The sequence below is a fragment of the Bombina bombina genome, chromosome 5, assembly GCF_027579735.1.
Source record: "Bombina bombina isolate aBomBom1 chromosome 5, aBomBom1.pri, whole genome shotgun sequence".
Lineage (NCBI taxonomy): Eukaryota > Metazoa > Chordata > Amphibia > Anura > Bombinatoridae > Bombina > Bombina bombina.
Window position 1 is genome coordinate 1,049,796,303 of NC_069503.1, and position 144,179 is coordinate 1,049,940,481.

A 144,179-nucleotide genomic window follows, 5' to 3' on the forward strand; every position below is an offset into this window, starting at 1 on the left:
CCTAATCTAACCCAAACCCCCTTACAAAAACCTAACACTAATCCCCTGAAGATCATCCTACCTTGAGTCGTCTTCACTCAGCCGAGCCACCGATGGAACTGAAGAGGACATCCGGAGCGGAAGAAGTTAATCCTCCAAGCGGCGCTGAAGAAATCTTCCATCCGATGAAGTCATCATCCAGGCGGCGCTGAAGAAGTCTTCGATCCGGCCGATGTCATCTTCAAAGAGGCGCTGAAGAGGTCTTCTATCCGGGCGAAGTCATCTTCCAAGCCGGGTCTTGAATCTTCCTTCCGCCGACGCGGAACCACCTTCTTCACCGACGGACTACGACGAATGACGGCTCCTTTAAGGGACGTCATCCAAGATGGCGTCCCCTCAATTCCGATTGGTTGATAGGATTCTATCAGCCAATCGGAATTAAGGTAGGAAAAATCTGATTGGCTGATGGAATCAGCCAATCAGATTGAGCTCGCATTCTATTGGCTGTTCCGATCAGCCAATAGAATGCGAGCTCAATCTGATTGGCTGATTGGATCAGCCAATCGGATTGAACTTGAATCTGATTGGCTGATTCCATCAGCCAATCAGATTTTCCTACCTTAATTCCGATTGGCTGATAGAATCCTATCAGCCAATCGGAATTGAGGGGACGCCATCTTGGATGACGTCCCTTAAAGGAGCCGTCATTCGTCGTAGTCCGTCGGTGAAGAAGGTGGTTCCGCGTCGGCGGAAGGAAGATTCAAGACCCGGCTTGGAAGATGACTTCGCCCGGATAGAAGACCTCTTCAGCGCCTCTTTGAAGATGACATCGGCCGGATCGAAGACTTCTTCAGCGCCGCCTGGATGATGACTTCATCGGATGGAAGATTTCTTCAGCGCCGCTTGGAGGATTAACTTCTTCCGCTCCGGATGTCCTCTTCAGTTCCATCGGTGGCTCGGCTGAGTGAAGACGACTCAAGGTAGGATGATCTTCAGGGGATTAGTGTTAGGTTTTTGTAAGGGGGGTTTGGGTTAGATTAGGGGTATGTGGGTGGTGGGTTTTAATGTTGGGGGGGGTTGTATTTTTCTTTTACAGGCAAAAGAGCTGAACTTTTTGGGGCATGACCCCACAAATGGCCCTTTTAAGGGCTGGTAAGGTAAAAGAGCTTTGAAATTTATGTAATTTAGAATAGGGTAGGGATTTTTTTTATTTTGGGGGGGTTTGTTATTTTATTAGGGGGCTTAGATTAGGTGTAAGTAGCTTAAAATTGTTGTAATATTTTGAACATGTTTGTAACTTAATTTTTTATTTTTTGTAACTTAGCTTTTTTTATTTTTTGTACTTTAGTTAGTTTATGTAATTGTATTTCATTGTAGTTATTTGTAGGTAGTTTATTTAGTTAATTTAATGATAGTGTAGTATTAGGTTTAATTGTAACTTAGGTTAGGATTTATTTTACAGGTAATTTTGTATTTCTTTTAGCTAGGTAGTTATTAAATAGTTAATAACTATTTAATAACTATTCTAACTAGCTAAAATAAATACAAAGTTACCTGTAAAATAAATATAAATCCTAAGATAGCTATAATATAATTATTAATTATATTGTAGCTATCTTAGGGTTTATTTTACAGGTAAGTATTTAGTTTTAAATAGGAATAATTTATTAAAGTATAGTGTAGTGTTAGGTGTAATTGTAACTTAGGTTAGTTTTTATTTTACAGGTTAATTTCAGTTTATTTTAGCTAGGTAAGCTATTAAATAGTTAATAACTATTTAATAGTTATTGTACATGGTTAAAATAAATTGAAAGGTACCTGTAAAATAAATATATATCCTAAGATAGCTAGAATATAATTATTATTTATATTGTAGCTATATTAGGGTTTATTTTATAAGTAAGTATTTAGTTTTAAATAGGATTCATTTAGTTAATAAGAGTTAATTTATTTAGATGTATTTAATTAATATTTAAGTTAGGGAGGCGTTAGGGTTAGGGTTAGACTTAGGTTTAGGGGTTAATCATTTTATTACAGTGGCGGCGGCGTAGTGGGGGGCAGGATAGGGGTTAATAAAATTATTATAGGTTGCGGCGGGTTCATGGAGCGGCGGTTTAGGGGTTAAACTATTTATTTAGTTGCGGAGAGGTGCGGGATCAGCAGGATAGGGGTTAATAATTTTATAATAGAGGGCGACGGTATAGGGGGGGCAGGATAGGGGTTACTAGGTATAATGTAGGTGGCAGCGGTGTCCGGGAGCGGCGGTTTAGGGGTTAATACATTTATAAGACTTGCGGCGGGGTCTAGGAGCGGCGGTTTAGGGGTTAATACATTTATAAGACTTGCGGCGGGGTCTAGGAGCGGCGGTTTAGGGGTTAGTAACTTTATTGAGTTGCGGGGGGCTCCGGGGGCGCCGGTATAGGGGGTAGAACAGTGTAGTTTAGTGTGAGTGCTTAGTGACAGGCTAGCAATAAAGCTGGGAAAAAGCCGAAGGGCAGCGAGATCGGATGAGTGATAACTGTCACAGTCCGCTGCTCATCGCCCCGCGGCTTTTTGACAGCTTTATTTGATAACTTAGGCGAACGTATTCAAGGTCCGCGGCGGCGAAGGTAGGCGAGCTTAGGCGGACGTATTGGGCCGGCGAAGCCAGAAAAGTAGACGGCTTGATAACTACCCCCCTCTGTCTGAATCACGAAAGAAAAAAATTGGGTTTAGTATCCCTTTAAAATGACTTTTGTCCCTTTAAACCACATTCCCAGATTAGTCTTACAATGGTTTAATAGCATGCAAGCAGAATACTATGCTGCCATAGGCCCATCACAGTATACTGAATGCCCATCCTTTTACTTGTGTCCTCTTTTTGATATCTACCTGTTACCTGCTACCTGTTCATTTGCATATGGCAAGAAAGTAATTAAGAGAAGCAGCTACAACAAGGAAAAGAGATATTTTTAAACATGTTGTGACAAAAATCATTAATTGGTGATTTGCAACTACTCACTCAAATTTGCTGCCTTAGACCTGTGCCTAGTACACTGAAATGCACCACTGCTTTACTTTCTTATTCAAATCTATCTATAACATATGTGGTAATAGTGGGATGATTTTACAAAAAGTCAGACACCAACTTTACTTGATATGAATCACCAAAATAAGCCACTGTCCTTGTCTGCTGTGTAGAAACACCTGAACTAACTCTGGAGTAAATTAGTCAGTTGGTTCACAAATTGTGATGGTCTGCTTGTTAAAAAGGTAGGTCTCAGCGATATGACTCCAACATATTGTGCTCCCAACTAAACTCAACTTAAAGGGACATGAAACCCAATTTTTTTCTTTCATAATTCAGTAAAAGAATACAATTTTAAACAACTTTCCAATTTACTTCTATTGTTTAATTTGCTTCCTTCTCTTGTTATTCTTTGCTGAAATGTTTATCTAGGCAAGCTCAGGAGCAGCAAAGAACCTAGGTTCTAGCTGCTGATTGGTGGCTGCATATATATATATGTAGCCCTTCCTGTTGAACATTTTCCTGTGAACTTTTGCACCTGTATACAATCTGCAGGAGATGTTGCCTAGGCAACTATTAGACTGGTTGGTCATGTGATCAAGTGAAACTGAAAGAAGAGTGTAAGACACAGGAGGAAGCAGACATGTCAGAGCAGTGAAGGTGTGTGTGAGGCCTGGCTGTGAGAGAGCTGCAGACTTCATCTTGTAAAGTAACAGCATTCCTCTGCTGATTTAGTGTATGCTGCCAGCTGCAGTCTGACCCTGTGAGAGAGCTGTGGAGAAGTATGCAGACAAAGTAAATGACTGGCAGACCTTGGAGTTTTCTTTCAGCCTGTTTAGTGGTAAGAAGTATCCTCTCTCCTTGTCATACTAACATGGCATTCTGTCCATCACATAAACTTATAAACAGCTCTTCCTGTGGATTGCAGTTTCCTATGAGCTGTAACTGTTTAAATGCATGTGGATTACCTTAAAGGGCCCCAACATTTCTGTGCACCAACTGGTACCCATCAGCCATTAGGGTGAAGTCTGAGGGTGGGTTCGCAGGTGGTTTGGGAGGGTGCTGGGCCTGGTTAGAGAGAGTTGGTGTGTTAGTTAGTCACTGTATTTCTTGCCTTATTTTTTATTTGCCATAATCCTTTAATACATGTTCATACTGTTTTACTGTTATTACTGTGTGTGTTGTAGTTATTTATTATGTTCCTGTCTGGGAAACCCATTCTTGCCCTGGATGCCCAGTCAGGTGGAGGCACTGCCACAGTCATGTACCCCAACTCCCAGGTAGCGGAGACTCAGGATCAGCCTGCAGAGCACATGGAGGTAGCTGGGGTAAAGACCCACAGGGGTAATTGTGGGCCTAGGCCAAACCCCGTTACATTTGGTGGTACTGCTGAGATAAATTGGGGTACACCCAGTAAGGATACGTTAATTCCCCGGCCCACACTCCCATTTGTAACAGATTGGGCCCAGCAACAGAAGGTACCATTGCATCATGCAGTGATGATATGCCAGGTACCTCCCTATAGTGAAATAAAACATATCACCAAGTGCGTAGAGATTGTACTGGGAATAGAGATGGCTACCATCAGAGATATCCTGCATGATTCATACGGTCAAACTTACATGTTAGTATATTCCCATGCAGATTTGAGAGGCCGTCATAGGCCTACATGTCTATACCTTCTTGAAGCAGCTCCTGAAGGATGTCGCTTAGTGTATGCTCTCCCTGATAAGGAGGAAGGGGTTACACTGCAGCAACCCTCCAGTATAGGCCAAAGAGACTTTAATGTATCAAGTTATTCCCAGATTCTGTCCCCTTTGTCAGAGAAACCCGCCAGGAGATTACCGGTTACCCCTGTAGAGACTGGGGCCATCCCCAAACGAAATGTCTACTTTTCCAGTGTGCAAGGGACAACTGCCCCTAAGACCCAAGATCTAGTGGTTCCCTCATCTCCAACATCCCCAAAACCAGGCGATTCCCTATTGAGAGCCACAAGTTCAGGAGAGAGTAACATATCTGAAATACTGCAAAAACTTTCAGAAGCCATAGTAACAGCTACCCATACCCACAGTTACCGTAAGCTGAAAGTGTTTTCTGGGAATCAGCCTGTTCCTGCCGGGGAGGAACCCTTTAAGGCCTGGAAGGATAATGCTGTACAATTATTGGAAGAATGGTCTTGTACGGATAACATAAAAAAACAACGGATAATGGAGAGTCTTCGTTTCCCAGCTACGAATATGATAAGGCTGTTTAGGGGAGTGAATGAACAAGCTACTGCACAAGATTACCTGAAAGTTTTGCAGGATGCGTATGGAAAATCAGAGGACTCTGATGATCTATTAATTAAGTTCCTAGCCACTAAACAGAAGGAACATGAGAAAGCTTCAGACTATATCAATCGATTACAATTGTCACTGGGAAAACTGTTTCATAATGGAGCAGTCACTGCATCTGAGTTGGATGCTCGACTATCCAAACAAATTCAGAAGGGAGGCCTTAGCAATGATCCAGTCATGATCATGTTAAGAGTTAAGTTGGATGATCAAGTCTTGTCCTATTCCACACTGATCCGAAAAGCAAAAGTACTGGAGAACCAAATGTCCCCATCTCCTCCACAAAAAGGAAATTCTTCTAAAGCTGCAGAGAAAGAGGATATGGAACTGTTCGTCCTTAAAAAAAAGGTAGCTGAATTAGAATTATTGTCTAAGTCATTGCCAAGAAGAACAGATTATTCTCCTACCAGGAGGCAGCACCGCAGGGAGACCACAGGAAGGTTATTCCCAGAGGAACAGTCCCCCCAAGGGAACTGTTTTAAGTGTGGAAAATCAGGACATTTCAAGCGGGAGTGTCCCACTAATTCATCAGATACAGGAGTGGAAGTGCTAGCTATTGAGCTGGAGGAGGCTCAAGTTACCAGTCCTTTCAGGAAAAGAGGAAAAAAAACCACACCCATGTTATCTGTGGGGGCCAAGATCGGGCCCAAATCTCTGATACAGTTACAAATAGAAGATATTCATGCCTCGGCCTTGTTAGATACTGGATCCCAGGTCACCATCATTAATAGAGACTTCTATGACCATCATCTAAAACATATTCCCCTGGAGCCAGCAGGAGAGTTGCAGTTGTGGGGAGTGGGATCTCAGGCCCAGCCTGTAGAGGGATGTATAAGAGTGACAATAACCATCCCACAGTTAAACACAGGAATGATCTGCCCTATGGAATTGGAAGCTCTTGTATGCTCCATGAAGAAAACAATGTGCGCCCCAATAATTTTGGGTACCAACGCAAGAATGGTGCAGGACATGTTCAGGGCCTACCTAACTGAAGTGGGAGATGTATCTCTAACCAGACTGATGGAAGTCAGCCCTGTTCTAGGGAAAGAGTGCCATCGACTAGCCCTACAAGCTAGACCAGGATCATGCCACTACTCGGGGAAAGAACCTTTATTTGTAAGGCCTGGAGAGACTAAGACTCTACGAGCCATAGCATCTATGCACCATGAAATATCAGGAGGAACCAGGCAATACCTCATTGAGTCCTTGCCTGAGGAGGATGCAAAAAAGGGGTGGACTCTCATACCTGAGGTGAAAGACTGGCGGAATCACTGGTGTAAAGATTTTCCGATAATGATAAGAAACTTAACACCCACAGAGATCAGAATTGATCGTCACCAGAAGATTGGTGTGATTCACTTGTTGGACCAAGTCTCTTCAGTAATGTCTGTAAAGGCAGAACAGGGAGGTGATCATGAAGGACCTATAGTTTTTGAACTGGAAGATTCTCCTCTACCACAAAAGTGGAGAGATAGCCTCCGATCCAAATTAGCTACTCGAGAGAAAGTCTTCTCCAGGAAAGAAATGGATGTGGGATGTGCAAAGAGTGCCACACATGCTATCAGACTTTCTGACCCAGCTCCTTTCAGAGAAAGATCAAGGAGAATACCCCCTCGAGATGTGGAAGATGTCCGGGATATACTCAAACAGATGGAAGAATCTGGCATTATTAGAGAGTCCAGAAGTCCATATGCCTCACCCATAGTGGTAGTTAGGAAAAAGAATGGCACAGTCCGGCTCTGCATAGACTATCGGACTTTAAACAAAAGGACTGTGCCAGATCAATATACTCTGCCACGGATAGAAGATCTGCTAGATGCCCTTTCTGGAAGCCAGTGGTTCAGCGTTCTGGACTTGAGGTCTGGGTATTATCAGGTACCCATGAAGAAGGAGGATCAGGAAAAGACAGCTTTCATCTGTCCCTTGGGATTCTACGAGTTTACCAGGATGCCCCAAGGGGTCACTGGAGCTCCCGCCACCTTTCAAAGGCTGATGGAGAAGACTGTGGGGGATATGAATCCCAAAGAGTGCCTAGTCTATCTTGATGACCTCATAGTGTTTGGAAGGACACCAGAAGAGCACGAACAGCGATTGCTGAAGGTGTTGGATCGACTCCAAGCAGAGGGTCTGAAATTATCAATAGACAAATGTCGGTTTGCCCAGAACTCTGTTACATATGTAGGTCACATTGTTTCCGCACAAGGTGTGACAACTGACCCGACCAAAATTGAAGCGGTGATGAACTGGCCCAGGCCAGATAACATCAGTGAGCTGCGCTCATTTCTTGGATTCTGCGGTTACTACCGGAGGTTTGTGAAAGACTATTCAAAGATTGCTCGAGAGCTACACAACCTGTTAAAGACTACCTCTGCTATAGAGGGTGTTAAGGCGCCAAGTCCTAAAGACTCCTTCGGAAAGAAATGGACCTCAGGATGCGAAGAAGCCTTCTTAATCTTGAAGAAAAGACTCACAGAAGCTCCTGTATTGGCATATTCAGATCCTGAGAAACCATATGTGCTCCATGTTGATGCCAGTATGGAAGGCCTAGGGGCCGTATTGCATCAGAGCTACCCGGAAGGGTTAAGACCAGTGGCCTACATAAGTAGAAGTCTAACTGGTGCAGAGAAAAACTATCCGGTCCATAAGCTAGAATTCTTGGCGCTCAAGTGGGCAATTGTGGACAAGTTACATGACTATTTATATGGAGCAACATTCGAGGTAAGGACGGATAACAATCCGCTTACTTATATTCAAACAACAGCAAAGCTGGATGCCACAGGGCATAGGTGGCTGGCAGCATTGTCGAACTATAGTTTCAGCCTTAAATACAAGCCAGGCCCTAAGAATGTCAGTGCGGATGCTCTGTCCCGCAGACCTGGACTTCCTCCTCATGAAGAAAAGGAGGAATGGGAAGAAATCCCTGTGCCTGGGGTAGGAGCCCTGTGCCAAACATATGTAGTGGCTGAGAGGCAGGATGAGTTCTCTGAACTCAGAGGAATAGACTCCATATGTCACTCCCCAGAAGCCGTACCAGAGGTATTCTGTGCTCCTGCAATGCTCCAACAGTGGTCTCACATAACCAATGAAGACAAGAAGAAAGCCCAGTCACAGGACTGGTATATAGGGACAGTCCTCAAGGCAATGAGAGCCAAGAACCCTAAATTACTGAGCTCCCTTCCCATTGGACAAAGAGATTTGTACCGGAGAGAATGGAGTAAACTACATCTAGAAGATGGAATCCTTTATAGAATTATAAAATACCATGACCACCCTGGTCGAAAGCAGCTAGTGTTACCTCATAGATATCGGGGAATGGTCCTAAGAGCCCTCCATGATCAACATGGGCATCTTGGGGTAGACAAGACCTATGGCCTGGTACAAGACCGGTTCTATTGGCCTCGCATGAGAGAACATGTTGAACATTATGTGAAGACCTGCAGAAGATGTATTCAGAGAAAGACTCTGCCTGTGAGAGCTGCCCCTATGGGCCACCTGAGAAGTACAGGACCCCTGGATCTTGTGTGCATGGACTATCTATGTATTGAGAATGATACTACCGGAATTGGGAATGTTCTGGTAGTAACAGACCATTTCACCAGATACGCTCAGGCTTTTCCCACTAAAGACCAGAAGGCTGTGACCGTAGCCAAGGTCCTCTGGCAGAAATATTTTATGCACTACGGTCTGCCCAATCGAATACATTCTGATCAAGGTAGAGACTTTGAGAGTAAGCTGATCAAAGAACTGTTGGATATGTTGCAGGTTCACAAGTCCAGAACAACACCCTACCACCCTGAGGGTGATGCCCAGCCTGAGCGTTTTAATAGGACACTCCTAGACATGCTCGGGACTCTGAAACAAGTGGAGAAGCGGTCCTGGAGTAAGCATGTAGAAGCCATGGTCCACGCATATAATTGCACAAGGCATGAGTCTACAGGATTCTCACCCTATTTCCTAATGTTTGGAAGGGAAGCCAGACTACCGATAGATGTCCGGTTGGGGGTGTCCCCAGATGGGACAAAGTCAGACTCTCACTTCCAGTATGTGAGGACCCTCAGACAAAACCTTCACAGTGCCTACGAGTTGGCCACTCAAGCTGCGGCAAAAATGGAGGAACGCAACAAAAGAAGATACGATACCAAAGTGAAGCATCGGGAAGTCCAAGCGGGAGATAAGGTTCTCCTCCGGAATCTAGGGGTACCTGGGAAACACAAATTAGCAGACAGATGGAAGGATACCGTATTTGAAGTTGTGTCTAAGCTAAAGGGGCTGCCAGTGTATAATATAAAAGGCCCAGAAGGCCGGATCAAAGCTTGGCATAGGAACCATCTACTACCAATAGCCTATATCGATGAAGAGGAAGGGAGTAGTAGTGAATGGGAGAAAAGCACAACGGAGAGTCCTGAAAATGAGGCAGTAGAGACTCCAGAAGCTCTTAGTGCTGAGGATCAATGGTGGTCTCCTCCTGCTGAGGAAACACAGCACTTTCCTTCCTCTCCTCCCTTAGCCTCCTCTACATTGAATCCCAACAGCCCCAACTTTGTGCCTGGGACCCCAAAAAGAGACTCTTGTATCATGGGAGAGCCAGGGTCTCAAGCATCTGGTGATCTCCCCACCCAAGTGGCCAGAGCTGAAGATTCCCAGGCACATTCTGGACTTCCTCAGAGAGAACAGAGACTGGGTACTAGAATACGACAGCCTCCCAGGGTTCTTACTTACGATCAAGTCGGAGAACCCAGTTATGTACATATGCCCCAGGTACAGTCTAAAATGGTTGATTTTCTGTATGCGGTTGCGGACATTATGAATGTTGGAACCCCTCTGTACTAGAATAAACTGTAAGATAGTTAACATTTGTTTATAGGACTGTTAGTGCATTTATTATTATTTATATGTTTTGTTTTTTCAATTACCTCTTGGTGGAACCTTGCCAGTGGAAGGCAAGGATTTTACGAGGGGGAGAATGTAGCCCTTCCTGTTGAACATTTTCCTGTGAACTTTTGCACCTGTATACAATCTGCAGGAGATGTTGCCTAGGCAACTATTAGACTGGTTGGTCATGTGATCAAGTGAAACTGAAAGAAGAGTGTAAGACACAGGAGGAAGCAGACATGTCAGAGCAGTGAAGGTGTGTGTGAGGCCTGGCTGTGAGAGAGCTGCAGACTTCATCTTGTAAAGTAACAGCATTCCTCTGCTGATTTAGTGTATGCTGCCAGCTGCAGTCTGACCCTGTGAGAGAGCTGTGGAGAAGTATGCAGACAAAGTAAATGACTGGCAGACCTTGGAGTTTTCTTTCAGCCTGTTTAGTGGTAAGAAGTATCCTCTCTCCTTGTCATACTAACATGGCATTCTGTCCATCACATAAACTTATAAACAGCTCTTCCTGTGGATTGCAGTTTCCTATGAGCTGTAACTGTTTAAATGCATGTGGATTACCTTAAAGGGCCCCAACATTTCTGTGCACCAACTGGTACCCATCAGCCATTAGGGTGAAGTCTGAGGGTGGGTTCGCAGGTGGTTTGGGAGGGTGCTGGGCCTGGTTAGAGAGAGTTGGTGTGTTAGTTAGTCACTGTATTTCTTGCCTTATTTTTTATTTGCCATAATCCTTTAATACATGTTCATACTGTTTTACTGTTATTACTGTGTGTGTTGTAGTTATTTATTATGTTCCTGTCTGGGAAACCCATTCTTGCCCTGGATGCCCAGTCAGGTGGAGGCACTGCCACAGTCATGTACCCCAACTCCCAGGTAGCGGAGACTCAGGATCAGCCTGCAGAGCACATGGAGGTAGCTGGGGTAAAGACCCACAGGGGTAATTGTGGGCCTAGGCCAAACCCCGTTACATATATATATATATATATATACAGTACACTGATTGTCATTGGCTTACCCATGTTTTCAGTTAAAAACCATTAGTGCATTGCTGCTCCTTCAACAAATGATACAAGATAATTAAACAAATTAGACAATAGAAGTAAATCATAAAGTTGTTTAAAATTGTATTATCTATCTGAATCATGAAAGAAAAGTTTTGGGTTCTCCCACACTATCTGCCTTGTACAGGCCAGTGATTTAGTTAAGAAGATCTGAATGCAAAATTACAGAAAATGAGGGGGGTTCCTCGTGTTCTGTTGTGGCACAGCTGGGCTGGGAGTAGGCAGACTATGGGCATCAGACACAGACGAAAGTGGACACGGGGTTAAGATCCAGAATGTTTATTAAAGCCATCCAATACAAAAGTTAAAAACAAAGAGAAGGGGGCAGGAACCATGGTCTATGGCATGGCAAGGCAGTCTTTTGCTAACTAGCGGCTAGATTTAGAGTTTTGTCGGTAACGACCCGCGTAGCTAACGCTGGCTTTTTTCTGGCCGCACCTTTAAAATAACTCTGGTATTGAGAGTCCACAGAATGGCTGCGTTAGGCTCCAAAAAAGGAGCGTAGAGCATATTTAACGCAACTTCAACTCTCGATACCAGAGTTGCTTACGGACGCGGCCAGCCTCAAAAACGTGCTCGTGCACGATTCCCCCATAGAAAACAATGGGGCTGTTTGAGCTGAAAAAAAACCTAACACCTGCAAAAAAGCCGCGTTCAGCTCCTAACGCAGCCCCATTGTTTGCTATGGGGAAACACTTCCTACGTTTGCACCTAACACTCTAACATGTACCCCGAGTCTAAACACCCCTAACCTTACACTTATTAAACCCTATTCTGCCGCCCCCGCAATCGCTGACCCCTCCATATTATTATTAACCCCTAATCTGCCGCTCCGTAAATCGCCGCTACTTACATTATCCCTATGTACCCCTAATCTGCTGTCCCTAACACCGCCGACCCCTATATTATATTTATTAACCCCTAATCTGCCCCCCACAACGTCACCTCCACCTGCCTACACTTATTAACCCCTAATCTGCCGAGCGGACCACACCGCTATTATAATAAAGTTATTAACCCCTAATCCGCCTCACTAACCCTATAATAAATGGTATTAACCCCTAATCTGCCCTCCCTAACATCGCCGACACCTAACTTCAAACATTAACCCCTAATCTGCCGACTGGAGCTCACCGCTATTCTAATAAATGTATTAACCCCTAAAGCTAAGTCTAACCCTAACACTAACACCCCCCTAACTTAAATATAATTTAAATCTAACGAAATTAATTAACTCTTATTAAATAAATTATTCCTATTTAAAGCTAAATACTTACCTGTAAAATAAATCCTAATATAGCTACAATATAAATTATAATTATATTATAGCTATTTTAGGATTAATATTTATTTTACAGGTAACTTTGTATTTATTTTAACCAGGTACAATAGCTATTAAATAGTTAAGAACTATTTAATAGCTAAAATAGTTAAAATAATTACAAAATTACCTGTAAAATAAATCCTAACCTAAGTTACAATTAAACCTAACACTACACTATCAATAAATTAATTAAATACAATACCTACAATTACCTACAATTAAACCTAACACTACACTATCAATAAATTAATTAAATACAATACCTACAAATAACTACAATGATATAAACTAATTAAAGTACAAAAAATAAAAAAATATTTACAAACATAAGAAAAATATTACAACAATTTTAAACTAATTACACCTACTCTAAGCCCCCTAATAAAATAACAAAGCCCCCCAAAATAAAAAATGCCCTACCCTATTCTAAATTACAAAAGTTCAAAGCTCTTTTACCTTACCAGCCCTGAACAGGGCCCTTTGCGGGGCATGCCCCAAGAAATTCAGCTCTTTTTCCTGTAAAAAAACACATAAAATACCCCCCCAACATTACAACCCACCACCCACATACCCCTAATCTAACCCAAACCCCCCTTAAATAAACCTAACACTAAGCCCCTGAAGATCTTCCTACCTTGTCTTCACCTCACCGGGTATCACACCGATCCGTCCTGGCTCCGATATCTTCATCTAAGCCCAAGCGGGGGCTAGATATCCATCATCCGACGGCTGAAGAAGTCCAGAAGAGGCTCCAAAGTCTTCATCCTATCCGGGAAGAAGAGTAGATCCGGACCGGCAACCATCTTCTTCCAAGCGGCATCTTCTATCTTCATCCGATGAGGACCGGCTCCATCTTGAAGACCTCCCCCGCGGACCCATCTTCTTCCGACGACGACTTCCCGACGAATGACGGTTCCTTTAAGGGACGTCATCCAAGATGGCGTCCCTCGAATTCCGATTGGCTGATAGGATTCTATCAGCCAATCGGAATTAAGGTAGGAAAATTCTGATTGGCTGATGGAATCAGCCAATCAGAATCAAGTTCAATCCGATTGGCTGATTCAATCAGCCAATCAGATTGAGCTCGCATTCTATTGGCTGTTCCGATCAGCCAATAGAATGTGAGCTCAATCTGATTGGCTGATCGGATCAGCCAATCGGATTGAACTTGATTCTGATTGGCTGATTCCATAAGCCAATCAGAATTTTCCTACCTTAATTCCGATTGGCTGATAGAATCCTATCAGCCAATCGGAATTCGAGGGACGCCATCTTGGATGACGTCCCTTAAAGGAACCGTCATTCGTCCGGAAGTCGTCGTCGGAAGAAGATGGGTCCGCGGTGGAGGTCTTCAAGATGGAGCCGGTCCTCATCGGATGAAGATAGAAGATGCCGCTTGGAAGAAGATGGTTGCCGGTCCGGATCTACTCTTCTTCCCGGATAGGATGAAGACTTTGGAGCCTCTTCTGGACTTCTTCAGCCGTCGGATGATGGATGTCTAGCCCCTGCTTGGGCTTAGATGAAGATTTCGGAGCCTGGAACGATCGGTCATACCTGGCATGGTGAAGACAAGGTAGGAAGATCTTCAGGGGCTTAGTGTTAGGTTTATTTAAGGGGGGTTTGGGTTAGATTAGGGGTATGTGGGTGGTGGGTTGTAATGTTGGGGGGGGTATTGTATGTTTTTTTTTACAGGCAAAAGAGCTGAATTCTTTGGGGCATGCCCCACAAAGGGCCCTGTTCAGGGCTGGTAAGGTAAAAGAGCTTTGAACTTTAGTAATTTAGAATAGGGTAGGGCATTTTTTTATTTTGGGGGTATTTGTTATTTTATTAGGGGGCTTAGAGTAGGTGTAATTAGTTTAAAATTGTTGTAATATTTTTCTGATGTTTGTAAATATTTTTTTATTTTTTGTAACTTAGTTCTTTTTTATTTTTTGTACTTTAGTTAGTTTATTTCATTGTATTTATTTGTAGATATTGTATTTAATTAATTTATTGATAGTGTAGTGTTAGGTTTAATTGTAGGTAATTGTAGGTATTTTATTTAATTAATTTATTGATAGTGTAGTGTTAGGTTTAATTGTAACTTAGGTTAGGATTTATTTTGCAGGTTATTTTGTAATTATTTTAACTATTTTAGCTATTAAATAGTTATTAACTATTTAATAGCTATTGTACATGGTTAAAATAATTACAAAGTTACCTGTAAAATAAATATTAATCCTAAAATAGCTATAATATAATTATAATTTATATTGTAGCTATATTAGGATTTATTTTACAGGTAAGTATTTAGCTTTAAATAGGAATAATTTATTTAATAAGAGTTAATTTATTTTGTTAGATTTAAATTATATTTAACTTAGGGGGGTGTTAGGGTTAGACTTAGCTTTAGGGGTTAATCCATTTATTAGAATAGCGGCGAGATTCGGTCGGCAGATTAGGGGTTAATAATTGAAGTTAGGTGTCGGCGATGTTAGGGAGGGCAGATTAGGGGTTAATACTATTTATTATAGGGTTATTGAGGCGGGAGTGAGGCGGATTAGGGGTTAATAACTTTATTATAGTAGCAGTGAGATCCGCTCGGCAGATTAGGGGTTAATAAGTGTAGGCAGGTGGAGGCGACGTTGAGGGGGGCAGGTTAGGGGTTAATAAATATAATATAGGGGTCGGCGGTGTTAGGGGCAGCAGTTTAGGGGTACATAGCTATAATGTAGCTGGCGGCGGCGTGCAGACGGCAGATTAGGGGTTAATAAGTGTAGGTAGCTGGCGGCGACGTTGAGGGGGGCAGGTTAGGGGTTAATAAATATAATATAGGGGTCGGCGGTGTTAGGGGCAGCAGATTAGGGGTACATAAGGATAACGTAGTTGGCGGTCGACAGATTAGGGGTTAAAAAAAATTAATCGAGTGGCGGCGATGTGGGGGGACCTCGGTTTAGGGGTACATAGGTAGTTTATGGGTGTTAGTGTACTTTAGAGCACAGTAGTTAAGAGCTTTATGAACCGGCGTTAGCCCAGAAAGCTCTTAACTACTGACTTTTTTCTGCGGCTGGAGTTTTGTCGTTAGATTTCTAACGCTCACTTCAGACACGACTCTAAATACCGGAGTTAGGAAGATCCCATTGAAAAGATAGGATACGCAATTGACGTAAGGGGATCTGCGGTATGGAAAAGTCGCGGCTGAAAAGTGAGCGTTAGACCCTTTCCTGACTGACTCCAAATACCGGCGGTAGCCTAAAACCAGTGTTAGGAGCCTCTAACGCTGGTTTTCACGGCTACCGCCAAACTCCAAATCTAGGCCTAGGACTTTTCTAAGGTCCTGTAGAGCTGCAGGAAGGACATTGGACATAGCTCACAAAATGTGGAATGGTTAAGACACCGATTGTCTATAATGAATTAAATAAATGCAAATGTATAGTTAGAATGTGCGGGCAGTTTTTGAATATCTCACACATATTAAAATATTTATTTAACAAATGGTTAATATTACAGTTTTTCAAGAACAAATTAAAGCCATATTATATAACTTGTTATATGTGGATCTAAATAAGAACATTTTAAAATGCATAACACATTTTTTTTTGTTTTTTGTTTTATATGTTTTTATTGAGGTTTCAAGAAAGATATTACAATCATAGGAAAAATATGATAAAGACATACAAGAAAATAACATCCAATGCAAAATATTGTCCGATATTCCAGGACACAGGGAAGTGTCTGTAAAGTATATAAAGCAAACCTAAATTGCCCATTGGACAAAAGGCCACTCTTGGGCCTATACATTTTCGTGTGACATAGACAAGGCCATGATGATAATGCATCATACTCAACGTTTTAGTAAACTAGATAATAGCAATAACAGTAAGAGTACCATAACTTGCAGAGTTAACAGTATTGTGTAAAGGTCAAATCATACAAAACACTTTAACAGAACGTTAGAACAAAAAGTTAAGTTATATATATGTAGGTTCTATGGAGCACATAAATCACTAGATAACTAGCTTTGTATGATACAACTATAGGCTAGTCCTTAGCATTTATCTATGTATGCCACATAACATGGGTAGTGAAGTACCACCGAAACCTAAAATATATAGAAAGGATTTAATATATAAGAGATATATAAGAGCGCTTGTTCTGTGTTACACCTTGGCATAGTTTTGTATCAAGGGGTGTGGGCAACCTTGAAACATTAATAGTCTCACATACAAATAAATATATAATATAGAAATGAACTCTGAAACTAACACAAAGGCCTCTATTTATCAAGCCGTCAACCGCAAATACGCTGGATTTCCACAGCGTATTTGTGGCGAGGCTGATTCGCCATAGTTATCAAGCCCTACAGACCGGCAAAAGTAGAATCTAGTGAGGTAACATACGATTCGGTGGACTCAGTCCGACACAGATCGATGGTTACGTCACTACAGATTTTCCGAACGCAAGTTTGGCACATTCTGACTACTTTTGGAAGTTATCAAAGAACAACCAGGTACGCTCGGCACTTTTCCGGCCCAGCGTACCTGGTTTTCAATCCGCCACCCTGGAGGCAGCGGATCCCATAGGAATCAATGGGAGTCTGACAGCAGCAAAAGCTCATGTTCACTGCTGCCCGATATCCCATTGATTCCTATGGGAAGTGTCTGCACCTAACACCCTAACATGTACCCCGAGTCTAAACACTCCTAATCTGCCCCCCCAACACCGCCGCCACATGCATTATACTTATTAACCCCCTAAACCGCCACTCCTAGACCCCGCCGCAACTAAATAAAATGTTTAACCCTTAAACCGCTGCTCCCGGACCCCGCCGTAACTAAATAAAATGTTTAACCCCAAAACCCCGCTCCCGGACCCCGCCGCAACTAAATAAAAGGTTTAACCCCTAAACCACCGCTCCCGGACTCTGCCGCCACCTACATTATACCTATTAACCCCTAATCTGCCGCCCCCTATACCGCCGCCACCTACATAAAGTTATTAACCCCTATCCTGCTGATCCCGGACCCCGCCGCAAATAAATTAATTGTTTAACCCCTAAACCGCCGCACCCGGAGCCCACCGCCACCTACATTACATTTATTAACCCATAATCTGCCCCCCCTACATCGCCGCTTTCTACATTATATCTATCCATTAAATAAATTAAATTAATTAAATACAATTACCTACAATTAAATAAAAATAACTAAAATTAACTAAAGTACAAAAAAACCCCTCTAAATTACAGAAAATAAAAAAGAATTACAAGAAGTTTAATCTAATTACACCTAATCTAAGCCCCCTAATAAAATAAAAAATCCCCCCAAAATAATAAATTTCCCTACCCTATACTAAATTACAAATAGCCCTTAAAAGGGCTTTTTGCGGGGCATTGCCCCAAAGTAATCAGCTCTTTTACCTGTAAAAAAAGAAATACAACCCCCCCAACATTAAAACCCACACCCAACCTTACTCTAAAACCCACCCAATCCCCCCTTAAAAAACCTAACACTAACCCCCTGAAGATCACCCTACCTTGAGCCGTCTTCACCCAGCCGAACCTAAGTCCTCAACCAATCCGGGCAAAGTGGTCCTCCAGATGGGCAGAAGTCTTCATCCAATCCGGTCAGAAGAGGTCCTCCAGATGGGCAGAAGTCTTCATCCAAGCGGCATCTTCTATCTTCTTCCATCCGATGAGGAGCGGCACCATCTTGAAGACATCCGACGCGGAGCATCCATCCATCCCGATGACTAAACGACGAATGACGGTTCCTTTAAATGATGTCATCCAAGATGGCGTCCCTTGAATTCCGATTGGCTGATAGGATTCTATCAGCCAATCGGAATTAAGGTAGGAAAAATCCGATTCGCTGATGAAATCAGCCAATGGGATTGACCTTGCATTCTATTGGCTGTTTCAATCAGCCAATAGAATGCAAGGTCAATCCCATTGGCTGATTTCATCAGCCAATCGGATTTCTCCTACCTTAATTCCGATTGGCTGATAGAATCCTATCAGCCAATCGGAATTCAAGGGACGCCTTCTTGGTTGGCATCATTTAAAGGAACCGTTATTCGTCGTTTAGTCGTCGGGATCGATGGATGTTCCGCGTCGGATTTCTTCAAGATGGTGCTGCTCCTCATCGGATGGAAGAAGATAGAAGATGCCGCTTGGATGGAGGACCTCTTCTGGCCGGATTGGATGAAGACTTCTGCCCATCTGGAGGACCACTTCGCACGAATTCGTTGAGGACTTAGGTCCGGCTGGGTGAAGACGGCTCAAGGTAGGGAGATCTTCAGGGGATTAGTGTTAGGTTTTTTTAAGGGGGGATTGGGTGGGTTTTAGAGTAAGGTTGGGTGTGGGTGGTGGGTTTTAATGTTGGGGGGGTTGTATTTCTTTTTTTACAGGTAAAAGAGCTGATTACTTTGGGGCAATGCCCCGCAAAAGGCCCTTTTAAGGGCTATTTGTAATTTAGTATAGGGTAGGAAATTTTATTATTTTGGCAGGATTTTTTATTTTATTAGGGGGCTTAGATTAGGTGTAATTAGTTTAAACTTCTTGTAATTCTTTTTTATTTTCTGTAATTTAGAGTTGTTGTTTTTTGTACTTTAGTTAATTTTAGTTATTTTTATTTAATTGTAGGTAATTGTATTTAATTAATTTAATGGTAGTATAGTGTTAGGTGTAATTTTAACTTAGGTTAGGATTTATTGTACAGGTATATTTGTATTTATTTTAACTAGGTAGCTATTAAATAGTTAATAACTATTTAATAGCTATTGTACCTAGTTAAAATAAATACAAAGTTGCCTGTAAAATAAAAATAAACCCTAAAATAGCTACAATGTAATTATTAATTATATTGTACCTATCTTAGGGTTTATTTTATAGGTAAGTATTTAGTTTTACATAGGAATAATTTATTTAATTATAGGAATATTTATTTAGATTCATTTAAATAATATTTAAGTTAGGGGGTGCTAGGGTTAGACTTAGGTTTAGGGGTTAATAGATATAATTTAGGTGGCGGCGGTGTAGGGGGGCAGGATAGGGGTTAATATGTATAATGTAGGTGGCGGTGGGCTCCAGGAGCGGCGGTTTAGGGGGTAAACATTTTATTTAGTTGCGGCGGGGTCCGGGATCGGCAGGATAGGGGTTAATAACTTTATGTAGGTGACGGAGGTATAGGGGGCGGCAAATTAGGGGTCAATAGGTATAATATAGGTGGCGGCAGGGTCCGGGAGTGGCGGTTTAGGGGTTAATATATTTATTATAGTTGCGGCAGGGTCCGGGAGCGGCGGTTTAGGGGTTAATATATTTATTATAGTTGCGTCAGGGTCCGGGAGCGGTGGTTTAGGGGTTAATATAGTTATTATAGTTGCCGCGGGGTCCGGGAGCAGCGGTTTAGGGGTTAATATATTTATTATAGTTGCAGCGGGGTCCGGGAGCAGCGGTTTAAGGGTTAATAAGTTTATTTAGGTGCGGCTCTGGGAGCGGCGGTATAGGGGGTATAGTATAGTGTGGGTGCTTAGTGACAGGCTAGCAAGAAAGCTGCGAATAAGCCGATGAGCAGCGAGATCGATGACTGTCAGTTAACAACAGTCCGCTGCTCATCGCCCCGTACTTAGTGCGCGACTTTTTGACAGCTTTCTTGATAAATTTGGCGAACGTATTCAGGTAGACAGCTTGATAACTAGAGGCCAAAGACTGCATCGTATAACAAGTTAAAGGTGAATATATAATACTGGGTCACTGACCACTAAGTGCTGAGGGTTTCTGATAGCATAAGGATATAAACATGATGCCCCTTCTAAACAGTGTAAAATGTTGTTCCATAGAGGCTAACTACCATAGATAGAGGTCTACTGCTATTTCTTAAATGGGCTAAGGATATACTGTATGGAAAGGTTGCCTATACTGTACCTATCCAGCTATGTATGGGCATTAATTTTATATTAAGAGGGATTATGTCTGATGGGTACAGAGACTGACCTGATCTATATAGATAGCCATCGGTGCAGAGGTCCAATTGAAAGTTGTGAGCATGTAGCTCTAGGGACATAAATAGGACAAAATAAACATAACAAAAATCTATAGTGTCAAGAAATGACATCTAGCTAGGTTTGGAGCCCTCCGGCTTAATTTATAACAAAAGTAGGACACATGGAGAGTGGTAAAAATAACTAGTTTCTTGGTCCTGTGGTAATTATATATCTTCCAGAGACTAAAAAGAGAGCCTTGTTAAGTGAGATGGACTTAAGTAATGTTAAAGGTATATACATACCATGTCAGGATGGCTAGAACATTAGCTAAATTAGCGTATCCGACCACTAACAAATAAAGTTAAAGTTGTTTGCACATAAACAGACATATTGGCGTAAATACAAGCTTATATTATCTCAATATCCCTCAATAATCTGGATAGTTATAATATGATAGCTTTGGATCCACATACGGAAGCTATGGGGAGTTGAATATCAATAGCTAAATTTGAGTTGAATATATAACAACATCTCAGTGTGAATCCAATTAGCTGCTGATCTAAGACATTTGGAGGAAATCTTAAAACACTTAAGCAGTACCTATAATAAAGAATGTGTGAGCATACTAACTAAGCAGGCATGATATGGTTAGTTTCCCCCTCTCCAAACATTTTATATTATATAGAGGAGAGAAAAAAAACAACAATAAAAATAATAAGAAAAATAAAATAACGTAAAGGTACATTGTGGTTACATAATTTGAAATTACTCCAAATCAAACTGTTTGACCTCTCTGAAAGATTATTTAAAGGGAAATGTGCGGTTCATATATAAGTCATTCAGCCGATCCCCTGTTTTTGTCTCAATGTCAGGGTGTTAGTAAGGGTTCCCTCAAGACTTTTTACCACCCACTGATCGGACCCTGTCAGGAGCGAATTTCTCTCAAGTGATGTTACCTCCAACCGGCAACACTCTGGTTTCTCCAAAAACAGCTCTAGTTTGTCTCCAGAGTTCTGCTTGTGGGGGATCACCTCAAGCCCGGAGAAAATGACAAGCTTGTCAGACAAGGTTTCACTCACTGGCCCTCCCGCGATCGGCCGCTTCACAGAGGAGCTCAGTAGTACCGCTCTCAGTCTTGGTAGCTTGTCAGGGTATATGCTTACAGCTAAAGAGGCACTCCCCGGTTTACTTGCTTGGTGGTTCAGCGTTGTCTCAGGAGGGGCCTGTACTTTGGGTGAGGGTGCTCACTTGGGTTCCGGTATCTTCCTTCACTTTCCCAGGTAGTTTTCTAGATTTTACATTCTGGTGTCCAGCTTGCTCTGCTAGCGCACGCAGACTGTCCCATTCAGCAGACCAAGTTTGTAGTAGTCGCTCATAATGGTCATCAAGTAAGTGGATCACTTTCTGGAGTAACAAATTGGCATTGGGCTCCATCAGTTCTGTTGTGAGTGTGTAGCTAGAAAGTTGTTCAATCATCCTCTTTCTCTGTGACAAAATACAAGTTTGGCACTATATAGATCCAGATGATATAAATTGTAGATGAAGGAATATCATCTGGCATTTAACCGGGGGGGGGGGGGGTGGATGCAGAGGCCTTGTATTTAGGCCACCCTAGGCCTTGATGGTCCGGAGCAGCACTTCAGGTTCATAGAATCAGCAAATCTGGTATCATTCGGTTCAGCAACATGTAATACACATATAGGTGTTCTAGTTTTCCAGAGATGCAGCATATATTTGGCTATAATTGGCGGATTGTCCAGATCTCACCTGGAGCTTATGATATTGCATCCTGTCATAGACGTTGCCCAGATACGCCCCTGCATATCACATTTTTAATGGATGTTCTTAGGATAATAAAATGTATTTTGTTTTGTAATATTTTCTGCTTTTCTGCTTGTGGGTCTATCTATAATGCTGAGGGAGTTGTCAGTAGGTGAGCAATATGACCCTGGCTATGGCTTAATTTATAAAGCTGTGAAAAGAGCTTTGGGGCCCCAGCGTTTCAGGCTCACACTAGTTAAAGGGATATGAAACCCACATTTTTTATTTCATGATTCAGATAGAGCAGGCAATTTTAACCAACTTTCTTATTTACTTCTATTATCAAATTTTCTTCATTCTCTTGGTATCTTTATTTTAAAAAGCAGGAATGTAAGCTTAGGAGCCAGACCATTTTTGGTTCAACACCTCGATAGCGCTTGCTGATTGGTGGCTAAAGACTGCTGCTACTTAACTTCTCCGCCACCTAAAGTGTGGCAGCGTGAAATCATCCCAATCCAATCGGGACGATTGACAGCCTCTGCTTCATGTCTTGGCTGCGTGCCACATTTTACAAGCAGTGCCTTGTGCAATGTTAAATGTGGGCAGCATATGCTGCCCACTCGCCACGAGGCCAGGTGGACAGGTTCACAACAGCGAACCTTGTCCTTCGGGACATTAATAAATGGGGCCCTATGAGTTATGCACAAACATGCACTTTCGGTTTGTTTCAATATATTTTATAAAGCTTAACTTTTACCATTTTTATACAAAGAAATATTTTCCGTTTCCGTTTAAATAAAACTCTTGTATACACACGTCAAGTTTTCATTCTAGTTTCATGTCACTTTTAAGTACACAAGAATTATTATTATTTAACTTATAACAATAACGTAAATAAAGTAATTGCAACGTAATACATAAAGCTACATTTGAAACACCAAATAAGTTTTACAGGAAATCTATGAGTAAGCAAAATGAATTAAATAGATTATTTTAAACTCCCACTTTCCTTTCAGTATTGCAAATGTTTATCTTTTTTTTTCGTCACCGTGGATGTAATGGAAACTGACCTTATAACACATAGAATAATGAAAGCGTATTTCTGTAATATTTATAAAATTCAGACTTTCCGATAAATTACTCAGGCAAATGCTAAATAGCAAGTATATCCTGTTTTTTAAGGTCTCTTAACAATTCATGTTTTTGGACATTTATTATTAGTTTGATGAAAAATAAACAAGCAGCACAGCAGTAACGTGGAAATATAATATGAGAATCAATGATTACTGGAAAACAGAGAGTTCTAAGTCTAGCAAAAAAAAATAAAAAAATGAAATTGGCCTTTTAGTATTGGTATTTATAAATGTTCAGAAATGTGTAAGACATTAAATGAAAACATTCTTTACAGTCCAAATGAAAGAGTAGAAATTAAACATATTAAACTATGTTTGGCCAAGAAAAAGTTTGAAGTCAGAGCTGTTTATTATTATTATTATTATTTATTTATAAAGCACCAACAGATTATGCAGTGCTGTCCATGGGTACAAAGATAAAAGTACAGTACAAAACAATATAAAAGACACCGGACAAAATTTAACAAATACAGGGGGAATTGAGGGCCCTGTTCCCGTGGAAACTTACAATCTGTTTAATTTATATTGAAACTAAAAGGAAATATGCCATTGCCCAACTTATCTCCGATGTGTTTTAAAATACCTTATACAGGCTTAGATTATAAGTGGAGTGCAAGTTATTGTGCAGTAACATTGCTCAATCAAAAACACTTCTATTTTATGGCTCATATTAGTCCGTTTTTTTATTGCTCAAGTGTTATTCTAGGCCACACTAACATCTGCCTGTCGGATAGAGGTAGTGCACCAAAATCCATCACATAATGGAATTCTATGGAGCCACACAGTAAAATTTATGTTAGATATTGCTCAAGCGTTAAGCCGATGGAGCGAGTAGCGGAGTTCTTTGTGTAGTCCTGTATTATACTGTTAATAATAATGATTTACTTCAGGCCTAAAAATTTGCAAAATGTTTGAGCAGTATTTTGTATTGAGCTTGAGCACTACACTTAACTCATCACTTAAAACCTAACTCTATGAGTTTGTCACCCAAAATCGGAGCTCTTTTGAGGATAAAATTACAACTCCCTAAAAGTATTTTATCAAATATAAGATCTAGTTTCAAAATACTTAAAGGGACAGTCTAGTCAAAATTAAACTTTCATGATTAAAGGGACACTGAACCCAATTTTTTTCTTTTGTGATTCAGATGGAGCATTACATTTTAAGCAACTTTCTAACTTACTCCTATTATCAAATTTTCTTCATTCTCTTGGTATCTTTATTTAAAAGGCAAGAATGTAAGTTTAGATGCTGGCCCATTTTTGGTGAACAACCTGGGTTGTTCTTGCTGATTGGTGGATAAATTCATCAACCAATAAAAAAAATGCTATCCAGAGGTCTGAACCAAAAAAAAAAAGCTTAGATGCCTTCTTTTTCAAATAAAGATAGCAAGAGAATGAATAAAAACTGATAATAGGAGTAAATTAGAAAGTTGCTTAAAATTGCATGCTCTATCTGAATCACAAAAGAAAAAAATTTGGGTTCAGTGTCCCTTTAAGATAGGGCATGCAATTTTAAACAACTTTCCCGTTTACTTTTATCATCAATGTTGCTTTGTTCTCATGGTATTCTTTGTTGAAAGCTAAACCTAGCTAGGCTCATTTGATAATTTCTAAGATCTTAAAGGGTGCCTCTTATCTTAGTGCATTTTGACAGTTTTTCACAAGTACAATCAAAAAGATAGCAGCACCAACAGTCATCCAGTCACAGAATCTTTTATTGAGCCGAAATTTAAAAGAATGACAATGTTTCGGAAATCAGTCCTTAATCATGTATAGTTCACTCTTTAAATGCATTTCAAACACCCCACCCCTCATGACATCAACACAATGTTCAATAACACAGCCTCCCTACAGACAAAAGAGAGTTCACAATTTAAATAAAGACTGTCCAATCAATTCTCTATTCATACCATCAGGCAACAAAGTACGGAATTTGTGTATCCAAAATGCTTCTCTCATTTTTAATAATCTTTTCCTTTTGCCCCCATGTCTAGGGCATCAAACCTGTTCCAAAATCTGAAATCTAAGTTGGCTCAAATTATGCCCCACTGACAAAAAATTATGTGCCTCTGGGGCATCCATCTTTTTAGTCCTAATATTACTTTTATGTTGATTCATCTGTTTCTGTACTGTGCGGGTAGTCTCTTCAACATACCCCATTCCACATATGTATTTAATCAAATAAGCCACAAAATGTGTGTTACAGGTATAATACCCTTTAATATCATGGGGCCGATTTATCACGGCCCAAATGGGGCCATATACCCCTGTTTCTGTGTGAGCCTTCAGGCTCACCGGAAACAAGAGTTAAGAAGCAGCGATCAAATGTGATCGGGTTGACACCCCCTGCTAGTGGCTTGCAGGGGGCAGCATTACACATTTAAACATGCAGTTCACCAGAACTGCTTGTGCAATGTTAAAATGCCGACAGCATATGCATTCAGCGATGCAGGGCGGACATGGTTCACTATAGCTAATAATGTCCGCTCAGGGTATGATTAATCTACCCCCAAATCTCCCACTTGTCTTAGGGTGGGTAAATGTGGGAGCCCTAATGAGGCTTTTACAGTTGGAAGAATTGAGGCAAGGGAATGCTGCTATTCTTCCCCGCTATATAGCTCTGGATCTAAGTATTACATGAACCTATTTCAGCCGTACCAATCTATCCTTCAGATTTTTCCCCCTGTTATAGGGAGGCATAGGTACATTTTGAAATTCCTTAACTTTAGAAATGCAAGTTTGTAAAACATGCCAGTGTATACATAAAACCTTATAGATGGATATACTCCAAGGGGAATATTGAGACACAAATACAATTCTGGAAACTTTGGCATTCTTACACTTTTGCTCCAGCAATCTTTGCCTAGGAACATTTTCAATTTCAGCTTCAATCAACTTCTTTGGATAACCTCTGTCTATAAAGCGTTGTCCCATCTCAAAAGGTCGGTGCTGCAATACAGTATCATTAGAAACAATCCATCTGACCCGTAAAAATTGAGATTTTGGGAGAGATCTAATAGGAGCTAGAGGGTATCTTTCTTGTATAAATCAACTGAGTGTGATGATTCTCTTTACAGTCTCACATACAATTTGATTCCCACAGTTGTATTTAAGGAATACGTTATTTTCTCATAGACTGTAAAGGTAAGTAATAACGGAAATTGGTTAAAGGAACCACAGCTCAATTATCCAGGAGCTGAATAACAAAAGTAAACAGATGCATATATATAAAGGTCGAAGTATGTGCCCTTAGAATGTATTTAACTTGAGTAACAATATAGCACAAAGCCCATCAACCTTTTAAAGAGATAACATGTAGGAATGAATAAGATGAACAGACTGACTTGAAAGAAATAAGTCCAGCGTATGCTCAAAGTATTTAGGCAGGAAATGCAGAGGTAATACTTATTGACAGTATCGATGTTGTTTCAAATATATAAGTTACAAACGTACGATTCTGGAGAGGTTCAGAGGAGATCAACTGATCGTGACGTCACCACAAAGCATAGATGGAGTGGTGCAAACAATTGCGGACCTGCTAGAAAGAATCAGATAGAGAAGTGTTTACCACAATGCTGATCCTGCAGTACAGATGAAAACGAATAACTGGTGAATGCCGGAGCAAGTCAGAAGTTTCCAGGATGTGAGAGGAAGCTGGTTATACTTCCTGTAGCAGTGTATATTGAGCAGGTATGAAGACTTAAAGATGGTGAACATACTGTGAATTTAACACAGGGTTGGACTGAAAATATCTGTAGCTAATATACAGAGAAACTCTCCAGCAGAGAGGGGCGAGATAGCTGTTAGGAATACTAAATGCTAACAAATTACCAAGCACCTGTGAACATGGGAGGTGCCTTTTATAGCAGGAAAAGCAATTCAGAGAATCTCTGAGTCTTAAAGGAAAAGTAACCAACACAAATATAGGGAATATATTACATAACTCCCCCCAAAAACGATCCGCCCGCGTATCAAGGGTGAGGTCACTCTGGATGTCTCCAATGGAAGAGAGACACAAGTCTAGGAGTGGATACATTTGTGGAGGGTTCCCAGGAGTCACCATCAGCTGCGTAACCTTTACAATGTACAAGGTATTGTAGGGTGCCTCGATAATATCAATGTCGTCAGCAGGTTGAGAATTCAGTGGAACTGATGATTGAGTAGAGTAGGTGGATTTATTGATTTATTTTCCAATTTACTTTTATCACCAATTTTGCTTTGTTCTCTTGTTATTCTTAGTTGAAAGCTTAACCTAGGATATTCATATGCTAATTTCTTAGACCTTGAAGGCGACCTCTTTTCAGAATGTATTTTAACAGTTTTTCACCACTAGAGGGTGTTAGTTCATGTATTTCATATAGATAACACTGTGCTTGTGCACGTGAAGTTATCTGGGAGCAGGCACTGATTGGCTAAACTGCAAGTCTGTCAAAAGAACTGAACTAAAGGGGCAGTTTGCAGAGGCTTAGATACAAGATAATCACAGAGGTTAAAAGTATATTAATATAACTGTGTTGGTTATGCAAAACTGGGGAATGGGTAATAAAGGGATTATCTATCTTTTAAAACAATAAAAATTCTGGTGTAGACTGTCCCTTTAATTTGGACCCCCCCTCACTCCCATAGAACCTTAAATATTACTAACCCTATAATCTGTGAGTTCCTCGCGTTGTGGGACAAAATCTTATGTGCAGATGGTATTATACACCAGCACGCTTACAACATTCACTATTTCCTAACACACCAGCAACATGCTGGAGAGGCTGTCAAGAATGTGATAATAAGTTTGTTTGTGTACTAAGGACAATATCCCTCTATTAGGTTGGGAATGGAAACATATTTTCTCAAAACTTATCAGGGGGCGTCTGATTTGGGATTTATGAGAACTGGTCAATATGTAATGTGTAAATTGCAGACGTGTGTACCAGCTCTGGAAATGTGGCCCTAATAATGTGACTATTTCAGAATGTGGTTTAAGTTTGTTGTCTTGTAACAAGATGTGATGTGGCAGTGAGTCACGTATATTTGGCAACAATGTTTTAGGAAGGAGAGTTTGTAATGGGAAGGATTATTTGATAGTGGGGTTAGTGGGGAGTTTATGGAAGATATTTGTGTGTGTTTTTTTATTATTTTATCCCAAATTTTAAATGTTTACCTAGTGATTGTGGATGTTGTGGACTGTAACTGCCTTTGATTTGTTGGGAGCCAACTGTTTCCCCCTAAATGATTATTATCAGCAAGGGAATGCTCTAATTGGATCCACTCTTTGTTGGCTGCGTATTTGCACCAGTCTACAACCCTGGGGAGGTAGTCTGCATATCAGTAATATGTTAGATTAGGGACTCCCATACCTCCCATGTCTTTGGGGTGGTATAAGGTGTTAGTGGCAATATGTGGTCTCTTGTGCATCCATATATAAGAATTAAGGGATTTTTGTAGTTCGAATATCAATTTGTCTGATAGAGGAATTGGGAGAGTTTGGAAAAGGTATAGGATCTTGGGTAATATCATTTTAATTGCGTTGATTCTCCCTAACCATGAGAGAGGTTTAGTTCCCCAGGATCTCATTATGTTTTGAATAGTGCATTTCATTGTGGTGTAATTTAAAGATATCATGTCATCATTAAATGGTGAGATATAGACTCCTAGATATTTGATGGCTTTTTGCTGGGTCCAAAAATGAAATTGTTTTTGGATAGTGTCTTAGGCTGTGTGGGGTAGGTATACACTTCGGAGCTCTGATTTTGTTATATTAATGCTAACATTAGAATAAGTTCTGTACTGTTGCAGTGTTTGGATAAGGGAGGGTATAGATTTTTTGGGCTCACTCAGGGTCAAGAATATGTCGTCTGTGTAGAGAGTGAGTTTGTAATCAGTAGAGCCTATAGTAAAACCTGATGTATTGGGGTTATGTCTTATGGTTGAAGCAAGGATCTCCATTGCAACCGCAAATAGCAGAGGAGACAGAGGACAACCCTGTCTCGTGCCTTTTGAATTCTGAAATGAATTAAATAATGAGTTATTCAGTCTGATTTTGGCATGGGGTGCATTCTATAAAGTGAAAATCTTTCCAATGAAGTCTTGGTCAAACCCAAATTTGATCATTGCTTGTTTAAGGAATAACCAGTCTCATCGATCAAAGGCTTTTTCTGCATCCATTGAAAGAAATACTGATGGAATACGTTGCCTGTTTGCATATTCCATAAGAGTTAGTATTTTGCTGGTGTTATCCCTAGCCTCTCCAGTGAGAGTGAAGCCTGCCTGATTAACATGTGTAATAGAAGTGAGGACCGAATTTATACGAGAGGCTAGAAATTTTGCCTATAACTTGACATCAGTATTCAAGAGGGAAATGGGCCGAAAGTTTGCAGGTGTTGTTGGTGGTTTACCCTGCTTAGGTATCACCACTACATGTGCCTCTAACATCAAAGATGGGAATGGGCTATCGCTGTCTGTTTCATTAAATATAGTGGTAAGAAAGGGGGCTAGGATAGAAGAGAATGCCCAATAGTATTTGGCCGTAAAACCATCTGGGCCCGGGCTTTTTCCAGATTTTAATGTTTTAATAGCAATCAGAGTTTCTTGAACAGTAATCTGTCTGTTAAGCTGTTGTCGTTGGTCTGAGGTTAGAGTGGGTAGTTTGCAGTCATCAATATATGACAATAAGTTGGATAAATGGGTTTGAGAGGGGGGTTCATGTTTTAGGTTATATAAATCTGTATAGTATTTATGGAAAGAATGTGAAATATCTTTAGTGGTTTTAAGAGGTGGTTTGTGTCACATATGTAGTTCATATATATATATGACTTAAACTTTTTCTTTTTTAGTGTTCTTGCTAGCAATTTCCCAGCCCTATAGTTTTCATAATAAAACATACTATTGGTTTTCTTACGTAGGGCTTGGTATTCTATGTCTTGAAATTGATCCAATTCTGTGCGTATTTTTTGTAATTCTTTTATAATAGAAGGGTTAGTTGGGTCTCTTTTTAATGCTAGGTCCAATTTTGGGAATTGGCTCGTTAAGTCATTTTATTGTTTACAATATTGTTGGCGGTATTTAGTCTTTATTTTGATGAGTTCTCCTCTTAGCACACATTTGTGAGCTACACAGATCGTGTGTTTATTTTCAATTGAATTTGCATTAATATTGAAATATTCAGTAATTATGTTGGCTACCTTAGTGGTTGTGTCTGGATGATTTAGAAGTGAATCATCTAGTTTCCACAGGTATGGTTCAGTGGGCATATCAGGCCAGGATATTTTTAGTTTAACTAGTGAATGATCTGACCAAGAAGTGTGAGCTGCTGGTGCAATGCTGAATACAGAGAGCGTATTGCTCTCCGCATTCAGCGATGTCTTTCGGACCTGATCCGCACTGTCAGATCAGGTCCGCCAGACATATGATAGTTCGGCCTCATAATCTAGCCTGCTATAGGTCTTGTTTGGGTGTGAAAAGAAAGTATAATCTCTGGTGCTTTGGTGTATAAATCTCCAGGTGTCATACAGATTAAGATCTTTTAAGCCATTCCATAGAGTAGTGGTGATTTTTTTGGGGACTTTTATATTTGGATTGGAACTATCCTGCATAGGTTGTAATGGAGTGTTGAAGTCTCCAGCTAAAAATATTGGACTGTTGCAAGATCCAGGGTCTTAGTAAACATAGTTTTTTTTTTAAAAAACAGCTTGGTTAGTATTCGGGGCATATATTTTGATCAGTGTTATAGGTCTGCCAAATAGCAGACCTATCAGGCCTAGGAATCATCCTTCCTTATCAGTGATACAGCGTGTTAGTGTAAAGGGAAGAGATTTATGTATTAGGATGCTTACACCTCCTTTTTTGTTGGCCCAGAGCTGTGATAGTAAATGGTAAAGGTTGTCCCAAAATATTTTGGTTCTTTGTGGTGTTTAAAATGTGTTTCCTGTAAGAAAAGGATGTTGGCGTGTCTTTTGGTCAGATCTGATAAGGCTTTGAAAAGTTTTTGCGGTTAGTTTAGTCCTTTTACATTTTAAGTTATAATGGTTAACTCTTGTGTAGTCATGCATTTAGAATGGGCCATTTATATTAAGTGGTTGAAAAGTGAGCTTCAGATATATTAGGAACGTCATGGGATTAGTCTGAAGTGAAGACTTTTTAAACAAAAACAGAATGTCAACAAACCTTTATATAATTATTACATTACAGGTGATAAAAAACTACAAAAACAGTGTAAAATGCAAAACAAGTATAACAACAATAACTTTAGTAGAAGGTTTCTTTCTAATATAGGTCGTATTGAGAGTAGTCATGGGGAAATAATTCCAACAGGCTCTATAAGTATATCATATAAACATAAGTGATATTTATTCTGAGTGTCACAATATGGTGAGGTACAGAAATATCTGCACCTGTACTGACCGATATGTTTTGGTATACTGTAATAAACTTTCTTAAAACTTAAGTTAAACAAATCTAAAAACAATGTTACCTCTTTTGTCTAGAATCATTAACTAATGTAGCAAAGTTCAGCTTGGCTTACAAAGTCAGCTTGAGAAAGTCTGTTCTTGGACTTTTAAGTGTACAGGGCAGTCCGTGTAAGGTGTTTAAACTGTAAGTGGTGTAATACCTTTAATGTCTCAAGCCGGATGAATCGGGGAGCGAGGGCTAGGTGGATTGCGTCCAGAAGATGAAGCAGCAGGCTCTTTATTTTTCTTATAAGTAGCTGTTTGCCAGGAAGTTGACAGTTCTCCAGATCTTTAAGGAGTGGTAGATGGAGAAGTTCATTCTCAGGTGGTGGGTCAATACCCAAAGTTGTGCAGAAGGTTGATATGTCCGCAGGGGTTCTGCAAATAAGGCAGGTATTATTCCTAAGGACCCAGAGTTGAGTTGGGAAACCCCATCAATATGGAATTCTTCTATTTTGCAGCAGTGTTGTAAGCGGTGAGAATTCTTTTCACCTTTGCAATGTTTGGATTGCCAGATCCTGATAGAATTGCAACACATTGCCTCTAAAACAGATTGGCTGCAGTTTTCGGTACTGGTTCAACAGCATCTCTTTCTCCAAAAAGTTTTTGAAGCGGATAATGATGTCTCTGGGGGGAGCAGTATCAGGAGGTTTGGGTCTGAGTGACCTGTGGGCACGGACCCACTGGATATCTGTTGTGTGTGATGGCTCCTTCAATTGTTGATAAATCTCGGGGTAAGACATTTTCAGGAACCCCTCTGATTCACAGATTGCTACATCTGCTCTGATTCTCCAAGTCCTCAAGTTTCTCTTGTAGGGGGGAAATAATTTCTTGCTGTGAGGTGACTTACTCAGCCAGATCTTGGACTTCTTCTTTGATTTCATCTTGATTAGTTTCCAAAGTTTCGACTTGAAACCCCAATGTATGGATGTCTTGCTTCATGTCTGCAAGCTCCTCTCTAATGCAAGTGCGAACTATGTCCACGATATCCTGCTTGGAAGGTAGATTATGCAGTATTGAAGTAGATATTTGTGAGTCTTCCATTATTGTATTAGACTCAGTGCATGGTTGAGAGTCAGCACTTATGTTTTTGTCTTTGTAACTTGAATTTTCTAGGTTACCTGGGGTTTGTAGAAATGATTACATAGTGAGCGTTTCCCCTGTGGAGGGTTTAGATGATCCATAGTGCTTTAAAGTGCGTCTAGTTGTCATATTAGATACTGTATGCACCGTCTAGACTGGATATTAAAAGTAGTCTGGCCTGTTGGGTTGTTAGCAAGGACTTTGCTGTTGTTTATTATGATGTCTTTTCTTTTTTGGATTTATTTCCAGGTAGTGGAGATTCAATTGTTAGTGTAGTCGTGGAGATCTTTGAGATATTGTAGAGTTTTATTTGTTGCTATATAATCAGTACTGTTAGGACATCCTGTATATTTATGATGAGTAAATCTTAGAGGTCCCTTTGACCCTTTACAAATTGGATGAAGTATTTAAAAGCTGTGTACACAGTTCATATGTGGCTTTTTGTATTGGGCTTATGGCTGCATGTGGAGTTGCTGTAGGTAAGCTTTGAATAGGTGTCACATAGACATATGTGAAGGTATTAACGCCCTTCCAACTTTATACACTCCCCAATGTGACAGTTGCCGGTGTGCTGTAGCGTAGGCTGTGTATTTCAGTTGCGTGCAGTATATTTATTTATATAGCACAATTAGCCTTACCACTACTTTAGTACTTCACAGCGTTGCCCTTCATCGTCAGCAGGGTATCAGGCTCTTCAGTGTCGTGTTGCTCGGCGCTGGGAGTGATATTGCGCCTGCTGAGCTCACCTATGTTGTGCAGGGTCCTTTTTGCCTAGGGTCATGGGGGGTTACTCTTGGTTCAGCGCGGTTTTTGTGTGCCGCCGTTTTAAGGAGCACTTGCTAGATTTCTCACACCCTATTAGACTGCTGGGCATTTGATGTCTTCATAGGTCCATTTTTAGATATTGAGACCCAGAATAAGCAGTGATTTAAGAGCCGTTGTCACGGAGCTCCGGATTTATGCTGCTCTCATGGAAGCTTCCTGCTCCGCCCCCCAGTTTTTTCTGCTTTTCACGCTTTATTGAAGCCTATGAGAGAATACATTAACGCAGTCATGATATTCGAAGTGTGGCTTTTTGCGCACGTCGGTGTAACGTTCATGCTAAAACCTTTCACTTTCAACTTGAAATTTGCAAAATACCTGACACACGCAAAAAGCTTACTTCTAGCGGAGTTAACGTGCTAGAGGGAGAGATAAATTGCGCTCCATTGGTAATCTTGCCCTATGTGTTATTCTTTGAGTAAACTCAACCCAAAGACAATGCAGTCTGAGTTATTCATTGTGCTCCACTTGTAATCTAGCCATAAATGTGCAACATTAAAAATAAAAAATAAACTTTCATTGTGCTTTGTCCCACACAATCTTTAAAGGGACTTGAAACTCAAATGTTTTCTTTCATGATTCAGATAGAGCATGTGGTTTCAAACAACTTTCCAATTTACTTCTATTATCTAATTTGATGTTTTTCTCATGGTGTCCATTGTTGAAAAGGATACCTAAGTAGACTCAGAACAGGATATGCTAATTGGTGGCTGCATATATATTCCTCATGTTATTGGCTCACTGGTATGCTCAGCTAGCTCCCAGTAGTGCATTGCTGCTTCTTTAACAAAATATACAGAGAGAATGAAGCAAATTATATAATACTAGTCCTAAACCCGTGTACACGGGCCATATTTTGCAGTACAGCAGTCCCACTCCTTGCTCTCCCTCCCTCTCTTTTGCTCTCTCTCTCTCTCCCCTCTCTTTTGCTCTCTCTCTCCCCCTCTCTTTTGTGGTCTCTCCTCTCTGTTTTGCGCTCTCTCCCTCCTCTCTTTTGCTCTCTCTCTCCCCCCTCTCTTTTGCTCTCTCTCCACCCTCTCTTTTGATCTCTCTCTTCCCTCTCTTTTGCTCACTCTCCCCCCTCTCTTGCTCTTTCTCTCTCCACCCTCTCTTTTCTCTCTCTCTCTCAACCCTCTCTTGCACTCTCTATTCCCCCTCTATTTTGCGCTCTCTCTCCCCTCTCTCTTTTGCTCTCTCTCTCTACCCCTCTCGTATGCTCTCTCCTTTCCCCCCTTCTGTTTTGCGCTCTCCCCCCTCTCTTTTGGCTCTCTCTCCCATTTTTTTTGCTCTCTCTCCCCCCTCCCTTTTGCTCTTTCTCTCCCTCTCTTTTGCTCTCTCTCCCCCTCTCTTTTGCTCTTTCTCCCCCTCTCCTTTGCTCTCTCTCCCCCTCTCTTTTACGCTGTCTCTCCTCTCCCCCTCTCTTTTGCACTCTCTCTCACCTTCTCTTTTGCCCACTCTCTCTCTCACCCTTTCTTTTGCTTGCTCTCTCCCCCCCTCTCTTTTGCTCTCCCCCCCCTCTCATTTGCTCTCTCTCTCCCTCCTCTCTTTTGGTCTCTCTCCCCCCTCTCTTTTGGTCTCTTTCCCCCTCTCTTTTGCTCGCTCTCTCTCTTCCCCCACTCTTTTTCGCTCTCTCCCCCTCTCTTTTGCCTTCTCTCTCTCTCCCCCTATATTTTGCTCTCTCTCCCCCTCTCTCTTTTGCTCTCGCTCTCTTTTGCTCTCGCTCTCTCTCTCTTTCGATCTCTCTCCCCCCTTTCTTTTGATCTCTCTCTCACCCCCTCTCTTTTGCTCTCTCCCCCTCTCTTTTGCTTTCTCTCATGCAGCCACGGCAGCTCCCGCCCGGCCCCGCCACACTCAGACTCCACCCCCTCATGCCCAGCTCCATCCCTTCATGACGCGGCCCCGCCCTTCACAGCCGGTCGGCACCGTCATCTTCATGGATTAGGTACCAGCAGCCAGCCCAGGTCAGTTTGTTGAAGGCCAGGTGTGTTTGTCCTCGTGCAGTCTCTACTGCACATGACAGCTTTAGACAAACACACTTGGCCTTTTTATATTATAGGATAAGTAAATTGGAAAGTTGTTTAAAATTGCATGGTCTGTCTGAATCATGAAATAAAAATGTTGAGTTTCATGTCCCTTTAAGCTAGTTTTTCAAAATGCTGCATATTGCCTAAATCATCTGATTTATCCTTTCTGGGACAAGCAACATTTTACACAAAAGCAAGAGGTGTTTAATATCCTTGGTTAAAAGTCAAATCTGAGAATGAAAATGTGCTAAATATAATTGTTCTTGTATCCTCTCAGTGTTAAAAACAGATTAAATCATGTGTCCCTGTGCATATTTAAGAAATAAAAATAGTTTCAGGTCGAGGAGGGTATCTATAGGTGTCTGACCTGAGGTGGGGGTCAGATTTCTAGGGGGGCTGCATACCTCCCAACATTTTCCTGGATCATTCCTAGGATGTGGAATGTTAAAGAGCTGGTGGGCAGTAGCCTACAGAGATTTTGTGAACGTGAGTCCTGTATGGAGTTTTTTTTGGGTGTGTGGCATGGGTGTGTCTGTCCAGACTGTGAGTGTGGTGTGGGTCTATCAGGATGTGTTGTGGGTGTGGCTCAGCATGTCCCTTAAAACCAAGGTACTGAGGGGCTGCAAGCAGGAAGAGGACCATACATCCCAAACCTTGACAATTCAGCAGGATGTGGGATGTTAAGGAGGTATGCCACACATTCAGCTCTACAGTACATTTGTAGCTCCCACACTCTCCTGCAGTTTATGCAAAACTGGGGAGAGGGGTGGGCGAATTCAGCTTGATTGACAGGGCAAGTTATATTGTTAGAATGAAGGCAGACTAGGGTGGAGCAGCAACAACTGACAGCATTAATATTCTATGTAAGTAGCTAAGGACCTGATGTTCTGAAACTTTCCGCTCACATAAGATGACATAAAATTTAAATTATAGGGACGAACACTGTGGGATAGCCTTCGGGTCCAAAAGGGACAAGCTCTTTCTCTTTCTCCTATTTTTGTACTTCTTTCCTATGTCCCATATCTTCACTTGAACACTTTAATTTCCTTCTACAATTATACTAAACTTATCTTTTAATTAAGGAGACTGAATGGAGTAGCCAAAGAGTAACTGAAATTTTAAGTAACTCGAATGATGAGACATGACACTTACAAATATTGTAACTTTATTGCAATGCAACTTGTATTACATTTATTATAAAATATATTTAAAAAAAAATGAAAAAATAAAGTTCAAAGCTTAAATGTAATACAACTTAAAGGACACAATCTGAAGTGTAAAGTAATATAAAATACAAAGCAAAAAGTGTAAATGTAACTAAACTCTCATGTCTTGCAGTGCTATGTGCTATGTATGTCTTTACATATGAGATGCAGGGAATGCCCCTTGGAGAAATATAGCAAAATCTGCCTTTTTAGAATCCTGTGAGGGATCTTGTAGAGCTGGAGTATAATTATTTTCCAGCAACTAAGCTTTGAACTTTCTTTTTTGTATAAGAACTAAAATGTTCTTGCAATAATAACATTATGAGATTTAATTAACTGTATCCAGCTTCTGTATACAGAAAACTATTGGCCTAGCTTACGAGTTGTGTGTTAGGGTTAAAAAGCAGCGTTGGCCGGTCCCAACGCTGCGTTTTAACGCCCGCTGGTATTATGAGTCTTGCAGGTACAGGTGTACCACTCACTTTTTTGGCCAGACTCGTAAAAACCGCAAATCCACTTATGTCAATTGCGGATCCTATATTTTTAAAGGGACTTGTATAGCGCCAGTATTACGAGTCTGACCAAAAGTGAGCGGTAGACCCTCTCCTGTCAAGCCTGGTACCGCATTTAAAAGTCAGTAGTTAAGAGTTTTACATTACAATGCCGTAGCATAAAACTCTTAACTAAAGTGTTAAAAAGTACACTAACACCCATAAACTACCGATTAACCCCTAAACCGAGGCCCCCCCACATCGCAAACACTAAAATAAATATTTTAACCCCTAATCTGCCGAACCGGACATCGCCGCCACTATAATAAATATATTAACCCCTAAACCGCCCCACTCCCGCATCGCAAACACTAGATAAATATTATTAACCCCTAATCTGCCGTCCCTAACAACGCCGCCACCTACCTACATTTATTAACCCTTAATCTGCCGCCCCAACATCGCTGCCACTATATTAAATGTTTTAACCCCTAAACCTAAGTCTAACCCTAACCCCCCTAACTTAAATATAATTACAATAAATCTAAATAAAATTACTACAATTAACTAAATAATTCCTATTTAAAACTAAATTCTTACCTATAAAATAAACCCTAAGCTAGCTACAATATAACTAATAGTTACATTGTATCTAGCTTAGGGTTTATTTTTATTTTACAGGCAAGTTTGTATTTAATTTAACTAGGTAGAATAGTTATTAAATAGTTATTAACTATTTAATAACTACCTAGTTAAAATAAAGACAAATTTACCTGTAAAATAAAACCTAACCTAAGTTACAATTACACCTAACACTACACTATAATTAAATAAATTAACTAAATTAAATACAATTAATTACAATTAAATAAAATGATCTAAAGTACGAAAAAATACAAACACTAAATTACAGAAAATAATAAAGAAATTACAAGATTTTTAAACTAATTACACCTAATCTAATACCCCTAACAAAATAAAAAAGCCCCCCCAAAATAAAAAAATGCCCTACCCTACACTAAATTACAAATAGCCCTTAAAAGGGCCTTTTGCGGGGCATTGCCCCAAAGTAATCAGCTCTTTTACCTGTAAAAAAAAAGTACAAATACCCCTCCCAACATTAAAACCCACCACCCACACAACCAACCCTACTCTAAAACCAACCCAATCCCCCCTTAAAAAAACTAACACTAACCCCCTGAAGATCACCTTACCATCAGACGTCTTCACCCAACCGGCCCGAAGTCCTCAACGAAGCCGGGAGAAGTCTTCATCCAACCGGGCAGAAGTGGTCCTCCAGACAGGCAGAAGTCTTCATCTAGACGGCATCTTCTATCTTCATCCATCCGTCGCGGAGCGGGTCCATCTTCAAGGCATCCGACGTGGAGCATCCTCTTCTTTCCACGGCCAACGACTGAATGAAGGTTCCTTTAAATGACGTCATCCAACATGGCGTCCCTTCAATTCCGATTGGCTGATTTCTATCAGCCAATCGGAATTAAGGTAGAAAAAATCCTATTGGCTGATGCAATCAGCCAATAAGATTGAAGTTCAATCCTATTGGCAGATCCAATCAGCCAATAAGATTGAGCTGGCATTCTATTGGCTGATAGAATTCAGCCAATCGGAATTGAAGGGACGCCATCTTGAATGACGTCATTTAAAGGAACCTTCATTCAGTCGTCCGCCGTGGAAAGAAGAGGATGCTCTGCATCGGATGTCTTGAAGATGGACCCGCTCCGCGCCAGATGGATGAAGATAGAAGATGCTCTCTAGATGAAGTCTTCTGCCCATCTGGAGGACCACTTCTGCCCAGTTGGATGAAGACTTCTCCCGGCTTCGTTGAGGACTTCGGCCCGGTTGGGTGAAGATGTCTCCCGGTAAGGTGATCTTCAGGGGGTTAGTGTTAGTTTTTTTAAGGGGGGATTTGGTGGGTTTTAGAGTAGGGTCGGTTGTGTGGGTGGTGGGTTTTAATGTTGGGGGGGTATTTGTACTTTTTTTTTATAGGTAAAAGAGCTGATTACTTTGGGGCAATTCCCCGCAAAAGGCCCTTTTAATGGCTATTTGTAATTTAGTCTAGGGTAGGGCTTTTTTTATTTTGGGGGGGCTTTTTTATTTTGTTAGGGGGATTAGATTAGGTGTAATTAGTTTAAAAATCTTGTAATTTCTTTATTATTTTCTGTAATTTAGTGTTTTTTTTCTTTTGTACTTTAGATAATTTTATTTAATTGTATTTAATTTATTTAATTATAGTGTAGTGTTAGGTATAATTGTAACTTAGGTAAGTTTTATTTTACAGGTAAATTTGTCTTTATTTTAACTAGGTAGTTATTAAATAGTTAATAACTATTTAATAACTATTCTACCTAGTTAAAATAAATACAATCTTGCCTGTAAAATAAAAATAAACCCTAAGGCCTAGATTTAGAGTTGGGCGGTAGCCGTCAAAACCAGCGTTAGAGGCTCCTAACGCTGGTTTTGGGCTACCGCCGGTATTTAGAGTCAGTCATTAAAGGGTCTAACGCTCACTTTCCAGCCGCGACTTTTCCATACCGCAGATCCCCCTACGTCATTTGCGTATCCTATCTTTTCAATGGGATCTTTCTAACGCCGGTATTTAGAGTCGTGGCTGAAGTGAGCGATAGAAATCTAACGACAAGACTCCAGCCGCAGAAAAAAGTCAGTAGTTAAGAGCTTTCTGGGCTAACGCCGGTTTATAAAGCTCTTAACTACTGTGCTCTAAAGTACACTAACACCCATAAACTACCTATGTACCCCTAAACCGAGGTCCCCCCACATCGACGCCACTCGATGAAATTTTTTTAACCCCTAATCTGCCGACCGCCACCTACGTTATACTTATGTAACCCTAATCTGCTGCCCCTAACACCGCCGACCCCTATATTATATTTATTAACCCCTAACCTGCCCCCCACAACGTCGCCGCCAGCTACCTACAATAATTAACCCCTAATCTGCCGACCGCAAAGCGCCGCCACCTACGTTATCCTTATGTACCCCTAATCTGCTGCCCCTAACACCGCCGACCCCTATATTATATTTATTAACCCCTAATCTGCCCCCCTCAATGTCCCCTCCACCTGCCTACACTTATTAACCCCTAATCTGCCGAGTGGACCGCACCGCTACTATAATAAAGTTATTAACCCCTTATCCGCCTCACTCCCGCCTCAATAACCCTATAATAAATAGTATTAACCCCTAATCTGCCCTCCCTAACATCGCCGACACCTAACTTCAATTATTAACCCCTAATCTGCCGACCGAATCTCGCCGCTACTCTAATAAATGGATTAACCCCTAAAGCTAAGTCTAACCCTAACACTAACACCCCCCTAAATTAAATATAATTTAAATCTAATGAAATAAATTAACTCTTATTAAATAAATTATTCCTATTTAAAGCTAAATACTTACCTGTAAAATAAACCCTAATATAGCTACAATATAAATTATAATTATATTATAGCTATTTTAGGATTTATATTTATTTTACAGGTAACTTTGTGTTTATTTTAACCAGGTACAATAGCTAAAATAGTTAAAATAATTACCTGTAAAATAAATCCTAACCTAAGTTACAATTAAACCTAACACTACACGATCAATAAATAAATTAAATAAAATACCTACAATTATCTACAATTAAACCTAACACTACACTATCAATAAATTAATTAAATACAATATCTACAAATAAATACAATGAAATAAACTAACTAAAGTACAAAAAATAAAAAAGAACTAAGTTACAAAAAAAAAATATTTACAAACATTAGAAAAATATTACAACAATGTTAAACTAATTACACCTACTCTAAGCCCCCTAATAAAATAACAAAGCCCCCCAAAATAAAAAAATGCCCTAGCCTATTCTAAATTTAAAAAGTTCAAAGCTCTTTTACCTTACCAGCCCTGAACAGGGCCCTTTACGGGGCATGCCCCAAAGAATTCAGCTCTTTTGCCTGTAAAAAAAACGCATACAATACCCCCCCCCAACATTACAACCCACCACCCACATACCCCTAATCTAACCCAAACCCCCCTTAAATAAACCTAACACTAAGCCCCTGAAGATCTTCCTACCTTATCTTCACCATACCAGGTTCACCGATCCGTCCATCGGCAGATTAGGGGTTAATAAGTGTAGGCAGGTGGAGGCGACGTTGAGAGGGGGCAGATTAGGGGTTAATACATATAATATAGGGGTTGGCGGTGTTAGGGGCAGCAGATTAGGGGTACATAAGGATAATGTAGGTGGTGGCGCTTTGCGGTCGGCAGATTAGGGGTTAATTATTGTAGGTAGCTGGCGGCGACGTTGTGGGGGGAAGATTAGGGGTTAATTAATATAATATAGGGGTCGGCGGTGTTAGGGGCAGCAGATTAGGGGTACATAGGGATAATGTAAGTAGCGGCGGTTTACGGAGCGGCAGATTAGGGGTTAAAAAAAATATGCAGGTGTCAGCGATAGCGGGGGCGGCAGATTAGAGGTTAATAAGTATAAGGTTAGGGGTGTGTAGACTCAGGGTACATGTTAGGGTGTTAGGTGCAGATGTAGGAAGTGTTTCCCCATAGAAAACAATGGGGCTGCGTTAGGAGCTGAACGCAGCTTTTTTGCAGGTGTTAGGTTTTTTTTCAGCTCAAACAACCCCATTGTTTTCTATGGGGGAATCGTGCACGAGCACGTTTTTGAAGCTGGCCGCGTCCGTAAGCACCGCTGGTATCGAGAGTTGCAGTGGCGTTAAATTATGCTCTACGCTCCCTTTTTGGAGCCTAACGCACTGAAAACCCAGCCATTCTGTGAACTCTAAATACCAGCGGTATTTAAAAGGTGCGGCCAGAAAAAAGCACGCGTAGCTAACGCACCCCTTTGGCCGCAAAACTCTAAATCTAGGCATTTGATAGATACAATGTAACTATTAATTATATTGTAGCTAGCTTAGGGTTTATTTTATAGGTATTTCGTTTTAAATAGGAATTATTTAGTTAATGATAGTAATTTTATTTAGATTTATTTAAATTATATTTTAGATAGGGGGGGTTAGGGTTAGACTTAGGTTTAGGGGTTAATATGTTTATTATAGTGGCAGTGACGTTGGGGGCGGCAGATTAGGGGTTAATAAGTGTAGTTAGGTTGCAGCGACATTGGGGGCGGCAAATTAGGGGTTAATAAATATAATGTAGGTGTCGGCGATGTTGGGGGCAGCAGATTAGGGGTTCATAAGTATAATATAGGTGGCGGCGGTGTCCGGAGCGGCAGATTAGGGGTTAATATAATGCAGGTGTCAGCGATGTCAGGTGTGGCAGATTAGGGGTTAATAAGTGTAAGATTAGGGGTGGTTAGATTCTGGGTTCATGTTAGGGTGTTAGGTATAGACATAACTTTTATTTCCCCATAAGAATCAATGGGGCTGCGTTAAGAGCTGAACACTGCTTCTTTTTTGCAGGTGTTAGGTTTTTTTTCAGCTGGCTCTCCCCCATTGATTCCTATGGGGAAATCGTGCACAAGCACGTTCAGCCAACTCACCGCTAACGTAAGCAGCGCTGGTATTGAGGTGAGATGTGGAGCAAAATTTTGCTCTTCGCTCACTTTTTTGCGGTTAATGCCGGGTTTCTAAAAACCCATAATACCAGCGCTGTCTGTAAGTGAGCAGTGAGCATAAACTGCTCGTTAGCACCGCACAGCTTCTAACGCAAAACTCTTAATCTAGGCAATTGTTTCTAAACCAGATAATTTAGAAAATACAAAAATGGATAACATTTATAAAAAAAAATATAATAAATAAATATCGTTTTACTGACCAATAACAATTCATTTAAAATGCACTTAAGCTTTGAAAGGTTTGATGCTACCTGATCGGTCTGTTTGATCACAAGAATTTACCATGACTTTTTGCATGACTTTTTTTAAACCAGCTTTATTGAGAAAGTACAGTACAGTCCGGTAAAAAAATATGCAATCAAACCGAATGCAAATCATTGTTCAAGAGGTCAGGTTTGGTGAATAAGAAAGGTATTTTCTGATAGATTGGAATGTGCTGATGAATATGTTTAATGCAAAATACTGGCACATTTAAATGGATATTAAAGTAAAAAAATAAAACTTTCATGGATTTTACAAGATGTTAAATCAAATTTACTTTTTTATCTTAGTATTGAGAAGGATACCTAGATAGGCTCAGGAGCAGTAATGCACTACTAGAAGCTAATTAATGCTTTGCAGTAGAATTCTTGTGTAGGGGTTTTAACCCTTTAAGTTTATTTGGTCATCATTCACACAAGGTGTTAAGTGCAGATGACAACCACGTGTCTTCATCTGTGGGGTCTTTTCACCCCCCTGTCAGTATATGTCAGGGTTATAACACAATATATTTAACAATCTTTCTTTAAATTAAACCAACCAACTCCTATGTCTAAGCTGAAATAAATTCTTAATTACCTACAGTTAAGACAAGACAAATTCTAAGATATATATATATATATATATATATATATATATATATATATATATATATATATATATATATATATATATATATATTTTGCAAAGATAAACAACTTAAAATTTAGGATTAGTTTAAAATATACAGGCTGTGAATATAAGCTAAAATACAACTTGCTCTCTTAAATCTATTACTTACAATTTGACTATAGTGTTACCAATTACCTTTGTTTAAAATATTTAAAAAAAAATATAACAACCATACATACCAGTTTGAACCCAATTGGTAGTTCAGTCTCCCAAAAACTTCTTTGTTTATCCAAATTGAGTTTTTGCATGTGGAAAAGAAGGTAGCTATTATGCCTTTTGTCACTGTAGGTAAAGCAGCCAAGTTTTTAGCAGTCACAGTTTTTGCACACAGACAGCCTTCAGCATTTTCTATGCTTGGGGTTTTTATCATGTGATATTACCCCACCCCTTTTTGTTTTGTACCATCACTGACGATTTGGATAGCCCTTACGTATCCTTGTCCCTTCTGATTGGACAACCTGGGATATATGGTTGTTAGGGAAAAATGCATCTCTGTTAGCAACCAATTGTCTTTTGGTTGTAATTCTTGCATCACAACACCGGGGTTTGGCCATCAGGGGGCTGCAGACAAACAAACCGATTAATTTAATCATTTCTAACATTTAAAAATATTTCTTTAAAATGTGTAATAAATGCCATAATTTCTTTACATTAATAATTTACATGTTCAAATGTATTGTGCTATGTCACATTATTCCTTCTGATTATTTTAATATGAAACATCAGTAATCTTTTTAATATCATATCAGAGTAATTTATACTGCTAACTATTCCAAAATGAATTGCATTTAAAATCCTGATATATATATTCATACAAATACAGCATGTTTTATATTCAGTATTGCACTGCATCCCAACATGAATACAACACATTTCATATTTCTAATAAATCCTGAATGCATGAATCTTGTCTATGGTCCATATTCATAGGATATCTTGTTATTATATGTCTGAAAAATATAGAGATACAGAGGTTATTATTCCATACAGATTAATATTTCATATCTGTATATCTCTCTTTGAGAGGATAAAATACTCAGGATATCATTTAAAATATCAATTAGATATGTACTTTTTAGATGCCTGGAATGAAAGAGATAATTGTTAGAATGCTCATTTTAAATTCTAAAACATCCTATGCTTCCAAAATATATATATACATACACACATTCATTTCTATGCAGTGTTTAAAATTATACAAAAATCCAGCAGATTATAGATTGTTATATAGTTATTTAAATTTTTAGTCTGTATAAAAAAAAAATTTAATTCAAGTAGTTACACTATAACATGTGTCTTTGCTGGTCAAATTTTCATTGCTTCAATTACACAGCAGGGTTAATTTTACAAGTAGTTGTAAAAACGTTAGAATTTCTTGAACATGTTTGTAGCTTCAAACATACTCACAGATGGATCGGCTACACCTTGGGCAGGAAACCCATATATGGGCATGTACTTTTGAGGCTCCATCATGCTAATTTCCATTTCCTTGAAATTGTGAGCATCTCATTAAGTCTCAAAGACAGATCCCAGACACCCCGTCCCCACTCACTGTATGGGGTCATCTATCCGACAATCTATCCTTCTTTGAAATTACCTTTATGATTCATCCTGTGTAACCAAAAACAGTGGGGCTAAATTTCACACAGTGCCATTTGAAGTTTTTAGAAATTAAATGAATTATTTGATGTACACAGCCACAGATCTATTAAATAATAATTAATATACCTGTGTATATCATCTAATAATATGTGAAATACCTTAACACCCCTTTCCACTTACCCCCAAATCCCTGGTGGCCATTGACCCTCATCACTGGGGAATCCAGGGATGCCGTTGACGTCACCACACACGCCCCAGAAACCAGAAAGTCTCAGGAAGCTGCTTATGAACTAAGGGATCTAGATGGGGTTAACTATTTAAACCTCTTGATCTCAGCTCCCTTAAGCCCTAGAAACCCTCAAGACCCACACTCCCCTAAAGGCACATCAATGTTATATAAATTTACCCAAACAGAACCTTTTTATATGTGGATAACCCATGCTTCTTTTAACAACAGAGATTTTTGTACACACACATATATATATATATATATATATATATATATATATATATATATATATATATATATATATATATATATATATATATATATATATATATATATATATATATTTGCTCCTAAGCATACATCCCTGCTTTTCAACAAAAGATACCATAAATGAAAGAAAAATTGATAATAGAAGTAAATTAGAAAGTTGCTTAAAATCACATGCTCTATGTGAAACCTGAAAGAAAAACTTTGGGTTTAATATCAATTTTAAGTCCCAAACAATAGCCAGAGAGGAAGTCCATATAGTTGAAGTGAAAAAAACAAACTTTATTGATCTTCAAATGTTAAAGGAACTCACTGTGTGATGTAACCCTTTTACACCTGACCGCTTTTTTTGTTAACACTTGGCTTTCTCAAAGATGTAAGAGCTAATGGAAAATACCAGGCTTTTAAATGTATTCTACTGTCTACTGGAAATGGTGTTCCGGACTTTTCATCTAAACAATGAGTTCCCTTGTCCAGAATCCATCTATTGCTATCATAAATATATAGAACTATAGACATATTAGTCAATTAGTAAAACATACATTTGTCTACCTTATTTTTTCTAGGATCTCTGTAATTCATTGTATTTATAATCATTCATTGTGAATGGGAAAGATACATTATATCATCTAAATTTAAAGAGAAAATAATATAATCTAATCCAAATCTAAATGGACAAATTGTTAGCAATCCATTGTCAACAATCATGTAAAAATGGCGGTGCTGTCTCTCTTAGGGAATGGGGATAACTTGACTTTGTTGTTCCAGGATCCAACAGTGTCTATTTAGAATCATCTGTGGTCCAGTTAACCTCGAAAACAAGGAGTGCACAATTTTATAGCACCACCAAACACAAAGCCAGCACTAAATGGAAAGTACAAACAATTTCAGCAGATACACCGACTTTATCAAGAGCAAGTAAAACTACTCAATAGGTTTTCTGAGTACCCAAGAGGGAACTTATGGTACAAAATAAGATATTTTAGTTTTCTCAATTAGGCTATTTATTTTTTGGATAGATATTATTTGGAGGATTTTACACACTGATTTTTTTCAGATGTTAATTTGTAATATTGTACATTGATGAGGACAAAGAGTGTTATTTAAATAGATACAATTTTAAGAGCATATTTTCTTGATGTTCATTTAAAAGTATTTTTAAAATGAAAGGGATACTCCTCATGTAAATCCCATACTAGCAGCTGTTAAGGTGTATTTAGTAGGTGAGTGGGAGGAGTTACTTTGCTTATAAAAGATGTTATTATACAACAGGGATCACAGCACTTTTGAGTAGTTTTACTTGCTTGATAAAGGCAGTGGGGCCTATTTATTATGGTGTGAGCAGACATGATCCAATATAGCGGATTATGTCCGCTGCAGATCGATAAATGCCGACAGGATACGCTGTCGGAATTTATCATTGCACCAGCTGTTCTTGTGAACTGCTGGTGCAATGCTGCCCCCTGCAGATTTGCGGCCGCTAGCAGGGGGTGTCAATCAACCCGATCGTATTCGATTGGGTTGATTTCTGTCTACCGCCTCAGAGCAGGCGAACAGGGTATGGAGCAGCGGAAACACGGAGCATCAAGCTCCATACGGAGCTTGATAAATGTGCCCCAGTATATCCTCTGAAACAGAGCAGATTAAGGGCTAGATTACGAGTGGAGCACTATCTTAACATGCGCATGTAAAGGGGCAAATTTGCCCCTAAATAGGTACTTGTTAAATAATCAGCCATTACACTTTGCGCTTAGCGCAATTAACCAGAGGTCAGATCTCTGGTTAATGAAACAAATGTGCCCCAATTGCCCCCAAATAAAGAGGGCTCTGTATAACTAAAAATAAAAAGATGAACATTTTTTTAATAAAAAAAAAAATGCACAAAGCAGTTATAAGGGGTTAAAGTAAGGGTGTGTGTAGTGTTTGAGTAAAAAAAAAACGACACTGAAAGTGCTTTTCACAGAGGTGCATGGAGAACTGTTTTTACTGTAAATATATATGTATATGCTTATATATATATATATATATATATATGTATATGTGTGTTAACATGTATATATACACATATAAACATGTAAATATATATGTATATATTCATATACATATATATTTTTATTTTGCTGCACAATTTGCCCCCTGCACTGCGCTAGGGGGTTTACCATGTCTCACGGCATTAGAGCGAGGCTCCCATTGGCAATGCAAACGTGAAGTCGCATTCACATTGCACCTGACTTATTATAGCAGCGCACATTTACGTGCTCGTGAAAAAAGGGCAATAAGTAGCTCCACTTGTAATCTAGGCCTAAATGTTTTTAATAAACTAAAATAAGCTGGAAAATGGTGATTGTTCTTTTGGAAACTCTGCTTTGTTTTTAGAGGTGCTATACAATTGTGTGATAGAAAAATGTTGTTGGAAGATCCTGGTACAACAAAGTTGAGCTAGCTCTATTCCTTAAAGGGACATAATACTCATATGCTAAATCACTTGAAACTGATGCAGTATAACTGTAAAAAGCTGACAGGAAAATATCACCTGAGCATCTCTATGTAAAAAAGGAAGATATTTTACCTCACAATCTCCTCAGCTCAGCAGAATAAGTTCTGTATAAAAAGTTATACTCAACTGCTCCCAACTGCAGGTAAAAAAAAAAAAAATGAAGAAATGAACAGCAGCCAATCAGCATCAGCAGTGCTGAGGTCATGAACTTTTACTGTGATCTCATGAGATTTGACTTGACTCTCATGAGATTTCATTGTAAACTTCCTTTACCTGATTGGTGAAATAAGATGAGAGTGCTAGATGCTCATCCCTTCAGCTGTCCTAGGACAGACACACTAAAATGCTGCTTAGAAATCCTTTACAATGGGAGGTGGCTACTGAGGAACTTCCTTTTTTACATAGAGATGTTCAGGAGATATTTTCTAGTCAGCTTTTTACAGCTATGCTGCATCACTTTCAAGTGTTTAAACATTTGGGTATTATGGCCCTTTAAGAGACAGCTCCACCATTTCTAGGTGAAGGAGTAACTATGGCAGGCAGCACTTTGATTAAAGAGAAGTTTTATCAAGGTATATAACCCATGTTCGATTTTGATATAGAAACCCATTGTCAACCTTTGCAATCTAAGCTAACAATCTTATATCTTATTTTCACAAAGAAAGGAACCCTTCAATTTTAACACAGAATATTAAATATACTAAACCTCCAATTAAAACAATGTTAAATAAAAACAACAACAACAAACAAAGTCTTCATATACAGTTTTCAGGCGAGTGTATTCTTATCCCATTATTCTGATGAGTTATAGATGGTGAAAGGTGTTAGAAAAAATGGGCTCTAAAGGGCTTTAACATATATATATATATATATATATATATATATATATATATATATATATATATATATATATAAATATAAATATATATATATATATATATATATATATATATATAATACATACACGTCTAAATATGTGTATGCATATAAATGTACCCTGGATCTAAGCCATAGATTATTATTTTTTACTGTTTAATGTACATCTTTTTCTCTTATTTTACAATCATTTTAATAGATGGTAACTTTTGTTAAAAATTGCAACATGTAATAGGCCAGATTACGAGTAGCACGCTAACAGTTACGTGCTACCAAAAAGGGCTGTAACACCAGTGTTTGCTTGTGTTGGATGTAGTACTCGTGTTACAAGTTGAAAGTAAATGAGATCACTTGAGCGTAATTGAAGTTAATGTGAGTTGGGATAGGGCGTCCTCAGAGCTTTGGTTAACTGTTTTGCAAAACAAAAAAGTGGCACAAAACACATAAAAAAGCATTGAAAAGTACAATTACATTCATAATAACACCATCTAATAATTTTAAAAAATATTGCACAAAAAAGTTATAATATATATATATATATATATATATATATATATTTTATGTGTGTGTACATATGTATTTATCTATTTATATGTGTATTTATGTATTTACAGACATAAATACACATATAAACACATAAATACAAATGTGCATGCATATAGACATGTGCATAAAGTGTTATACTGTGTATTTACTGTAAATATTTCACATTTCAATGCTCTGCACATAGCAAATTATGTTTTTAAATAGATATTCCTATATATATATATATATATATATATATATATATATATATATATATATATATATATATATATATGTAAATATCTATTCTATACCTATATATGGTTAGGTTTGTTTAGCAGTTTTTTGGGGGAATACGTTAACACAATTGCGATTTCTTTTGTAAGATGATGATGGTCCACACTCCTCCATAACATATGGGATATATTTCTCGCCACTAGGAGGTCAAGAACCCATATCAGAGCTTAAAATCCCTCCCACTTCCCATCTCTCTCTTAGTTTTGTTCTTGGCCTCATAGGAGTTGGTTAAGAATAAAGGGATTTCCATCTACTTGCTTATGGATTAAAATTTGGGAGCTCAGACCTATGTGAGACCCAGAGTCCCTGAGGAGAATAATTTTAAATGACAGAAATTAATCTTCACTGCAGCTGAATGATACAGGAACATAGGAATATAATTATGTGCGCAGTATTTCCCTATGTGACTTCAGCCATAACTACCCTCAGGCATCACAGGGACTTATCCTTAGCTCCCCCCTGAAGGAAACAAGTATTTACTATTGCAATCCTCTGTGGGCTCTCTACTGGATACTGCTACAGCTGCATTGACATGGATTTGACATGCCTGGTAAGCCAGTGGAGGGGTGCTGCATAAAGTAAGTGATTTTACATAGCACACACACAGTCCAGAGGCTATTTGTAGGTATTTTGACACAGTTACAGCATAGCCAGGGAACTTAACTGGCTCTCCTCATGACACAATTAGTAGTTCAGTAGAGGAAACACTGGTTAGACAGGGGAACATTATTTTATTAGATTTATACTGTAGGTGTAAAATGCTTGGTGCACATTTATTTCTCTAGGGAAACTAAAAGTTGTTTAAGTGTTCCTGAGTTTTCTACTCAGTCCGTAGTCAATCATTAATTGTGCTTCAGAAGTGTTGGGCCAGATTTCAAGTATTTTTCAGTTTCTTCCAGACCCAGGAAAGGGGTGAGTACCCATACAGGGGCTGCCAGTGGCTGTTCAGTATACATAAGGGCTGTAGTTTTCCTACACTAAGGAAAATGCAGGTGTCTAAGAGAGTGTAAACATAGTATAGAGGGCTCTTTACCAGTTATTTTCTGTACTACACCTTATATACGGTATCATTGCATACTTTATTATAAGTCAAAATGGAACAAAATGACTTTGTCCCCACTGCTATCTCTTTAGAGAAGTCAAATTATGATATCCCTCTGTCTACATATATTTGTTTATTTTGCAAATATGTTTTAGTATGCCAGGTCGCTCAAATCAAATTGCACCCAAAACACAATTGCACCTTAAATACAGTGCAAGAAGCAGTTATGAGGGGTTAAAGTTGGCGGTGTGGGGTTTTAGAAAACAAACGGCACTGAAAAGTGCCTTTACATTGCAGTCTATGGGGAACTGTGTGCTCCCTATAAATATATATTTATATGCTTATATACATATATATTTATGTGTATATACACATATTAACACATAAATATATATGTATATAAGCATATACTGTACATATATATTTAATATTTACTGCCTATCACTGCACAACTTACCCCTTTCACTGTGCTAGGTTCTCATGGAATGTGTTACGGTTTGAAAACAAGGCTCCCATTTGAACCTATGGAAGTGGGCTCTCATGAGCGCAATGCTCCCATGCAATGCGAATGCAAGGTTGAGTTTGCTTTGCGGTTTACTTGTTATACCAGCACACATTTGCATGCGCTGGAATTAGTAAATGGAAAGCTATATTTTGTGCTCCACTTGTAATCTTGTCCAATATGTCCTATGTTATTAGTGGACACAATTCTATAGTGTATGTGCCTCTAGGTATATACCTTTCATGCATTGTACTCTGCATATTTAATTCCAAATGCAGTTGTGCAAAATGTATCTGTATTTAATACAACAGTGGAGATTCTTTAGAGATAAAATCTATTGGTATCTCTTTTATATCTATGTTATGTGTAATTTCTATCTTTGCACAAAGGTTCTATTTTACAGATACTAAACATTGATCTTGAATATTTTCATTATCAGTAGAGAACCTTTAGAGATAAGATCTATTGGTATCTCTTTTATACCATTCGATGAGTCATTTGTTTGCACATACGTTTATCATTAATCATTACAATTTTCATTAACAATGTACATTGTGTATTTCTTATTCTGGACAAAGATTTGCAAGTATCTATTGTGTACCTGTTGATCTATTTGTGCTGCTTCTCTAGTCAGTAAGGCCACATGACAGACTAAATATGTGCATTTGTTTATGTAGGTACATGTGGACTACATCTAATGCATCTGTCATGTACAAACTTAATAAACGTATAAACTTATGTATACATTTCTACATGTTAGTTTTTACCATTTTTCCATTAGGAAAAATAGTTTGGATATCCGGACTGATTCTTTTTGTCCTTCAAGAGATTGAGAGTTTTGTTCTCTTTGAAGCAGAGTCCTCCTTATTGACCAGTGGTCCTATCTAAATGTTGCCAATGATCCTTCAGAGATGGCAACCCTTATAAAAGGATTTGGAGGATAGGGGAATTATGAATCCCAGTATCTGTGTAACCTCAGGTTCTAGAGTTTTTTTCCCAATCTGTTCATTGTCCATAAAGATTTACAGTCCTGTCCTGGATTTAACATCCCTAAATATATTGGTCAGTTTATGACCTAAAGGATTCTTATCTGCACATCCCTATACACAGGGATCACTTTGTAACAGGCTTTCATTAACCCTGTGATACACCTGTGCTTGTAAATGTAATTTTTAGTTAACAATGCATAACTTTGCAAATAAACTTTGTTTATAGCATGCTTGTCTCAATAAAAGCTGCTATGTAACTGTTAGATTGCAAATTAATATTGCTATTCACTTGATAAATATGCCAACAGTAAGAAATACATTCTTTCAGCAAGACACTTATAACTAACTATAAATGATAGATTTCTTTTAAATCTATCATGTACAGCTTCTATACATAAAGACTGTACCTTGTTATAAGAGCCTGTCCACATAAATTGTGAAAAATATAATCTTTAATATGCTTATTTTGCAATATATGAAGTATATTCAAATATATGTTATTTCTACAATGTGTACAATGTATAACTGTATCCTTTTATATGTTTAAACAAAAGTCTTTTACAATATAAAAGGTTTTTATTATCTGCCTGCAAATATACTAACCAACTAACTAGTTTTAACATAAGATGCTATGTGATTTAAAATGGAGGTTTATTCAACCTTGAATTTATAGCTCTAAAATGGATGCTCCTTGCAATTTAAAGTGCGTATGTCTAAACTCTTGTATAACAGATTATCAAGGCCACATTGTTGAAGATAGAAAAAGCTAGACAAGTTTTGTTGATGTTAAAATGATGCTAAAAATACATATAAAAAGAAAACAATAAATGATGACGTCATCCAAATAAAAAACTATAAAAACACCTTGTAAACATGAGGAAGGTGACTCTGACAGGATATTATAGAGCATTTCTAAGGATAAGATTTGGTTGCAAAGAAGTCATTTCGAGTGGTATGTAACAATTGTTATTGAAAGCAAGTTTAAACTGATAGTCTTTTAACTCTGTGTGTACTTTGGATTTAAATGAATTTAATTTTATATTACTTCTGTAAGCTGATTTTTCTGTATAATAAAAATTTATTTTTAAACAATGTTATCTTCTCAAGTACCATTTCTTTATTGTACTCAAAACTTTATTTGTAAGAAATGAGACCTGTTTCACTGATATAATATTTAAAGTTCAGTGCTTGGAATTTATATTTCAATATAACTGTGCTTTGAGACATTATAAGTGAATTAGGTGTGAACCACTACAACTTTCAGTTCCTGAGGTTTGTATATCTGCAAAACACTGTCAGTTTGCCACTCTGTATTGGATACAATCTTGCCAGTGGTCAGAATCAGGACATTTCAGTTGCTCCGTATCTGGATGACATACTAGTGCAAGCTTATTTCCCTATCACTAGCTATTGCTCATACTCATAAGCTTCTGACTTATTTCAAGACCATGGTTGGAGTAGCAATGTACCTAAAGCTCATTTTATCCTACTATATAGGTAGCATTTATAGGAGTCATAATAGACTCAATTCTTATGCATCTAGCTCCTGATGGAACTTCGCAATGTAAAGATTCAGAGGGCGTGTATTATAGTAGCAGCTTCAGATGCAGTTCCTTGTGCCCCTATCCACTTGAGACCTCTTTAATTGGATATGCTACCCCGGTGGTCAAATACTGCATTTGGAACAACAGATTGCTTTGGATTTCTCCGTCAGACAATATTTTTCTTGAGGACACAAAGTCTGTCTTTGACCCTTGGGACATCCTTCCTTTGTCATTCTAGGTCTATTGTGCTGATGGACAACAGTCTCTCAGGCTGTGGGGCAGTCTGAGTTTCTTGAAAAGTGCAAGGAGTTTGGTATCCTCTAGAGGCAAGGTTACCAATCAAATTTCTGGAACTTTGAGCAATCTTCAGGCTTTTCAGCCCTGGCCACTATTGAAGGAGGAAAAGTCTATCTGTTTCCAGTCAAACAACATATAGGTGGCCTACATAAATCATCAAGGGTGGTAAGCGCAGTCCACTGGCCATGCAGGAAGTGTCTAAAACTCTGTCTTAGGCAGAGAGGAATCATTGCTCCCTATTGGCAAATCACATACCAGGTGAGAACAACTGGGAGGTGGATCATCTCAGCAGTCAATCGGTCCATCAGAGTAATCTCTTCATTAGGACATTTTTGATCGCTCAGTGATCAAAAAGGACTTACATGACATAGATCTAAATGCTTCTCAATCAAATTACATGCTTCTAAGCTATTGTGCAAGATCAAAAGATCCAAAGGCTTACATAATAAACACCTTGGTATGTTCATGGGACTTTCATCTAGCTTACCTGATTCCTTGGTTTGCTTTTCTTCCAAGAATAATTTATTGGTTCAAACAGGACTCAACATCAGTAATATTATTGCTCCAGCCTGGCCCAGCAGGACTTGGTATGCGGTTTTAGTTCAGATGCTCTCTTGCTCTCTATGGCTTCTTCCTCTGAGACAAGACCTGTTGTCTCAAGGTCCTTTTTCCCTCAGGATCTCAAATCTCTAAGTTTAATGGTGTGGAGTTTGAACGCCTTGTTTTGAGACATAGATATTTCTCAGATTTGGTCATTGAAACTTTGATGCAGACCAGAAAGCCTGTGACACAAAAGATTTATCATAAGATTAGGAAGGTATATCTTGAATGTTGTTCTTCCAGAGGGTTTTCTTGGTATCCCTTTAGGATTCCTAGAATCTTTCAGTTTTCTCAGGATGGCCTTGACAAGGGTTTGTCCGCTTATTTTTTTAAAATGTCAAATTTCTGCTTTCATAGGAAGTTGGCTAAACTTCCTGAGGTTCAGACTTTTGTCCAGGCGTTAGAATTAGGTCAATTGTGAAACATTTATCCACCCTGGAATCTGATTCTACTTTTCTCTGTATTATAAGGCTCTTCTTTTGAACCAATACATTCCATTGATTTCTATTATTCTCTTTGAAAGTACTCTTATTATAAGCAATCTCTTTAGCAAGGAGAGTTTCTGAGTTGTCAACCTTTTTGTGTGATTCTCCATTTATAACTATTCACAAGGAGAAGGTTATACTTTGTATTAAATATGATTTTCTTCCTGATGTAGTTTCTCAGAAAAATAGCAAGCAAGACATTATTGTTCCTTTATTGTGTTCAGATCCTGCTTACTCTAAGTAGCGGCTATTACATAATATTGACAATGCTTTGAAGTTATATCTCCAAGATACTAAAGATTTCAGACAAACTTTGTCTTTGTTTTTTCACTACTCTGGGACTCGTAAAGGGCAGACAGCTCCTATGGTAGTGTTGGCCTCTTGACTAAAAAAATTATTCACAAGGCCTACTTAAAGGTGGGAAAGTCACCTCGTAGGCATATTGCAGCTCTTTCTACAAGAGCAGCTGCAACATTATAGGTCTTTAAAAATTATGCAACTTTGAAGCAGATATGCAAAGCTGCAACATGTCTTACAATATTTAGGGGAAAAGAAAAGGTAGGTGTGTTACACGTTAAAACGTTAAAGTAATAGGTACACAAAAATTACCCATCGATGAAAATACCAGTCTCTGGAATTCCCCGGTTCCCCACTGTGCGCGAATGCTTGAGGATACTGACTACTCACATGAAAAAGTGTGACTCGCCACTAGCAGATCATGTGTTCAAGCCTCCATCAACACTTATTCTTGCAATCTTTCCAGCTCCCCCCGGGAGCAGCATTTTCCGCTTTCTGCTCTCCCTAAGGGTGCCCAGATCAAAAGTGTGATCAGTGCTTGTAAACTCTGCACAGGTTTAGCGTTCAATGTCCCGGATCCTCAGGACTGTCCTCTGTCACTGCTGGCCAATCCTCTGCAGGTTAACTCCTCATCACGTGCTCATCCACGTGAAAACAAAAAAAAGTTTAAGGAGCACCGTGATGGGTGTTAAAAAGTATAAAATTTATTTGAATGTATCACAGGGTTTCCAAACCCAGAGGGTAAAATACAGAATAAGAGACAAAAAAACTCTGGCTGACCAGTTTTGGCTTACTCCTTACTCCAAGTCTGCTATAAAAAATCCATTAACTTGCGTACTTAAAACACATTATCTTACAGCCTATTGGATAGTGGGATTTACACACCTCTGCTTACCCAATCCGGCTCTTGCTGGGCCATAATTAACCTAAACTCTCATTGAACTGCTACCTCTAATAAGACAATGTCTAAAACCTCTGTTACACTGACAATCTGTAAACTATGGAATTAATATTGCCATGGAGTATATGATTTCAAGATGTGTGTGAAAAGGGGGGTGTAGGGAACTCGCTGCCAATCTCTTGTCTGCCTCTCAAACTACTTTCTATCAGACAGGCTTTGCCCATTCCTAATGTACCATCACTAGCATGGCTACAGCTTAGTGGGGTACTATTCAATATATTTATATATATATAGTTGGTGCAGAGTATGTTACCCCAAATGATAAGAGGGACATATAATGTGGCCCTCCATCCTAATCAACATATTCATTGTTTGTACCATACTTTCTTTCTAGGAAGTACCGAATCGCCTCTAGGCCTTTCTCATGGGGTATGGTAGAATATAGTGATCTCACATCCACTGTGAGCCATCTACAATGTGTTTGCCATTTGACATCAGAAAGGAGATTGAGTACATGTTTGGTGTCAGATAGAAAACTCCAGAGTGTGCTTTCCATGGGCTGTAATAGGCTATCAAGCCACTCAGACAGGTGCTCCAACAAGGACCCTATTCCGCTCACAATTTGTCTCCCCTGTATATTCAATGCAGACTTGTGAACTTTGGGTAGATGGTTGAAAACAGGAATCACATGATTCTGTACCAACAAATAGTTTTTTGTGTCCTGATTAATAAAACTCAATCCCACCCCATCATCTACAAGGGAGACCAATTGTCGCTGCCTTTGTTGGATCACTCAACAGACCAACAATGTCTTGTTCATTCCTCAACTGTCTGTGTGCTGCTAGCACAAAATCTTTCCTGTTAAGGACAACAATGGCAGCACTTATCTGCTGCCCTAATGACAATTTCTTTGTTACTAATAAAACTGTCTAGGACCCTTTTCTGTTTTCTAGTTAAATTACAGAATCTGTCTCTATTGATAACATATTGAAGTTTGATTAAATCTTCTTCTACTCTTCTTTAGAATTTCTCAAGTAGAGGCCCCCTGCTCTGTATGGGGTAGAAAAAGGATTTAGAATGGAGAGCAGGAGTATTGGGTTGTATTATCCCCACAGATCACCCCTCTTCTTGGAGAGATTCCAGAGCCCTGGCATCACACATTTCCTGAAAATCTAAATCTGATTTTAAAGTGGTGCTCCCCCTTTCCTCATCCATAGTCAAGTTAATGGAATCATGGCTCTCATTAAGTCCACCTTGGTTGTGAATAGAGAAGAACTTCTTTAAAGTCAAATTTCGAATAAGTTTGTTCTGAAACAGATTAAAATCTGCTGTTGGCACAAATGTTAAGCACAGACTCAGGACATCAAGTTCATGTTGATTTAATATGTATTTTGATAAGTTCATCACATTCCTTCTTTGTAATTCCCCCTCCTTTGGCCTCTCCTCTGGGGATATCGTCTCTGTTCTCTCTGTTGATATTGGGGTTCTGGGTTTCTGGGTTTCCTTCTCCCCCCTTTCTGGTGCTTTTGGGGGAACCTGAAAAATATGTTCTAGTTGGACTCTTTTGACCTCACAGACATCTCTCTGTCCCCCTCTTGCTGGCATAGGGTCTTCCCTATAGTGTGAATTAGTGGGATGGGGATCCGATGTCTTATTCTTAAGTATAGGGGTAATCTGTTTGGTCCCTCATTAGGTCTCACCGACTGATCCTGAGCTGTTTGCTGTTCACCCCCTGAGGCTGATCCCTCATCCCAAGATTCACCCTCACTCTCATAGAAATTAACCCTTCTGCCCCCATTCTGTCTGTGTCTATTCCCTCCTCTCTGTTTGTTCCTTTCTCAGGGCAAATCTATCTTTTCTGTTCCAAACATAGACTCTGTTAAGATCATAATCTTGCTGAGCCCTTAAATATTTAGTATGTTTGGCCTCTAGTAGAAGGGCTTTAGCCTCTGCCAACACTTGCTGCAGAGTGTTGTTGAATTTATTTTTAAATAGTTAGTTTCCTTGGATCGATTAAAGGGACACTGAACCTAATTTTTTTCTTTTGTGATTCAGATAGAGCATGCAATTTTAAGCAACTTTCTAATTTACTCCTATTATCAAATTTTCTTCATTCTCTTGGTATGTTTATTTGAAAAGCAAGAATGTAAGTTTAGGTGCCGGCCCATTTTTAGTGAGCAACCTGGGTTGTCCTTGCTGGTTGGACTGCACCAATAATCAAGTGCTGTCCATGGTGCTGAAGCAAAAGGAGGGGCTCCTTAGCTTAGATGCCTTCATTTTCAAATAAAGATAGCTAGAGAATGAAGAAAAAATTATAATAGAAGTAAATTAGAAAGTTGACATGCTCCATCTGAATCATGAAGACATTTTTTGGGTTCAGTATCCCTTTAACCACTTCTCAGGTTTCCACCAGAAAGATGTGAGAACTTTCACGTGGACCATTATAGAAAAGGTACCTCCACAAAAGAGAGGAGAAGACAGAACCAGCAAACTGGAGAAAGGGAGGCTTTCTGGATCTTTAGGCTGAGGACCAGGGTTCCAGAAGGTCTCAACTCAGAATTTGACTTAATTAATTTTTGATAAACCACTATACATTTGGAATTTAAAATTCCAAATTAAAAAATTAAACATTTAAAGGAAAATCGAAATTCTCAAGAAATGTTGATATTTGAGTTTAAAATTTGAAGTCTAAATCAACTTTAATAATAAAAATTCCAATTTTGTATTTGCTATTATTGTCCAGCTTAACATAGCGCTAATGGTCCCTGGTTTACGGCATACTTTAGGGACAGTTCACAGGAAGCTTAGGATGGAGGGCCACATTATAAGTCCCTCTTATCATTTGGGGTAACATACTCTGCACCAACTATATATATATAAGTATATTGAATAGTACCCCACTAAACTGTAGCCATGCTAGCGATGGCACATTAGGAAGGGGCAAAGCCTGTCTGATTGAGAGTAGTTTGAGAGGCAGACAAGAGATTGGTAGCGAGCTCCCTACACCCCCCTTTTCACACACATCTTGAGATCATATATTTTGTGGCAATATTAATTCCATAGTTTACAGATTGTCAGTGTAACAGAGGTTTTAGACATTGTCTTATTAGAGGTAGCAGTTCCAATGAGAGTTTAGGTTAATTATGGCACAGCAAGAGCCGGATTGGGTAAGCAGAGGAGGTGTGTAAATCTCACTTTCCAATAACTGTAAGACAGTGGCCTAGATTTGGAGTTTGGCGGTAGCCGTGAAAACCAGCGTTAGAGGCTCCTAACGCTGGTTTTAGGCTACCGCCGGTATTTGGAGTCAGTCAGGAAAGGGTCTAACGCAACTTTTCCATACCGCAGATCCCCTTACGTCAATTGCGTATCCTATCTTTTCAATGGGATCTTTCTAACTCCGGTATTTAGAGTCGGGTCTGAACTGAGCATTAGAATTCTAACGACAAAACTGCAGCCGCAGAAAAAGGTCAGTAGTTAAGAGCTTTCTGGGCTAACGCCGGTTTATAAAGCTCTTAACTACTGTGCTCTAAAGTACACTAACACCCATAAACTACCTATGTACCCCTAAACCGAGGACCCCCACATCGCCGCCACTCGATGAAATAATTAACCCCTACAATAATTAACCCCTAATCTGCCGACCGCAAAGAGCCGCCACCTACATTATAGCTATGTACCCCTAATCTGCTGCTCCTAACACCGCCGACCCCTATATTATATTTATTAACCCCTAATCTGCCCCCCTCAACGTCGCCTCCACCTGCCTACACTTATTAACCCCTAATCTGCCGAGCGGATCTCACCGCTACTATAATAAAGTTATTAACCCCTAATCCGCCTCACTCCCGCCTCAATAACTCTATAATAAATAGTATTAACCCCTAATCTGCCCTCCCTAACATCGCCGACACCTAACTTCAATTATTAACCCCTAATCTGCCGACCGAATCTCGCCGCTATTCTAATAAATGGATTAACCCCTAAAGCTAAGTCTAACCCTAACACTAACACCCCCCTAAGTTAAATATAATTTAAATCTAACGAAATAAATTAACTCTTATTAAATAAATTATTCCTATTTAAAGCTAAATACTTACCTGTAAAATAAACCCTAATATAGCTACAATATAAATTATAATTATATTATAGCTATTTTAGGATTTATATTTATTTTACAGGTAACTTTGTATTTATTTTAACCAGGTACAATAGCTATTAAATAGTTAAGAACTATTTAATAGCTAAAATAGTTAAAATAATTACAAAATTACCTGTAAAATAAATCCTAACCTAAGTTACAATTAAACCTAACACTACACTATCAATAAATAAATTAAATAAAATACCTACAATTATCTACAATTAAACCTAACACTACACTATCAATAAATAAATTAAATACAATTCCTACAAATAAATTCAATTAAATAAACTAACTAAAGTACAAAAAAATAAAAAAGAACTAAGTTACAAAAATAAAAAAATATTTACAAACATTAGAAAAAAATTACAACAATTTTAAACTAATTACACCTACTCTAAGCCCCCTAATAAAATAACAAAGCCCCCCAAAATAAAAAAATGCCCTACCCTATTCTAAATTACAAAAGTTCAAAGCTCTTTTACCTTACCAGCCCTTAAATAAACCTAACACTAAGCCCCTGAAGATCTTCCTACCTTGTCTTCACCTCACTGGGTATCACACCGATCCGTCCTGGCTCCGATATCTTCATCCAACCCAAGAGGGGGCTAGACATCCATCATCCGATGGCTGAAGAAGTCCAGAAGAGGGTCCAAAGTCTTCATCCTATCCGGGAAGAAGAGTAGATCCGGACCGGCAACCATCTTCTTCCAAGCGGCATCTTCTATCTTCATCCGATGAGGACCGGCTCCATCTTGAAAACCTCCATCGCGGATCCATCCTTCTTCTTCCGACGACTTCCCGACGAATGACGGTTCCTTTAAGGGACGTCATCCAAGATGGCGTCCCTCGAATTCCGATTGGCTGATAGGATTCTATCAGCCAATCGGAATTAAGGTAGGAATATTCTGATTGGCTGATGGAATCAGCCAATCAGAATCAAGTTCAATCCGATTGGCTGATTCAATCAGCCAATCAGATTGAGCTCGCATTCTATTAACTGATCGGAACAGCCAATAGAATGCGAGCTCAATCTGATTGGCTGATCGGATCAGCCAATCGGATTGAACTTGATTCTGATTGGCTGATTCCATCAGCCAATCAGAATTTTGCTACCTTAATTCCGATTGGCTGATGGATGTCTAGCCCCCTCTTGGGTTGGATATAGATATCGGAGCCAGGACGGATCGGTGTGATACCCGGTGAGGTGAAGACAAGGTAGGAAGATCTTCAGGGGCTTAGTGTTAGGTTTATTTAAGGGGGGTTTGGGTTAGATTAGGGGTATGTGGGTGGTGGGTTGTAATGTTGGGGGGGGGGGTATTGTATGTGTTTTTTTACAGGCAAAAGAGCTGAATTTCTTGGGGCATGCCCCGCAAAGGGCCCTGTTCAGGGCTGGTAAGGTAAAAGAGCTTTGAACTTTTGTAATTTAGAATAGGGTAGGGCATTTTTTTATTTTGGGGGTCTTTGTTATTTTATTAGGGGCTTAGAGTAGGTGTAATTAATTTAAAATTGTTGTAATTTTTTTCTAATGTTTGTAAATATTTTTTTATTTTTTGTAACTTAGTTCTTTTTTATTTTTTGTACTTAATTAATTTATTGATAGTGTAGTGTTAGGTTTAATTGTAGGTAATTGTAGGTATTTTATTTAATGTATTTATTGATAGTGTAGTGTTAGGTTTAATTGTAACTTAGGTTAGGATTTATTTTACAGGTAAATTTGTAATTATTTTAACTATTTTAGCTATTAAATAGTTCTTAACTATTTTATAGCTATTGTACCTGGTTAAAATAAATACAAAGTTACCTGTAAAATAAATATTAATCCTAAAATAGCTGTAATATAATTATAATTTATATTGTAGCTATATTAGGATTTATTTTACAGGTAAGTATTTAGCTTTAAATAGGAATAATTTATTTAATAAGAGTTAATTAATTTCGTTAGATAAAAATTATATTTAACTTAGGGGGGTGTTAGTGTTAGGGTTAGACTTAGCTTTAGGGGTTAATACATTTATTAGAATAGCGGTGAGCTCCAGTCGGCAGATTAGGGGTTAATGTTTGAAGTTAGGTGTCGGCGATGTTAGGGAGGGCAGATTAGGGGTTAATACCATTTATTATAGGGTTAGTGAGGCGGATTAGGGGTTAATAACTTTATTATAATAGCGGTGCGGTCCGCTCAGCAGATTAGGGGTTAATAAGTGTAGGCAGGTGGAGGCGACGTTGTGGGGGGCAGATTAGGGGTTAATAAATATAATATAGGGGTCAGCGATGTTAGGGCAGCAGATTAGGGGTACATAGGGATAATGTAAGTAGCGACGGTTTACAGAGCGGCAGATTAGGGGTTAATAATAATATGCAGGGGTCAGCGATAGCGGGGGCAGCAGATTAGGGGTTAATAAGTGTAAGGTTAGGGGTGTTTAGACTCGGGGTACATGTTAGAGTGTTAGGTGCAGACGTAGGAAGTGTTTCCCCAAAGCAAACAATGGGGCTGCGTTAGGAGCTGAACGCGGCTTTTTTGCAGGTGTTAGGTTTTTTTTCAGCTCAAACAGCCCCATTGTTTCCTATGGGGGAATCGTGCACGAGCACGTTTTTGAAGCTGGCCGCTTCCGTAAGCAACTCTCGTATCGAGAGTTGCAGTGGCGTTAAATATGCTCTACGCTCCTTTTTTGGAGCCTAACGCAGCCATTCTGTGGACTCTCAATACCAGAGTTATTTAAAAGGTGCGGCCAGAAAAAAGCCAGCGTTAGCTATGCGGGTCGTTACCGACAAAACTCTAAATCTAGCCGAGTGTGTTTTAAGCACGCAAGTTATTGCAGTTTTTTTTTTGTCTCTTATTCTGTATTTTACCCTCGGGGTTTGGAAACCCTGTGAGACATTCAAAATAAAGTTTATACTTTTTAACACCCATCACGGTGCTCCTTCAACTTTTTTTTGTTTGCAACATGTCTTCTCTGTAAACTTTTTTCAGATTTTATCGTTTTAAGGTTTTGCTTTCTTGCAAGCAACTTTTGTGGGAAAGTCCTTCAGGCTGCAGTGTCAGCTAAATAAGAACTGCCAGAAAAATTGTCCCACCCTTTCTGCAACATTGACCATCGGCTTGGGTATTAATCCAATATGTTTTGGAGGACTGTAGACCATCATCATTTTACGAAAGAAAACAAAATGTATGTTTACCTGATAACGATGATGGTCCACAGGCCCTGCCTGTTTCATTTTTTGGCTGATAGTTCTAATGACACCTCTACAGACCCTGCTTTGTCTTTCCTACCTATATGTTTCCTATTCTCAATTCGGCTATACGTTAAACTAAGAGGCAGAGATGGTAGTTGGGAAGGATTTTAAGCTCTGACATAGGTTCTTGACTTCCTCCTAGTGAAGGGAAATATATCCCATATGTTTTGGAGGACTGTGATGATGTGGACCATCATCATTCTGAAATATTTTTTTTATCAGGTAAGCATAAATTTTGTTATGCTAACTTTGGCTTTGTGCGCAAATCAGGTTAGCATGTGAGCGAAAACTTTACATTCAACTTGTAATACGAGCGCAACCCGATGCGCACAAAAGCTTACTTCTAGCGTAGTAAGAGCGCGAACAGGAGCATTAAATACAGCTCCACTTGTAATATGGCCCAATGTGTCTGATTGGATTTGAAATAACTAAAAATTAAATAAAATTACAGATATGTAATTTTTGTAATAGTGACGTACCTGTAAAAAAGAAATAAAATCTAACGGCTAGATTGCTAGTTTTGCGGTATGAGTAAAAAAAGCAGCATTAAGGCTCATAACGCTGCTTTTTCACTACCGCTGGTATTACGAGCCATGCAGATTAAGGGGCACCGCACACTTTTTTGGCCGTACCGCAAATTAATTTACGCAATTTGCGTAAAGTCTTTTTTCAATGGGACTTCCATAGCGCCAGTATTACAAGCTTTTTCTTGGAGGCCAAAAAGTGAGTGGTACAGCCTATACCCCAAGAATTGTAACGCATTCTAAAGTCAGTAGTTATGAGTTTTACACTACAAAGCTGTAGCATAAAACTCATAACTAAAGTGCTAAAAAGTACACTAACACCCATAAACTACCTATTAACCCCTAAACCGAGGCTCTCCCGTATCACAAACACTAAAATAAAATGATTAACCCCTAATCTGCTGCTCCGGATATCGCAGCTACTATAATAAACATATTAACCCCTAAACCGCCACACTCCTGCATCGAAAACACTAGTTAAATATTATTAACCCCTAATCTGCCGCCCCCAACGTCGCCACCACTATACTAAATTTATTAACCCCTAAATCTAAGTCTAACTCTAACCCTAACACCCCCTAACTTAAATATAATTCAAATACATATAAATAAAAATTCCTATCATTACCTAAATTATTCCTATTTAAAACTAAATACCTATAAAATAAACCCTAAGCTAGCTACAATATAACTAATAGTTACATTGTATCTAGCTTAGGTTTTATTTTTATGTTACAGGCAAGTTTGTATTTATTTAACTAGGTAGACTAGTTACTAAATAGTTATTAACTATTTACTAACTACCTAGTTAAAATAAATACACATTTACCTGTATAATAAAACCTAACCTGAGTTACACTAACACCTAACACTACAATTAAATAAATTACCTAAATTAAATACAATTACCTAAATTACAAAAAAAACAAAACACTAAATTACACAAAATAAAAAAAGACATTATCTGATATTTAAACTAATTACACCTAATCTAATAGCCCTATCAAAATAAAAAAAGCCCCCCCAAAATAAAAAAAAACCCTAGCCTAAACTAAACTACCAATAGCCCTTAAAAGGGCCTTTTGCTGGGCATTGCCCCAAAGAAATCAGTTCTTCTACCTGTAAATAAAAATACAAACAACCCCCCCCAACAGTAAAACCCACCACCCACACAACCAACCCCCCAAATAAAATCCTAACTAATAAAACCTAAGCTCCCCATTGCCCTGAAAAGGGCATTTGGATGGGCATTGCCCTTAAAAGGATCAGCCAATCCTATTGGATTTTTTCACCTTTAATTCCCATTGGCTGATGGAATTCTATTAGCCAATCGGAAATTCAAGGGACGCCATCTTGGATGACGTCACTTAAAGAAACATTCATTCGGGAAGAAGACTTCGTTTGAAGAGGATGCTCCGCGCCGAATGTCTTGAAGATGGACCCGCTCTGCGCCAGATGGATGAAGATAGAAGATGCCGTCTGGATGAAGACTTCTGCCCATCTGGAGGACCACTTCTGCCGGCTTGGATGAAGACTTCTCCCGGCTTCGTTGAGGACTTCTTGCTGCTTCGTTGAGGATTTCTCCCGGCTTCATTGAGGATGGTTGTCCGGTCTTCAATACTGTAAGTGGATCTTCGGGGGTTAGAGTTAGTTTTTTTTAAAGTTTTTTTTGGCTGGGTTTTATTTTTAGGTTATGGTTTGGGCAGCAATAGAGCTAAATGACCTTTTAAGTGCAATGCCCATCCAAATGCCCTTTTCAGGGCAATGGGGAGCTTAGGTTTTATTAGTTAGGATTTTATTTGGGGGGTTGGTTGTGTGGGTGGTGGGTTTTACTGATGGGGGGTCATTTGTATTTTTTTTTTTACAGGTAAAAGAGGTGATTTCTTTGGGGCAATTCCCTGCAAAAGGCCCTTTTAAGGGCTATTGGTAGTTTAGTTTAGGCTAGGGTTTTTTTTATTTTGGGGGGGGGCTTTTTTTATTTTCATAGGGCTATTAGATTAGGTGTAATAGGTTTCAATATCTGATAATGTCTTTTTTTATTTTGTGTAATTTAGTGTTTGTTTTTTGTAATTTAGGTAATTGTATTTAATTTATGTAATTTATTTAATTGTAGTGTTAGGTGTTAGTGTAACTCAGGTTAGGTTTTAATATACAGGTAAATTTGTATTTATTTTATCTAGGTATTCAGTAAATAATTAATTACTATTTAGTAACTAGTCTACCTAGTGAAAATAAATACAAACTTGCCTGTAAAAAAGAAATAAGACCTAAGCTATTAGTTATATTGTAGCTATCTGAGGCCTAGATTTGGAGTTCGGCGGTAGCCGTCAAAACCAGCGTTAGAGGCTCCTAACGCTGGTTTTGGCCGCCCGCTGGTATTTGGAGTCAGTGATTAAAGGGTCTAACGCTCACTTTTCAGCCGTGACTTTTCCATACCGCAGATCCCCCTACGCCATTTGCGTAGCCTATCTTTTCAATGGGATCTTTCTAACGCTGGTATTTAGAGTCGTTTCTGAAGTGAGCGTTAGAGCTCTAACGACAAGATTCCAGCCGCCTGAAAATAGCAGGAGTTAAGAGCTTTCTGGCTAACGCCGGTTCATAAAACTCTTAACTACTGTACTCTAAAGTACACTAACACCCATAAACTACCTATGTACCCCTAAACCGAGGTCCCCCCACACCGCCGCCACTCGATTAAAATTTTTAACCCCTAATCTGCCGACCGCCACCTACGTTATACTTATGTACCCCTAATCTGCTGCCCCTAACCCCGCCGACCCCTGTATTACATTTATTAACCCCTAACCTGCCACCCACAACGTCGCCGCCAGCTACTTAAAATAATTAACCCCTAATCTTCCGACCGCAAAGCGCCGCCACCTACGTTATCCCTATGTACCCCTAATCTGCTACCCCTAACATCGCCGACCCCTATATTATATTTATTAACCCCTAATCTGCCCCCCTCAACGTCGCCGACACCTGCCTACACTTATTAACCCCTAATCTGCCGACCGGAGCTCACCGCTATTCTAATAAATTGATTAACCCCTAAAGCTAAGTCTAACCCTAACACTAACACCCCCCTAAGTTAAATATAATTTTTATCTAACGAAATAAATTAACTCTTATTAAATAAATGATTCCTATTTAAAGCTAAATACTTACCTGTAAAATAAACCCTAATATAGCTATAATATAAATTATAATTATATTATAGCTATTTTAGGATTTATATTTATTTTACAGGCAACTTTGTAATTATTTTAACCAGGTACAATAGCTATTAAATAGTTAAGAACTATTTAATAGTTACCTAGTTAAAATAATAACAAATTTACCTGTAAAATAAATCCTAACCTAAGATATAATTAAACCTAACACTACCCTATCAATAAAATAATTAAATAAACTACCTACAATTACCTACAATTAAACTAACACTACACTATCAATAAATTAATTAAACACAATTCCTACAAATAAATACAATTAAATAAATTAGCTAAAGTACAAAAAATAAAAAAGAACTAAGTTACAGAAAATAAAAAAATATTTACAAACATAAGAAAAATATTACAACAATTTTAAACTAATTACACCTACTCTAAGCCCCCTAATAAAATAACAAAGACCCCCAAAATAAAAAATTCCCTACCCTATTCTAAATTTAAAAAGTTACAAGCTCTTTTACCTTACCAGCCCTGAACAGGGCCCTTTGCGGGGCATGCCCCAAGAATTTCAGCTCTTTTGCCTGTAAAAGAATAAATACAATACCCCCCCCCCCAACATTACAACCCACCACCCACATACCCCTAATCTAACCCAAACCCCCCTTAAATAAACCTAACACTAAGCCCCTGAAGATCTTCCTACCTTGTCTTCACCATACCAGGTTCACCGATCCGTCCTGAAGAGCTCCTCCGATGTCCTGATCCAAGCCCAAGCGGGGGCTGAAGAGGTCCATGATCCGGTCAAAGTCTTCATCCAAGCGGGGCAGAAGAGGATCTTCCATCCGATTGAAGTCATCATCCAGGCGGCATCTTCTATGGTCTTCCATCCGGAGCGAAGCGGCAGGATCCTGAAGACCTCCAGCGCGGAACATCCATCCGGACCGACGACTGAACGACGAATGACTGTTCCTTTAAGGGACGTCATCAAAGATGGCGTCCCTCGAATTCCGATTGGCTGATAGGATTCTATCAGCCAATCGGAATTAAGGTAGGAATTTTCTGATTGGCTGATGGAATCAGCCAATCAGAATCAAGTTCAATCCGATTGGCTGATCCAATCAGCCAATCAGATTGAGCTCGCATTCTATTGGCTGTTCCGATCAGCCAATAGAATGCGAGCTCAATCTGATTGGCTGATTGGATCGGCCAATCGGATTGAACTAGATTCTGATTGGCTGATTCCATCAGCCAATCAGAAAATTCCTACCTTAATTCCGATTGGCTGATAGAATCCTATCAGCCAATCGGAATTCGAGGGACGCCATCTTGGATGACGTCCCTTAAAGGAACAGTCATTCGTCGTTCAGTCGTCGGTCCGGATGGATGTTCCGCGCTGGAGGTCTTCAGGATCCTGCCGCTTCGCTCCGGATGGAAGACCATAGAAGATGCCGCCTGGATGATGACTTCAATCGGATGGAAGATCCTCTTCTGCCCCGCTTGGATGAAGACTTTGACCGGATCATGGACCTCTTCAGCCCCCGCTTGGGCTTGGATCAGGACATCGGAGGAGCTCTTCAGGACGGATCGGTGAACCTGGTATGGTGAAGACAAGGTAGGAAGATCTTCAGGGGCTTAGTGTTAGGTTTATTTAAGGGGGGTTTGGTTTAGATTAGGGGTATGTGGGTGGTGGGTTGTAATGTTGGGGGGGGTATTGTATTTATTCTTTTACAGGCAAAAGAGCTGAAATTCTTGGGGCATGCCCCGCAAAGGGCCCTGTTCAGGGCTGGTAAGGTAAAAGAGCTTGTAACTTTTTTAATTTAGAATAGGGTAGGGAATTTTTTATTTTGGGGGTCTTTGTTATTTTATTAGGGGGCTTAGAGTAGGTGTAATTAGTTTAAAATTGTTGTAATATTTTTCTTATGTTTGTAAATATTTTTTTATTTTTTGTAACTTAGTTCTTTTTTATTTTTTGTACTTTAGCTAGTTTATTTAATTGTATTTATTTGTAGGAATTGTGTTTAATTAATTTATTGATAGTGTAGTGTTAGGTTAATTGTAGGTAATTGTAGGTAGTTTATTTAATTATTTTATTGATAGGGTAGTGTTAGGTTTAATTATATCTTAGGTTAGGATTTATTTTACAGGTAAATTTGTTATTATTTTAACTAGGTAACTATTAAATAGTTCTTAACTATTTAATAGCTATTGTACCTGGTTAAAATAATTACAAAGTTGCCTGTAAAATATATATTAATCCTAAAATAGCTATAATTATAATTTATATTGTAGCTATATTAGGATTTATTTTACAGGTAAGTATTTATCTTTAAATAGGAATAATTTATTTAATAAGAGTTAATTTATTTCGTTAGATAAAAATTATATTTAACTTAGGGGGGTGTTAGTGTTAGGGTTAGACTTAGCTTTAGGGGTTAATCAATTTATTAGAATAGCGGTGAGCTCCGGTCGGCAGATTAGGGGTTAATAATTGAAGTTAGGTGTCGGCGATGTTAGGGAGGGCAGATTAGGGGTTAATACTATTTATGATAGGGTTAGTGAGGCGGGTTAGGGGTTCATAACTTTATTATAGTAGCGCTCAGGTCCGCTCGGCAGATTAGGGGTTAATAAGTGTAGGCAGGTGTCGGCGACGTTGAGGGGGGTAGATTAGGGGTTAATAAATATAATATAGGGGTCGGCGATGTTAGGGCAGCAGATTAGGGGTACATAGGGATAACGTAGGTGGCGGCGGTTTACGGAGCGGCAGATTAGGGGTTAAAAAAATATGCAGGGGTCAGCGATAGCGGGGGCGGCAGATTAGGGGTTAATAAGTGTAAGGTTAGGGGTGTTTAGACTCGGGGTACATGTTAGGGTGTTAGGTGCAGACGTAGGAAGTGTTTCCCCATAGGAAACAATGGGGCTGCGTTAGGAGCTGAACTCTGCTTTTTTGCAGGTGTTAGGTTTTTTTTCAGCTCAAACAGCCCCATTGTTTCCTATGGGAGAATCGTGCACGAGCACGTTTTTGAGGCCGGCCGCGTCCGTAAGCAACTCTGGTATCGAGAGTTGCATTTGCGGTAAAAATGCTCTACGCTCCTTTTTTGGAGCCTAACGCAGCATTTGATTAAACTCTCGATACCAGAGTTAAATTTATGGTGCGGCCAGAAAAAAGCCCGCGGAGCGTTAACAGCCCTTTTACCGCCGAACTCCAAATCTAGGCCTTAGGGTTTATTTTATAGGTAAGTATTTAGTTTTAAATAGGAATAATTTAGGTAATGATAGGAATTTTTATTTAGATTTATTTGAATTATATTTAAGTTAGGGGTGTTAGGGTTAGGGTTAGATTTAGGTTTAGGGGTTAATAAATTTGGTATAGTCGCGGCGACATTGGGGGCAGCAGATTAGGAGTTAATAAATGTAGGTAGGTGGCAGCGATGTTAGGGGCGGCAGATTAAGGGTTAATAATTAACTAGTGTTTGCAATGCGGGAGTGCGGCGGTTTAGGGGTTAATATGTTTATTATAGTGGCGGCGACGTTGGGCGCGGCAGATTAGGGTTTAATAAGTGTACGTAGGTTGCAGCGAAATTGGGGGCGGGAGATTAGGGGTTAATAAGTATAATGTAGGTGTCGGCGATGTCCGGAGCGGCAGATTAGGGGTTAATAAATATAATGTAGGTGTTGGCGGCGGCAGATTAGGGATTAATAAGTGTAAGATTTGGGGTGTTTAGACTCAGGGTTCATGTTAGGGTGTTAGGTGTAAACATAAATTTAGTTTCCCCATAGGAATCAATGGGGCTGCGTTATGGAGCTTTACGCTTCTTTATTGCAGGTGTTAGGCTTTTTTTCAGCCGGCTCTCCCCATTGATGTCTATGGGGAAATTGTGCACGAGCACGTACAACCAGCTCACCGCTGACTTAAAGGGCCATAATACCCAAATGTTTAAACACTTGAAAGTGATGCAGCATAGCTGTAAAAAGCTGACTAGAAAATATCACATGAACATCTCTATGTAAAAAAGAAAGATATGTTACCTCAAAAGTTTCTCAGTAGCCACATCCCTGTCAGGTTTTTTTTCCCTGTTGTGTTTGCCATGTGCTGCTGGCAGCCATTTTACTCACCTCTCTTCCTGACTATGGTGCATTGTGGGGGATGCTGCTCATTTCCTGCACTTCCTTTTATGGCCAGACTGGTGTGCATCATCCATGTGAGACAGGAGGCAGTCTCAGAATTGTGATGTCATCACTTATTATTTAAAGGGCCTCTGCTCAGTATGCTTTGCCTTTGCGTTGTCTCAGACCTGTTTGTGAGAGTTCCTGTGTATTACCTGGCTGCCTGACGTCCTTCCTGGTTCCTGATCCCTGGCTTGTTCCTGACTCTGCTGTTTTCCTTGTTCCTGATTCCGGCTTGTCTGACTATTCGCTTTGGCTCTTGACTCGGCTCGTCTGACTACCAGCTCTGGTTTTGACTCCTGGCTTGTTATTTGACTTGTGGACGTTTTATTATTTTTTGCTATTAATAAAGGTGTAATTATTTTTGCACTTCTCGTCTCAGTCTGATTCCTGGCACCCTGACAATCCCATTGTAAAGGATTTCTAAGCAGCATATTAGTATGTTTGTTCCGGGACAGCCGAAGGGATGAGCCTCGTGCACTCTCATGTTATTTCCCTATTCAGTGTAAGGAAGTTTACAATAAAATCTCATGAGAGTTAAGTGAAATCTCATGAGATCACAGTAAAAGAGTTCATGACCTCAGCACTGCTGATGTTGATTGGCTGCTGTTCATTTCTTCATTTTTTATTTTTTACCTGCAGCTGGGAGCAGCTGAAGTATAACTTTTTACACAGAACTTACTCTGCTGAACTGAGGAGATTGTGAGGTAATATATCTTCCTTTTTTACATAGAGATGCTCAGGTGATATTTTCCTGCCAACTTTTTACAGTTATGCTGCATCAGTTTCAAGTGATTTAGCATATGAGTATTATGTCCCTTTAAGCAGCGCTGGTATTGGAGTGCGGTATGGAGCTCAATTTTGCTCTTTGCTCACTTCTTGCCTGTTACCGCCGGTTTTCTGAAAACCTGTAATACCAGCGCTGTAGGTAAGTTAGCGGTGACAATAACGTGCAAGTTAGCACTGCACCGTCTTACCGCAAAACTCGTAATCTAGCCGTAAGACAGTAGTGTTCTATATAAAAAATGTGATTGGCCATTTAACCTTTGTGTCTATTGAAAATACCTCTTATTTCAGTAACTACTTAACCCTGTCATCACCATGATTGGGAAGGCTCACTAGTAGTCTTGGAACTTCGTGAAACAACATGTTACAATTAAAATAAGCTTTTCAAAATCTCTGTCTCATTGCTGCATATGTTTAGTTGTATCTCATAATTATTTGTTTTACCATTCTGGAATTGTTTTCCTAATAACAAGTTCTGCCAAGATAGTTTCACAAATGAATAACAGAAGTGCACTAGGGCTTTGCAAGTGGCTGTAAGGGAATTTTGAGAGCTCTCTGGCTGTGTCACTGAATTATTCTTCACATTGTCACAGTTTCCAGATTCTTGGCATTGAGATGTATCATTCTGATGTGTTGATATAGAACTATAAACTTGTGGCTTTGTTTCATTTGGAATTTATCTATCTTAGCTCAAAGCATTTTATGTCCTTTTCTAAGAAAACAGAGGAGATGTTTATACAATTTGCTAAAAAAAAAGCATTAAACTCTAAATTTAATTTGCTATACAATGTTTAATTATGCATAGTAAAAAAACAACTTTGCTATATACTTTCCTGATTTCTTTACATAATTTACTTGTAATTTAACACAGAATATTATTTTTTTCTCATTGCTTTCAGAAAGACTGGAGCATATTCTACAGGAACAAAAAACCTTTATCCCTCAGCTTGATCAGTGTAAGGGTTCATGTATAAATGTCCCTAAATGATAACAGCAAAAAAAGAGAAACTTCACTCAAAGAGACCACTACACTGGCAGAACAAAAAAAATATTTTCAAATAAACCCCCCCCCCCCCCAATAAAAAAAAGGTTGGAGGGTAAGGGGGTATCTTATCCTGCAGAATATATATACTGTGTGTATATATATATATATATATATATATATATATATATATATATATATATATATATATATATATATATATATATATATATATATATTAAATGTAATTTAAAAAATAGAAAGCCTTAAATATTTGTATTGGCAGACTGACAGTACTTAAAGGGACGCGGAACCCAAATTTGTTCTTTCGTAATTCAGATAGCGCATGCAATTGTAAGCAACTTTTTAAATTTACTCCTATTATCATTTTTTCTTCGTTCTCTTGCTATCTTTATTTGAAAAAGAAGGCATCTAAGCTAAGGAGCCAGACATTGTTTGGTTCAGTACCCTGGACAGGACTTGTTTAATGGTGCTGTCCAATCAGCAAGGACAACCCAGGTTGTTCACCAAAAATGGGCCGGCATCTAAACTTATATTCTTGCTTTTCAAATAAATATACCAAGAGAATGAAGAAAATGTGATAATAGGAGTAAATTTAAAAAGTTGCTTAAAATTGCATGCTCTATCTGAATCACAAAAGAAAAAATTTGGGTTCAGTGTCTCTTTAAGATGGGGTAACCAGTGGGAGTGAGGTAGGGAAAAGAGCTATTTGGGAAGGATCAGGTAGGGATCAGGGGTGAGAAGTGCCAGTCAGGAGGGTAACCCCATTCACTGCCAGGAATAATAGAAGTGTGGTGTGCAGCTGCAATTAGCGGCTTTCTAATTACGAAAAAGCAATGGCGAAGCCATATATGTCTGCTATTTCTGAACATAGGGGATCCTGGATAAGCGTTTACAACCATTTGTGCAATGATTGCACAAGCAGTATGCAAATAAATTCAGTGAGAATCCCAAAGTTTCTGAAAACATTTTTTTATTTGGTCGGATTTGGCTGTGAAATGGTGAAAATATACAAAATTTGCCTAAAACAATACCTTGGGTTGTCTACTTGAAAAAAAGAAAAGAAAAATAAATAATATATATATATACAGTGGCGGCTGGTGAATTATGAAGATGGAGGTGCACTTGGCCCGGCCCCTGACAACACCCCTTGAAAAAGCCCCACCCTTCAGATGCTCTCTCTCTACACATACACACGGAGAGGGAGAGAGAGAGAAAGAGAGAGGGAGAGAGAGAGAAAAAAGAGAGGGAGAGAGAGAGAAAAAGAGAGGGAGAGAGAGAAAAAAAGAGGGAGAGAGAAAGAAAAAGAGAAGGAGAGAGAGAGAAAAAGAGAGGGAGAGAGAGAAAGAGAGGGAGAAAGAGAGAGAGAGAGAAAGAGAGGGAGAGAGAAAGAGAGAGAGAGAGAGAAAGAAAGAAAGGGAGAGAGAGAGAAAAAGAGAGGGAGAGAAAAAGAGAGGGAGATAGAGGGAGAGAAAGAGAGGGAGAGAGAGAGAGAAAGAGAGGGAGAGAGAAAGAGAGGGAGAGAGAGAGAGAGAAAGAAAGAAATAAAGAGAGAAAGAGAGAGAACTAAAACTGCACATTCCCTGCGCTGAAAGGCCCGACCACTGTTTAGAGCTCACAGCTCAGTCACTCTGGGGTTCTAAGTGTAGCAAAGGAGGAGCCTCATCAAGCCGCAGCGTCATCACGTGACTGTAGAGATGACCGTTATCACCTCCTCTCTGCTCACTCACACTGTCTATCGCACAGGCTGAACTGTGCGATTAAGACAGTATAGGGATGGGTTGGGACGCGGAGCAAGGCTGCAGGCAAATCTAGTGAGAGCACTATAATGACAGGCATCAGGCTATCCACACGTGCGGTTAAATAAATAAAAAAGATTATTTTTTAAATAAAAGACTTTCACCTAGATTACCAGTTTTGCGTTATGAGCTATGCGGTGCTAACGAGCAGTTTTTTCTCACCATTCACTTACATACATCGCTGGTATTACAGGTTTTTACAAACCTGGCGTTAAAAGGCAAGAAGTGAGCATAGAGCAAAATTGTGTTCCTTACCGCACTTCAATACCAGCGCTGCTTAAGTCAGCGGTGAGCTGGTCGTACGTGCTCGTGCACGATTTCCCCATAGGAATCAATGGGGAGAGCCGGCTGAGAAAAAGTCTAACACCTGCAAAAAAGCAGCGTAAATCTCAGTAACGCAGCCCCATTGATTCCTATAGGGAAACTAAAGTTATGTTTACAACTAACACCCTAACATGAACCCCGAGTCTAAACACCCCTAATCTTACACTTATTAACCCCTAATCTGCCGACCCCGACATCGCCGACACCTGCATTATATTTATTAACCCCAAATCTGCCACTCCGGACTCCGACGCCACCTACATTATACTTATTAACCCCTAATCTGCTGCCCCCAACATCGCCGACACCTACATTATATTTATTAACCCCTAATCTGCCTTCCCCAATGTCGCTGAAACCTACCTACACTTATTAACCCTTAATCTGCCGCCCCTAATGTAGCCGCCACTATAAAAAACATATTATCCCCTAAACAGCCGCACTCCCGCCTCACAAACATTAGTTAAATATTATTAACCCCTAATCTGCCGTCCTTAACATCGCCGCCACCTACCTACATTTATTAACCCCTAATCTGCCGCCCCAACGTCGCCACCACTATACTAAATGTTTTAACCCCTAAACCTAAGTCTAACCCTAACCCTAACACCCCCTAACTTAAATATAATTAAAATAAATCTAAATAAAACCTACTATTATTGCCTAAATTATTCCTATTTAAAACTAAATACTTACCTATAAAATAAACCCTAAGATAGCTACAATATAACTAATAGTTACATTGTAGCTAGCTTAGGGTTTATTTTTATTTTACAGGCAAGTTTGTATTTATTTTAAATAGGTAGAATAGTTACTAAATAGTTATTAACTATTTAATAACTACCTAGCTAAAATAAAAGTATTTTTTCCTTCATTTGGGCTGGGGGTTTACGGCTGTGAACATATGGAGGAGCCTCCACTGTATATATATATACTGTATATATATTATTATTTTTTTGACAGGTAAAAAGTAAAAAAACAAAAAAGGCACTATTTCTAGAGTGATAGCAAGAATGCTAAAAAATCTCCTGAAAGTCCCAGTAGTGAAGGTATTAATTTACTTCATTTTCTTGGTACCCTCTTTTGAAAAGTATATCTACAGGGAGTGCAGAATTATTAGGCAAATGAGTATTTTGACCACATCATCCTCTTTATGCATGTTGTCTTACTCCAAGCTGTATAGGCTCGAAAGCCTACTACCAATTAAGCATATTAGGTGATGTGCATCTCTGTAATGAGAAGGGGTGTGGTCTAATGACATCAACACCCTATATCAGGTGTGCATAATTATTAGGCAACTTCCTTTCCTTTGGCAAAATGGGTCAAAAGAAGGACTTGACAGGCTCAGAAAAGTCAAAAATAGTGAGATATCTTGCAGAGGGATGCAGCACTCTTAAAATTGCAAAGCTTCTGAAGCGTGATCATCGAACAATCAAGCGTTTCATTCAAAATAGTCAACAGGGTCGCAAGAAGCGTGTGGAAAAACCAAGGCGCAAAATAACTGCCCATGAACTGAGAAAAGTCAAGCGTGCAGCTGCCAAGATGCCACTTGCCAGCAGTTTGGCCATATTTCAGAGCTGCAACATCACTGGAGTGCCTAAAAGCACAAGGTGTGCAATACTCAGAGACATGGCCAAGGTAAGAAAGGCTGAAAGACGACCACCACTGAACAAGACACACAAGCTGAAACGTCAAGACTGGGCCAAGAAATATCTCAAGACTGATTTTTCTAAGGTTTTATGGACTGATGAAATGAGAGTGAGTCTTGATGGGCCAGATAGATGGGCCCGTGGCTGGATTGGTAAAGGGCAGAGAGCTCCAGTCCGACTCAGACGCCAACAAGGTGGAGGTGGAGTATTGGTTTGGGCTGGTATCATCAAAGATGAGCTTGTGGGGCCTTTTCGGGTTGAGGATGGAGTCAAGCTCAACTCCCAGTCCTACTGCCAGTTTCTGGAAGACACCTTCTTCAAGCAGTGGTACAGGAAGAAGTCTGCATCCTTCAAGAAAAACATGATTTTCATGCAGGACAATGCTCCATCACACGCGTCCAAGTACTCCACAGCGTGGCTGGCAAGAAAGGGTATAAAAGAAGAAAATCTAATGACATGGCCTCCTTGTTCACCTGATCTGAGCCCCATTGAGAACCTGTGGTCCATCATCAAATGTGAGATTTACAAGGAGGGAAAACAGTACACCTCTCTGAACAGTGTCTGGGAGGCTGTGGTTGCTGCTGCACGCAATGTTGATGGTGAACAGATCAAAACACTGACAGAATCCATGGATGGCAGGCTTTTGAGTCTCCTTGCAAAGAAAGGTGGCTATATTGGTCACTGATTTGTTTTTGTTTTGTTTTTGAATGTCAGAAATTTATATTTGTGAATGTTGAGATGTTATATTGGTTTCACTGGTAAAAATAAATAATTGAAATGGGTATATATTTGTTTTTTGTTAAGTTGCCTAATAATTATGCACAGTAATAGTCACCTGCACACACAGATATCCCCCTAAAATAGCTATAACTAAAAACAAACTAAAAACTACTTCCAAAACTATTCAGCTTTGATATTAATTAGTTTTTTGGGTTCATTGAGAACATGGTTGTTGTTCAATAATAAAATTAATCCTCAAAAATACAACTTGCCTTATAATTCTGCACTCCCTGTAGGTAGGCTCAGAAGCAGCAATGCACTACTGGGAACTAGATGCTGATTGGTGGCTGGACTTATGTGTCTCTTGTCATTGGGTCACCAGATATGTTCAGCTATCGCCCTGTAGTGCATTGCTGCTCCTTCAACAAAGGATACCAAGATAATGAAGCTGATTTGATAACAGAAGTAAATTGGAAAGTTATATAAAATTGTGTGCTCTATCTGAATCATGATTTTTTTTTTGGGTTACATGTCCCTTTAAGAAAGACTATGAAGGACTAGAATGCAATGCTAGCTGTAATTTCTGAACCTTTTGTTTTGTTTATGTCACTATTTTAAATATTATTTCAAAAAAGTTCTAAGGAAAAAAAAGATTAAAGTGATAAGAAAGTCAAAAATACACTTGCATGATTCAAATAGAGCATGTTATTTTAAGACACTTTTAAAGTCACTTTTATTGTCAAATGTGCTTCACTCTCTTGCCATCCCTTGTTGAAAAATAATACACACATATAATACACAGTGGGAGCTAGTTGCTGATTGGTGTCTGCACACACTTGTCTCTTGTGATTGGCTAAATAGATGTGTTCAGCTAGCTGCCAGTAGTGTAATGTTGTTCGTTCAGCAAAGGATAACAAGATAATGAAGCAAATTTGATAATAGAAGTAAATTGGAAAGTTGTTTACAATTGTATGTTCTATCTAAATCATGAAATACATTTTTTGGGTTTCCTTTCCCTTTAAAGGAAGACAAATATGAGTGCTTTATTTACACCCAGTCATGTAAGGGAGACATGTCTAGTAGAGTCCATATATTATGTTGGACGCTAAGCATCATAAGAACGGTGTAGAGCTCAGTTTTTCTATAAAGAATACACAGAATTATTAACAGAAACAGTAAATCCCTAATAGGTCCATGACAATAATCCATAACTGGGAGAAGGAAGGAAAAAAAGGGGAGGGGAGGTTGTACTGGGAATGTCTGTCAATTGTATGCATGTGAAAGTATTATTATGTAGACCAATAAAAACCAGAAGTAGGGATGGGCAAATGTTTACCAACATTGGAAAAACGAAATTAATTTTAACACATTTATTTGTTTGTTTCAAATTTAGAATGTCTGTGTGTAATATTGCCACTATAATAAAGTTATTAACCCCTAATCTGCCACCCCAACATTGCTGAAACCAAAATAAAGATATTAACCCCTAATCTGCCGTCTGACATTGCTGACACCGAAATAAAGTTATTAACCCCTATTCTGCCGCTCCCCGACATCGCCCCAAACAAATTACTGTTTTGAACAGCCAATAGGATTTCAGTAGCTCTTATCCTATTGGCTGATTTGAATTTCAAGAATCAAATGAGCTAATAGGAATGCAAAGGACACCATTTTGAAAATACTAACTTGCATTGAAGATCCAGTGTACGGCGGTGACCATATGAAGAGGACGCTCTGAGTGGGATGTCTTCAAGGATGGATCTGCTCCGTGCCACCGGGATTAAGATAGAAGATGCCTCCTGGATGAAGACTTCTCGCCGCCTGGATGAAGACTTCTTGCCGCCTGGATGAGGATGGATGTCCGGACTTCAGAAACTATGAGTGAATCTTCGGGGTTAGTGTTAGTTTTATTTTTTTTTAGATTAGGGGTTTTGGGCTTAAGGTAAAATAGCTGAATGCCCTTTTTGGGGCAATGTAAAAGAGCTGAATGCCCTTTTAAGGGCACTGCCCATACAAATGCCCTTTTCAGGGCAATAGGTAGCTTAGGTTTTTGTAAGAGTTAGGTTTTTTATTTTGGGGGTTGGTTGGGTGGTGTGGTTTACTATTGGGGGTCTTTATTTTTATAGGGCTATTAGATTAGGTGTAATTTTTTTTATTTTTGATAATTTCGTTTGTTGTTTATTTTTCTTAATTTAGTATTTTTTATATTTTGTCATTTTAGACATTTTTTTAGTAGTGTTAGCTTTTTTTAATGTGTAAATTAGTTTTTTTAATTGGTAGTTATTTTAATTTTAGTATTATAGTTTAGTATAATAGTCATGTTAGGTTAATTGTTAGTTCAAACTTAGGTTTTTAAATTTCACAGGTAAGTTTTTATTTATTTTAAGATAGGGAAATTGTAATTTTAATTTAAAGTTAGGGGTGATAGGTTTAGGGGTTAATAGTGTAATTTATTAGTGGCGATGTGGGGGACTGGCGGTTTAGGGGTTAATAGCTATTATAGTGGCGAGGATGTGGGCGGGCGGCAGATTAGGGGTTAATACGTTTTTAATATTGTTTGCGATGCGGGAGGACCTTGGTTTAGAGGTTAATAAGCAGTTTATGGGTGTTAATGAATTTGTAACATTTTAGTTATAAGTTTTGTGAAACTTTTTTGTTACACAAAATCCATAATTAAAGCTTTCAGATGGCGGTTTGGATCGTGTCGGTATAGGCTGTAACGCAAGCATTTTAGCCTCTCCGCACAACCTGTAATACTGGCGCTATGGAAATCCACACAAAAACATAATTTTTTTGAGTGCGGGATTGACGTTGCGTTACAGGCTAAAATGCTTGCGATATAGCTATACTTACATGAGTCGTAATGGCCGCATTACTGTTTTTATGCTGAAATTGCCATTTTTTCAGCTTTAAAACCATAACGCGCAACTCGTAATCTGGCCGTATGTTTGTTACATCCTTCCAAAATAATTCTAAGCATTCACATCCCCACCAAATGTGAGTGATAATCCTTCATTACCGCATCCCCTCCAGCATCTGCATCCCCTCCAGCATTTCCTTTAATCTATTAGGTGTGAGACACCACCTTGTCAAGAATTTAAAATTTGTTTCTTAAACTTTAGCGGACATTGAGCTGTTTTAGTTGCCACAAATGCAGCATTCCATTCCATTATGGTAAATTCAATCCCTAGCTGTTTTTTTGCATAATTTAGTATAAACAGGGAGTTGATTTGCCTCTGTAAGCAATAGCAATTTATACAGAATAGAAACAGAGGAGTAGGAGTCTGTGCATCATACACAACTTCTCAAAAGCTGATAGTTGCCATAAGAGTTGTTGTTTGTATGGATGTATAAAGACAATCTGCTACATTACAAGTGGCGCGCTATTTATCATGACCGTGCTAACATTTTCGCCCCATACACTTCAATGGAGATCGCAGAAGAAAAAAAAAATTGTATCTCTTGCACGCTAACCTGTTTTTACATTTTCACATTCCAATTTTCTTCACATACGGGAAAATTTTATTTTTATTGTAAATACATATTGCTATATATACAGATATATCTGTAAATAACAATACCTACATATTCTATTCCTATTCAGATAACTAAGTTTTCATGTGCACTAACCCAACACAGCGCTAGACTTACATTGCAAAACCGAAGTGAGTTACACATATTTTTCATTCCTATGTTCTTCAGATAGAAAAAAATATTTTTATTATTGAATATATATTTCTTTTTATATCTGATAATGTTAATGTAAAATAAATATCTATACCTATATATCTATAGGAATAGGTATACACATACATACAGTTGTGCTCATAAGTTTACATACCCTGGCAGAATTTATGATTTCTTGGCCATTATTCAGAGAATATGAATGATAACACAATAACTTTTCTTTCACTCATGGTTAGTGTTCGACTGAAGCCATTTATTATCAATCAACTGTGTTTACTCTTTTTAAATCATAATGACAACAGAAACTACCCAAATGACCCTGATTAAAAGTTTATATACCCCAGTTCTTAATACTGTGTATTGCCCCCTTTAACATCAATGACAGCTTGAAATCTTTTGGGGTATTTGTGGATGAGACTCTTTATCTTCTCAGATGGTAAAGCTGCCCATTCTTCCTGGCAAAAAGCCTCCAGTTCCTGTAAATTCTTGGGCTGTCTCGCATGAACTGCATGTTTGAGATCTCCCCAGAGTGACTCAATAATATTGAGGTCAGGAGACTGAGAGGGCCACTCCAGAACCTTTACTTTATTCTGCTGTAGCCAATGATAGGTCGACTTGGCCTTGTGTTTAGGATCATTGTCATGTTGGAATGTCCAAGTACGTCCCATCCGCAGCTTCCGGGCTGATGAATGCAAATTTTCCTCCAGTATTTTTTGATAACATCTCATTCATCTTGCCATCAATTCTGACCAAATTTCCTGTGCCTTTGTAGCTCACACCCCCCAAAACATCAGTGATCCACCTCTGTGTTTCACAGTAGGAATGGTGTACCTTTCATCATAGGCCTTGTTGATTCCTCTACAAATGTAGTGTTTATGGTTGTGGCCAAAAAGCAAAATTTTGGTCTCATCACTCCAAATGACTTTGTGCCAGAAGGTTTAAAATTGTCTCTGTGCTATTTGGCGTATTGTAAGCGGGATACTTTGTGGCATTTGCATAGTAATGGCTTTCTTCTGGCGACTCGACCATACAGCCCATCTTTCTTCAAGTGCCTCCTTATTGTGCATCTTGAAACAGCCACAACACATGTTTTCCTGTATTTCACCTGAAGTTATTTGTGGGTTTGTCTTTGCATCCCGAATAATTTTCCTGGCAGTTGTGGCTGAAATTTTAGTTTGTCTACCTGACTGTGGTTTGGTTTCAACAGAACCCCTCATTTTCCACTACTTGATTAGAGTTTGAACACTGCTGATTGGCATTCTCAATTCCTTGTATATCTTTTCTCCAACATTGGTGTGTCCGGTCCACGGCGTCATCCATAACTTGTGGGAATATTCTCTCCCAACAGGAAATGGCAAAGAGCACAGCAAAAGCTGTCCATATAGTCCCTCCTAGGCTCCGCCCACCCCAGTCATTCTCTTTGCCTGCTGAACAAGCAGCATCTCCACGGAGATGGTGAAGAGTATGTGGTGTTTAGTTGTAGTTTTTTTATTCTACTATCAAGAGTTTGTTATTTTAAAATAGTGCTGGTATGTACTATTTACTCTGAAACAGAAAAAGATGAAGAGTTCTGTTTGTGAGAGGAATATGATTTTAGCAGCAGTAACTAAAATCGTTTGCTGTTTCCACATAGGACTGTTGAGATGAGATAACTTCAGTTGGGGGAAACAGTTGACAGACTTTTCTGCTTAAGCTATGACTAGCCATATTTCTAACAAGACTGTGTAATGCTGGAAGGCTGTCATTTCCCCTCATGGGGACCGGTAAGCCATTTTCTTAGTCTCAAACAGAATAAAGGGCTTAATATGGGCTATAAAACTGGTAGACACTTTTATGGGCTAGATCGATTGCTTTATTTGGGCATTTTATACAACTTGATATTGAAATTCACACTTTATAAACTTTGGGGAACGTTTTTTTACGTTAGGCACTGATTTAGACACCTTCCCAGTCAGGAAGGGCCTTCTCTGTAGTAGGCAGAGCCTCATTTTCGTGCCATTACTGCGCAGTTACTTTTGAGAGCAGGACATGCAGCTGCATGTGTGTGGATCTGAAAGTAGTTGAAAAGGCTTCATTTGGTATCGTATACCCCCCTTGGGTTTGGTAAAGTCGCAGCAAAGGCTGTAGCTGGGACTGTAGAGGGGTTAAAACTGTAACCGACTCCGGTTTGCTCATTTTAAGGGTTAAAGATCTGAAATTTGGGGTGCAATGCTTTGAATGCTTTAAGACACCGTGGTGAAAATTTGGTTAAATTTGAACAATTCCTTCATAGTTTTTCACATATTCAGTAATAAAGTGTGCCCTGTTTAAAATTTAAAGAGACAGTAACGGTTTTGTTTTAAAACGGTTTTTGTACTTTATTGACAAGTTTAAGCCTGTTTAACATGTCTGTGCCTTCAGATAAACTATGTTCTGTATGTATGGAAGCCAATGTGTCTCCCCCTTCAAAATTGTGTGATAATTGTGCCATAGCGTCCAAACAAAGTAAGGACAGTACTGCCACAGATAGTAAAGTTGCCCAAGATGATTCATCAGATGAAGGGAGTAGACATAGTTCTACATCATCTCCTTCTGTGTCTACACCAGTTTTGCCCACGCAGGAGACCCCTAGTACTTCTAGCGCGCCAATGCTTGTTACTATGCAACAATTAACGGCAGTAATGGATAACTCCATAGCAAATATTTTATCCAAAATGCCTGCATTTCAGAGAAAGCGCGATTGCTCTGTTTTAAACAATGAAGAGCAGGAGGGCGCTGATGATAATTGCTCTGTCATACCCTCACACCAATCTGATGTGGCCATGAGGGAGGTTTTGTCAGATAGGGAAATTTCTGATTCAGGTAGAATTTCTCAACAGGCAGAACCTGATGTTGTGACTTTTAAATTTAAATTAGAGCATCTCCGCGCACTGCTTAAGGAGGTGCTATCTACTCTGGATGATTGTGACAACCTGGTCATTCCAGAAAAATTGTGCAAGATGGACAAGTTCCTAGAGGTTCCGGTGCACCCCGACGCTTTTCCTATAGCCAAGCGGGTGGCGGACATAGTGAATAAGGAGTGGGAGAAGCCCGGCATACCTTTTGTCCCCCCTCCTATATTTAAGAAATTATTTCCTATGGTCGACCCCAGAAAGGACTTATGGCAGACAGTCCCTAAGGTCGAGGGGGCAATTTCTACACTATCCAAGCGCACTACTATTCCTATTGAGGATAGTTGTGCTTTCAAAGATCCTATGGATAAAAAATTGGAGGGTTTGCTTAAAAAGATTTTTGTACAGCAAGGTTACCTCCTGCAACCTATTTTGTGCATTATTCCTGTCACTACAGCAGCGTGGTTCTGGTTCGAGGAACTAGAGAAGTCGCTTAGTAGAGAGACTCCGTATGAGGAGGTTATGGACAGAATTCACGCACTTAAGTTAGCTAATTCCTTTATTTTAGATGCCGCTTTGCAGTTAGCTAGATTAGCGGCGAAAAATTCAGGGTTTGCAATTGTGGCGCGCAGAGCGCTCTGGCTAAAGTCTTGGTCAGCGGATGTATCTTCCAAGACAAAATTGCTTAATATCCCTTTCAAAGGTAAAACCCTTTTTGGGCCAGAATTGAAAGAGATTATCTCAGACATCACTGGGGGTAAGGGCCACGCCCTCCCACAAGATAGGCCTTTCAAGGCCAAGAATAAGTCTAATTTTTGTTCCTTTCGCAATTTCAGGAACGGACCGGCCTCCAACTCTGCAGCCTCTAGAGAAGAGGGTAATGCTTCACAAACCAAACCAGCTTGGAAACCGATGCAAGGCTGGGGCAAGGGTAAGCAGGCCAAGAAGCCTGCTGCTGCTACCAAAACAGCATGAAGGAGTAGCCCCCGATCCGGGACCGGATCTAGTAGGGGGCAGACTCTCTCTCTTCGCTCAGGCTTGGGCAAGAGATGTTCAGGATCCCTGGGCACTAGACATAGTTTCTCAGGGTTATCTTCTGGAATTCAAGGAACTACCCCCAAGGGGAAGGTTCCACATGTCTCATTTATCTTCAAACCAAATAAAGAGACAGGCATTCTTACATTGTGTAGAAGACCTGTTAAAAATGGGAGTGATACACCCAGTTCCAACCGTGGAACAAGGAATGGGGTTTTACTCAAATCTGTTTGTAGTTCCCAAAAAAGAGGGAACTTTCAGACCAATTCTGGATTTAAAGATCCTAAACAAATTTCTCAGAGTGCCATCGTTCAAAATGGAAACTATTCGAACGATTTTACCTACAATCCAGGAGGGTCAATTTATGACTACCGTGGATCTAAAGGATGCGTATCTACATATTCCAATCCACAAAGATCATCATCAGTTCCTAAGGTTCGCCTTTCTGGACAAACATTACCAGTTTGTGGCTCTCCCATTCGGGCTAGCCACTGCTCCAAGGATTTTCACAAAGGTACTTGGGTCCCTTCTAGCGGTTCTAAGACCAAGGGGCATTGCAGTGGCACCTTACCTGGACGACATTCTGATACAAGCGTCGTCTCTTTCAAGGGCAAAGGCTCACACAGACATCGTTCTGGCCTTTCTCAGATCTCACGGATGGAAATTGAACATAGAAAAAAGTTCCCTGTCTCCGTCGACAAGAGTTCCTTTCTTGGGGACAATAATAGATTCTTTAGAAATGAAGATTTTCCTGACAGATGTCAGAAAGTCAAAACTTCTAAACGCTTGTCAAGTTCTTCACTCTGTTCCACGACCTTCCATAGCTCAGTGCATGGAAGTAGTAGGGTTGATGGTTGCAGCAATGGACATAGTTCCTTTTGCGCAAATTCATCTAAGACCATTACAACTGTGCATGCTAAAACAGTGGAATGGGGACTATACAGACTTGTCTCCAGTGATTCAGGTAGATCAGAAGACCAGAGACTCACTCCATTGGTGGCTAACCCAGGATCACCTGTCCCAGGGAATGAGCTTCCGCAGACCAGAGTGGGTCATCGTCACGACCGACGCCAGTCTAGTAGGCTGGGGCGCGGTCTGGGACTCCCTGAAAGCTCAGGGTCTATGGTCTCGGGAAGAGTCTCTTCTCCCGATAAACATCCTGGAACTGAGAGCGATATTCAATACTCTCAGGGCTTGGCCTCAACTAGCAAAGGCCAGATTCATAAGATTCCAATCAGACAACGTGAAGACTGTTGCTTACATCAACCATCAGGGGGGAACAAGGAGTTCCCTGGCGATGAGAGAAGTGACCAAAATCATAAAATGGGCGGAGGATCACTCCTGCCACCTATCTGCGATCCACATACCAGGAGTGGAAAACTGGGAGGCGGATTATCTGAGTGGTCAGACATTCCATCCGGGGGAGTGGGAACTCCACCCGGAGATATTTGCCCAGTTGACTCAATTATGGGGCATTCCAGACATGGATCTGATGGCGTCTCGTCAGAACTTCAAGGTTCCTTGCTACGGGTCCAGATCCAGGGATCCCAAGGCGACTCTAGTGGATGCATTAGTAGCGCCTTGGACCTTCAACCTAGCTTATGTGTTTCCACCGTTTCCTCTCATTCCCAGGCTGGTAGCCAGGATCAAGCAGGAGAGGGCCTCTGTGATCTTGATAGCTCCTGCGTGGCCACGCAGGACTTGGTATGCAGACCTGGTGAATATGTCATCGGCTCCACCATGGAAGCTACCTTTGAGACAGGATCTTCTAGTACAAGGTCCATTCGAACATCCAAATCTAGTTTCCCTCCAGCTGACGGCTTGGAAATTGAACGCTTGATCTTATCTAAGCGTGGGTTTTCGGATTCTGTAATAGATACTCTGGTACAAGCCAGAAAACCTGTAACTAGAAAAATTTACCATAAAATATGGAAAAGATATATCTGTTGGTGTGAATCCAAGGGATTCTCATGGAGTAAGATCAAAATTCCTAGGATCCTTTCCTTTCTCCAAGAGGGTTTGGATAAGGGATTATCAGCGAGTTCTCTAAAGGGACATATTTCTGCTTTATCTGTCTTATTACACAAACGTCTGGCAGCTGTGCCTGATGTTCAAGCTTTTGTTCAGGCTTTGGTCAGGATCAAGCCTGTTTACAGACCTTTGACTCCTCCCTGGAGTCTGAATTTAGTTCTTTCAGTTCTTCAAGGGGTTCCGTTTGAACCTCTACATTCCATAGATATCAAGTTGTTATCTTGGAAAGTTCTGTTTTTGGTTGCTATTTCTTCTGCTAGAAGAGTTTCTGAGTTATCTGCTTTGCAGTGTAATCCACCCTATCTGGTGTTCCATTCAGATAAGGTTGTTTTGCGTACTCAACCTGGTTTCCTTCCAAAGGTTGTTTCCAACAAGAATATTAACCAGGAAATAGTTGTGCCTTCTTTGTGTCCGAATCCAGTTTCAAAGAAGGAACGTTTGTTACACAATTTAGATGTAGCTCGTGCTTTAAAGTTCTATTTAGAAGCAACAAAGGATTTCAGACAAACGTCTTCTCTGTTTGTCGTTTATTCTGGCAAGAGGAGAGGTCAAAAAGCTACTGCTACCTCTCTTTCCTTTTGGCTGAAAAGCATCATCCGATTGGCTTACGAGACTGCCGGACGGCAGCCTCCTGAACGCATCACAGCTCACTCTACTAGGGCTGTGGCTTCCACATGGGCCTTCAAAAACGAGGCTTTTGTTGATCAGATATGTAAGGCAGCGACTTGGTCTTCCCTGCACACTTTTGCCAAATTCTACAAATTTGATACTTTTGCTTCTTCGGAGGCTATTTTTGGGAGGAAGGTTTTTCAAGTCGTGGTGCCTTCTGTTTAGGTAACCTGATTGGCTCCCTCCCTTCATCTGTGTCCTAAAGCTTTGGTATTGGTTCCCACAAGTTATGGATGACGCCGTGGACCGGACACACCAATGTTGGAGAAAACAGAATTTATGCTTACCTGATAAATTACTTTCCGGTCCGGTCCACGGTGTCCGGTCCACGGCCCGCCCTGGTTTTTTAATCAGGTTTGATGAATTTCTTTCTTTAACTACAGTCACCACGGCACCTTATGGTTTCTCCTGTTTTTTCTCCTGTCCGTCGGTCGAATGACTGGGGTGGGCGGAGCCTAGGAGGGACTATATGGACAGCTTTTGCTGTGCTCTTTGCCATTTCCTGTTGGGAGAGAATATTCCCACAAGCTATGGATGACACCGTGGACCGGACACACCGTTGGAGAAAGTAATTTATCAGGTAAGCATAAATTCTGTTTTTATATCCCTTTCCTGTTTTATACAGTTCAACTACCTTTTCCCGCAGATCCTTTGACAATTTCCCCATGACTCAGAATCCAAAAACATGTGCACTGGATGAAAGATGCAAGGGTCTGTCAGGAGTCCAAAAACTCATTGACCTTTTATACACACATACTAATTACAAGCAAACAGATTACAGGTGAGGATGGTTATTCAAACCCCTTTGTTTCAACTTGTGTGCATGTTATCAGGCCAAAATCACTGGGTTATGTAAACTTTTGATTAGTGTCATTTGGGTAGTTTCTGTTGTCATTATGATTTAAAAAGAGTAAACACTGTTGATTGATAATAAATGGCTTCAGCCAAACACTAACCATGAGTGAAAGAAAAGTTTTTGTGTTATCATTCATATTCTCTGAAAAATGGCCAAGAAATCATAAATTCTGCCAGGGTATGTAAACTTATGAGCACAACTGTACTGTATATATATATATATAAATATGTATTTACAATAAAAATATAATTTTCCTGTATGTGAAGAACATTGGAATGTGAAATATTTACAGTAAATACACAGTAAAACACATTAAATATTATTATGGAATTATAATTTGACACACACATGATTAACAGTATATTTTAATGTGTTTATCTGTTGTTTGGTGCAACTTTTATTTTATTCCTAACCCTTTACATGAGGTCTTCAGTTGCGCTAACCTGACTCACGTTAAATTCAATCACACTCAAGCAAACACATTTACTTTGACGCGCATCAATTAACTTGCCATAATGTCTGACTTATGAGTAGGAAAGTCAGTTGATGAATAAATCAGGGTACATTTCAAGTAGTTCTGTATCGTCTTTTATTGTACTTTTTTTTATTGAATTTTTATTAAGAGTTTACAATTTTATAGATGATATTAAATCAACAAAGATTTCTTTTGATAAACTGTTACAAAAAAAGAATAAGGAAAAAAAAAGAAAATTACAATATAATAAAATTAAAAAGACCCTAACTTTTACAGTAAAAGTCAATATTGCTGATAAAGGGATATCATCTTCAATTATATAAAAGTTTCCAGTAATTGCAAGTAACCAAATCAGAATATATCTATGCCAATACAATTTAAACTAGAAACACTAATTTAGAGCAACTAAAAATACCCACATATTATTCCAATAAAAACATAATAGAGTGATAATCCTCCATACGTTTGGTCTATGAAGTATTTTATTGCATTTTGATGTAAATTATATCAGTAGTGGCTGGTGAATTCTGAAGATGGAGGTGCACTTGGCCCCACCTCTGACCACACCCCTTGAAAAAGCCCCACCCCTCAGATGGCTCTCTCTCTACACATACACAAGGAGAGAGAGAAAGAGAGAGGGAGAGTAAGATAAAGAGAGAGGGAGAGAGAGAGAAAAAGAGAGGGAGAGAGAGAGAGAAAAAGATAGGGAGAGAGAGAGAAAAAGAGAGGGAGGGAGAGAGAGAGAAAGAGAGAGAGAGAGAGAGAGAGAGAGAGAGAAAGAGAGGGAGAGAGAAAGAGAGAGGGAGAGAGAAATAGAGAGAGAGAGATGGTACATACAGTAGAATGGACATGTTAGCACATCATGCAGACATGGTACATAAATGGTACATACAGTAGGATGGACACGTTAGCACATCATGCAGACATGGTACATATATGGTACATACAGTAGAATGGACACTTTAGCGCATCATGCAGGCATGATAACGTATGATGTACACAAATTAACTGTTATTCAGACCGGTACATATTACTAACCTTGTGATAAGACGCACAATAGTGAATACAATATGTAATTGGTGGGGGACAATATGAGCACAAATACAATGAGTAACTGTTGCAGTACATTACAGGGTGTTGTATTGAGACAGAGTCAGACATCGGTGTACACTATGCAATACCACATAACCAATATGTGGTCATAACACACACAGACAGGTCTAAGGGAGACAGGCACACATGTATAGGCAAAAGGACACCCACACTGAGTAACCCTGGCCCCACTCTATGTGATGCACAGAATAACAACTAGTGAGGTGTCTCAGATATCGTGATAGCAATGTAAAATGAAGTCAGTGTGACACGATATGGCATGAGACATGACAGATGTGATCATGACAAACACAGGAACATTAATAAAGCATGTCTATACACATGGAAATAGCTATGTCTTCTACATAAAACACAAGTACTTCGTACTATACCAGTGATCCAAAGACGAGTGTGAGAGCACTTAGCTGATGGAGTTTTCTTGTGTATAAAGTCTATGAGCCATGATACACACTTGCCTTAAGCCGGGCCCTGACTGAAACTGCACATTCCCAGCGCTGAAAGGCCTGACCACTGCTTAGAAATCACAGCTCTGGGGTTCTAAGTGTAGCGCGGGAGGAGCCTCATCAAGCCGCAGCATCATCACGTGACTGTAGTGATGACCATTAGCACCACTTCTCTGCTCACACTGTCTATCGCATAGGCTGAACTGTGTGATTAAGACAGTATAGGGATGGGTTGGGAGGCAGAGCAGGCTTTAAGCAAATCTAGTGAGAGCACTATAATGACAGGCATCAGGCTAACCGCACGTGCGGTTAAAAAAAAAAAAATATATATAAACATTTTTTTTTATTTTTAATAAAAAAGACTTTGGCTTTTATTTTTTGGGGGCTATAAATTAAATATAATTTTTCAAATAGGGAGGCTATTGGAAACATTATATTTTATTCAAAGTTTTTTTTTTTCCATTCATTTGGGCTGGGGGTTCACGTGCGGCTGTGAATATTTGGAGGAGCCTCCACTGAATGATATGATAATGTCCCTTTTTCTACGTGAATGCCAGCTAGACCCAAATGCATATGCCCAATAACAATACTGGTGCTTGTCAGAGCACAAATGAATATGTAACAATCACTGGCTGGCTATGTTATCAGATCTTCACTTGGGTCATTTTATAGGAGCTGATCTTTAAAATTGTTTTTCCCTTAATGTGTTTACATTTACTTTTTTTTACAAACTGCAGAGTATAAATTGTATGAAAATTAGCTTTTTAAGGTTTATTTATGTATATGAAATAGCTGATTTTGTGTTTTAAAGCCACAACCTGTTGGTATAATACGATCTCATTACTTTATCACATAATGTGTACATATAAATGCTTCTTTATCTTGTATGTGTCTGTAAACCAAAGTCCAATACTAGTAGAGAACAATGGAAAATTAACATTTTATTCCCTTATCTCTTCTATACCCCACTGGGAGTGTAATTTCTTCTGCTGGCTGCGTTTACACAGCTTATCTATAGCTTTGACCTAAGGCCAGAAACTTTCAGAATAGGTTGGGATACCTCAAACTAAATCAACTATTTCCAATGCCAATATAAGGGTAAAGGAATTACTTGTAAACAATATAATACAATCCACCAGGTAAAGTGGATCATTGGGAACAAATTAAAGGGGAGAACATTTTTAAGTAAACTGTGCCTTTAAGAATATTTTTTTTCTTTACACGTTGTATTTCAGAGTGTTGCAATAATATGCTGTGGGTGTCCCAACATACAATGGACACGTATGTTCTATTAATGTATTCATCTTTTGATCAAATTCTTTATACAAGTAATCATTCTGACTTGTTTTTGTTAAATGGATAGTAAACAGTATGAGATTGTAATATGAAATCTTTAATTAAAAAAAATTGCAATAAAATGTCATTATTTATTTTGTTCCCTTTTTCTGTATTTTAACTCTGATAATTGAGTTTCTATAAAGTAATGGGTGCCACCATGTTTGAACTAAAGTTGCTCCTTATCTGTTTCCCATGCTGAAGACAATTAGGGACGGATAAAAAACAGGCAATAAAAGAAGGGATTCCACACAGTTGTGTTTGTACAAACAGAGATAAATAGAAAACTAGTTAAAACATTGTGCTGCCCATTACTATATAGAACCTAAACCTTTACACTTACATTTTCAATATTTGAACAACTAATATAATTGCAAAAATACATCTACTTATTATTCTACAGATAATCTTTGCTTTTAATACACCATTATATCTAGTGTATATTTACTGTTTAACTTCGCTTTATATTAGTCAACTACAATTGAAGCAGAGAATAAGTCTGCCGATCTTCACTGGAGGAACAAAAATTACACTCCAAGGGGCCGACTTATCAAATCTTCAAGTCATAACACGATGAGCTTGAACCTCACGTCATATTCGACACAAATTGAATCCGCCATAATTAACAAAGCATCAACATCGTCAAATGTTTAAATGTGTGATGTAATATACGCTCCCGCAATCTCAATCAAACGCAGATCAATGCTTGCATCATTCCAGATGTTTCAAATTCACATTCAACTCTATTTGACCCTTTTCTCAATTTATCAAACATTCAACAGGTACGCTAACGTCTTTTCTGCCGCAGCGTACCTATTGTTCAAACCGCCACCCGTGAGGCCGCGAATGCAATAGAAATCAATGGGAGTCTGAAAACCCAGAAAGGTTATGTTAGATGCTGCAAGAGAATGAAGCTTATGACATATTTATGTAAATTAGAAAGTTGATTCCAATTGTATACTCTTTCTAAATCACACAGTCAACAAAGACGCATGTTCAGTATCTAAATAATATGTTAAATAATAATATAATAATCACATGTAATTTCAAGGGACAGATTCATTTCAAAAGTAGTTTTAATGACAGGTAATGTCTGTCTGGCAGCAGGACTAGTAGATATAGGGATAAAAATGAAATAACTACATTACATACTATAGCTACCTTTTTTGATCAATTTCACCATGTTTAACGCATGTAATGCAAGTCCCACTGCATTTTGCACCAAAATTGACGCAATACTTTGCACCTAATTGGATGCAATACTAAAACTTCTAAACAACCCACAAACTAGTGAAATTTTCCACCACTTTTGATTGGGAAATGCATATGATTTATGACATCCTCCAATCTGATTTAAATATACATTTTATACTATCACTAACAAATCAAATTGCTCGATACTTGTGCCATTGATCACTCATCAGAACTTGTAAGTGCCATTTGTTGCATTGTGTATTTTACTTTGAAAGTATAAGTATAGTCATATCATGATTTTTAGAAATACAAATACACATTAATTTATGTGAAAATATCATATATCAGATTTTTTCTATAGCCAATAAATAAAACAAAACAAAAAAACTTTCTATGAGATATTATTGTTTGTTCAGGTATAAATCTAACTATTTCTTGGACATTAACAGATGAAAAATAAAAGACTAGCTTTAGAGAAATGTGCTTGTTCATAGACAGTAATGATATGGTATAAATAAAGTTGGAAAAAACAGAATATACATGACATTGATGACTCTTATTTATCAACAGTCCGATGCTCATTGCTCCATATTTAATGCACGTGTTTTTAACAGACTTTTTAATAAATAAGGGCGTCGTATGTGGATTTGCGGCAGCGATGTCTGGCAAGCATATTGACTCCAGCGAATGCACCGAGATTGACGCTTTGATAAATCGGCCCCCAAATTTTATGATTGATGTTTTCACTGAAGAACATGGAGCATGGAAGAATGTATTAATAATTAATAGGCATGTGACATGGGTGGAAGCATATAGGTGTTTACCTGAAAGTGAGAATAGTTTGACACATGGAGCCTAATGATCTAAAGATCTCCTCTGTGGTGAGTTTATCAAATAAGTTTTGTCAGTATGTGCCAGATCCCTCAAACAATTTAATAAAGACAAATATTATTGTTTAGCTTGCTATGATGTCAGCTTCATGACCGTTTGTTGTTTATTGAATTTTATTTAATTATTGAATATATTTTTTAAAAGGTTGGCCAACCTACATATTTATTATGTATCGTATGTCTCTATAGGACTACGGTCTTTTATAGGACAGTTGTCATTATTATATTAATTATTACAGATTATTCTACCAGTAAAAAAATATATATTACATTTTTAATTTTTACTTTTTTATTATTTTTAACTTACAATTTTTTTCATTTGAAGAAATAAAACATATATGGTTAAGGAAAAAAGCAAAAAAAAACCTGTAACAGACTTTATTACTGAATAACCAAGCACAGAATGCCACACTAACAGGCCTTTTAAAACTTCCTGTGCAACTTTTGGTGCTAATTCTTTTGCAAACCTAAGTGTGAAATTAGAATTACAAACAGAGCTATCCTTATTTTGGGGCACACAGTCAGGGCCATAATTAAAGCCATAATGAACATTTACAGAGTTAACTTTAAAGCACTGAATTCCACAGTAGAGCTCACCTCATTTTTTTCTCTAGACATTGGACAAACAATAGCTTGCCCTACAGCCGATGCTAACCCCAGACCTTTACTTAGCGTGGTACACAGCACATATGGTTAAGTAGCCTTCCCAACTATCCATATTTGAGTTCTAAGCTCTACCCTACCCACTGAGTATCCAGACACACCCACACACCACCCAGACATACCCACAATCCCACCAGACACACCCACTAACCACCCAGACACACCCACAATCCCTCCCACTAACCACCCTTGATCCCCGTCCTCCCTAAACAGCTCCACCCATAAATTGGTGATGGCCTCATTAACTTCCTGAGTCCCTAAAACCCAGCCACAAATGTTGGAGGTATAAGTAGTTACTTCAGGGAATTACATGTGCTGCACTCGTCAATCCCTGCTATTTAAATTCTGCCTTGAAGAGTACTGCACTGGTGGAATCAAAGTTTAAAACTAATATATGAAGCAAGAAAGGTGGAGTGCTTTTGCATATCATTACCCAGAATCCTCTGCCCCAGTGGATAACACTGGTAGTTTCAGGGTTTTTTTTGTGGAAAAATGTGCAGATGGGCCGTACAATGATCTACTAAAATGAAACACATACACAAGTAAAAATGTGAAAATATTGTCCAATAGTTTGGACAAGTTCAACCGCAACAATCATTTCTGCTTCCTCTCTGCCAATACTGAAATGTTTTGCAGGTTTGAAGGTTGCTCTTAGACATCTTGACATTTTGTTTTCGAAAAATATTTGATGTTGAAAGGATCAGGTTTTTCTAGACAAAGTAAATTTAGGACAGGCATTTCTATTAATTGTTTGACATTTACAAATAAAGCAGAGTATTTTTTTTTTGTCACTTACCAGCCACTTCCAAAGTTGTGCCTTCTGTGTAAACAGTGTATGGTGTTCCATTCACTGCAACATTTGTAGAACCCAGAAAAAGCATTCCCATAAATGATATACACCCCGTAGAAAGGAAAGAAACTTGTCTGATAATAACATTTTTTATTTTTGCACTAGAAAGTCTGATTAAAATGTCTTTAAATAGAGGGAATTCCAAAGAAGGTCCATAACTAGAATTTGTTGCTGATATCACTAAAATATATATTTTTTCATTGTTGAGGGGTTAGCTACTGGGAGTGATTAAATTTTAGCTTTTTTTTTTTTTTAGGTGAGATGGAATTAAATGATGAGTAGAAAATGCCATTATAGCCAAACAATGACATGCTGTGAGGAATTAAAACTAGTGACCCTGTAATGCTGGGTGTTTAACCTCTGCAAATGGAGTTAAACACATAGTTAAACTACTGCTGGGAAGCATCAGAGCACTGCTGGTGATTGAAAACTGACACTGATCTAATAAACAGCACTAGTCATTTAGTTTTTGAGGATGGGGCTTTCATATGAGAGTTTAGAAAGATCACATGGGGGTATAAGTTTATTGGTGGAAAGACTGCATAGCAATGGGAAACTGCACAGAATGGCTATTGATATTGGTTGGAGGGCAAGTCTAGTCTAGTTTAGGGTTATTACAGTGGGGATGGGTCACAGAAATATTGGGTACAACACTGGTAATTGAGACAATGTGACACACTACATGAAAACTGTTCTCCAGATCAAAGTAGGATCAGTGTAATACTACAATCAAAGTATAATACACTATCAAAGGAATCTAAACCAACATTTTTCTTTTGTGAATCAGACAGAACATACAATTTAAAAAAAAGTTTCCAATTAACTTCTGTTATCAAATTTGCTTTCTTCCCTTTGCATTTTTTGTTGAAGACTAGTGATGTCGCGAATAGTTCGCCGGCGAATAGTGAACATAGCTTGTTCGCGTTCGCCGTGGCGGGCAAACATATGCGATGTTCGATCCGCCCCCTATTCGTCATCATTGAGTAACACTTTGACCCTGTACCTCACAGTCAGCAGACACATTCCAGCCAATCAGCAGCAGACCCTCCCTCCCAGACCCTCCTACCTCCTGGACAGCATTCATTTTAGATTCATTCGGAAGCTGCATTCTTAGTGAGAGGAGGGACATTGTAGCTGCTGCTGATTTAATAGGGAAATTGATAGCTAGGCTAGTGTATTCAGTGTCCACTACAGTCCTGAAGGACTCATCTGATCTCTGCTGTAAGGACAGCACCCCAAAAAGCCCTTTTTAGGGCTAGAACATGAGTCTGCTTTTTTTTTTCCCCGTGTAATCTAATTGCAGTTGCCTGCCTGCCAGCGTGTGTGTCAGGCTCACAGCGTATACTGTGCCCACTTGCCCAGTGCCACCACTCATATCTGGTGTAACAGTAGTGTACATTTAAAAAAAAAAACACTTTTTTGACTGTGTTAAATAATAGCAGTCAGTTTTCTTCAGACGTGTGCGTTTCAGTGCCTGCCAGGGCACAGTGTCACCCCAGTGCAACTCATATCTGGTGTAACAGTAGTGTACATTTAAAAAAAAACAACACTTTTTTGACTGTGCTAAATAATAGCAGTCAGTTTCCTTCACACGTGTGCGTTTCAGTGTCTGCCAGGGCACAGTGTCACCCCAGTGCAACTCATATCTGGTGTAACAGTAGTGTACATTTAAAAAAAACAACACTTTTTTGACTTTGTTAAATAATAGCAGTCAGTTTCCTTCACACGTGTGCGTTTCAGTGCCTGCCAGGGCACAGTGTCACTCCAGTGCAACTCATATCTGGTGTAACAGTAGTGTACATTTAAAAAAAAAAACACTTTTTTGACTGTGTTAAATAATAGCAGTCAGATTCCTTCACATGTGTGCGTTTCAGTGCCTGCCAGGGCACAGTGTCACCCCCGTGCAACTCATATCTGGTGTAACAGTAGTGTACATTTAAAAAAAACAACACTTTTTTGACTGTGTTAAATAATAGCAGTCAGTTTCCTTCACACGTGTGCGTTTCAGTGCCTGCCAGGGCACAGTGTCACCCCAGTGCAACTCATATCTGGTGTAACAGTAGTGTACATTTAAAAAACACAACACTTTTTGACTGTGAAATAATAGCAGTCAGTTTCCTTCACACGTGTGCGTTTCAGTGCCTGCCAGGGCACAGTGTCACCCAAGTGCAACTCATATCTGGTGTAACAGTAGTGTGTACATTTAAAAAAAACAACACTTTTTTGACCGTGTTAAATAATAGCAGTCAGTTTCCTTCACACGTGTGCGTTTCAGTGCCTACCGGGACACAGTGTCATCCCAGTGAAACTCATATCTGGTGTAACAGTAGTGTGTACATTTAAAAAAAACAACACTTTTTTGACTGTGTGAAATATTAGCAGTCAGTTTCCTTCAAACGTGTGCGTTTTAGTGCCTGCCTGCCAGGGAACAGTGTCACACCAGTGCAACTCATATCTGGTGTAACAGTAGTGTACATTTAAAAAACACAACACTTTTTGACTGTGAAATAATAGCAGTCAGTTTCCTTCACACGTGTGCGTTTCAGTGCCTGCCAGGGCACAGTGTCACCCAAGTGCAACTCATATCTGGTGTAACAGTAGTGTGTACATTTAAAAAAAACAACACTTTTTTGACCGTGTTAAATAATAGCAGTCAGTTTCCTTCACACGTGTGCGTTTCAGTGCCTACCGGGACACAGTGTCATCCCAGTGAAACTCATATCTGGTGTAACAGTAGTGTGTACATTTAAAAAAAACAACACTTTTTTGACTGTGTGAAATATTAGCAGTCAGTTTCCTTCAAACGTGTGCGTTTTAGTGCCTGCCTGCCAGGGAACAGTGTCACACCAGTGCAACTCATATCTGGTGTAACAGTAGTGTACATTTAAAAAAAAAATACAATTTTGACTGTAATAGATTGAATAGCAGTTAGTTGTCTGCAAGCGTGTATGTCAGGCCTACAGCGTTTACTCTGCCAACTTCTGCCAGTGCACAGTGCCACTCATATCTGTTGTCACAGTAGCTTGCACGCATAGTACCACTAATCGAAAAAAAAATGACAGGCAGAGGCAGGCCACCCCGCAGGGGCCGTCGTGTTCGTGGTGCTGTGATTCCCATTGGCCCTAGAAAAATGCCCAGTGTTCAGAGGCCACGTACCACAAACTCGAACAGTTCTGAGGACATAGTTGACTGGCTAACACAGGACACCCAATCTTCTACAGCTTCCGCTCGGAACCTTGACGCACCATCCTCCTCCAGCTTAGCTTCAGGCACCTCTCAAGTTACCACTTGCCCGCCTGCCGCCACCACCAACACTAGCATCACAGCCGCTTCACTTGATCTGTCAGAGGAGTTATTTACACATCAGTTGGAAGAAATGAGTGATGCGCAACCATTATTGCCAGAGGATGTAGATAACAGGGATATGTCTCAGTCAGGCAGCATTACACACATGGACGTACGGTGTGATGATGATGATGTTGTACCCACTGCTGCTTCCTTTGCTGAGTTGTCAGATACAAGTGAAGCGGTTGATGATGACGATGTGTCCGTGGATGTCACGTGGGTGCCCGCTAGAAGAGAATAAGAAGAGGGGGAAAGTTCAGATGGGGAGACAGAGAGGAGGAGGAGATGAGTTGGAAGCAGGGGGAGGTCATCGCAAGGAGCTAGTGGCACAGTCAGACAGCAGAGCTCAGCAGTGTGGAATTTTTTGTGTGTCTGCCTCTGAAAACAGCGATGCCATTTGCAACCTGTGCCAAAAGAAACTGAGTCGTGGGAAGTCCAACACCCACCTAGGTACAACTGCTTTGCGAAGGAACATGATCGCACATCACAAACGCCTATGGGATCAACACATGAGCACAAGCAGCACACAAACTCAAAACCGCCATCCTCCTCCTGGTCTTGCATCTTCAGCCACGTCAACCACTGCTGTCCTCCTTGCCCCCTCTCAACCATCCGCCACTCTGTGTCTCGCCTTGAGCAGTTCCTGCTCATCTGCCCACAGTCAGGTGTCTGTCAAGGACATGTTTGAGCGTAAGAAGCCAATGTCACAAAGTCACCCCCTTACCCGGCATCTGACAGTTGGCTTGTCTGAACTCTTAGCCCGCCAGCTTTTACCATACAAGCTGGTGGAGTCTGAGGCGTTCAAAAAATGTGTAGCTATTGGGACACCGCAGTGGAAGGTACCCGGACGAAATTTCTTTGCACAAAAGGCAATCCCCAACCTGTACTCGATTGTTCAAAAGGAAATAATGGCATGTCTGGCACACAGTGTTGGGGCAAGGGTCCATCTGACCACTGATACCTGGTCTGCAAAGCATGGTCAGGGCAGGTATATCACCTACACTGCGCATTGGGTAAACCTTCTGACGGCTGCCAAGCATGGAATGCGAGGCTCTGCAGAGGAGTTGGTGACACCGCCATGAATTGCAGGCAGGCCTGCTGCTACCTCCTCTACTCCTCCTACTCCATCCCCTGCGAAGAGTGCTGGATCAGGCCGTAGATGAGCGTGAAGAGGAAGAGTTGTGGTCACCATCACCACCAGAAACAGCCTTATCAGCATCACTTGCTGGACCTGCGGCAACGCTGGAAGAGGATTGTGAGGAAGAGGAGTCAGAGGAGGAATGTGGCTTTGAGGAGGAGGAAGACCAACCACAACAGGCATCCCAGGGTGCTCGTTGTCTCCTATCTGGTACCCGTGGGGAGAAGAACATACCTTCAGTGAGATCACTGAGGATGAGGAACGGGACATGAGTAGCTCGGCATCCAACCTTGTGCAAATGGGGTCTTTCATGCTGTCGTGCCTGTTGAGGGACCCTCGTATAAAAAGGCTGAAGGAGAACGACCTGTACTGGGTGTCCACGCTACTAGACCCCCGGTATAAGCATAAAGTGCCTGAAATGTTACCGAATTACCACAAGTCGCAAGTCGGAATGGATAAATTAAAAAGTATGCTTTACACAGCGTATAAGGGTGATGTCACAGCACAACGGGAATCTAACAGGGGAAGAGGTGAAAGTAATCCTCCTCCTCCCATGACCATGCCGGCAAGGACAGGACACTTTACAGATGTGTTGTTGATGGTGGACATGCAGAGCTTTTTAAGTCCTATGCATCGCCACAGCCCTTCGGGGTCCACCCTCAGAGAACTACTCGACCGACAGGTAGCAGACTACCTCGCCTTAACTGCAGATATCGACACTCTGAGGAGCGATGAACCCCTTGACTACTGGGTGTGCAGGCTTGACCTGTGGCCTGAGCTATCCCAATTTGCGATAGAACTTCTGGCCTGCCCCGCTTCAAGTTTCCTGTCAGAAAGGACCTTCAGTGCAGCAGGAGGTATTGTCACTGAGAAGAGAAGTCGCCTAGGTCAAAAAAGTCTAGATTACCTCACCTTTATTAAGATAAATGAGGGATGGATCCCGAAGGGACTGACAGTGGGCAATACATTCGACTAAAAAAGGCCTGATGAGATGAGCTGCCTTGGGCTAAAAATGGTCCACAAGCTGCTGTATTTTATCTCTGAATGCCGGATGACTTGCGTGACATATCCGCCACCAACTCGGGTTCAAGCCGCAATGTTTTAGGGCACTTTCTGCCTGGGAAACAAACATCAATTTTTCTGGCCGCTGCTACAGCAGCGGCTGCAACAATACCTACTTTTTCAGGCATGTGTACATGCATAATTTTTCTGGCCTTTGGTGCTGCACTGTTTCTTCAAAAACCAAACCAAAAAAAAGGCACATAACAGGGATTAAACTGATAGGAATAGTACTACTTAACACACCACTCCTATCTGGTGGCACATTAGATTGCACGCGCAGTGCCCCAAATTTGAAGTAGGAGGACCGACCAAGCATCTTTTGCCATCTCCCGGTTCCTAAAATCGATGCCATATACACGTCCCCTGATAGGGGACGTAACAGGGATTAAACTGATAAGAATAGTACTACTTAACACACCACTCCTATCTGGTGGCACATTAGATTGCACGCGCAGTGCCCCAAATTTGAAGTAGGAGGACTGACCAAGCATCTTTTTCCATCTCCCGGTTCCTAAAATCGATGCAATATACACGTTCCCTGATAGGGGACGTAACAGGGATTAAACTGATAGGAATAGTACTACTTAACACACCTTATAATAACGAAGAGAGAGGCAGCGCAGAGAGAGGAGTCTGAAGAAGAGGAGTCAGAGGAGGAAGGTGGTTTTGAGGAGGTGGAAGACCAAACACAGCAGGCGTCCCAGTGGGCTTGTTGTCACCTTTCGGGACCCTTGGTGTTGTACGTGGCTAGGTGGAGGAAGAGACCTTCAATGACATCAGTGAGGACATGGAACGGGACATGGCTAGCTTGGTATCCAACCTTGTGCAAATGGGGAGTTTGCGGTTGTGCAAATGGACTATTTGCGGTTGTTTGCGGTGCGTTAAACGGGGAGTTTGGTCTGTCACTGTGAAGTGGGCGTAACCCTTACACTACCTGATCGATACAACATCATACCTGATGTTTTAAAGTACGTTATTCCAAACAATTTAGGAATGTTAGGTGATTTATGCCCTTTATGGCTTAAAACTAGACTCTGCATCAACTATGTAATTTTCCATGGGAGTTTTGCCATGGATCCCCCTCCGGCATGCCACAGTCCAGGTGTTAGTCCCCTTGAATCAACTTTTACATCACTATTGTGGCCAGAAAGAGTCCTTGTGAGTTTTATAATTTGCCTGCCTATTGAAGTCTATAACGGTTCGCCCGTTCGCGAACAGTTGTGGAAGTTCGCGTTCGCCGTTCGCGAACCCAAATTTTTATGTTTGCAACATCACTATTGAAGACATTCTTACAAAACTATAGAAAACATGACAAGCGGAGACAAAAGGAAATGTCCATTCATTTATTAGCAGAGTCACCAAAACTAAAAACAAAAGTAGACAGTCTAATTTTTGCAAAACTGTCATGTAGTGCTCCAGACACATGCATGCTCCTGAGCTTATGTTCCTGCTCTTCAACAAAAGATACCATGAGGATGAAGAAACAATGAAAATAGAAGTAAATTAGAAAGTTGTTTAAAATTGCATGCTCCAATTAATTAGAACATGCCATTTCTTTGCATGATATCTATTTAAGTTTTACAAACAACAAGATCAACCAGTTTTACAAGCTGTTGGGCAGTCCTCTTAACTTATTTTAACCTAAAATAGTCTTAAAGGATCAGTAAAACCAAAATTTAACTTTCATGATTAAGATAGGGCATGCAATTTTAAATAACTTTCCAATTTACTTTTATTATCAAATTTGCTTTGTTCTCTTGGTGTTCTTTTTGAAAGCTAAATCTAGGTAGGCTCAAAGTGATTTCTAAACCATTGAAGGCTGCCTGTTATCTCAGTGCATTTTGACAGTTTTTCACAGTTATAACATGTTATAACTATATAACATGTGTGTTATATAGATAACATTGTGCTCACTCCCGTCGGTTATTTATGAATCAGCACCGATTGGCTAAAATCCAAGTCTGTCAAAAGAACTGAGATAAAGGGGCAGTCTGCAGAGGCTTAGATACAAGGTAATCACAGAGGTTAAAAGTATATTAATATAACTATGTTGGTTATGCACAACTGGGGAATGGATAATAAAGGGATTATCTATCTTTTAAAGTGAAGGTAAACTTTCATAAATGAAAGCCTGTTTTTAAAAAATACTATTAAAAACAGGGGCACTTTCATTTATCAAAGTTTACAAAGCAGCCGTTTTGTTTAATAACTTACCTTTCTTCTCTTCACAGCCGGAGCAGCTTCCCCCATCCGGAAATCCTCTCTTCACACGTCAGCAATGACTAATCCGACTTCCTCCAATCACAGCTTTCCCCCCAGGGGAATCATTGCCTGAGGCCATGCCGTGATTGGAGGAAGCCGGATTCGTCATTGCTGACGTGTGAAGAGAGGATCTCTGGGTGAGGGAAGCTGCTCTGGCTGTGAAAAGAACAAAGGTAAGTTTTTAAACAAAACGGCTGCTTTGTAAACTTTGATGAATGAAAGTGCCCCTGTTTTTAAAAGTATTTTTAAAAACCGGGCTTTCGTTCATCAAAGTTTACCTTCACTTTAAACAATAAAACATTTCAAGTAGACTGCCCCTTTAATAATACAATTGCTAAATTATGGTCACAAATGTCCTAAAGAAAGAGTGATACAAATTATAATTAGAACTGTACCAATTTTATTTTATTATTATAATTTTATCAACACCATAAAGTGGAAAGCTGAGAAAATATTTCTAAGCTGCAAATCTGAGTTCTATAAATATTGTGTTTGGAAAGAACTTTGCTCCAGGGGGATGCAGTAGCTCACAATATACAGAAAATATAGAAAAGTAAATAAAGAAAAAACATATTATCAAAGGAAAGACAGCTTTTCTAGGACCACAAAGGTAGAACATTAAAAAAAGATGTGATTGACATTTCAATTTCAGGGAACACACACAGATGTAGCCAGCACATATTGCTGATGCAATAAGCTGAAGGGATAGAGGAGAAGCTCAATATATTTAGATAAGGATAAAGTTATACAGAGATAAGAATACCCCTAGTTAGTGCAGCTTTTTGGCCTCATACTTCAACTGTTGTGTGGAATTGTATTTTACTAAAGCGTGAACTTAAAGGTACATTCGTTTTTTTTTCTTTATTCAAAAGTGGGAATTTTATCATATTATTTTTTTTTTTCTTAAAAAGGATCATATCCTAGTTAAAATTATGTTTTGTTATTATGCTGCTGGAGGTATGTTCCTGTTCGCCAATAGAGTTTTGAGTGTTGTTTGTTGGAGCCATTAGGAAATCTACCCGTAGGGATGAGTTAGCAACAATTATGCTTTACCTGTTAGTTTGACTAGCACTTAAACTTAAAGGGACGGTAAACACTTGTAATATAAAATCTTTAATTATGTGTAGTAAACAAACTTTGCAATATTTTTTTCTTAGGTTATTCTGTTCCATTTTCCTGTAATTGTTTTTTTTTTTTTTAGTTCCACTGAGTTTCTATCATGGGTGCTGCTATGTTTAAACCTAGGTTTAGAGGGGATACAGTAATTATATCCTTTGGGTTTTCCCACTGTTTTGGAATTTCTGAAACTCATTTTCTTGTCAAACCTAGGTTTCCCCTTATCCATCTCTTCTGCTGAGGACAATGAGGAACATGTATAAAATAGTCAATAAACGTATCATGCCTGGAGGTGAACCAGGGTCCTCAGCTTGCTAAGCAGTTGCTATAGTTCAGTGATGACAAATCTTGGCACTCCTAGATGTTTTAGAACTAAAAGTAACGTGATGCTTAGGCCCTCTGCAGTCCAGTCGAGCTTCATGGGAAATGTAGTTCTGAAACATCTGGAGCGCCAAGGTTCATCATCACTGCTATAGGTGATTTGTGGCAGTGGCTAGTCTCAATGTTATAACTCTTCATTTTGTTGTTCTCTCTAGTGGTATCTGCAGCATTGCGCTATTTGCGATTACTATTTATCTATAATAACTCAGCACGTTCTGTTGTCTTTGCCTAATTATAGAGTTATCGCTGGGTGTGTTTGTTACTGCAGTTGCTGGTTTTGTGGATTCTAACCATAGGTTATTTACTGACCATTCTTTTGCCTTGCCCTTTGGTACATAGCTGCTCGTGTGGTTATTGACCTGGATTTTAGCCATCTACATTAGTTTAATTCAGAAAGAAATTAATTCTGAAGATGGCGACCACCAGTAGCATTCGGCTATTTTCAAAGCCAGATTTCTTCTTGTGAAAGTGCAATACACTTAGATCTGTGCAAATCCAGATCTAAGTGTGTTGTACTTTAATAAGAAGAAATACGGCTCCAAGAATAGCCGAATACGGCTGCTATTTTTGGCATTAGTTTCCTTCCAAATGCAACAAATGCATATGCCTAATTGTGACTGATTCTGTAGTGATTAATTTTACTGCAGTCTGCCTGATATTGACCTTGCACTGTTCTACAATTCTTTTTTGTATTTGTGTATTTATCCAGAACTTTAACCCAGTCTGAGTGAACTACCACCTGACGCCGATTAGCGGCCTGGAGGTAACGGCCGCTGCTGAAGACCGCCGCTCCGGATCCACGCATCGGGGAACACTGCGCTGCTCCGCCTTCATACAGGATGAAGATAGTAGATGATGGAGCCGTCTGGAAGAAGATCTTCTCTGCCGGATTTCAGGAACGGTGAGTATCTATTTGGGGCTTGGTGTTAGGAATTTTTTTTTTTTTTTTTAAAGATTAGGGATTTAATGGGCTGTAAAAGAGCTGATTGCCCTTTTAAGGGCAGTAAAGGAGCTGAATGCCCTTTTATGGGCAATGCCCATACAAATGCCCCTTTAGGGGCAATGGGTAGTTTAGGTTTTTTTAGTGTTAGTTTTTTTTAAATTTTGGTAGGGGGGGTTTACTGTTAGGGGGTAATTGGTCATTTTTTAAAGTAAAAGAGCTGTTAAACTTAGGACAATGCCCTACAAAAGGCCCTTTTAAGTTTAGTGTTAGATTGAGATAGAGTATGCTGTCAGCATTTATCATTGTGCAGCGAACATGATCCGCTGTATCTGATCATGTCTGTCCGCACATTAATAAATGGACCCCTTAGTGTCCATAAAACAATAGGAGCTGCCATGTTGTAACTTAGGTTACCTTCTCTGTTGTGACCAATTAGGGACAGTTATAAATAGTTCACTAGAGTGGGCAGCCAATGGCTGTGTGTGATATAACAGTGCTCTGCACTTCCATTTCTAACAGGAACTGAAAAGCTCACAATTTCAGAATGGAATTACAGACAAATGGAACAAAATAGATAATGAAAGTATATTGCAGACTTTATATATATATATATATATATATATATATATATATATATATATATATATATACTACAATTGCGTTTGTAACGAGTCCATCTCCAGTTGTACACGCATCCTGAAAGGAATGCATCCCAGTGGATTCCGAAAAATGGCAGGGTGGTGAAATAATCCACCTTCGGTTTGGTGTATTCTTTCACCACCCTGCCATTTTCAGAATCCACCTGGATGCAGCGTTGGCAAATGAAGCCTTAAAAAAAAAAAAGACACGCAACCGCCCGCATAAAATAACTAAAAAACACGTAACCGCCCATAGAAAAAAATAAACGAACCGCCCGCACAAAGTATTAAGAAAAGTAAAATTAACTGCGTGTACGAAGTATTAAAAAAAAAAACAACCACCCACACGAAATATAAAAAAAAAAAAAATAACCACATGAAGTATTACGAAAAAAGATAAACATAACTGCCCGTACTAAGTATTAACAAAAAACTAACACTCAAATTGCTAAATTCCCACAACAGAAACTACCTAACCCTTACACCGCCAAACCCCACAACACCAACTAAATAAATTACAATATTAACCCCTAAACCACCAAACCCTACAATGCCAACTAATTATACTATTAACCCCTAAACCGACAACCCCCCACATCGCAATAAACATAATTAACCTATTAACCCCTAAACTCCCAACCGCCCACATCGCAATAAACCTAATAAACCTATTAACTTCTAAACTGTCAACCCCCCACAACGTAAATAACTAATTTATTTACTAAGCCCCCTAACCTAACACCCCCTAAATTAATCCCAATTACTACTAAATTACAATAAAAAATCCTAACATTAAATTACGAAAAAATAATCTAACATTACAAAACATAAAAATGTCTAATCTTACAGAAAAAAAATAAACAAAATTATCAAATTAAATTTTTTTTACACCTAATCCCTATGAAAATAAAAACACCCCCCCCTTATCTAAACTAAACTTCCAATAACCCTTAAAGGGGCCTTTTGTAGGGTATTGCTCTAAATTAAACAGCTCTTTTACGTTTTTAAAATACTAAGTTCCCCCTAACAGTACCCCCTCCACCGACCAGAATACCCAAAATAAAAAAAAACTAACACTAAACTACTCATTTCCCCTAAAGGTGCATTGGTATGGGCATTGCCCTTAAAAGGGCATTAAGCTCTTTTACAGCCCAATAAAATTCCTAATATTAAAAATAAAAAATATATCAAAAAAATCCTAAAACTAAGCCACAAATAGGTACACAACGTTCCTAAAGTCCGGCGGGGAAGGTCTTCTTCCAGACGGCTCCGTCATCTTCTATCTTCACCTGGAGCAAAGGCGGCATGGAGCGCAGGTGCGGAGCTGGCTTTCCCGATGCACAGATCCTTAGCGGCGGTCCTCAGCGGCGGTCTTTAGCAGCGGTCTTCAGCGGCGGAGGTCCTCAGCGCTACAGAGGCTCCTCTTCATGCTATCGTCCGTTGCACACTGAAGATTGAATGCAAGGTACCCCATATTTCTTGGGGTACCTTGCATTCCTATTGGCTGAAATTTTGAAATCTGCCAATAGGATGATAGTTACTAAAATTTTATTGGCTGATTTGAACAGGTTTAGTCTTTTTCAAATTGACTACTCTTGCATTTGCGGGTAATTAGGCCCGCGGGTGCGTCAAATGTTAGACTTTATTGCGTAATTTTTGGCGCAAACTTTTTTGGCGCGGGAAATTACGTTTTTGACGCAACTTCATCATTTCCGGCGTCATACGTGACGTTGAGACCTTTCACACGGCGGCATCATTAGTGACGCAAGTGTGTCATTTCCGGTCATTTTTGGCGCCAAAAAAGTTTACGTTACGTTGTTCGTCATACTTGGCGCCAATTTTTCTTCATTATTAAATACCCCATTGTTGTTTGCCTCCTGCTTTCTTTTCTATCAAGAGGCCTATGCTTTTGCATTTTTTCCCATTCCTGAAACTGTCATTTAAGAAAATAGATAATTTTGCTTTATATGTTGTTTTTTCTCTTACATTGAGCAAGATGTCCCAATCTGATCCTGTCTCTGAAGTTTCTGCTGGAACATTGCTGCCTGACATTGGTTCTACCAAAGTTAAGTGCATTTGTTGTAAAATTGTAGAAATTATTCCACCGAATGTCATTTGTAATAGTTGTCATGATAAACTTTTACATGCAGATAGTGTTTCTATCAGTAATAGTACATTGCCAGCTGCAGTTCCTTCAACTTCTAATGTGCATGATATACCTGTAAATTTTAAAGAATTTGTTTCTGAATCTATTATGAAGGCTTTGTCTGCATTTCCACCTTCAAATAAACGTAAAAGGTCTTTTAAAACTTCTCATTTAGCTGATGAAATTTCAAATGACCAACAACATAATAATTCATCCTCTTCTGATGAGGATCTATCTGAAACAGAAGATCTTTCCTCAGATATTGACACTGACAAATATACTTATTTATTTAAAATAGAGTATATGCGTTCTTTATTAAAAGAAGTGTTAATTACTTCGGATATTGAGGTAACCAGTCCTATTGACGTTCAGTCTAATAAACGTTTAAATGCTGTTTTTAAACCTCCTGTGGTTTCTCCAGGTGTTTTCCCATTCCTGAGGCTATTTCTGATATGATTTCTAGGGAATGGAATAAGCCAGGTACTTCCTTTATTCCTTCTTCAAGGTTTAAGAGATTGTATCCTTTACCAGCAAAATCTATAGAGTTTTGGGAAAAAATCCCCAAAGTTGATGGGGCTATTTCTACTCTTGCTAAACGTACCACTATTCCTATGGAAGATAGCACTTCCTTTAAGGATCCTTTAGATAGGAAGCTTGAATCTTATCTAAGGAAGGCCTATTTATATTCAGGTCATCTTCTCAGACCTGCTATTTCTTTGGGTGATGTTGCAGCTGCATCAACTTTCTGGTTGGAAAATTTAGCGCAACATGAATTGGATTCTGACATATCTAGCATTGTTCGCCTACTGCAACATGCTAATCATTTTATTTGTGATGCCATTTTTTTTTTTTTTTTTTTTGATTGGTGTAAATATTTTTTTTTTTTTTTTAATTTTTTTTTTTTATTGAGGTTCAATTAGAGGCATATAAACAGTAAATATTGATAAACAGTACACAATTGTCCCAAAGATTTGTGCAATATACAGCCAAACATAGAAAGAGAAAAAAAAACAAAAAACATATGATACGCAATTGTATGATATAGAACATTAGTATGTACATAATTTGCCTCGCCAACTGTAAACCCACTAAATGGCTCAGGAGGCCAGTCTTGGACCTCTTCATAAAATATATACAGCTTTAGTAGGTATGGAATAGGAGGGGAACACTCATGGATCCCTTATAGTGAACCTATTATTTTTATTTATTTTGTTCTCTTAATAATCTACACCCCTGATAACAAGTTGTGACCATTTATAGGTCACTTGATCCAAAGAAATGGCTACACAGGGCATAATGAGGGGAGTAGGGCTTTAGAAGCGCAGGATATTAACTGCACACACCTCTAGTTTAATACATTTTTAAATTACCTCCATCCATCCCAGTATCACATGAGCCTTAATTATATAAATTGGGAGATGTGCTAGCAGGACCCTTTTTGTACCCAGTCTGTAAGTTGAGTCTAAGTCCCAGAGAGGTGCACTAAACTAATAACAGAACCCAGAGTAGGAATAAAAACATGGTTTAGTATATTGGGGTGCAAAGTGTTAATTATAATTCCCTTTGGTCCTGACAGGAGTAAGCTAGCCGGCACTAATTAAAGAGACTAGTGTAATATGCGTAGGTTATCCACACCGTAAGGATTAGTTAACAAGAGATGAAGAAGCTTCAACTATGCTTGCACTAAAGCTAGTTATATCAGTGGCTCGGTAACTCATCTCATCCATAGTTGAAGTAGTCAGTGAGGAGGTTGTTAATACACAGATGAAATAAAGAGCATATATATATGGCATATTCTAGGTATACAGGTTATGTAGGTATAGGTATCTTGCCAAGCTCCCTGTATCTAATTAATACCTGCCTACAGAGGCCCCTGAAATAAGTAGTAAGATGTGCCATGCTGTCTCGGCCGCTAACAGCACAGCTAGGAAGCACTAATAGGGGAAACTCTGTAACCTGGCATATATACCAAGATTGTCTCGGCTCTAGTAAATTAAGTGAAATATAATCAGAACAAGTCAATAATTGCCCCCATATTTTAGTATAAACCATAAACACAAGCATAGTGACTCTGTAAATATATAGTAGGCAAACCCCCATACAGAATATTCTAGCAATGACAGCATGCAAGTCTGGAAGGAGGGGGAAAAGGGAACACAGTAGGTGTATCTGTCAGCTCCTCTCTTATACAAGTACCAATTAAGCATGTACCCATATGTCTAGCATGACTGGGATTTGGACCACAATAGGGGTAATATATAATAACCTAGTGACATGAAAAAGGGGACACTCTAAACACTATCGGCTAGATTTAGAGTTTGGCGGTAGCCGTGAAAACCAGCGTTAGAGGCTCCTAACGCTGGTTTTAGGCTACCGCCGGTATTTGGAGTCAGTGATTAAAGGGTCTAACGCTCACTTTTCAGCCGCGACTTTTCCATACCGCAGATCCCCTTACGTCAATTGCGTATCCTATCTTTTCAATGGGATCTTCCTAACGCCGGTATTTAGAGTCGTTTCTGAAGTGAGCGTTAGAGCTCTAACGACAAAACTCCAGCCGCCGTAAAAAAGCAGGAGTTAAGAGCTTTCTGGGTTAACGCCGGTTTATAAAGCTCTTAACTACTGTATCCTAAAGTACACTAACACCCATAAACTACCTCTGTACCCCTAAACCGAGGTCCCCCCACATCGCCGCCACTCGATTAAATTTTTTTAACCCCTAATCTGCCGACCGCCACCTACGTTATCCTTATGTACCCCTAATCTGCTGCCCCTAACACCGCCGACCCCTATATTATATTTATTAACCCCTAATCTGCCCCCCTCAACGTCGCCGACACCTGCCTACACTTATTAACCCCTAATCTGCCGAGCGGACCTGAGCGCTACTATAATAAAGTTATTAACCCCTAATCCGCCTCACTAACCCTATCATAAATAGTATTAACCCCTAATCTGCCCTCCCTAACATCGCCGACACCTAACTTCAATTATTAACCCCTAATCTGACGACCGGAGCTCACCGCTACTATAATAAATGGATTAACCCCTAAAGCTAAGTCTAACCCTAACACTAACACCCCCCTAACTTAAATATAATTTAAATCTAACAAAATTAATTAACTTATTAAATAAATTATTCCTATTTAAAGCTAAATACTTACCTGTAAAATACATCCTAATATAGCTACAATATAAATTATAATTATATTGTAGCTATTTTAGGATTAATATTTATTTTACAGGCAACTTGGTAATTATTTTAACCAGGTACAATAGCTATTAAATAGTTAAGAACTATTTAATAGCTACCTAGTTAAAATAATAACAAAATTACCTGTAAAATAAGTCCTAACCTAAGTTATAATTAAACCTAACACTACCCTATCAATAAATTAATTAAATAAAATACCTACAATTACCTACAATTAACCTAACACTACACTATCAATAAATAAATTAAATACAATTGCTACAAATAACTACAATTACATAAACTAACTAAAGTACAAAAAATAAAAAAGAACTAAGTTACAAAAAATAATAAAATATTTACAAACATAAGAAAAATATTACAACAATTTTAAACTAATTACACCTACTCTAAGCCCCCTAATAAAATAACAAAGACCCCCAAAATAAAAAATTCCCTACCCTATTCTAAATTAATAAATGTAAAAGCTCTTTTACCTTACCAGCCCTGAACAGGGCCCTTTGCGGGGCATGCCCCAAGAAAATCAGCTCTTTTGCCTGTAAAAAAAAACATACAATACCCCCCCCAACATTACAACCCACCACCCACATACCCCTAATCTAACCCAAACCCCCCTTAAATAAACCTAACACTAAGCCCCTGAAGATCTTCCTACCTTGTCTTCACCATCCAGGTATCACCGATCCGTCCTGGCATCCGGTGCTGAAGAGGTCCAGAAGAGGGTCCAAAGTCTTCCTCCTATCCGGCAAGAAGAGGACATCCGGACCGGCAAACATCTTCTCCAAGCGGCATCTTCGATCTTCTTCCATCCGGTGCGGAGCGGGTCCATCTTGAAGCAGCCGACGCGGATCCATCCTCTTCTTCCGGCGTCTCCCGACGAATGACGGTTCCTTTAAGGGACGTCATCCAAGATGGCGTCCCTCGAATTCCGATTGGCTGATAGGATTCTATCAGCCAATCGGAATTAAGGTAGGAATATTCTGATTGGCTGATGGAATCAGCCAATCAGAATCAAGTTCAATCCTATTGGCTGATCCAATCAGCCAATCAGGTTGAGCTCGCATTCTATTGGCTGATCGGAACAGCCAATAGAATGCGAGCTCAATCTGATTGGCTGATTGGATCAGCCAATAGGATTGAACTTGATTCTGATTGGCTGATTCCATCAGCCAATCAGAATATTCCTACCTTAATTCCGATTGGCTGATAGAATCCTATCAGCCAATCGGAATTCGAGGGACACCATCTTGGATGACGTCCCTTAAAGGAACCGTCATTCGTCGGGAGACGCCGGAAGAAGAGGATGGATCCGCGTCGGCTGCTTCAAGATGGACCCGCTCCGCACCGGATGGAAGAAGATCGAAGATGCCGCTTGGAGAAGATGTTTGCCGGTCCGGATGTCCTCTTCTTGCCGGATAGGAGGAAGACTTTGGACCCTCTTCTGGACCTCTTCAGCACCGGATGCCAGGACGGATCGGTGATACCTGGATGGTGAAGACAAGGTAGGAAGATCTTCAGGGGCTTAGTGTTAGGTTTATTTAAGGGGGGTTTGGGTTAGATTAGGGGTATGTGGGTGGTGGGTTGTAATGTTGGGGGGGGTATTGTATGTTTTTTTTTACAGGCAAAAGAGCTGATTTTCTTGGGGCATGCCCCGCAAAGGGCCCTGTTCAGGGCTGGTAAGGTAAAAGAGCTTTTACATTTATTAATTTAGAATAGGGTAGGGAATTTTTTATTTTGGGGGTCTTTGTTATTTTCTTAGGGGGCTTAGAGTAGGTGTAATTAGTTTAAAATTGTTGTAATATTTTTCTTATGTTTGTAAATATTTTATTATTTTTTGTAACTTAGTTCTTTTTTTATTTTTTGTACTTTAGTTAGTTTATGTAATTGTAGTTATTTGTAGCAATTGTATTTAATTTATTTATTGATAGTGTAGTGTTAGGTTAATTGTAGGTAATTGTAGGTATTTTATTTAATTAATTTATTGATAGTGCAGTGTTAGGTTTAATTATAACTTAGGTTAGGACTTATTTTACAGGTAATTTTGTTATTATTTTAACTAGGTAACTATTAAATAGTTCTTAACTATTTAATAGCTATTGTACCTGGTTAAAATAATTACCAAGTTGCCTGTAAAATAAATATTAATCCTAAAATAGCTACAATGTAATTATAATTTATATTGTAGCTATATTAGGATGTATTTTACAGGTAAGTATTTAGCTTTAAATAGGAATAATTTATTTAATAAGAGTTAATTAATTTCGTTAGATGTAAATTATATTTAACTTAGGGGGGTGTTAGTGTTAGGGTTAGACTTAGCTTTAGGGGTTAATCCATTTATTATAGTAGCGATGAGCTCCGGTCGTCAGATTAGGGGTTAATAATTGAAGTTAGGTGTCGGCGATGTTAGGGAGGGCAGATTAGGGGTTAATACTATTTATGATAGGGTTAGTGAGGCGGATTAGGGGTTAATAACTTTATTATAGTAGCGCTCAGGTCCGCTCGGCAGATTAGGGGTTAATTATTGTAAGTAGCTGGCGGCGACGTTGTGGGGGGCAGGTTAGGGGTTAATAAATATAATATAGGGGTCGGCGGTGTTAGGGCAGCAGATTAGGGGTACATAGGGATAATGTAAGTTGCGGCGGTTTACGGAGCGGAAGATTAGGGGTTAATAATATAATGCAGGGGTCAGCGATAGCGGGGGCGGCAGATTAGGGGTTAATAAGTGTAAGGTTAGGGGTGTTTAGACTCGGGGTACATGTTAGGGTGTTAGGTGCAGACGTAGGAAGTGTTTCCCTATAGGAAACAATGGGGCTGCGTTAGGAGCTGAACGCTGCTTTTTTGCAGGTGTTAGGTTTTTTTTCAGCTCAAACAGCCCCATTGTTTCCTATGGGAGAATCGTGCACGAGCACGTTTTTGAGGCTGGCCGCGTCCGTAAGCAACTCTGGTATCGAGAGTTGCATTTGCGGTAAAAATGCTCTACGCTCCTTTTTTGGAGCCTAACGCAGCATTTTTTGGAACTCTCGATACCAGAGTTAATTTTATGGTGCGGCCAGAAAAAAGCCCGCGGAGCGTTAACAGCCCATCTACCGCCAAACTCCAAATCTAGGCCTCTATATGCATATACATGACACATAAACCATGGTGACAGAACAGACCAACAATTGGTATAACATAAATTTTCCTAGCCCTCCAGGTATCAGGCATGGGGTGCCGTCATAAGTGCACAAGATATTTCAACCAAGGAGAATTAATAGTGACCTGCTTGACTACGAAAAAAACAGGTTAAAAACATCTAAATATAGAGGTAACATCATAAGTAGTAAAGTCTTATGTCCAATGTTAGATTCTATAGTATATATATACCAGGTATGCTGCTGGCATCTGTGAACCAAAAAAAGCATTCATCCGATTCCGAATTTAGTCTGGTTCTGTGCAGACAATCGTACTATCAACCAGGGATCCTCAGCAGTATCTCCAAACTTGAAAGTCACCAACCAGAGCCATGAGGCAAACTCCTCAGCAATTCTCCAAGCCTCTTGTCTCTCTGAGGAACGGCCTATGACCAAATTCTGTGGACAGCGTAACAAGGTGCTGTGAGTATATAGGAGCTCAGGACATTGTCCGAGTGCGCTAGAACTCACCATAATGCAAGCACTATTTAAAAGCTTCCCCTTCTTAGGAGTGAGTTGTAGTTCGCATACAGCTGAGAACTTAGAGCTGAAGGGGTGCTGAGGTAAGCGGCCCGCCTGAGCCTCTGCTGCTAGCGAAAGAGAAATCAGTTCCGTATCTTCAGCAAAGTCCTGATGCTCTATCTCCACGATGTGGGTAAGAACTGATGCAATATCCTTGTCCAGTGTCATGAGGTCTGGAAAAACTTCCTCACTAACTACGGTCTGCTCTTGAACTGTATGCGTTCCCGAGTTGCACACTGAGGGCTCTCTAGACACTGGGTCCTCTCGACTGTTATCTCTCCTCAGCAGCATATCATCACCCTCATGATCATCTGCTGTCCTGCATGCTGCTGCGGATAGAGTCTGTTTTGTGGGGCTTGCAGCTATAAGGAGATTGTATAGCTCAACCTGCAGGGCCTGTCTGTGGAACTCCATAAGTTGTATCAAGTTGCGCTCCCATGTGTTTATAGCCTCCATCTTTAATATTAGCTCTCAGTGTGTTAAGTATATTGAATCTGTATTGACAGAGTGGATGGTTCTCTTTTAAGCGTGAAAGAGGTGTTTTTGGTAGAACGAGTCTACTTTGTAACCCAGAAGGCTGGGGGGGACTGTGCGGTAGCCCTAGACACGCGGCTGCTAGATTCGTGGGCTATGTTTTAACTGGACCATGTATAGATAGGCCCGCGTGTCTTTCTGAAGAGCATAGGTCAGGTATGCCGTCAACTATCAGCCTCAAAGTCTCTCAATAATGTTGTCCGTATTATCTGTGCTCAAATAAACTAATATTAGTTAGTTAATGGTGTCTAAATATTGTATAAATATAATTGAAACCAGGAGCTTCACCAAGACGCGTCCTGCCGCTTCAGAAGTTGGCCCCGCCCCCCTGTGATGCCATTTTTGATATTATCAAAATTGATGTTAGATCCATGTCTTTAGCTGTATTAGCTAGAAGAGCTTTGTGGCTTAAATCTTGGAATGCTGATATGACATCTAAATCTAGATTACTATCTCTTTCTTTCCAACGTAATAATTTATTTGGTTCTCAGTTGGATTCTATTATTTCAACTATCACTGGAGGAAAAGGAGTTTTTTTTGCCTCAGGATAAAAAACCTAAGGGTAAATCTAAGGCTTCTAACCGTTTTCGTTCCTTTCGTCAGAATAAGGAACAAAAACTCAATCCTCCTCCCAAGGAATCTACTTCCAGTTGGAAGCCTTCCTCAAATTGGAATAAATCCAAGCCATTTAGGAAACCAAAGTCTGCCCCTAAGTCCGCATGAAGGTGCGGCCCTCATTCCAGCTCAGGTGGTAGGGGGCAGATTAAGGGTTTTCAAGGATTTTTGGATAAAATCTGTCCAAAATCATTGGATTCAGAGCATTGTCTCTCAAGGGTATCGAATAGGATTCAAAGTAAGACCTCCTGTGAGAAGATTTTTTCTCTCACACATTCCTGTAAATCCAGTAAAAGCTCAGGCTTTCCTGAAGTGTGTTTTAGACCTGGAGTCTTCAGGGGTAATCATGCCAGTTCCTCCTCAGGAACAAGGTTTGGGGTTTTATTCAAACCTATTCATTGTACCAAAGAAAGAAAATTTGTTCAGACCAGTTCTGGATCTGAAAATTTTGAATCGTTATGTAAGAGTACCAACTTTCAAGATGGTGACTATAAGGACTATTCTGCCTTTTGTTCAGCAAGGACATTATATGTCCACAATAGACTTGCAGGATGCATACCTTCATATTCCGAATCATCCAGAACTCTATCAGTTTCTGAGATTCTCTTTTCTAGACAAGCATTACCAATTTGTTGCTCTTCCATTTGGCCTAGCAACAGCTCCAAGAATCTTTTCAAAGGTTCTGGGTGCCCTACTATCTGTAATCAGAGAACAGGGTATTGCGGTGTTTCCTTATTTGGACGATATCTTGGTACTAGCTCAGTCTTTACATACTGCAGAATCTCACACGAATCCACTAGTGTTGCTTCTTCGGAAACATGGTTGGAGGATCAATTTACCAAAAAGCTTCTTGATTCCTCAGACAAGGGTCACCTTTTTAGGCTTCCAGATAGATTCAGTGTCCATGACTCTGTCTCTAACAGACAAGAGACGTTTAAGATTGGTCGCATCATGTCGGCTCCTTCAGTCTCAGTCATTCCCTTCAGTGGCTATATGTGCATGGAAGTTTTAGGTCTCATGACTGCAGCATCGGACGCAATCCCCTTTGCTCGTTTTCACATGAGACCTCTACAGCTTTGTATGCTGAATCAATGGTGCAGGGATTATACAAAGATATCACAATTAATATCCTTGAATCCCAATGTACGACACTCTCTGACATGGTGGATAGGTCACCATCGGTTGGTTCAAGGGGATTCTTTTGTTCGCCCAACCTGGACTGGGATCACAACAGATGCGAGTCTTTCAGGTTGGGGAGCTGTTTGGGGGTCTCTGACAGCACAAGGGGTTTGGAAATCTCAAAAGGCGAGATTACCAATAAATATTTTAGAACTCCGTGCAATTCTCAGGGCTCTTCAGTTCTGGCCCCTACTAAAGAGAGAACTGTTCATTTGTTTTCAGACAGACAATATCACAACTGTGGCTTATGTCAATCATCAGGGTGGGACTCACAGTCCCCAAGCTATGAAAGAAGTATCTCGGATACTTACTTGGGCGGAATCCATCTCCTTTCTAATCTCTGCGGTACATATCCCAGGTGTAGACAATTGGGAGGCGGATTATCTCAGCCGCCAGACTTTACATCCAGGGGAGTGGTCTCTCCATCCAGATGTGTTTTCTCAGATTGTTCAGATGTGGGGGCTTCCAGAGATAGATCTCATGGCCTCTCATCTAAACAAGAAACTTCCCAGATACCTGTCCAGGTCCAGGGATGTTCAGGCGGAAGCAGTGGATGCGCTGACACTTCCTTGGTGTTATCAACCTGCTTACATCTTCCCGCCTCTAGTTCTTCTTCCAAGAGTGATTTCCAAAATCATCATGGAACAGTCTTTTGTGTTGCTGGTGGCTCCAGCATGGCCACACAGGTTTTGGTATGCAGATCTGGTGCGGATGTCCAGTTGCCCGCCTTGGCCACTTCCGTTACGGCGGGACCTACTATCTCAAGGTCCGTTTTTCCATCAGGATCTCAAATCATTAAATTTGAAGGTATGGAAATTGAACGCTTAGTTCTAAGTCATAGAGGTTTCTCTGATTCAGTGATTAATACTATGTTACAAGCTCGTAAATCTGTCTCTAGAAAGATTTATTATAGAGTTTGGAAGACTTACATTTCATGGTGTTCTTCTCATAATTTCTCCTGGCATTCTTTTAGAATTCCTAGAATTTTGCAGTTTCTTCAGAATGGTTTGGATAAGGGTTTGTCTGCAAGTTCCTTGAAAGGACAAATCTCCGCTCTTTCTGTTTTATTTCACAGAAAAATTGCTATACTTCCTGATATACACTGTTTTGTACAGGCTTTAGTTCGTATTAAGCCTGTCATTAAGTCAATTTCTCCATCTTGGAGTCTTAATTTGGTTCTGAGGGCTTTACAGGCTCCTCCATTTGAACCTATGCATTCTTTGGACATTAAACTACTTTCTTGGAAAGTGTTGTTCCTTTTGGCTATCTCTTCTGCTAGAAGAGTTTCTGAGCTATCTGCTCTTTCTTGTGATTTTTCATCAGGATAAGGCAGTTTTGCGGACTTCTTTTCAATTTTTACCTAAGGTTGTGAATGTCGTATATATTCCTCTCTAGTCTAAGGGCTGTCACTAAATGAGTGTTTAGCAACAGATGTATATGTATGATTCTCGCAAAAGAAGATAAAAATTAGATGCTTGTAAGAATTATTCTTATATGACTTTATATGCCTTCGTTAGACAAAACCCTAACTATAGACAAATATTTAATCTGGGTTATCTAACAGATTAAATTAATACTCATATTTATCAAATATTAGTTGACATAAACTATTTATTAATCACAGCAAGATTAATTACATACCTCGAGATCTTAAGGCAGAAGATAACAATAGCCTCATACATAGGCAAAGCTTATATACACATTTTAAGCCAATGAAATCAAAGCATACCATAAATGAAAATGCTATCTTTGTATATTTTAACTTCCTTAAAAGACTTTATAATTTTGGCTGACATATAGAAAATACTATTTTAACTTGTTCATGCGCAGTGTATTATAGTGTTAATAATACTATGTGTCTAGCTAGCAGTATAGGTGTTTTGATTGACAACAGCAACTGAATGTAAATGTCACAGTTTTAAATACATTGTCTTTAAAACACTATTTAACCCATTACTAACTAAACTGACTAATCCTATCTAAGTTAATTTAATTTATAACTCTTCCATATTCTATATCTTAATTTATATCTAAATGTTTTATCTATGAATAACATATTTAATGTGTAATTCTTCTTTGAAATTGTATATTTTCCTAATCATGATTTTATAATTTATTCTAATCATGATTTTATAACTCCACAGTGAATTCTAACAACATTAGTAGAGAAATTGTTGTCCCTTCCTTATGTCCTAATCCTAAGAATTCTTTGGAGAGATCCTTACATTCTTTAGATGTGGTAAGAGCTTTGAAATATTATGTGGAAGCTACTAAAAATTTCAGGAAGACTTCTAGTCTGTTTTATTTTCTGGTCCTAGGAAAGGTCAGAAAGCTTCTGCTATTTCCTTGGCTTCTTGGTTGAAACTTTTGATTCATCAAGCTTATTTGGAGTCGGGTCAAACCCCGCCTCAGAGAATTACAGCTCATTATACTAGATCAGTCTCCACTTCGTGGGCTTTTAAGAATGAAGCTTCAGTTGATCAGATTTGCAAAGCAGCCACTTGGTCCTCTTTGCATACATTTACTAAATTCTACCATTTTGATGTATTTGCTTCTTCGGAAGCAGTTTTTGGTAGAAAAGTTCTTCAGGCAGCTGTTTCAGTTTGATTCTTCTGCTTTTCATTTAAGGTTTTTTCTTTCAAAAGTGAAAATAACTTATTTTTGGGTTGTGGATTATTTTCTCAGCGGAATACGGCTGTTTTTTGTTTTATTCCCTCCCTCTCTAGTGACTCTTGAGTGGAAGACTCCACATCTTGGGTATTGATATCCCATATGTCACTAGCTCATGGACTCTTGCCAATTACATGAAAGAAAACATAATTTATTTAAGAACTTACCTGATAAATTCATTTCTTTCATATTGGCAAGAGTCCACGAGGCCCACCCTTTTTATGGTGGTTATGATTTTTTGTATAAAGCACAATTATTTCCAAATTTCCTTTGTTGATGCTTTCTACTCCTTTCTTTATCACCCCACTGCTTGGCTATTCGTTAAACTGAATTGTGGGTGTGGTGAGGGGTGTATTTATAGGCATTTTGAGGTTTGGGAAACTTTGCCCCTCCTGGTAGGATTGTATATCCCATATGTCACTAGCTCATGGACTCTTGCCAATATGAAAGAAATGAATTTATCAGGTAAGTTCTTACATAAATTATGTTTTTTTAGTGTTAGTTTTTTTTAATTTTGGTAGGGGGGTTTTACTGTTAGGGGGTAATTGGTCATTTTTTAAAGTAAAAGAGCTGTTAAACTTAGGAGAATGCCCTACAAAAGGCCCTTTTAAGTTTAGTATTAGATTAGGGGGTGTTTTTATATTGAGGGGGATTTTTTATTTTTATAGGGGTGTTAGTTTAGGTTTAAATTTTTTATTTTGGATCGCTTTGTTTATTTTTTTATGTACTTTTACATTTTTTATTTCTAGTAAAATTAGCTTGGAGGTTTTGTATTTTTTTAAACATAGACTGCTTATAGATAGGCTTATAACCTAGTATATATATATATATATATATATATATATATATATATATATACAGGCAGTGCAGAATTATTAGGCAAGTTGTATTTTTGAGGATTAATTTTATTATTGAACAACAACCATGTTCTCAATGAACCCAAAAAACTCATTAATATCAAAGCTGAATAGTTTTGGAAGTAGTTTTTAGTTTGTTTTTAGTTATAGCTATTTTAGGGGGATATCTGTGTGTGCAGGTGACTATTACTGTGCATAATTATTAGGCAACTTAACAAAAAACAAATATATACCCATTTCAATTATTTATTTTTACCAGTGAAACCAATATAACATCTCAACATTCACAAATATACATTTCTGACATTCAAAAACAAAACAAAAACAAATCAGTGACCAATATAGCCACCTTTCTTTGCAAGGACACTCAAAAGCCTGCCATCCATGGATTCTGTCAGTGTTTTGATCTGTTCACCATCAACATTGCGTGCAGCAGCAACCACAGCCTCCCAGACACTGTTCAGTGAGGTGTACTGTTTTCCCTCCTTGCAAATCTCACATTTGATGATGGACTACAGGTTCTCAATGGGGTTCAGATCAGGTGAACAAGGAGGCCATGTCATTAGATTTTCTTCTTTTATACCCTTTCTTGCCAGCCACGCTGTGGAGTACTTGGACGCGTGTGATGGAGCATTGTCCTGCATGAAAATCATGTTTTTCTTGAAGGATGCAGACTTCTTCCTGTACCACTGCTTGAAGAAGGTGTCTTCCATAAACTGGCAGTAGGACTGGGAGTTGAGCTTGACTCCATCCTCAACCCGAAAAGGCCCCACAAGCTCTTCTTTGATGATACCAGCCCAAACCAGTACTCCACCTCCACCTTGCTGGCGTCTGAGTTGGACTGGAGCTCTCTGCCCTTTACCAATCCAGCCACGGGCCCATCCATCTGGCCCATCAAGACTCACTCTCATTTCATCAGTCCATAAAACCTTAGAAAAATCAGTCTTGAGATATTTCTTGACGTTTCAGCTTGTGTGTCTTGTTCAGTGGTGGTCGTCTTTCAGCCTTTCTTACCTTGGCCATGTCTCTGAGTATTGCACACCTTGTGCTTTTGGGCACTCCAGTGATGTTGCAGCTCTGAAATATGGCCAAACTGCTGGCAAGTGGCATCTTGGCAGCTGCACGCTTGACTTTTCTCAGTTCATGGGCAGTTATTTTGCGCCTTGGTTTTTCCACACGCTTCTTGCGACCCTGTTGACTATTTTGAATGAAACGCTTGATTGTTCGATGATCACGCTTCAGAAGCTTTGCAATTTTAAGAGTGCTGCATCCCTCTGCAAGATATCTCACTATTTTTGACTTTTCTGAGCCTGTCAAGTCCTTCTTTTGACCCATTTTGCCAAAGGAAAGGAAGTTGCCTAATAATTATGCACACCTGATATAGGGTGTTGATGTCATTAGACCACACCCCTTCTCATTACAGAGATGCACATCACCTAATATGCTTAATTGGTAGTAGGCTTTCGAGCCTATACAGCTTGGAGTAAGACAACATGCATAAAGAGGATGATGTGGTCAAAATACTAATTTGCCTAATAATTCTGCACTCCCTGTATATATATATATATATATATATATATATATATATATATATATATATATACACAATTTATCATTTTATATTACCATCTCAAAGTGTTAATGTCTCTTTAAGGCCAGTGCCACTCAAAGTGCAGACTCTTTTAGCTCAACATGCCTTTTACAGATATATGAATAACTTATATACGGTATAACATTTGCCAGTTCTTATTGCAGCAGTGGTTGCTGTTTTAAAGAGACATTAAACTTTTAGTAATAGTAATATAAAATGATTAATCGTATATATAAAAAAACCTCTGCAAAAAAACTTTCATTATTTATTTTGGCCCCTTCTTCTGTAATTCTATTATGAATTTGTGAGATTTTCAGTTCCTGTTAGAAATTTAAGTGCAGAACACTGTTATATTCCACACAGTCATTGGCTGCACACTCTAGTGACCTATTTATAACTGTTCCTAATTGGCCTCAGCAGAGAAGGTAACCTAAGTTACAACATGGAAGCTCCCATTGTTTTATAGACACTAAAACGTTACACTTATTTTGTAAATATTTAAACAACTAATGAAACTTTAAAAACTGCATCTACATGTTATTCTCAGACTAATCTTTTATTTGAATGCATCATTCTATCTAGCATTTATTTACGGCTAGATTACGAGTTTTGCGGTAAGCTGAAAAAGCAGCGTTAACAGGTCCTAACGCTGATTTTTCACTACCGCTGGTATTATGAGTCTTGCAGGTTTAGGGGCACCGCACACTTTTTTGGCCTAACCGCAAACCGACTTACGTAAAGTTCGTAAACCCTTTTTTCTATGGGACTTCCATAGCGCTGGTATTACGAGTTTGTCCTGGGAGGCCAAAAAGTGAGCGGTACACCCTCTACCTCCAAGATTCCTAACGCATTCTAGGTGTAATTAGTAATGAGTAGGTGTAATTAGTTTAAAATTGTTGTAATATTTTTCTAATGTTTGTAAATATTTCTTTATTTTTTGTAACTTAGTTCTTTTTTATTTTTTGTACTTTAGTTAGTTTATTTCATTGTATTTATTTGTAGGTATTTTATTTAATTAATTTATTGATAGTGTAGTGTTAGGTTTAATTGTAACTTAGGTTAGGATTTATTTTACAGGTAATTTTGTAATTATTTTAACTAGGTAACTATTAAATAGTTATTAACTATTTAATAGCTATTGTACCTGATTAATATAATTACAAAGTTGCCTGTAAAATAAATATTAATCCTAAAATAGCTACAATATAATTATAATTTATATTGTAGCTATATTAGGGTTTATTTTACAGGTAAGTATTTAGCTTTAAATAGGAATAATTTATTTAATAATAGTTAATTTATTTAGTTAGATTTATTTAAGTTAGGGGGGTGTTAGGGTTAGAGTTAGACTTAGCTTTAAGGGTTAATACATTTATTATAGTAGCGGTGAGATCCGGTCGGCAGATTAGGGGTTAATTATTGTAGGTAGGTGGAGGCGACGTTGTGGGGGGCAGATTAGGGGTTAATAAATATAATATAGGGGTCGGCGGTGTTAGGGGCAGCAGATTAGGGGTACATAGGTATAATGTAGCTGGCGGCGGTGTACGGAGTGGCAGATTAGGGGTTAATAATAATATGCAGGTGTCAGCGATAGCGGGGCCGGCAGATTAGGGGTTAATAAATATAATATATGGGTCGGCGGTGTTAGGGGCAGCAGATTAGGGGTACATAGGGATAACATAGGTTGCTGTGGTGTACGGAGCGGCAGATTAGGGGTTAATAAGTGTAAGGTTAGGGGTGTTTAGACTCAGGGTTCTTGTTAGGGTGTTAGGTGCAGACTTAGGAAGTGTTTCCCCATAGAAAACAATGGGGCTGCGTTAGGAGCTGAACGCTGCTTTTTTGCAGGTTTTTTTTTCCAGCTCAAACGGCCCCATTGTTTTCTATGGGGGAATCGTGCACGGGCACGTTTTTGAAGCTGGCCGCGTCCGTAAGCAATGCTGGTATTGAGAGTTGCAGTGGCGGTAAATATGCCTCTGCGCTCCCTTTTTGGAGCCTAACGCAGCCATTCTGTGAACTCTAAATACCAGCGGTATTTAAAAGGTGCGGGGGAAAAAAAGCACGCGTAGCTAACGCACCCGTTTGGCCGCAGAACTCTAAATCTAGCCGTTTGTATTTCTTTTAGCTAGGTTGTTATTAAATAGTTAATAACTATTTAATAACTATTCTAACTAGCTAAAACAAATACAAAGTTACCTGTAAAATAAATATAAATCCTAAAATAGCTACAATGTAATTATTAATTATATTGTAGCTATCTTAGGGTTTATTTTACAGGTAAGTATTTAGTTTTAAATAGAAATAATTTATTAAAGTATAGTGTAGTGTTAGGTGTAATTGTAACTTACAGGTAAATTTTTACAGGTAAATTTACAGGTAAATTTCTCTTTATTTTACAGGTAAAAATTTTTTTACAGGTAAATGTTACAGGTAAATTTCTCTTTATTTTAGCTAGGTAGCTATTAAATAGTTAATAACTATTTAATAGCTATTGTACCTAGTTAAAATAAATTGAAAGTTACCTGTAAAATAAATATAAATCCTAAGATAGCTACAATATAATTATTATTTATATTGTAACTATATTAGGGTTTATTTTAAAGGTAAGTATTTAGTTTTAAATAGGATTCATTTATTTAATAAAATAAATATTATTTAGATTTATTTAATTAATATTTAAGTTAGGGGGGTGTTAGGGTTAGGGTTAGACTTAGGTTTAAGGGTTAATAATTTTATTACAGTGGCGGCGGTGTAGGGGGGTCAGGATAGGGGTTAATAAATGTATTATAGGTGGTGACGGTGTAGGGGGGGCAGATTAGGGGTTAATAAGTTTAATATAGGTTGCGGCGGGGTCCGGGAGCGGCGGTTTAGGGGTTAAACTATTTATTTAGTTGCGGTGAGGTGCAAGATCGGCATGATAGGGGTTAATAACTTTATTATAGGTGGCGACGGTATAGGGGGGCAGGATAAGGGTTAATAGGTATCATGTAGGTGGTGGCGGGGTCTGGGAGCGGTGGTTTAGGGGTTAATACATATATTATAGTTGCAGCGGGCACCGGGAGCTGCGGTTTAGGGGTTAACATATTTATTATAGCTTACGGTGGGCTCTGGGAGCGGCGGTTTAGGGGTTTATCAGTTTATTAAAGTGGCGTGGGCTCCGGGAGCGGCGGTTTAGGGGTTAATCAGCTTATTAGAATGGCGGTGGGCTCCGGGAGTGGCGGTTTAGGGGTTAATCAGTTTATTAGAGTGGCGGTGGCCTCCGGGAGCGGCGGTTTAGGGGTAATACATTTATTTAGTTGCGGCTGTGTAGGGGGACAGATTAGGGGTGTTTAGACTCGGGGTACATGTTAGTGTGTTAGGTGTAGACAGCTCGCATAGAAATCAATGGGATGTCTGGCAGAAGCGAACATGAACTTTCGCTATGGTCAGACTCCCATTGATTCCTATGGGATCCGCTACCTCCAGGGCGGCGGTTTGAAAACCAGGTACGCTGGGCCGGAAAAGTGCCGAGCGTACCTGCTAGTTTTTTGATAACTAGCAAAAGTAGTCAGATTGTTCCGCACTTGTGTTCGGAACATCTGGAGTGACGTAAGAATCAATTTGTGTCGGACTGAGTCCGGCGGATCGAAGCTTACGTCACAAAATTCTACTTTTGCCGGTATCTAGGGCTTGATAACTAAGGCGAATCAGCCTCGCCACAAATACGCTGCGGAATTCCAGCGTATTTGAGGTTGACGGCTTGATAACTACCCCCCAATGTTTCAGATCAAATGTATCAAGATATTTACTGTAAAAAACTACAACAAAGTGCATGAAAATATAAATAGAATCCCCACATTGTGTTTAATATAAAAAAGAAATCATGTGACTGAACATTACACTCTGCATGAATTCAAAGTCATTTGTATCACAAATGGAAACATAGTGTACATCTCATTTACACCTTGCACTACGTACCACTCACACTACACCGCAGCTGCACACAGAATCCCTGCAATCATAGGGGCCAAATTCTGGGCAGGTATATATAAGCGATCTAAGTGTGGCAATATTATGTCAGGTGTTAACAACTCTTAAACATGACTAAACATTACACTCTTCATGAATTCAAAGTCATATGTATCACAAATAGAAACATAGTGTACACAGTATATCATTTACACCTCACATTGCATACCGCTTACACTGCACCCCAGCTGCTCACAGAACAGAACAGAGGGGTCGGAGGAGCCGATGGCCTTATTGAACTCTCCTAACTCTGATGACAACTTACAAGTGATTAATTTGTCCAAATTCAAACTTAGTAATTGTCATCTAAGTGTCCTCAAACGAGGACTCTCATTTTGTCCAACTTTAGTGGTTTAGACAAGTTCACTCTTTTGAAAGACCTTCATAGATTTGCAAGAAGGGTGGTGTTGTCACAAATGTTTTAGAATAAGGCACAGAACATGATAGATGATTTAAGTCTCACTACTGAGGATAATATTGCTTTGCAGGATCTAAATGAGTTATTTCAAGAATCAGCCACTCAGGTAGATCAGTTTCCAGCACCTGAGGAATCACTTCCTTTTAAATTGACTTCTCATTTCAAAAAAAGGTCAACTTACATGCCCCAACTTTTGTTCTCACCTCCTGTAAATTTATTTGTAAAATTGGTTGAACGTGACATTCAAAATCTATCATTTACTGGTATTGTCAATGACACTTTATCAAAAAAAGAAAGGCAAGCTTTGAGAGAATTAATGAGAGAAGCCCCAAACGTGGTGATAAAATCTGCGGACAAAGGGGGCAATGTGGTTTTATGGGACAAATTCATGTATCTTAAAGAAGTGCACAGACAGCTAGGAGATAAATTGCAGTATCAGAGACTCACTTTTAATCCACTTTTGGATTTGAAACTAAGGCCCCTATTTAACAAGGTCTGGCGGACCTGATCTGACAGTGCTGATCAGGTTCGCCAGACCTCACTGAATACGGAGAGCAATACGCTCTCCGTATTCAGCATTGCACCAGCAGCTCACAAGAGCAGCTGGTGCAACGCCGCCCCCTGCTGACTCGCGGCCAGCAGGGAGGTGTCAATCAACCCGATCGGACTCGATTGGGTTGAATTCCGGCGATGTCTGTTCGTCTGCTCAGAGCAGGCGGACAGGTTATGGAGCAGCAGTCTTTAGAACGCTGCTTCATAACTGGTGTTTCTGGCAAGCCTGCAGGCTCGGCAGAAACACGGGGCATCAAGCTCCATTCGGAGCTTGATAGATAGGCCCCTAAGCCTGTTTAAGATCCTTAATGATGAAATTGCAGAAATGGAAGGCAGCAAAAATGTGGAGTTCAATTATTTATTCAGCACAGCAAACAAGCAACGTTTCGGGAGTAAACCTCCCTTAATCATGCAATTGAACTCCACTTTTTTGCTGCCTTCCATTTCTGCAATTTCATTGGATTACTTTTGGGTCTTTGTGGTGACCCTGGTTGGCATGCAGTGGCCTGTTGTGCTGGACTGTGTTTGCTTTCTTAAGATCCTTAATGATGTCAGAGATGATGGGGACTATGGAGTTTCAATATTTACCGGTTGATCATCCAGAGATGCCTATTTTCTATTGCATTCCAAAAATACACAAAAATTTAAAAAATCCTCCAGGACGCCCCATCATCTCTGGCATTGGTCTGTCTGAACACATAGGCAATTATGTTGATCATGCTCTTTGTCCATTCTTATCCACTTTGCCGTCCTTTGTGCTGGACACAACTGATGTTTTAAGGAAAATTCATGATATGACAGTTGATAATGGCTCTTTTCTTGTCACACTTGATGTAGAGAGTCTGTATTCGTCCATTCCCCATGAGATTGGTGTAATAGCTTGTGAGGAATTTCTCTCTAGTAGGATTGAGCTCGCATTCTATTGCCTGATTGGATCAGCCAATAGGATGAAAGCTCAATCCTATTGACTGATTGCAACAGCCAATAGGATTTTTTCAAGATACCGTCTGGGTGAAGACTTCTTCAGGCTTGGATGAAGACTTCGGCCGCTTCGTTAAGGACTTCTCCCGGCTTCTTGGAGGATGGATGTCGGATCTTCAAAACTGTAAGTAAATCTTCTGGGGTTAGTGTTAGGATTTTTTTAAGGGTTTATTGGGTGGGTTTTAGTTTTAGATTAGGACTTGGGCTGCAATAGAGCTAAATGCCCTGTTAAGGGCAATGCTCATCCAAATGCCCTTTTCAGGGCAATGGGGAGCTTAGGTTTTTTAGTTAGGGTTTTATTTGGGGGGTTGGTTGTGTGGGTGGTGGGTTTTACTGTTGGGGGGTTGTTTGTATTTTTTTTTACAGGTAAAAAACTGATTACTTTGGGGCAATGCCCTGCAAAAGGCCCTTTTAAGGGCTATTTGTAGTTTTTTGTAGGCTAGGGGTTTTTTTATGTTGGGGGGGGGGGGGCTTTTTTATTTTCATCGGTCCCTTAGATTAAGTGTAATTAGTTTAAAGCTTTGATCATTTCTTTTTTATTTTTTGTAACTTAGTGTTTATTTTTTTGTGTAACTTAGTGTTTGTTATTTTTTGTAACTTAGTTCGTTTTTTGAAACTTTGTAATTTTTAAGTGTAGAATTAAATAATTTGAGTAGGGTTAGGTGTTTTTAATATATAATATAGTTAATTTAATTTGTAGTTTAATGTAATTTTAGTATAATAGTTAGAATAGGTTAATTATTAGTTTAATATAGTTTAATGTAATTTAGTATAACCGTTAGGGTAGATTAATTATTAGTTTAATATAGTTTAATATAATTTTAGTATAACAGTTAGGGTAGATTAATTATTAGTTTAATATAGTTTAATGTAATTTAGTATAATAGTTAGTGTAGATGAATTAATAGTTTAATATAGTTTAATTTAAATCTAAAGATAAGTTTAAATTTATTATAAGGTAGGGATGAGCGGGTTGTTAGGTTTAGGGATTAATAGGTTAATTTAGTTTATGGCGATGTGGGGGGCTGGCGGTTTAGGGGTTAATACATTTGTTTAGTTACGGTGGGCTCCGGGGGCGGCAGTGTCAGGGGCGGCAGATTAGGGGTTAATAAGTATAATGTAGGTGGCGGCGGTGTAGGGGGCAGCAGATTAGGGGTGTTTAGACTCGGGGTACATGTTAGGGTGTTAGGTGTAAACGTAACTTGTATTCTCCCATAGAAATCAATGGGATATCTGGCAGCATTGAACATAAGCTTTCGCTGCTTTCAGACTCCCATTGATTCCTATGGCATCCGCTGCCTCCAGGGCGGCGAATTGAAAACCAGGTACACTGGACCGGAATAGTGCCGAGCGTACCTGGTAGACATTTGTTAACTAGCAAAAGTAGTCAGATAGTGCCGAATTTGCATTCGGAACATCTGTAATGACGTAAGCATCAATCTGTGTCGGACTGAGACCAGCGGATCATATGTTACGTCACAACTCTACTTTTGCCGGTCTGTAGGCTTTGATAACTAAGGCGAATCAAGCTTGCCACAATTACGCTGCGGAATTCCAGCATATTTGTGGTTGACGGCTTGATAAGTAGATGCCTATGTGGGGATTCTATTTATATTTTGGTGCACTTTGCTGTAGTTTTTTACAGTAAATATCTTGATATATTTGATCTGAAACATTATCTCTATTATAGAGATTATAAAATATTCTTCTTTATTATTTAAAAAGACAGCTTGTTTCCCTTTCTTTATATATGGTGCATTTAATAAGATGTTCCATCTCTTTTCTTATAGTCCTTGTTAACATATATATATATCCTGTTTTAAATACACCTACCCATCTAGATTCTGAGCTCCCACGGGAGTAGGGCCCTCAATTCACCCTGTATTTGTGTGTAAATTTTGTTTTTTTATTGTATTGTTTCTCCATTGTACTTTTATCTTTGTACCCATGGGCAGCGTTGCCTCTGGGATTTTCTTATCCACTTTACTGTTATATATATATATATATATATATATATATATATATATATATATATATATATACATATATATATATGCACATATAACAAGGAAAAGGGGACAGCACTCTCAGACCGGACCGGGTACACATCCCATGACCCCTAAACAGGCTCAGCTTTTGGTGCTATAGCACTCTCTTAAAGCTACACTATTTCCAGAGTCACAGGCAGTTAACCCCGGGCCTGCCTGGGGCAGGTCCATAAGGAAAATTACAAAGCAGACTATGCAACACACACACATACACACACACACACAAAGTCCAGCACTCGCTCACAAGCTAGGATTAAAAGCAAAACTGGAAGAGTCAGTTACCACATTTGGCCAAATGGGACAAGCCCAGGTACCATGTCAAGGTCTCTTCCAAAAACATTTTTTCCCTTGTTTTGCATATGCCCAGGGTGATTACATAAGTCTGTGAACCCTGACATAAGTCTGTGAACCCAGTTTGTTTGATTAAGAGCTTGCATTTGTGTGGCTGTATATACACCGATATATATATATATATCTTAAAGGAACAGTAAAGTAACAATTCAACTTTCAAGGTTCAGATAGAGCATGCAATTTTAAACAACTTTCCATTTTACTTCTGTTATCAAATTTGCTTCATTCTCTTGCTATCATTTAATGAAGAGTAGAACTAGGTAGGCTCACAAGCGCTCGTGAATGTGCACGTGTCTTTAGTACTCTATGGCAGCAGTGCTTTGCAACATTGTATAACAAAGCTACAAATAAAGTTGCAAAACACTGCTACCATAGAGTACTAAAGACACGCGCACACTCCTGAACTCTTATGAGTCTACCTAGTTTGCTCTTCAATAAAAGATAACCAGAGAGCAAAGCAAATTTGATAACAGAAGGGCCTCTATTCTTCAGCCACAGGCTCCCACACCCTCGTCAGGACCTGAGCAGCCTTGAAGGAATGTGCTACACATGTGCATAAGGCTTGCACTTTGAGCTTCTGGACCAAGGATGTGGTCCTACAGCGACGGTGGCCCACTGGCCTACCGGGAAAAGTCCCGATATTCCAGTGGGCCAATCTGGCACTGTCTACATCTACTAATCGAGCTCATTGACTGGAATATGGGTGTCAAATTGCCTCCATAGAAGCTATATGGGGTCTTTATATTCTACAAATACATTTTAACCGGTTGCAAGGAATGGGCTGTTGTGGTGTTTTTTGGATGGACTAAATGGGTTGAAATTTGAAGACCACATTAAAAGTCACACAATGTATTTTACACAGGAATTCTGATGCATTGGAAAATGGCAATGATTTTGCAATATGACAATTTTTTATCAATCTATAATTACATTTCTTTATCTTGGAAGAATAAATAAAACAAGTTGAATAGAGCAATATAATTTTGACTAACAGAAAACTGAAATGTGAACATGCAGAGGTGTTATATCAGCAGAGATTTATTTCAAACAATGAATATCTTTAGTAAAACATGTATAATTATTTTGAAATACTTCTTAAATATTAGTTGGTAGACTGGTGACTTTTCAAACTACTTGTACATTTTCTTAGGCAGGAGAGTGACAGCACTGCTGAGAACTGGGAATACAATCTTAGACTCTGTCCAGGCTGATGGTAAATCAGAGCTAAGCAGATGTTGCAGAGACTGCCCTGTAGAGATCTCTGTGCCGAGGAGAGATTTGTAATATTCTCTTTAGGCTATGTGATGCCATAAAACACAACACAGCAGAAAGTTACATAAACATTTCAGCCTGCAGATGTCTTTTTTTCTCTTGTTTTTCTCTCCAAATGGGAGAACCTCTGAAGTTTCAAAACATATGGACATTTATAAATAATTATTGTTTTGCTTTTTCCTATGATTAACCTGACTTAGAAAGGTTCATATAATATTAAAAATATAGGGGCATATTTATCAAGGTCTGGCGGACCTGATCCGACACTGCGGATCAGGTCCGCCAGACCTCGCTGAATACGGCGAGCAATACGCTCGCCGTATTCAGCATTGCACCAGCAGCTCAAAAAAGCTGCTGGTGCAACGCCACCCCCTACAGACTCGCGGCCAATTGGCTGCCATCAAGGGGGTGTCAATCAACCCGATCGTACTCGATCGGGTTGTATTGTGGCGATGTGTGTCCGCCTGCTCAGAGCAGACGGACAGGTTATGGAGCAGCGGTCTTTGTGACCGCTGCTTCATAACTGCTGTTTCTGGCGAGTCTGAAGACTTGCCAGAAACAGAGGCCATCAAGCTCCGTACGGAGCTTGTTAAATAGAGCCCATTGTCTTTAACATAAAGTTTAAGGAGTAGATTTATCAAGCAGCAGATGCTGCAATCTACCCTCTACCGCTGCTCCTTAACTCATTGACCACCTCTGAGGTAGCGGACAGCAATCATCCCAATTAGATACAATCGGGATGATTGACACCCCCCTGCTAGCAGCTGATTGGCTGCGAATGGTCAGGGCGTGGCATTGCACAAGAATTTCACAAGAAATGCTTGTGCAATAATAAATGCTGACAGCGTATGCCGTCGGAATTTATCGATATTGGGCGGGCATCATTCACTACAGTGAACCATATCCGCCCGCAAGTTGATAAATCGGCCCCCATTTATTTTTCAAGCTGCAGGCAAACAAGTTGTGAAGCAGGGAACTTGTCCACTCTCAGAGGCCTATTTATCAAATGTCTGTCGGATCAGGTCCGACAGACATCGCTGAATGCGGAGAGTAATACGCTCTCCATATTCAGCATTGCACCAGCAGCTCTTGTGAGCTGCTGGTCCAACGCCGTCCCCGGCAGACTCGCGGCCAATCGGCCGCCAACAGGGGGTGTCAATCAACCCGATCGTACTCGATCGGGTTGAATTCCGGCGATTCCTGTCTGCCTCATCAGAGCAGGCGGACAGGTTATGGAGCAGTGGTCTTTAGACCGCTGCTTCATAACTGGTGTTTCTGGCGAGCCTGCAGGCTTGCCAGAAACACGGGCCCTCAAGCTCCATTCGGAGCTTTATAAATGGGCCTCTATGTCACCATTGCAATGCAGCATCACTTGGTAAACTGTAAAATTGTACAAGAGCTTTTTTGTGTAATACTTCTCAATGCTCTTGATCAACCAATTGCGTGAGATCTTAGCCTGTCAAACAAATTACTTAGGACAATGCCCCACATAAGGCCCTTTTAAGGGCTATTGGTAGCTTATTGTAGGCTATGAGGAGTTTTTATTTTGGGGGGCTTTTTTATTTTTATAGGGCTATTAGATTAGGTGTAATTGTTTTTATTTTTGATAATTTTGTTTATTATTTTTTGTAAGCTTAGTGGTTTTTATTTTTTGTAATTTAGTGTTTATTCATTTGTTTTTTTTAAATTTGTAATTTAGATATTTTAATTGGTATTTTTTATATTTTATTAGAATAGTAAGGTTAGGTTAAGTTATAGTATAATGTTAGGTTTATTTTTTTCACAGGTAAGTTTTTATTTATTTATAGTTATATTGTAATTTTAATTTAAAGTTAGGGGGGTGTTAGGTTTAGGGGTAAATAGTTTAATTTAGTGTTTTGCGATGGGGGGTCGGCGGTTTAGGGGTTAATAGGTTTATTTAGTTGTGGAGATGTGGGAGGCCAGAGTTTTAGGGGTTAATATCTTTATTATAGTGTCGACGATGTCGCGGAGCGGTGAAATAGGGGTTAATAACTTTATCATAATGGCAGTGATGTCAGGGAGTGGCAAAATAGGGGTTAATAACTTTATTATAGTGGCGGTGATGTCGGAGTGGCAGATTAGGGGTAAATAACTTTAATTATGTGGCAGCGATGTCGGGGACGGCGGATTAGGGGTGTTTAGACTTGGGGTTTATGTTAGGGTTTTAGGTTTAAACGTAACTTTCTCCAACATTGGTGTGTCCGGTCCACGGCGTCATCCTTACTTGTGGGAATATCTCTTCCCCAACAGGAAATGGCAAAGAGTCCCAGCAAAGCTGGCCACACAGTCCCTCCTAGGCTCCGCCCACCCCAGTCATTCTCTTTGCCGTTGCACAGGCAACATCTCCACAGAGATGGTTAAGAGTATGTGGTGTTTAGTTGTAGTTTTTTTATTCTACTATCAAGAGTTTGTTATTTTAAAATAGTGCTTGTATGTACTATTTACTCTGAAACAGAAAAAGATGAATAATTCTGTTTGTGAGAGGAAGATGATTTTAGCAGACAGTAACTAAAATCGTTTGCTGTTTCCACACAGGACTGTTGAGATGAAGTAACTTCAGTTGGGGGAAACAGTTAGCAGACTTTTCTGCTTAAGGTATGACTAGCCATATTTCTAACAAGACTGTGTAATGCTGGAAGGCTGTCATTTCCCCTCATGGGGACCGGTAAGCCATTTTCTTAGTCTCAAACAGAATAAAGGGCTTAATATGGGCTATAAAACTGGTAGACACTTTTATGGGCAAAATCGATTGCTTTATTTGGGCATTTTATACATGTTTATGCTGGTAATTCACACTTATAAACTTGGGGAACGTTTTTTATCGTCAGGCACTGTGTTAGACACCTTTTCCAGTCAGGAAGGGCCTTCCCAGTTGTAGGCTGAGCCTCATTTTCGCGCCATTACTGCGCAGTTACTTTTGAGAGCAAGACATGCAGATGCATGTGTGAGGATCTGAAAGTAGTTGGAAAAGTTCCTAGAAGGCTTCATTTGGTAATGTATTCCCCCCTGGGTTTGGTAAAGTCGCAGCAAAGGCTGTAGCTGGGACTGTAGAGGGGTTAAAACTGTAACCGGCTCCGGTTTCGTTATTTTAAGGGTTAAAGCTCTGAAAATTGGTGTGCAATACTTTGAATGCTTTAAGACACTGTGGTGAAAATTTGGTAAATTTTGAACAATTCCTTCATATTTTTTCACATATTCAGTAATAAAGTGTGCTCTGTTTAAAATTTAAAGAGACAGTAACGGTTTTGTTTTAAAACGGTTTTTGTGCTTTATTGACAAGTTTAAGCCTGTTTAACATGTCTGTACCTTCAGATAAGCTATGTTCTATATGTATGAAAGCCAATGTGTCTCCCCCTTCAAAATTGTGTGATAATTGTGCCATAGCGTCCAAACAAGGTAAGGACAGTACTGCCACAGATAATGAAGTTGCCCAAGATGATTCATCAGATGAAGGGAGTAGACATGGTTCTACATCATCTCCTTCTGTGTCTATACCAGTTTTGCCCACGCAGGAGGCCCCTAGTACTTCTAGCGCGCCAATGCTTATTACTATGCAACAATTGACGGCAGTAATGGATAACTCCATAGCAAATATTTTATCCAAAATGCCTACATATCAGAGAAAGCGCGATTGCTCTGTTTTAAACACTGAAGAGCAAGAGGGCGCTGATGATAATTGCTCTGTCATACCCTCACACCAATCTGAAGGGGCCATGAGGGAGGTTTTGTCAGATGGGGAAATTTCAGATTCAGGAAAAATTTCTCAACAGGCTGAACCTGATGTTGTGACATTTAAATTTAAATTAGAGCATCTCCGCGCACTGCTTAAGGAGGTGTTATCTACTCTGGATGATTGTGACAACCTGGTCATTCCAGAAAAATTATGCAAGATGGACAAGTTCCTAGAGGTTCCGGTGCACCCCGACGCTTTTCCTATACCCAAGCGGGTGGCGGACATAGTGAATAAGGAGTGGGAGAAGCCCGGCATACCTTTTGTCCCCCCTCCTATATTTAAGAAATTATTTCCTATGGTCGACCCCAGAAAGGACTTATGGCAGACAGTCCCTAAGGTCGAGGGGGCAGTTTCTACTCTAAACAAGCGCACTACTATTCCTATCAAGGATAATTGTGCTTTCAAAGATCCTATGGATAAAAAATTGGAGGGTTTGCTTAAAAAGATTTTTGTACAGCAAGGTTACCTTCCGCAACCCATTTCGTTGATTGTTCCTGTCACTACAGCAGCGTGGTTCTGGTTCGAGGAACTAGAAAAGTCGCTCAGTAGAGAGACTCCGTATGAGGAGGTTATGGACAGAGTTCACGCACTTAAGTTGGCTAATTCTTTTATTTTAGATGCTGCTTGCAATTAACTAGATTAGCGGCGAAAAATTCAGGGTTTGCAATTGTGGCGCGCAGAGCGCTTTGGCTAAAGTCTTGGTCAGCGGATGTATCATCCAAGACAAAATTGCTTAATATCCCCTTCAAGGGTAAAACTCTCTTTGGGCCAGAATTGAAAGAGATTATCTCAGACATCACTGGGGGAAAGGGCCACGCCCTCCCACAAGATAGGCCTTTCAAAGCCAAGAATAAGTCTAATTTTCGTTCCTTTCGTAATTTCAGGAACGGACCGACCTCTAATTCTGCATCCTCTAAGCAAGAGGGTAATGCTTCACAGACCAAACCAGCCTGGAAACCGATGCAAGGCTGGAACAAGGGTAAGCAGGCCAAGAAACCTGCTGCTGCTAACAAAACAGCATGAAGGAGTAGCCCCCGATCCGGGACCGGATCTATTGGGGGGCAGACTCTCTCTCTTTGCTCAGGCTTGGGCAAGAGATGTTCAGGATCCCTGGACGCTAGAAATAGTTTCTCAGGGTTATCTTCTGGAATTCAAGGAACTACCCCCAAGGGGAAGGTTTCACATATCTCATTTATCCTCAAACCAAATAAAGAGACAGGCATTCTTACATTGTGTAGAAGACCTGTTAAAGATGGGGGAGATACACCCAGTTCCAATGGCGGAACAAGGAATGGGATTTTACTCAAATCTGTTTGTAGTTCCCAAAAAAGAGGGAACCTTCAGACCAATTCTGGATTTAAAAATCCTAAACAAATTTCTCAGAGTACCATCGTTCAAAATGGAAACCATTCGAACGATTCTACCTACAATCCAGGAAGGTCAATTTATGACTACCGTGGATCTAAAGGATGCGTACCTACATATTCCTATCCACAAAGAACATCATCAGTTCCTAAGGTTCGCCTTTCTGGACAAACATTACCAGTTTGTGGCCCTCCCATTCGGGTTAGCCACTGCTCCAAGGATTTTCACAAAGGTACTCGGGTCCCTTCTAGCGGTTCTAAGACCGAGGGGCATTGCAGTAGTACCATACTTGGACGACATTCTAATACAAGCGTCGTCCCTTTCAAAGGCAAAGGCTCATACAGACATCGTTCTGGCCTTTCTCAGATCTCACGGATGGAAGGTGAACATAGAAAAAAGTTCTCTGTCTCCGTCAACAAGAGTTCCCTTCTTTGGAACAATAATAGATTCTTTAGAAATGAAGATTTTTCTGACAGATGTCAGAAAGTCAAAACTTCTAAGCGCTTGTCAAGTTCTTCATTCAGTTCCACGTCCTTCCATAGCTCTGTGCATGGAAGTAGTAGGGTTGATGGTTGCAGCAATGGACATAGTTCCTTTTGCGCTAATTCATCTAAGACCATTACAACTGTGCATGCTGAAACAATGGAATGGGGACTATACAGACTTGTCTCCAGTGATTCAAGTAGATCAGAAGACCAGAGATTCACTCCGTTGGTGGTTAACCCTGGACCACCTATCCCAGGGAATGAGCTTCCGCAGACCAGAGTGGGTCATCGTCACGACCGACGCCAGTCTAGTGGGCTGGGGCGCGGTCTGGGAATCCCTGAAAGCTCAGGGACTATGGTCTCGGGAAGTGTCTCTTCTCCCGATAAACATTCTGGAACTAAGAGCGATTTTCAATGCTCTCAAGGCTTGGCCTCAGCTAGCAAAGGCCAGATTCATAAGATTCCAATCAGACAACATGACGACTGTTGCTTATATCAATCATCAGGGGGGAACAAGGAGTTCCCTGGCGATGAAAGAAGTGACCAAAATAATACAATGGGCGGAGGATCACTCCTGCCACCTATCTGCGATCCACATCCCAGGAGTGGAAAACTGGGAGGCGGATTATCTGAGTCGTCAGACTTTCCATCCGGGGGAGTGGGAACTCCACCCGGAGATATTTGCCCAGTTGACCCAATTATGGGGGATTCCAGACATGGATCTGATGGCGTCTCGTCAGAACTTCAAGGTTCCTTGCTACGGGTCCAGATCCAGGGATCCCAAGGCGACTCTAGTGGATGCACTAGTAGCGCCTTGGACCTTCAACCTAGCTTATGTGTTTCCACCGTTTCCTCTCATTCCCAGGCTGGTAGCCAGGATCAAGCAGGAGAGGACCTCAGTGATCTTGATAGCTCCTGCGTGGCCACGCAGGACTTGGTATGCAGACCTGGTGAATATGTCATCGGCTCCACCATGGAAGCTACCTTTGAGACAAGACCTTCTTGTTCAGGGTCCATTCGAACATCCAAATCTGGTTTCCCTCCAGCTGACGGCTTGGAGATTGAACGCTTGATTCTATCAAAGCGTGGGTTTTCAGATTCTGTGATAGATACTCTGGTTCAAGCCAGAAAACCGGTAACTAGAAAAATTTACCATAAAATATGGAAAAGATATATCTGCTGGTGTGAATCCAAAGGATTCCCATGGAATAAGATTAAGATTCCTAAGATCCTTTCCTTTCTACAAGAAGGTTTGGATAAAGGATTATCTGCGAGTTCTCTAAAGGGACAGATTTCTGCTTTATCTGTCTTACTACACAAACGACTGGCAGCTGTGCCAGATTTTCAAGCATTTGTTCAGGCTCTGGTTAGGATCAAGCCTGTTTACAGACCTTTGACTCCTCCCTTGAGTTTAAATCTAGTTCTTTTAGTTCTTCAAGGGGTTCCGTTTGAACCTCTCTACATTCCATAGATATTAAGTTGTTATCTTGGAAAGTTTTGTTTTTGGTTGCTATTTCTTTTGCTAGAAGAGTTTCAGAGTTATCTGCTCTGCAATGTTCTCCGCCCTATCTGGTGTTCCATGCAGATAAGGTGGTTTTGTGTACTAAGCCTGGTTTTCTTCCAAAGGTTGTTTCTAACAAGAATATTAACCAGGAGATAGTTGTACCTTCTTTGTGTCCGAATCCAGTTTCAAAGAAGGAACGTTTGTTACACAATTTGGACGTAGTCCGTGCTCTAAAATTCTATTTAGAAGCTACAAAAGATTTCAGACAAACATCTTCTCTGTTTGTCAACTATTCTGGTAAAAGGAGAGGTCAAAAAGCGACTTCTACCTCTCTTTCCTTTTGGCTTAAAAGCATCATACGATTGGCTTACGAGACTGCCGGACAGCAGCCTCCTGAAAGAATCACAGCTCACTCCACTAGGGCTGTGGCTTCCACATGGGCCTTCAAGAACGAGGCTTCTGTTGATCAGATATGTAAGGCAGCGACTTGGTCTTCACTGCACACTTTTGCCAAATTTTACAAATTTGATACTTTTGCTTCTTCGGAGGCTATTTTTGGGAGAAAGGTTTTGCAAGCCGTGGTGCCTTCCGTTTAGGTAACCTGATTTGCTCCCTCCCTTCATCCGTGTCCTAAAGCTTTGGTATTGGTTCCCACAAGTAAGGATGACGCCGTGGACCGGACACACCAATGTTGGAGAAAACAGAATTTATGCTTACCTGATAAATTACTTTCTCCAACGGTGTGTCTGGTCCACGGCCCGCCCTGTTTTTTTAATCAGGTTTGATGAATTATTTTCTCTAACTACAGTCACCACGGCACCCTATGGTTTCTCCTATTTTTTTCCTCCTGTCCGTCGGTCGAATGACTGGGGTGGGCGGAGCCTAGGAGGGACTGTGTGGCCAGCTTTCCTGGGACTCTTTGCCATTTCCTGTTGGGGAAGAGATATTCCCACAAGTAAGGATGACGCCGTGGACCGGACACACCGTTGGAGAAAGTAATTTATCAGGTATGCATAAATTCTGGGTTTTTTTCCCCCATAGACATCAATGGGGTTGCGTTACAGAGAATTTTCATTCCGTGATCGCAGGTGTTATTTTTTTTTCTAACACTCTCTCCCCAATGATGTCTATGGGGGAAAGCGTGTACGAGCACGTCAAAGCAGGCCTTGGCTTTTGTGCGGTATGGAGCTTAACGCCACCATATCGCACGCACAAGGAGGCTTTTCAGTAACTCGTAATGGCAGTGCTATGGAGGGTGAAATAACGCAACATTTTTGGCATTAGTTTCGCACCCTGTTTAGCTCAAAACTCGTAATCTAGGTGTCTGAAAATAATAGAACGCCTCTTTCACATTGTATACATATATGTTGCAAAACAAATTCGCCTAGATTTAGAGTTTTGTCGGTAAAAACCTGCGGGGATAACGCTCCTTTTTTTCTTACCGCTCCCTTTAAACAACGCTTGTATTACGAGTTTTCTGAATGGCTGCGTTAGCCTCAGAAAAGTGAGCGTTGAGCCAAATTTAGCTCCACTTTAGCCCTCAATACCAGCGTTGCTTATGGTAGCAGTAAGCTGGCTAAACGTGCTCGTGCACGTTTTCCCCATAAGATACAATGGGGCTGAGCTGGCTGAAAAAAAACCTAACACCTGCAAAAAAGCAGCGTTCAGCTCCTAACGCAGCCCCATTGTTTCCTATGGGGAAACACTTTCTAAGTCTACACCTAACACCCTAACATGAACCCCGAGTCTAAACACCCCTAACCTTACACGTATTAACCCCCTAATCTGCTGCCCTTGCTATTGCTGACACCTGCATTATATTATTAACCCCTAATCTGCCGCTCCGGACACCGCCACCGCCTACATTATAGCTATGAACCCCTAATCTGCTGTCCCTAACATCGCCAACACCTATATTATATTTATTAACCCCTAATCTGCCCCCCCCAACGTCGCCGCCACCTACCTACACTTATTAACCCCACTATAATACATGTATTAACCCCTAAACCGCTGCACTCCCGCCTTGCAAACACTATAATAAATTTTATTAACCCCTAATCTGCCCTCCCTAACATCACCGCCACCTACCTACAATTATTAACCCCTAATCTGCCGCCCCCAACATCCCCGCTACTATAATAAAGTTATTATCCCCTAAACCTAAGTCTAACCCTAACCCTAACACCCCCCTAAATTAAATATAATTTAAATAAATCTAAATAAAATTACTACAATTACATAAATTCATCCTATTTAAAACTAAATACTTACCTATAAAATAAACCCTAATATAGCTACAATATAACTAATAATTACATTGTAGCTATTTTAGGATTTATATTTATTTTACAGGCAACTTTGTATTTATTTTAACTAGGTACAATAGCTATTAAATAGTTAAGAACTATTTAATAGCTACCTAGTTAAAATAATTACAAAATTACCTGTAAAATAAATCCTAACCTAAGTTAAAAATACACCTAACACTACACTATCAATAAGTTAATTAAATAAATTACCTACAACAATTATCTAAACTAAAATACAATTAAATAAACTAAACTATAGTACAAAAAAACCCCAAACACTTAATTACAAAAATAAAAAAATATTACAAGAATTTTAATCTAATTACACCTGATCTAAGCCCCCTAATAAAATAAAAAAGCCCCCCAAAATAATAAAATTCCCTACCCTATAATAAATTACAAAAGTAATCAGCTCTTTTACCAGCCCTTAAAAGGGCTTTTTGCGGGGCATTGCCCCAAAGTAATCAGCTCTTTTACCTGTAAAAAAAAATACAAGACCCCCCAACATTACAACCCACCACCCACACACCCCTACTCTAAAACCCACCCGATCCCCCCTTAAAAAAACCTATCACCACCCCATTGAAGATCACCCTACATTGAGTCGTGATCACCCAGCCGGGCACCACTGGTCATCCGATCCGCCCAGAAGTCTTCATCCGATGGGGCAGAAGAGGACATCCAGACTGGGAGAAGGCTTCATCCAAGCAGGATCTTCTATCTTCATCCATCCGGCGCGGAGCGGGTCCATCTTCAAGACATCCGATGCGGAGCATCCTCTTCTTTCCACGGCCGACGACTAAATGAAGGTTCCTTTAAATTACGTCATCCAAGATGGCGTCCCTTGAATTCCGATTGGCTGATAGGATTCTATCAGCCAATCGGAATTAAGGTAGGGAAAATCCGATTGGCTGATTGGATCAGCCAATAGAATGTGAAGTCAATTAAATCAACCAATCTGGTTTTTCCTACCTTAATTCCGATTGGCTGATAGAATCCTATCAGCCAATAGGAATTGTGTATAATTACATAAAATTCTATGGGCTAGATTTATCAAACAGCGGATGGTGCAATCTACCCCCGATGCTTCAGGTCCGCCTGAAACTTAAATTAAG